Source organism: Bombyx mandarina, chromosome 05 (genome assembly GCF_030267445.1).
Source record: "Bombyx mandarina strain Sakado chromosome 05, ASM3026744v2".
NCBI lineage: Eukaryota > Metazoa > Arthropoda > Insecta > Lepidoptera > Bombycidae > Bombyx > Bombyx mandarina.
The window spans coordinates 4529896-4646659 of NC_143212.1; the positions used below are offsets into that span (position 1 = coordinate 4529896).

At 38.3% G+C, this 116764-nt stretch overlaps 8 protein-coding genes, 1 long non-coding RNA gene and 1 other non-coding gene across 13 annotated transcripts; 5 read left to right on the forward strand and 5 right to left on the reverse strand.

The window, feature by feature from the left end:
• Positions 1-6730: 6730 nt before the first annotated feature.
• TRNAQ-CUG (transfer RNA glutamine (anticodon CUG)) lies at positions 6731-6802 on the reverse strand. The gene has a single exon. It is a non-coding gene; the product is annotated as a tRNA-Gln (tRNA).
• An 8035-nt stretch (positions 6803-14837) lies between these two features.
• LOC149502912 (uncharacterized) lies at positions 14838-15601 on the reverse strand. The gene is made up of 2 exons (XR_016323086.1): positions 15318-15601; positions 14838-14987 (listed from the first exon to the last, which is right to left on the reverse strand). It is a non-coding gene; the product is annotated as an uncharacterized LOC149502912 (long non-coding RNA).
• Positions 15602-16082: 481 nt separating this feature from the next.
• On the forward strand, positions 16083-21527 carry LOC114241215 (uncharacterized). The gene is made up of 4 exons (XM_028171999.2): positions 16083-16275; positions 17650-17740; positions 18265-18504; positions 19693-21527. The coding sequence occupies exons 1-4, from the start codon at positions 16201-16203 to the stop codon at positions 19734-19736; spliced, it is 450 nt and encodes a 149-aa protein (XP_028027800.2). The 5' UTR covers positions 16083-16200; the 3' UTR covers positions 19737-21527.
• Positions 21528-22030: 503 nt separating this feature from the next.
• On the reverse strand, positions 22031-53419 carry hpo (serine/threonine-protein kinase hippo). Of its 4 annotated transcripts, none has more exons than XM_089727549.1 (11): positions 53182-53419; positions 32995-33097; positions 31818-31976; positions 31229-31456; positions 30903-31111; positions 30718-30827; positions 30293-30411; positions 29768-29903; positions 29261-29417; positions 28049-28175; positions 22031-26894 (listed from the first exon to the last, which is right to left on the reverse strand). In XM_089727549.1, exons 1-10 carry the CDS (start codon positions 53202-53204, stop codon positions 28055-28057), a joined length of 1365 nt encoding a protein of 454 aa, XP_089583675.1. In that variant the 5' UTR covers positions 53205-53419; the 3' UTR covers positions 22031-26894; positions 28049-28054. The 4 variants fall into 4 exon arrangements, with proteins under 4 accessions (XP_089583675.1, XP_028027807.2, XP_028027806.1 ...); XM_028172006.2 differs by lacking the exon at positions 53182-53419 and adding an exon at positions 38070-38288; XM_028172005.2 differs by having other exon boundaries at positions 26354-26894; positions 28100-28175.
• A 1192-nt stretch (positions 53420-54611) lies between these two features.
• On the forward strand, positions 54612-56278 carry Bug22 (cilia- and flagella-associated protein 20). The gene is made up of 2 exons (XM_089727550.1): positions 54612-55029; positions 55122-56278. Exons 1-2 carry the CDS (start codon positions 54754-54756, stop codon positions 55437-55439), a joined length of 594 nt encoding a protein of 197 aa, XP_089583676.1. The 5' UTR covers positions 54612-54753; the 3' UTR covers positions 55440-56278.
• A 2786-nt stretch (positions 56279-59064) lies between these two features.
• Positions 59065-83402, forward strand: LOC114251732 (BOS complex subunit NOMO1). Its single transcript, XM_089727551.1, has 18 exons — positions 59065-59226; positions 59392-59778; positions 60978-61137; positions 61610-61858; positions 67655-67823; positions 68317-68496; positions 70427-70508; positions 70774-70970; positions 71614-71792; positions 72062-72223; positions 72628-72813; positions 73281-73446; positions 73579-73781; positions 74528-74862; positions 75830-75935; positions 76079-76268; positions 76763-76950; positions 78157-83402. The coding sequence occupies exons 1-18, from the start codon at positions 59069-59071 to the stop codon at positions 78319-78321; spliced, it is 3462 nt and encodes a 1153-aa protein (XP_089583677.1). The 5' UTR covers positions 59065-59068; the 3' UTR covers positions 78322-83402.
• LOC149502913 (E3 SUMO-protein ligase ZBED1-like) lies at positions 79418-82631 on the reverse strand. The gene is made up of 3 exons (XM_089727486.1): positions 82625-82631; positions 80345-82208; positions 79418-79499 (listed from the first exon to the last, which is right to left on the reverse strand). Exons 1-3 carry the CDS (start codon positions 82629-82631, stop codon positions 79418-79420), a joined length of 1953 nt encoding a protein of 650 aa, XP_089583612.1.
• On the reverse strand, positions 82428-87764 carry LOC114251735 (uncharacterized). Its single transcript, XM_089727552.1, has 4 exons — positions 87597-87764; positions 86666-86783; positions 85663-85752; positions 82428-83695 (listed from the first exon to the last, which is right to left on the reverse strand). Exons 1-4 carry the CDS (start codon positions 87673-87675, stop codon positions 83611-83613), a joined length of 372 nt encoding a protein of 123 aa, XP_089583678.1. The 5' UTR covers positions 87676-87764; the 3' UTR covers positions 82428-83610.
• Positions 87765-91563: 3799 nt separating this feature from the next.
• LOC114251734 (heat shock protein Hsp-16.1/Hsp-16.11) lies at positions 91564-92290 on the forward strand. The gene has a single exon (XM_028186114.2). It carries the CDS (start codon positions 91674-91676, stop codon positions 92175-92177), a length of 504 nt encoding a protein of 167 aa, XP_028041915.2. The 5' UTR covers positions 91564-91673; the 3' UTR covers positions 92178-92290.
• A 3147-nt stretch (positions 92291-95437) lies between these two features.
• LOC114251736 (phospholipid scramblase 2) lies at positions 95438-105466 on the forward strand. The gene is made up of 5 exons (XM_028186116.2): positions 95438-95697; positions 96246-96445; positions 99217-99408; positions 104598-104750; positions 105295-105466. Exons 1-5 carry the CDS (start codon positions 95661-95663, stop codon positions 105316-105318), a joined length of 606 nt encoding a protein of 201 aa, XP_028041917.2. The 5' UTR covers positions 95438-95660; the 3' UTR covers positions 105319-105466.
• Positions 105467-116764: the final 11298 nt, after the last annotated feature.

The following is a 116764-nucleotide window of genomic DNA, read 5'->3' on the forward strand; positions in this document are numbered from 1 at the left end:
TATAAGTGCAATATGGAAACGAAGTAGTCGCATGTTAGCACAGTTTATATGAAAAAAATGTGATTGGTTCGAATGTGCAATAAACTGGCCCGAAGGCATGATACCTGAAGATATCAACACTGTACAGGAGAGGCTCGAGATTTCTAATACTGAAGATATTGAAAATGTACCACGCTCTAATGTACTACAGAAGCCTCGACATCTACTTTTACACCTCGAAAACCTTTTGAAGAATTGGGATCCAGGCACATTGAACAAATTTACCAATCACTTTCGTTATCCCCGGATGAAATGAAAGCTACTACAGTTGCTAGTTTGAGAAACACTGGAAATGAAGATGTAGGAGAAATAATGAACCATTTGTCAAATCACCCCGAAGATCTAGAAAAAGTTAAGGAGTGTTTAAGTACAAGTAAAGTGAAAAGTAGTACATATTCTCCCGATAAGGCACTATTAGTTTCACTTCAATTAAGTAAGTGGCAGTATATAAATCTAAGAGAAGCAGCAAGTGAAAATGGATCCGATTTATACCCTTCTTAATATAAAATTAAGCAAGAAAAGACCAAATGTTATCCAGAGAAAGACGAGGTAATTATTAATGAAGAAGGAACTGCTATTAAAATGCAAGCATTACTAAACTTGGCGGTATATAGGCTTTTAAATGTGATTACTTCGGATTTGGACTCAGCAAGAGAGCTACTGCTTATAAGCAAATAGGCTTTGATAGAGCCCCAGGTCAAAGTAATTATAAACAAAAGACTGAAACAGAGTTTGATGATTCATCTATTTTCTTGGCCAGTCTAGTTCCTATAAGGCTTCAGAAATTTGATGGAACAATTGTTTGGGAAAACGACCTACCCTCATCAACTTTTTGTTGCCGTCCAATAATGTTTAAATTTATAAAAGAAACGTAGTCAACAGTGGCAATTATAAAAGCTAGCATAACAGAAGAAATAGAAAGACTCCAGCCATCAAAAATCAAACAAGTTGAAGTTAAGCATCAATTGCACATGACGATGATAGACGGCAAAATAACCTCATATTTGTCAAAAACATTTTCTGCTGTCTGTTATATTTGCAAAGCAAAACCGTCAGACTTTTTTGGAGTCACTTGCTTATCAAAGAGAAAATAATGAAGTAATATTCCAGTATGGAATGCCATCTTTACATGCCTGGATAAGACGCATAGAGTGCTTACTTCATATCGGTAAATATAATTTTATTACTTCATAATTTTTTCATCCTATGTAGTTTCTTGTGAGATTATTTTTTAAATGACATTTTTTTGTTTGCGTCTAATCGTTCGGACTTCAAGAAATGAAGTTGCAAGGGGCGATGACTAAGAAAAAATGTCAATCAGAAAGAGCGCTATACCTTAAGCGTTTAAAAAGGAATACGGTTTACTTATAGATGTTGTCAAGCAAGAAGTAGGAACAACCAATGTGGCAATACTGCCAGAAGATATTTCAGGGATGCAAAAGGAATAGCCCGCATAACAGGAATACGTAAAGATTTAATAGAGAGGTTTCACGTGATTCTTCAGACTGTTGCATTTGGAGAGCGCGTGGACCTTTCCAATTTTTCCGAGTTTTGTAGATATACTGCAGAATTGTATATTAATTTATATCCCTGGTATTATATGCCATCCAGTATCCATAAATTGTTGGCACATGGCAGTGATATACAATAATAAAAAGCTTTGCCTTTCGTGCCATTCCTATAGGTAAACTGTCGGAAGAGGCAGCGGAAGCTCGCAATAAAGATTTTCGGAAATATACAGAGAGTTGTTATTTTAGAAAGATAAGTAGACTGCCGACTAATGAGGATATTTTACACAATCTTCTTTTGTCTTCTGATCTAAAGATCGAATGGTGAAACAAAATATATAATACTTAGATAGATTGGTTAATTAGAGACCTACTAAATGTATTTTTGTTAGGTATTATGTAATTATGGGTATTGTTGCGTGCTTTTACTTACTAATCCATATCAAATTTAACTTAAAAGCACTTACGAAAATAAAAATAAAGGTTTTTATTCTATGTATTTATTCATTTTTTTCGATCCATTTATTTGGCAGAGTTGCAACTTTATGCACATGTTCATAGCATCAAATGATAGTAGACTAGACAAGGTGTAAGAAAAATAAAGTTTCAAAGCGGGACCTCACGGTACTTAGCAGGAATTTAATTTAATGTGACCCGCTCCATACAAAAAAATCACAAAACACATTTTTCTGACCAAACTATAAAGTTTTTGTAATTTTTGCCCAAAACAATTATTATTGAGATTAACGAGCTCTATCTATCTACGTAAATTTTTTTGTTAAAAAACAAAGTTGGTCCCTAAGTCACTCAAATCATAGTATCGACCCACTGTGCGCCGTGGGAAGCAAAGCGCGCGTCGCTCTCACGCGTGGCGCCGCCGCACGCGACCGCGAATTAATCGCTATAAAATCCCAACAATAGACGAATTACTGTAAAGTTATTAATGCGTCAAGTATCGCATAACTATAATACGTTCAACGGCACGTTTTAAAAGTCGTAGAGCTCTTTATTTTATCGGAAATGTATGATAATAAATAATAGTTTAAAAAAACTAACAAAATACGCTTTTATAGAAAATCCAACTAAAAAATAGAATTTTTTTTAACAATATTTGTATTAAAAATAGTATAAGAAATAATGATTTTATTGTAATAAAGCATTTGTTCGTTTTTTTAAACTATTATTTATTTTTCATTTTTTAGTTGAATTTAAATTTTTTAAATATTTTTTTCATTTTTTTTTTAAGTATTGAATTGTCATCGGTCCTTAATAAGTATACAAAATTTCGAGTTAATCCGACGTTTTGAGGGGGGTCAAAATCATGTTCAAAGATTCCGTCACAAACATACATACATACGTCTGAAGCTATTATATAATAATACTCGTAAAAGCGTATTAAAAATGTTTCGGCACGCGCGCCGGATGGAACGCGTTATATTTTATATATTATTATTTATTATATTTTATGCACAGTTATGAGGAGACGTTACGGAAAGTGTACTCTTCATACATATTTATTAGACCCACTGAATATCAGAAATTTTGATAGTTTTGACGGTTAATATTCGATACAGCGGAAGAAATGATTGCTTATTAAAACATTTCAGCTTTGATTTGTAAGTTGTTGTCGAGGGATAAAAACGTAATCAAAACGAGCATTCACTAAATGAGCGTTCCTAAAAGTAACGCCGGAGTATAATGAATTTTAGTTACACAAAAATGTAATGTTATCGAATACAACATGGCTACTCGTGGTTAACTCTAAGGTGTGCTTAAACTTTAATATTAAGCTACCCGTCCTCGCTTCGCTTCAGAAACATTAAATTTTATTATTGATAGCTGAGTCCCGCGGTTATTGTCGTATTGCGGGTGACGCCGTGTTACGCTAAGTTACTCCTTATATTATCAGGTAACTATCAGTGAAAGTCTCGTCAAAATCGGTCCAGACGTTCCAGAGATGAGCCGGAACAAACAGACAGACTAAAATTATAAAAAATGTAATTTTAGTGTATATACCGTTTATATATTCATATGCATGTAGTAAAAATCGGTTATTGCAATATTATAAACAGAAACTCCAATTTTATTTATATGTAAAGATTATAAATCTTTGAATTGCGAGTAGGCGAGCATCAGGTAAAAAATCATCGGTATACTGCATCGGTATACTGGCTCTCCTCATCCTCGTACCCGAACGCGTGATAGCTTCGTGGCAGAATTATGACGGGATGGTGGTATCCACGCAGGCTTGTAACATCCCATCGCTTATAGCGGTTCTTGTTCGACAAAGCTCAGGACTAGGCTAATAGTTTCACAAACTATTATCAGTAAGTCATTGTCTACAACTTTTATAGCTCAAACTCAAAGTTCATCCGGGTGATGGAAGGCCGGCTATCCTCGACCCACGCTGGTTCTGACCCAGCGGGGTATTCCGTAGGATAGCTCACTCTAACCGGCGCCATCTAGGCGGGCTCCGGATAGCCTGCCGACCGAGAGGGTTGGTGGTCGTGGCGCCGACGACCGCCAGTCCGACGTCCCGAGGGGGAGGGTGATGGGAGAGATGTGCTCCGCACTAAACACTTCACTTTCCCCCCTTTGCCTTTTCATGAGTTCTGTCTCATGTGAGGTTTGGACGTTGGTTGTTGAGCGACAGGAGGTTTTAGTCGGTTCGACTCCAACATGCTCCGCCCGCCGTCCCCAGTGGAGGGCGGAAGTCCGGCGATTTCCTCGTGACAAAAAAAAAAAACTCAAAGTTCATCTCGAAGCAACAAATGATATTACTTAAAGGTAAAATACCAATTAAACGGCGCAAAAAGAAAATCCAGCAATTGTTAGGTAGAATGTTTTAATTATTAAACATACTACCCTAACAATGCAAGCTTTAAGCTTTACGATGCTTTGAAAACATATTTGTTATCTGCAAACTGCAACGCTTCTATGACGTTGTCACTCAGCTCGGCAGTTAACAAGCACTACACGAGATTAAAATTTACAGAGGACAATGCTGAGTGAAAGCAATTAAATATTTTTACTCATTATTGTGGAAGTAAATGTACACGAACACGTGCTAGTCGCGTGGACGACGCGTGCCACTTACTACCACTACTACGGTAAATTTATACAGGGCGTAAAGAGACCGACCCGTGTGCTTAGTGTGAGTTTTTTTACGTTCTCGAAAGCGTAAAAGTACCTAACTCAAATTTGTATGCAGTTGAAACAGCGCCCCTAGCGGAAAACGTAGGCAAACGTTCCAACGCCATACAAATTTGAGTTAACTTTTCCGCTATCGAGATCGTTAAAAACTCGCCTAAGCACACCGGAACCGAGACGGGATTGAACTACCGCGCTTAACTAAACGAAAAACAATAATCATTTACGGCCGATTATAGAAGAACTCCGAAGATGTATCTGTCCTTAGTTTGCGTTTCACAATCACGGATTACTATCTATAATAATAATTAACCAGCGATAGACAGCCTCTTCCCTCTGATCGATCCAAGCCTCATGATACGTTTCATTCTACTGAAAATACGAAACAATATCGAGTTCAAGACTTATTTTATTTTAATCTAAATTTATATAATTTAACTATCCATAACCATAATAAATTCATTTGCTTATAATAAAAAGTAATAAAAACGTGTAGATTTTTTTAATTGGACGTATTGTTATTAATACGCTTTTATTAGCTTCAGACGTATATAGTGTATAATATATATGTTAGTATGTAACGGAATCTTTTGAACATAATTTTGACCCCCTTCAAAACGTCGGATTAACTCGAAATTTGGTATACTTATTAAGGAACGATGACAATATAAAAAAAAAATTGAAAAAAAAAGTGTGCGGTGCATGGTATCAGTACTTATAAATATTTTATGAACAGATATGAGTAGTAGGGTTATTTTGATAATATCATGAAAAGTACCCCACGCTTTTTTACAATAAAACCATTGTTTCTTACAATCTTTTTCATTCAAATTTATTTTCTATTTTTTAGTTGGATTTTCTATAAAAGCGTTTTTTGTTAGTTTTTTAGACTATTATTTATTTTTATCCTAAGGTAAGGTAAGATACGGACCCTCGGTTGTATCCCGCTGGTGAGCTCGAACATCCAAGTGTGCAATAAAAAAGAAACTATGACAAGTCAAGGTAATACACGCACTGGATCGCAAGATTATTTCGAACAGGACGAAAAAAAAAAAAACATTGGTATCAAAAGCAATTAAAATACAACCAAAGTATGGTTAAAATCTATAGCTTGTTAAATATAGCTTGATACGTGACACAGTTGCCAAAAATGTTTCAAGGCCGGTTACAGTGCTCCACCGACCGTCTGTGCGTACGTCAGTCGCGCTTGTCGTTTATATGAAAATTCATAAATCATTACAGTGCTGGACTGACCGTACGCACGCGCATATTGCTACGCATTGCGTACGAGGACCGTCGGTCTAGCGCGTCCGCATGCGTGCCGTCGGTCAACCGACGCGCTATGGAAACAAATGAACGCGTTCTGTGCTGCACCGATGGGTGTACCGACCGTACGGATGTGTGTATCATCATCAAAAAAAGCGATTTCGTATTGAACGTGGCCAAATATATCGATACCGAGCGCCTAATTACCGAAGTTCGTCTTCGTGAACCGCTCTGGGACAAAGGCCACGTGTTATATAAAGATCGTGATGCCATGTTAAAGGCCTGGCAAGAAGTATGTGCTGATAATTCATCAAAACTTGATCGTCATTCTGAAATAATTAAAAAAACTTGAACGTTCTTTAAACGTTTTCGAAAATAATAAGCAGCAATTAAACTATTTGCAAACGCTTCCCTTTTGCGTACCGACTATACCAATCCGGTCAGATTGTTGGTCAGGAGAGCACTGAATGAAGCAACCTGACGATCGGTTAATGCGTACCGTCAGGACGGAACGTACGCACAGACGGTCGGTGGAGCACTGTAACCGGCCTAAAAGTTCTAGTTTTATAAGTTCGAAAAAAAAAGAAATTTTATTTGACTATTTGTAATATTTTATAAACTATTAAAGCTCTCATTCCAAATAAAATATTCTTGTAAACATGTTATTATAATATTTATATTAAACTACCTGTTGAATGATGAACTATGAACCCCAGAGAAAGCAGTGTCTTTATTACAATCTTCGACGACATCTTTATGTAAAAAACAGGTTCCACCGAGATTTGAACTCGGATCGCTGGATTCAGAGTCCAGAGTGCTAACCATTACACCATGGAACCACTGAACATATTTTGCCAAATTAGTAATTGGTAGCTGCAACTAAGCTTCGCGCTAAGTATAAGCTGTTTTGTACACTGTTTGTGTTTATATATTTTCGAGCAATATCAGCTACCCCAGTAGATGGGCCAATGGTTTTAACATTGTCGATCAGTCGCTTGTTTGTTTTTAACTATGTGAATACTTTAACAGTATGTATTGACACCAAGCTGCCAAGAATGAACGCATTATATTTAGCACGTCATTAAAATAACTGTAATATTTTTCATATTAAAAGTTTTGACGTTTCAGGTGTAATTCACTAACATTTGATAACCTAGATATGTAAAATTCTTTTCATTTATGATTTATGTCTATGAGTTGCGAAATTCGATATGGTGGAAGCTTGTTCAATCGTCACCAAACTCCGTGGACATTGTAACGTAAATGCGGCTACATAGCTAGAGACCAGTGATGCCAACTCCGGGGTTTTCCCCCCAAATTTAGGGGGAAAAAATCTATACAGGGATTTTTTTAGGGAGTGAAATTTTTTGGAGATATTTTTAGGGATAAAATTTTATATAGAAAAATACTTAAAAGTACTAAATAACTATTGTTATTAACTAATTATTTTTATTTATTTCTTTACTTATATTGTAATGAATAAATACATGGTCCGTAGTTGGGGAGTTTTGTTTTGAATTTAGTGGTTTTTGAAATTGCTTTAGGTGGGAAAGTTTTCAAACAGTTGGCGACACTTATATAGACGTCAAAGTTTAAATTACTTTTATAAAGCAGTTTTCTCACCCTTCAATCAAGCATCGGTAAGAAAATAGTGCCTACCCGTAGGAGCTCACAATTAGTCCTGCCAATTAATTTTACGTTTATAACACGATGTTGCTTCTTCAAGGTGGAAAACATTCATGAACACGTCTTACACACTTGATTCAAAAATATATATATGTCTGCCTATAATATTTTAATTCCGACATTATCACATCGCTCGATATGAATTTTATCGGGTGACTATTCAATATTACAGGACTGTATTAGCATATCATATTTTTTTAAATTAACTTTTGTTTCTCAAATGTACAAAATTAATTCTAGTGACAGAAGACAGACAGAAGAAAGACAAATTATGAAATCGATAAAATTCACCGAGCATTTTATATCGATTAACAATCATTTACAATCAATCATAAATTTTGACACGTAATCGGGAAGAGGTGAACATGTGCCAATTATCGATATAGCATTTTTATTAAATTATCAATAAGTAGTATTAAATTGAATTTCAATTACTCGATATTGTTGTGCTTTGTGTTATAGAAATTGCAACATGTTACATAAATGAGACTTGTTAAGGTTTTTATGTGACTGTTTCATTGAATTGTTAAACATTAAAGGAATACCAGGGAGTACTAGTAGGCACTGACTGCATAATTAGCGCCAACCTACCTTACAGATTATCGAATATAAAAATAATAATTGCATAGGTAACAAACTGGGTGTTAGAAGACCGCTTCCGAAAACGAGCCCCCGCCGCGCCTGTGTGCGTGTAAAAGAAAAAGGCCGCGTCCGTGCGTTCGTTGATCCGAGCATCAGCTGTTTTTGATTTTGTGTTTCATTCCTGGTTTAAAAAATAAAATAAAGTTATGTATTTTTTATGAAACTATCGTTTCATTCTGCTGTTCTGACCAGATGGAGCGTAAACAATACTAATAAAACAATTTAAAAATATGTTTTATTTTTTTTTGTTAATCAGGATCGATTTTTTTTCCGTCCCATCATCAAAGGTGTCATTAGTACTATCGTCTGTCTTCGTTTTCGGAAGCGGGCTCCTAACACCCAGCATACATAATTTAATATTAAGCATTTAAAACCATACCATAAAATTAACTAATCCACCATAAAATTTTGCTACCAAGGAAAAGACAAATTACCTTTTTAGTAGGTATTATTCCTTAAAAAAGCAACATTGAAATAAAGTCGTAAATAGTCGTCCGTTTATGCATACACATTATTGACATTCGCTGTTATAGTGTCCGCTTGCACCATTGAGCACACATGAGTTATATTAGCAAACATTTTGAATACAATATGAATAAGATCGCTTATTATTCGTAGTATATTGACATATCTGCGGTGGACGCCCGGAGTGTATGACTCTGAATAACATACGAGGCATGAACATATTTGATACTTTACCTATTTATTTATTTTTAATCAGAATCATCTAGTGCATCTATGTAAGATGCCCAGTGTAGTTATTACAGTGTTTTGAAAGAGCTAGTTCAAATTATTTCTGATTATTTTATGAAAAATCGTTATAGAACGTATTGTGTCTGTGTTAGTTAAAACTATCGCCCTATTTATTGTTTAACCAAATAAATTCTACTATTCAATCGAGATTTCGACAATCAAACTAGGGCGTTCAAAAGTTTACCTTACTGCCGAAACATACGCTTTGCTGTTGATCTACCAATGAAATATAAAACAACGTGCCATTTCTTCATTAAAAAAATAAAAAAATCATTCAATGATCAAAATCACACGGCAACACTACAAGCGTTACAAACAGATAACCATTATTATTTAATAATGTAGATTGCATCAAACTGTCCCCTGTTGCGTACGGTTGACCATATCGTTTTATTGCTTCACAATTAGCCACTCAAATAGGGCTAGTCATGAATAGCTTACCCTAAAACATCCTTAATACAACTCGATAAAGACTGTTATCCTTTAACTGAATAATAATTGACCATCGCACTGACCAATGACTTAACAAGTGTCCAAAGAAAATATAAATGTAAGGTACACTCAAAATAATTAAGTTAGAAAGATAATTTTAATCAAGTACCTAGTTAATTGAAACTGAACATTGCCCGAACATAACCCTACTAAGTTTAAGTGTGTTGTTTCCGCGGGAATCTAATATCGTTTTGTTATTGCACTCAGGTAGCAATCATACTCAGTAACCAAATAAAAAGATATTGATCTAACTTGTCAAAAATATTAGAGGCAGAAATTACATTTCGATATAAATATTTTTTATTGTCTTCCAAGACAGACAAGCATACCGGCCTCCTGATGGTGAGTGGTCACCTTCTCTTAAGAAAATCTATGATATTACGGTCTGCTATAAGCCGCTGTCCATCACCGAGGACCAATTGCCAACATCGTTAGAAGAAAGAGAAGAGAGAGATAGAACCTTTTTTTCTCTATTTTTATCTCAATTCTATTTTATCTCTATTATTTTCATAACTAAATACTTGATAATATATCTTACAGTTAAATAAATAAATAGACAATAACCTGAAGAACTATTTACTTTCAGTAGTTGTCCTTATTTAAAAAAAAAACCTTGACCGAAACCGCAACATGCACAAATCGATAAACCGGACCATAAACATACCAGATGCAACCAAATAATAAATCAAATGACAATAAACCGAAATATGTAAATGATAATTTAATAAAATTTACAACGAGCAACAATTCGTAAATCTAATCAAAATGAATCGGGAATCGTTAGATATAAATCGAGAAGTCGCGCGATGAATGGCTCCTAATGAATCGCGCCCCATCTCTGCGCCTCCGTACTGCCAATTGCTGCTCCAATTTCAAAGAGTTTTTATTCATGGTTTTGTTTTTCTCTACAAACAGGACTTTGATAAACATTTCCATATTAAAGAAAAAAATGATGAGTTTATTCAAATTCAAATTCAAAATCATTTATTTCAACTTGGATGTCATCAAAAACACACTTGTTGAATGTCAAAATGTAAAAGAAAATGTTAACTCTACCACCGGTTCCAAAAAAAGCCACAGTCCTGAGAAGAACCGGCGAAACAGACTCAGCGGGTTTTTTTTTTTTTGGATTTTCTCAAATATTTTCTTTTTTTTTAAATAAGAAAACATATTTACGTTATACAAAAAAACAAGTCAAAAAAATACAATTCAAATAAATAATAATAATAATGAAAAATGAAAAGGCCAGGAGCGAACGCCTCATTCCCACGTAGTGCCATCTAGTAAAAAATCCTTAACTTTATAATATGCCTTGTTGTACAAACGTTCCTTGACAGTTTTCTTAAATCTATGAACAGGTAGTAGTTGAACGTTTTGTGGTATCTTGTTGAAAAGTTGTACACCCAGCCCCCTGAAAGAGTTGCTTATTTTCTTAATTCGAGCCGCCGGCAACGCAAGCCTATGTTTGTTCCTAGTGTTCACATTATGCAAATCGCAAACTCTGGGGAATTCTACAATGTTTTTACGCACGTACAATAAATTTTCAAAAATGTATTGGGACGCTAAAGTTAGAATTTTGATTTCCTTAAACTTGTCCCTCAAGGATTCCCTCGGGTGCATATTATAAGTAGCACGAATAGTCCTCTTCTGCAGGATGAAAATCGTTTCGACATCGGCAGCATTGCCCCATAGCAAAATGCCATAGGACATAACACTATGAAAATAACTGAAATAAACCAGACGTGCCGTATCTTCATCAGTATACGTTCGTATTTTTTTTACCGCAAACGCTGTAAAAAAAATACGAACGTATGTTTTGGAATAGTCGTGAAAAGTATTTTTTTTTTGTAGGTATAGATGACCGACGAACTCATTGCTCAGACGCTGTTATAGGGTTACCGGAGCCTAAAGCAGCGCTTGACTTGCCCATTTACGTAAAAATACATACATACTACTCGTATACACAAAATACATACATACATAAAATAATTAATATCGACTATAATATACCTACTATCCTTTAAACTGGAGAATGTCGTTTTCTTCGCAAACATGAACATACAAGACTATAGTACCTACCTGCTGGCTCTCAACACGTTCTGGAAGCAGTTCATAGCATTGAAGTCAAGGGATTAGCTGAACTAGGTACGCACGATTACAAAGGGAGAGGATACGGAATATAAAGGAGTAGCAGTTAAGGAGGTAACAGTCGCAAACATAGTTTTTCGAACGCCCCGAAAAACTATTAACTGGCTTGTAAGAAAACCAAATAACTTTAACCACTTTCCAAATTCTCAAAACTTAAATAATAAGGTCCTCTGACAACTATCATAGTTATTAGAACAATATTTCACCTTAAGCTGTCGAACAATATTTGATTAAATCCTACTGTCCATACTATTTTATTTTATAAAATATAAATAATAATTTAAATAATATTTCGATCACGTCGAATCATAATTTCATAGCAACAGTTAAAAAAATAATTTTAAGCATCATGCGCATGCACAAATACAGATCAAATGAAAAGTTTTAATTACGACTTCATGCAAATGTCACAGCCGTCGGGATTTTTGATGAGCGTAAAAATCACTTTTAATGGCTTTTAATTGCGCGCCAACAGAGGAAATAAATGTTCTGCGTTTATAATGTTTGTTGACAGCCATAATAAATTATTGTAATCCTGACACAATCCGATTAAAACATACAAAAAGTTAAAAGTAGGACGTGTAACATTGTTAGCTTATGTAACTACCGTTATAGTTTATAAAAGTATACGTGAAGTATATTAATATTAATGAAATTTCTTGAAATTTAAACGTAGCCTGAATCTTCAAGTACGTTTTGTTTTTCTTTACTACTCTAGATGGGCAAACTAACTCTCTTACCATGTGCTAAACAGTTACCAGAGGATAAAGACATAACGAAAACATCACTCCTGTCCTGCTGAAACTGAAAAGGCCTCCGAGCCACCAGTAATACCTCAGTCATATAAAAAAGCATGACTACTCCGTATTACTGTATTTTATGGATGTGACAGTTACGATACAAAACGTGGTAGATAAATATCAATTGAAACTGTATTCAACTTTTTACTTTACCTTTTTACTGGTGATAGGACCTCTTGTGAGTCCGTGCGGGTAGGTACCACCACCCCGCCTATTTCTGCCGTGAAGCAGTAATGCGTTTCGGTGTGAAGGGTAGGCTAGATGTTGTAACTATACTGAGCCCTTAGAACTCCTATCTCAAGATAGGTGGCGACATTTACATTGTAGATGTCTACGGGCTCCGGTAACCACTTAACACCTGATTGGCTGTGAGCTTGTCTACCCACCTAAGCAATAAAAAACAGTTAAAATCATGGTAAGCCCGTTAATTAATAGTGTGGTGTAATGTCGGTCGATTATGATGGACGCGAAAGCTTACAACAATTAGTAATAATATTTACTAGCAAACTTAAACGGGATAAACATTTTGTCACAATAAACACAAAAGTAAAGTAACTAATTAGTGGAACTCATCAACTGTAATCTGTTATTTTCAAACAGAATACGTTTAGACAAACCGTCAGAGCCCTGAAAATTCTCTCTAATGAATAGATAACTGATAGATCTATGGGATGTACAGTAAAAACTCGCGATTAAAATTCGCGAGGTACTTATGTGTTCCAAAAATATGCCGTCAATAGGGAAAAGCGTGTTTACAAAGGACGTTCGGTTGGATATCTACCTATTGGGATCCATTTTATCTATGTGTATGTAACGATGTATTGATTAGATCCGCGAATAAAGAAATCTTTAACCGCAAACGCAGGAATTAGGTCGCATTTTTTTAATCCGCGAATAGTGAAAACGCTAATGAAGGAAGCGCGATTATGGACATTTTTGTGTTTTGCATTTTAAAAACCTTAACAAGTTTATGTTTTGTAAAGCGGTAATGAATAAAATAATTAATTAATTTACTGTTTCTTCAAGTATAAATGTAACTTATTAATGGCTTATTAACTATTTAATATATTTCAAAGTACTAAGATTGAGAAAATAACACAAACTAGCCTTTTGTTTTCCTACAAAAGCTATGAGAGACTATGTCAGCGTAACTTAACAAGGGACCAAAGTAGCCGAACAAGACTAACGTCCATTGAACTCTCAGTAAATTTTCACCATTTACTGATAGGTTGCTTCAATAGATCTCATCCAACACGTACAGTATTATTTTACCTCATCTGATTTAATTCCACTTTCAAGTAAATTTTTTTCATGTCCTCTCACTTTTTATACAATAAACATGGCTTTGTCATTTGCTACAAAATATGCAGACTATAGGCTGTAGACCCTTTGCATGTCGTATCGTCGAATGGGGTTGGCCGGTTAAAGCTTTTCTCAGATGTCGCCAGCGTAGCTTGTTCCCTTGTCACAGAGAGCCGCCATTTTGTGTGTTTTGCGTTCGTGATATTTCGGCATTTTGTGACTTTGATATGGTTCTTATTACTTTCTAAGTAGTGCTAAACAGTTTTACAACATGTATTCCAACTGGATAGTTAAAGAATTAAAGGAGGAGTTGAGAAAACGTGTTGCATTTTTACGAAGAAAAAAAATGGATTTTGTCGAAAGGTACCATGTTGATGTTTTATTTTAACTTAGAAAACTTCTCTCAAACTGTTTCCGGTAGCTATTATAATAATAATATTAAATTGTGTACCTTAGGAACTTTATTCCTTGTAGCATGTGCAAAAATAATTGCTCATATTACACACATTACCTACCAACTAATGTATTATTTTACTTTTTTCAGATTAGAGCTACATGACCAAAATTTTAATTTTGAAACAAAATGAAAAAAATGCTCTAGCAAAATATGCTAATATATATGATTTGCTAGTGGAGCCATGTGGCATTTTCAATAGCCAAGAGCGCCCATATCTTGCTGCATCTCCTGATGGTGTGTTGGGCGAAGAAGCTATAATTGAAGTGAAATGTCCATACGCTAGCAGAAAACATGAAATAAATATATCAACGGTGCCTTACTTAGAACAATGTAACGGGATATTGTCTCTAAAAAAACCTGCCCATATTATTATCAAATCCAAGGACAGTTATACTGCTCAGGCAAAACATACTGCAACTTGGTCATTTACACCTACAAGGACATCAAAGTGATTTATGTTGAAAAAGACAATAATTTTATAAATAATATGTTAAATAAATTAGATATCTTTTATGAAAATATTTTCAAAGAAGCATTGTATGAAAAATATCTGTATTATAACTACACACTTATCGAAATAAAAAAAATCAGGAATATTTTTAATTATTTTTATTGACAATTCCTTCTCTAAAATTACATAAGTAACTTCTCTACTTTTTGTTTCTTCAGAAACTGGTTTCATATTCCATGAAAATATAGATGGTACAGCACCTTTCTTCAGATATTTATGTTAATATTTGACACCTGCAACACAAAGAATAACATTTAAATATACTATCACAAGGAAACCTGACCATAGTTTCAAAATATTTGTTATTGCAATGGATGCAGCGATTTAGACAGAACTTTCAATAGTAACAGCTGATAATGAACAACAGTTCATGAGGAATGTGTTTCCTCCAGTCTGATTTTGTGTTTGTTAAAAGGTTCCTTACAGCATAAATCTACTTGCAAAATATGTTAGCAAACTAATAGTGTGCCTAACTAATTATTATTGGATTTTTTTAATAAGAGAACAAAGATGTGTGCTACACCTAGTCATGCATTATATATATTTGACAGAAAGAAGCATACCTGTGTATTTACTAATGTTTTCATAGTCAGATTCCACAAAGTGTTTACGACATAACCTCGAACTTTTTGTGTGAGCACTTTTTTCGTGTCAAATGGCCTTTAACCACAGTCTTCCAATTTTCTTGTCCTTCGGGAATTGATGTAATCCAATTTCTGAGCATATTGGTACAAAACAACGCGTCATTGTGCTTAAAATAATTTTTTATCAAAAATTCCAATACAAATATTGAATGTTATGGGAACAATGCACACCAGCGCCACTTTGACAGTTGCCAACCCCATTAAAATAAAAAAATGATTGCGTTGCCTGTGGTATGTTTTGAGTGTATTATCGGGGACTTTTTGGCGGGAACGCGAGAAGTGAAGTTGTGTGATTTGTTTTATTTTGCCTATTTAGTGTTTCTTCAGATTTAAATGTGTAATACCGGTGGTTTATTAACTGTTTATTATCTGTGAAAGTGCACAAATGTGGGAAAATGAAACAAAGCCGTTGGACGTAACTTTTCGGGATCCTCCAAAAAGTCCACTGAACAAATCTCAGTAAATGACCACCACTTTACTGAGATTATATTACATCCCATATCATCTCATCTCATTTCATTTAATTTCAACCCAGTTGATTAATGTCTCAAATTAATCATCTTCATTTCATTTGATTTCACTTCATATTATCATTTTTCATAAAAATAAGAATATAAATTAAAATAAGACATGACTTAAAGATCTTAGTTACCAGGTCATAAAATCCTTTAAAAAAAGTGTATTATCTGTGGTTGCTGTCGTTCATGCTGTGTATTGATTTTACCCGCAAAAATTAAATATATCAAAATAAAGGAAAATATTTAATTTCGTCACTTGTAATTTCTTCACTAGGAGCACCTCAATGTCCACCCAGTCTAAAACAATGCCGACATTAGATTTAAAGGTTTACATAAAAATAGTTGCTGCTGTGTTCTCTGTAAGTTAAAATTTTATTTATTTTTCGTCATCTTCATAAATGTAATGTAAATAAAACTGTATACTAAAGTTATTAGTTGAAATGGGTCTGAGTAATAAACGAAAATAGCACAAGCCATTTTTCTAATATTTGAATCGTGTTATAGCTCGTAATTATCGTATATAAAATATTAAATATTTTCGTGAATAGAACGGTTTGGAATACAATTTCTGTAAACTGGTATTCCGTCTAAATTTGTACAAAAATAAGGCAATGATGCTGTAAATCGTCCCTAATGAATAGGTACCTATATGAATTATTTTATTTTACTTTGGGCATTTCCATTTCATATAGTTCATAGGCTCTTTCTTTCCTGACATTTTTAACAATGAGGGGTGTGATCTCTTTTCGGACTTTGATGATTTCAGTGGGTCTAAGTCCTGTTAAATATACAAAGCTAACAAACAGAACAACATTAATGAGACAAATACAAAATAAAAAGATTATGTCACCTCGATATAATACTTAAATGTATCATTCATCTTAAGCCTATAGATACCCCACTGCTTGCTTGCAGTGCTGTATGGGCGGAGAGCTATTCTCCAAGATTTGCGTCAATGATTGCCTGTATCCAGTGGATTCTCACAACCTTCATCTGGTCTTCAGTTCAGACTGTAGAAGGATTATCAACTACCATTGCATAGTACAATGCTATTTGCATAGATCCAGTGCGCATTATCCACTAAAGCCCTTTGGCCCCAGTGGCCATGTGTTCTACAAAACATGTAAACAAAGTTATCAATTATAAATTTGGACCAGAAGCAGCTTACATCCAAAGGGGTGTTTTTTATTGCTGTCATAAAAAACAAACTTGATACATGGTATTGCCGTCGTTCATATACATGAGTATTTGGAGAAGCATGATTATTGTTATTATGATTATTATAATGATTATTAATCTACATGATTATTGCCTAGTGTGCAACTTGTTGCTTGATTCCATTGAAATAAAACATGTACATTGTAAACAAAATCATATTATGTGAACTTGTATTTAAAATTGTTATCATTACAAATAATTATGAGAACATAATGAGGATTTAAAGTAAACATAAACATGATGACTACTTGCCTTGTGATTTAAATATATTTACATAACATAGTTATGACAATTGATTAGAAGATTGTACAGAACAAATTGAAATTCCCCTTTATGTATTTATCTTTTAATTAATATTGCTTTGGACATTGTATCTTTTAACATGATAAGCAAAAATTTTGACCAGGTAATGGAAATATTTTCTGTTCTTTACTTGAGACCATAAATTGCTTTGGGTTTCTATGTACTGACAGACCCTAATGTCCATGGATGCTGATGAACATTTGAAATTTCAGATCTCATCAGCTACAGCATTCGTGATGGCTCTACTGCGCCTTCTCAATCCAGATTTATACTACTTAGAACTGATGGAGAACCGAAACTTAGGTAAGAGAGAAAATGTCTAAGATAAGTTGAATTAAACTTTGTTAGATTTACATACTGTGTTGTGTGTTCATAGCAACTATGTAAAGCAATATGCAAAGGTTGTTGATAGGCAATTCATTTTTCATGTTTTCAGCCATGCAGTGACCAGGTTTTAAGTAAACTAAATAAAAGCAGAAGAAATGGGGACAAAATCTCTAAAAATCTCTAAATATATAAAATATTAACTTCATATCGACTTTTATTAGAAATTTTCAGTCTCAACTACAGTTTCTCTTTTCATGCACCATTCCCCAATTGCACTTGCGAGATGTATCTGGCAATCAATCAGATTTAAGTGATGAGGCTGACGAGTTCACAGCAATCCTGGTGACTGAAGTCACTGGAATACGAAAAGGTTCTTTACTTTGAGTTCTCGAAGTCACAACTACATTTAAATAGCAGCTGTGCTTTTGCAGAAATAACAATCCCAGTTGCCAGTCCGAAAAATGTTTTATAATATATTATAATGAATCCTCTATTTCCAGCAATACACTACGTGATATCAGGCCTGATGATATTAACGAGCGGCATAGGGTTCCTGAACAGCTGCGTGGTCATGAACCGACCGTCGGCGCACAACAGCGGGCGGAACGTCACCACGTGGCTGCTGCTGGACTCCATGTTCGAGATCAGCCGCGTGGTGTACGTGTTCGTGTGCGAGGTGGTGCTGCGGGGCCGCGGGCCCGTGCAGACCTACGAGCTGCTCATCAGCGCCGCGCAGTACCGTGAGTCCACCTCTACCCTACAGAAGACCAACGTGCTGAGGGTCATCAATTTTGAAAATATTCACATTCTAATGAATTTAAATGATATATTTTAGCTGTATGTCGACATACGGCAGTGCCGCGCCATCACTGCCCGCCGGCATGTTTTTTTTTTATTGTTTGGATCGGTGGATGAGCTCACCCACCCAGTGTTAAGTGGTTACTTGAGCCCATAGACATCTACCAAGTAAATGCGCCACCCAGCTTGAGATATAAGTTCTAAGGTCTCAAAGAATAGTTACAATGAATGCCCCATCCTTCAAACCGAAACTCATTATTGCTTCACGGCAGAAATAGGCAGGGTGGTGGTACCCACTCGCGCGGACTCACAAGGGGTCCTACCACCAGTAATTACGCAAATTATAATTTTGCGGGTTTCATTTTTATTACACGATGTTATTCCTTCACCGTGGAAGTCAGTCGTGAACATTTGTTGAGTACGTATCTCATTAGAAAAATTGGTCCCGGCTGCGGGATTCGAACACCGGTGCATCGCTACACACGAATGTAGCGACGTCTTATCCTTTAGGCCACGACGACTTCAAGCTCGCGTTTCCGATCCGGCGGTAGATTCTGCTCTGCACGGCTCTAGCTAGGGTTCGTGTTAGCCACGTCCTCAGGTTTGAGCCCCGTGAGCTCACCTACTAGTTAAGGTTACGCTGATATAACCTCTCAAGTTTCTCAGCAGAGGTAGGGAAAAAAAGATGTTCAAGTCCCACAGGCTACTGACTTGATTGAGGCATGATTGACTTCCACGATGGAGCAATAACATTATGTAATAAAAATCAACCCGCAAAAATTATAATTACACAATTAGGTAGAGGTGGTAAAATGTCTTGTGAGTCCGCACGGGTAGGTACCACCACTCTAACTATTTCTGCCGTGAAGCAGTAATGCGTTTCGGTTTGAAGGATGGGGCAGCCGTTGTACTGTAAAAACTTTCTTGGAATTCATGTCTAAGGGTGACAGCTTTTTGTTGTTGATGTCTATGGTTTCCAGTAACCACTTGACACTAGGTGGGCTGTGAGTTCCTCTAATAAATAAACAGTTATCGTCATGTAATTTCATGATATTCTAATGTAATTTGAACAGCTACATACAATGTGTAAGAAAGTCACCCCCAAAACCACCATTTCGTTAATGTTTCAGTGTTGGACAGCTTCCTGTACTGCCAAATGATATTAAGGCATTAAGGGGGCCTCCACTCGCTGCCCCCGGCCCGCCCCGCGACCCCGCCACCCCCCGGAGACTGCGCCACCCTCCGGAGACCACTCCACCACACTTCGAGGAGTCCTGCAGTCATTCCTCTAATACAATAGTTCTATAAGAACTTTCATCAATGTTTTATAAATTTTATGAATTGATTTAATTTATTAGTCGATTGAATTTACTAGAAGTAAATTAAGATATATAAATTGAATACGTAATGTGAGCGTGTGTGAGGCAGCTACGAGATGTGCAGCGGAGAATAAGGTATTCGGTTCGCTTCAGTGTCCGGTTCTTATTACAACTATTATAAATATTAATTGTTCTGTAGTTCTAAGTAGTTCTATCGTATGTACTTAGAGGCTGTACAAGAGACACGATCGTACAGTAATATATATAAAATACTATAACACAATATAAACATATATATAATCTATATTTGTGTGCTAAAAATATACATATATAATTGTTGTTAGGGAAAACTACAAATATTTGTATTTACATATCATCACAATGTTTAATTTAGTAGATCAAAATGAATTCTTTTAAATCCAGTCCTTATTTAAAACTAAACATTCCGGAACGTTTTCTGCGATGAAGAGTTAAAGTAGCTTTCGTACCGCGGCCGCGAGCCGTACTACTACTACTACTACTACTACTTGTACTACTAGTACCACTACTACTACGTAAGTGTATGTATGTGTCAAATAACAAGGCGGGCGCGAGCTGGCAACGAACGTGCCAAGCCGTAGCGCGCACGTGTTGGAATCTCAAATAAACACGAAACAAAATCTTAAAATAATTTTAATCTTAAAATTAAGCCTCAAAATATTTAGTGAGGTAATAAAAAACTATCGAATTTTACAGTAACCGCGTTAAAAAGCTGTTAATTTATTCCAGTACATAAATAATGTTGTGGCCCATGGCCACGTGTACACTACTACTAATGCAGTGTAAGAGAGTTGTTCGGTTAACGACAACAGTATTCTGTGCCTACCCGGGTTCATCTTGCGTTCGTATAAATTGAAGTTTTTTGACGCGTTTCGTTCATTGTTTCTTTAAAAACGTTTCACGGCTTCATTTCTCGTATAAATCGTTCCAACGGTCACTTCAACATTCCCGACTCCTAAAGATACTGAAAACGATATCATCTGTGGTTGCTTAAGAAACAACTTTTATGAAAATCATCTTCTATGACTTTGTATGAAAACTAATATCGTCTTTTCGCATTAAAAGTGTACAATTTCCTAAAATATTCGAAATTGAGTTAATATTTATTAGTATTTTTTTCATAAATACTGTCAAAAGAGCATAGTTTAATTATAGTTTTTTTTTTTAGTTTACCTATGTTTTGACTACTATTAACAAAATTATATAACTTTATCTTACTTTAGAAGACAAATAATGTAACTAGTAAAAAAAAAATTTGCAAATATGATTAATATTAAAAACATCACAATGACATGTTAAACCTTTAAAACACTATCCTGTAAAATTAGTAAGTTTTGAAATTATACAGTTTTAATGCGGGAAGACGATATATTTCACAAATAGCTTTCTAACGTTACCGACGCGTTGTGTTAATTTGCATTTATAGACCGTAGGCCGCAGCCATTTCCTATACTAGTGTTAATGTAAATATTACTAAGCATTGAAGTATTCCGACGGTCGATCCGAACGGGTCTTGACGTTCGAAGAATCATAGAAAATGTAATTACACTAATAAACTGTTATCTAAAAACTACGACCATTGTACAATGTTACAAACCCTGAAGTTAATGTTATAATTTCGAAATTATTGAATATTTTAAAGGCTCTTCTGAAGTATAATAATAATCATTTAACTATGTAATTATAATCTCTTTATAAATATATTTATTATGAAATATATAATAATCAAAACAAAACAGTAGAAAATGTGAAGACAAAATTATAATTCTCATTTAGATTAGAGTTTGTAGTAGAAGTTGAACTACAGCGCCAACCGGTCGTCGCGGGAACTGTATATAGTATTACTAATGTTATAGCGTTGTACCTAATGTTTCAACTCTCGAATGTCTGATGTAGTTATAGAATGTGACTAGCGAGTTCCTAGGTTGTCTAATGTTTATTTGTATTCCTAACGATGTATACTAAAAATGTAGTATTTAGAATGAAGGTGAGTAATATTAAGGAATTGTTTCCAAAATTATTTTATTCGAATAATTAATTTTTTCTTTAATCACTGTGAGATCTCATATTTTGAAATGTTATGATAAAATAAATAAATAAATAAAACAAATTTATTTTATAATGAATCTTTTATTCTGTGAGTCATTTGTCCAAAAATAGAACGCACACGCCGTCGACCTCAACACTGAGCGCGGGACGGCGCACACTGCGCGTCTCGCACTGAGCACGCAATGTACGCGAACAACAAACTTGCAACACACAGGCCGAAACTATTCAACAACAATCACAAAACGACGGCCACTCTTTATATCACGCGAACAAGCTTATTATTGTTGTTATCTTAAATATAATCTTATACGCAATCTAAATTAATAATAATCGCAATAAACAAGTCTAGTGTTACAATAATACGCGAGTACTTTTGTTAACAGTAAATCTTATAAATAAATAAAAGAAAACATTCTTGCGTAGATGTATTCTAGAAAACGAAAAATTATATATCACGTGTCGGAAACTACGCGGCGCCAGCAGACGCGACTAATGACGTCACGGCAGTCTGCGTGCCGTGACGTCAGGGTCCTTGGTCATAAATTAACTAATTCCGGGTATTCTAATATAAAATATGTTACTTTTCTTTTATTTATGAAGATTAGACCGAAATGACAAAATAAAATTAAATTACAAAATGACGGTAGTCAATGTTCGATACATTAATATTTTATTTACCCTGTACATATTACACAGACGAAACAAAATCTGTTTCGGCCGGCCCGGGGCACACCCGGAGCGAAACGCACAACTAATTCGTTTTATTACTCAGTAAATAGACTTGCACCTTTCCGAAGTTTATAATCGGGAACACGTTTTGGAACTTCGGGTCGGTTCATTAATACTGTTTTTGAATCTAAAACGACTTTATTGATTCCCAAGGAACAGTCTATGTACGTGTCTACCACATACTGTTCGCTTGGGCATCGCCTTGGTCGGCGCCGATGTTGTGGTCGATGGCAACAATACATAAAATTAATATCGTCACTATTTAACATACGTCAATACATAACAGTTTCTAAGATCTTCTCACCGAAGCCATTTTGTTGAGTGTTGTGTGTTGTGTGTGTGTGTGTGTGTGTGTGTGTGTGTGTGTGTCTCTTTGTGTGCGTGTGTATGTGTGTGTGTGTGTGTATGTGTGTGTGTGTGTGGTGTGTGTTGTGTGTGTGTGTGTGTGTGTTTTTTTGTGTGCGTCTGTGAGTGTGTTTGTGGGTGGGTGTGGGTGGGTATGCGTGAGTGTTAGTGCGTGTGTGTAGGTCGGCGGGCTCCGTGGCGGACCCGCGGCGTTCTCCCAACGTTTGGTTCGCATCGCGTCCAGTATAATTAGAGCCGCAGCAGAATACAAAACTACATTTTATAATATTTATTTCAATCGTAAAAAAATATTTCGAACTTCTAAAATAATGTTTCCATTTGAATGGCACTAAAATACATTTGTTTTGATTATTATTATTATTACTTATTTTAAGATTCGTCAAGAATATTTTTAGATTTCGTATTAGATCCATTTTCTGTATGAAAATATTATTTTAATGGCACTTAAAGGCGAAATATAGTTTTTCAAGTATACGTATACTAAGAGAAACGAATTACAAAGAATTCTTAAAAATGTACAAATAAAATTAAATATAACCCTTTTTATCTAGGCCTAACGATGTGCGCCGCGCGGACACTACAGGGTGTGGTGCCTGGACAGCAGCGCGGTGCGGGTGTCGATGCAGAACGCGACTATAGCACGCCGTCCTGGGACCCAAGCCCAAACAATATCTTAAAGTGCTCATGTGATGATGAAAATACAAAATAATAATAACAGCACATCATCTCTACTTCGATAATTCATAGATATATTTGTACCAGATGTTGTACTTATTGCTTTACAAAATTAGTAAAGGCTTCGTCAAACAGAACGCGCACTTAAAGGTAATTTAGTCGACTGAATTCAGTCAAGTGTAATAGCATTCAGTAAGTTAGCCTACTAAATTCAGTAGCAAGGATGGTTTCTGACTGACTAAATCATATAGAAGCCTAATTAGAAACGCATTTAGGAAGGTGTAATCGCATTTAGTTACTTAATGGTTTCAGTCGTCCCATAGCTCTACGTGAGTAAGAACGGTTTAGTTTGTTTTCTACTTCCGAATAAAAAGTATAATTTATTTCAGTCACCTTTATTTAATGTGCGTTATAGCGCGCGTCAGAACGCTAAACTGACGATGCGTTATGACGCCGAGACGTGTTGTACTATGATAATATACTATCTAACAAAGCTCTAGCGCTATAAGTACGCAACGCTGTCGCGGCGTTAGGACGCTTTGACGTCAGACGTTGTAATTTTTAACAAATTTTATTTTTTAGAGTCCGACTGAATATTTATTAAAATAGTTGATAATGCCCGAAAAATTGATAGAATTAATTAAAAAATATCCGTGCATATACAACGTCGCATCTGAATCAAATCACTCGACATTTTAATACTTTAAAATTTTCAGACTGCTCGATAGCAGTTATAGCAGTTTCGATAAAGGCACGACGAAAAGAGCGCGCCGTTAAAACGCAGCGTTAGGTACGCGTTCTGTTTGACGAAGCCTTAAACTATCACCACACGTCCAAACCGACTAGCTACGTCTCCCGCCGAGCGCGCGGCGTGCACTGCCGCACTGTACATCTGTACATTACAATTAACTACACTAACGTTTAGACGAAGAGATACTACACTGAGATCGTACGAGTTAAGGAACCAGTTTCACTCGCCCAGTATTGCGACCGTGGACGCGCGAGTGAGTATGTACCACCGTCCTGACTATTTCTATCACAAAGCAATAATGCGATTCGGTTTGAAGGGAAACATTCAAGCTACTATCAATCCAAATAGTATTCTTTTTACTTCGAGAAACATTTTTTAATTTATCTCGACGTAAAAAAAATGGTACTGTCAAGTTCAATTTTTTCAACCATTTCAAGCCGAGAAGGAATTCGTCAAAAATCATTTTGACGGGTCCTTCTTGGCTCCTGCGATTGATTTTTTTATATTGGCCCTGCTCATAGTGCGGGGTACAGCCGTCTCCCCGCCCCCGCCCCGGGTGCGCTAGTCATTAACGTAGTCTTCACAGAGCGGTGCCTCCACGCACGTGAGACATCGCACGCCTCACGCATGAGGCCAAAGCTTCATCAACATTCAATTAACAGATGCCTTACATACAACTGTTATCGGTTTCAGTTAATTTAAATGCACGTTAATAATAAACAATCACTGCTGACAGGCCACTCACGGTGAGCAGTCGTGAGCACATTACAGGAACACTAAGGTCGCGCACGGGCCCGGCATGTCGCAATATCTCGGCGGTCGGTCCGCTGAAACGTTTGCGGAATACGTTTTCAAATAAGTTACGACTTTTGGGAGAGTGTGCGCCGGCGCGCTGAGACTATCATCTTTGGAGGGCCGGCGCCCGCACCGCTTCATTACGTAGATATGTATACTCCTTAATAGCTAATAACTCTAAACTATAATACAATGTATCTACATCGACCTCATGCAATAAAATACTCTGCCTCACTGCCGCCCGCGGACACCCCCCGTCGGACCCCCGGGGGGCGCGGGGGGGTGCGACCGAGCAACGCACAGACATTTTTGCTAGTCTTCTAATACTATGTCGATCACAGGTATCGCGTCAATAGAACAGCCATCTTAACCAGTGCGTGACGTCATAGGCTAGTAAACAACACAGTGACACTGGCTACGATGGCTTATCAAACAAACATTCCGAAACGAAACATAAAAACGTTAATTACTGTAATTATTTTTAAATGCATTAAAATTCTAACAAATTTAATATAATAAAACAAAAAAATCTATTTTGTCTATGAAATCAAAGTAATACAAGTTGTGTGTATGTGTGTGTATGGACAACGACAGAACCGTAGTTCCATCGCGCCGACGTTCCCGAATAATATTATTATGAATCTTCTCATAAAACGAAATATTGCTCACTTTAATTTCACATTTACCGCTCGTCGCGTCGCGCTAACCCGCCCCCGCCCCCGCCCCCCGCGCCGCCGCGTGCAGTAGGAACAATAATTGATATTATAATATTTGGCACTTCCGCTGTTAAAAGCACCTTATTATTAGCACAATAATTAATTTAGTCAACATCTGGCGAGCGTCGCGCGTCACCCACCGCACTCAGTTAACTTTAGTTAAATGCACTCCATTAGTTTAATGGCCCGTTAACTTGAGCGGTGCGGCGACCCCCTCACGGGTCACAATGCGGAGGCGGATAATTTTCATATACAGTTTGATTATAAATAAATTAAATCAACCAGCGCATTATAAATAAAATATAACTATTATTTCATAGAAATAAGGGTGCACTAGTGACGTCACTAGGGGGTACTCGGGCGACAAGTTAACGTGGAATACAACGTCAATCGTTTTGTCATTAAATTTCATTGTAGTGTCCACTGAACGAATGTTTCACAAAACATAGAGAGCGATTAGGTCGAAACATAAGTTGTAGAAGTTGAGTTGTTTCTAGAGTGCAGTAGTACATTGGTGAGAAATAGATTGAAAAATAGAAACCGCCTTCCACAATTTTTTACAACTTTATGGGTGGTGTTCTTACGTGTAGCTTCTGTTTGCGCACGTTTAAGAACAAGACCACGGACATTAGCTTCTAAATTATTGAACAGACAATGTTGGTCGCCGTTGCGGAAACCGGCTTGGAGCCATGGATGGCATTGGCGAGTGGTGGTGCTGCGAGTGGTGGTGCGAGCTAGAAGTTCTGCTGTCGCTTCCGCTTGAGCGTGACGGCGTCGAGGATGGGCTGTCGCTTGCGAGCGTAGCGCGCGCGCAGCAGCTCGATCTCCTGCTCCATCTGCGCGTCCAGCCGCGCCACGCGCTGCTCCAGCTCCGCCTCCGACAGCTGCCACAGCTGGAACGGCGTCGCTCTTATCACATCCTCTGGACTTACGTGTTCCCATTTTTTTTTATTGCCTGGATGGGTAGACGAGCTCGCAGCCCACCTGGTGTTGAGTGGTTACTGGAGCCCATAGACATTTACAACGTAAATGCGCCACCCACCTTGAGATATAAATTCTAAAGTCTCAAGTATAGTTACAACGGCTGCCCCGCCCTTCAAACCGAAACGCATTACTGCTTCACGGCAGAAACAGGCAGGGTGGTGGTACCCACCCGCGCGGACTCACAAGAGGTCCTACCACCAGTAAAAAATATCTAGTTTTATTCGATTTAGTAATTTTGGTATTTGGTACTAATCTCGGTTCAAACGTCCCCGTAACTAACTAGTACGGTACCGATCTACAGTGGATACAAGTTATTGTTGTACTGAGGGAGTTGATCTGACGGCGGAGGGGACGCTCTCCTCGCGACAACTTGCTCTCAACCAAGACACAATGTTTTTCTTTCTTTGTGCACGAGCCCACGGACCCATCTTTACCGCGCTAACTCGAGCCGGTGCTTTAGTGCGACGACAGCTCGAGTCCCGCGGGGCTCTGGTGCCCATTTACTGTTTACAATACTTGGACATGTATCTTATTTACTTATGCTGATAGCCTTGAGAGGCTATTTCAGCTTCGTCCTAAAATGTAGGTGAGCTCACAGGGCTCAAACCGGGTGTGTTGCTAGCACTGGCTTTAGCAAGAGCAGTGCTTCGTAGAATCTACCATCGGTTCGGTAATGCGACCCACTGAGAAGATCTGGCGAGAAACTCAGCGGGCTGTGTCTATGGGTTAATTCGGTCTATGGGTTAAAGCAAGGGGTTCGACCAGAATGGTGACCGGTGCTTGTGCTACCTAAAAGCACCGTTAATGGCTCGCACAATGTTTGCTAATTTAGCACTACACAACATGGTTGCTGTACGGTGGGAGTCGTTCATAAACATCCGTCGGGTACATATTTCATTAGAAAACTTGACTTCGGTCGACTGGTGCTGTGGGCCAGAATACAGATAAATGACAGAATCGTTCAGAAAAATGTTATGTGGAAGTCGGGGTTGTACTGGCCGGCAGGGGGAGGGGGAGGGGGAGGGGGAGGGGGAGTGGGAGGGGGCAGAGGTCGCGCACTTACGCGATGCTAGAGGGGCAGCGGCAGTATAGCGACGAGGTGGAGTTGACTTACGAATTCGAAGTTCCCCTCCTCCATCAGCGCGCGCTGGATGTCCGCCGCGCCCACTTCGCTGGCCTCACTCTCGCCACTTTAACGATAAACATGTTAGGTTACACTTCAGCCGCACCGGCTGCTCACGGCTTCTAATTATTTCTATACGTAATTTTGATAATTGTAAATAAACATGCTTTAACACAAAAACGGACTTCAAATAGAAAAAGAAAAACATATTCCAAAACAAATTAATAAATAATCATCGAAATCGGTTGACGTGATATTGAGTTATTCATCTTTTTGTCGCGCACGTACTTAATGCAAATTTAAGACTTATATGGTTTTCTCATGGATACCATTGTCAGAACTGAACTAAGCGTCAGCTTTCTAATAAAAAAAGAATCATCAAAAGCGATTCACTCAGTCAAAAGTTATGAAGTAACAAACATAATAAAAAAAACATAGTCGAATTGAGAACTTCCTCCTTTTATAAAGTCGTTTATTAAATTAATTTAATCATATTTTCTTAAATCACCAAAGCTTTTTTACAGCATTTGATTTTACTCACTATGCTTCCTGTCCCAATTATATCAACATCTAATTGTAGAAACAAACAAGCAAACAAACAGACCGAAAAAATTCTAAGGTTCGTCAATTTATATTTAATGTACTGACTTATTGAATTCTGTGGTATTCTTATTTGTATGTATTGATAATTTTATCATAAAAAAACCTTTTTATATTTTCAAATGACCTGGATCCTAATCCTTTAAGCCCAATCTTTTTTTATAATTACACATTATTTTATTATAACAGACCACATCTATATACACGTACATATTATTATGTTTTATCTAAAGTAAAATAGAGCAAAATGAAATTATGTAAATTTATCTGAGGTTCAATTTATAAAACTAAGTACATTGAGATAATATAAATAAATAAATATTTATAATAATATAATAATATATATATAATAACAATAAAATATAAATAATATAATAATAATAATAAAAATATTTATAATAAGATAATGTCTCCTTGACATGATTGACCGAGACTTCAGTAGGTTCAGTTGGGCGCGCACCGACCTCGTTCGTTAGCCCCCCGGTGCACCACGGAGCACTAAGGAGGGGCTAGGGGGGCACGTGGGGGGCCAGGGGGCGGCGCGAGTCTCACCCTATGCTGTGCTGAGGAAGATGTCGCAGCGGTCCGGTGAGGGTCCCGTTGGTGGGGGCCCCGATGTTCAAGTGGTTCATCTCCTTCTTGTCGAAGTGCTCCAAGAACAGCGGCCGGTACTTCGGCTTGTTGGTGTCCATGGGGTCGGTGTCGTGCCCTGGCGACATACAACTACCCTCCGTTAGCGAGCCGGCTGCTGTCCGCTCCACCACCACTCACTGCTGCAGAGAGACATGTCATGTTGCTCAGGAAGCAGTGGAGGGGTCAGTGGCCACAAGGATGGTCGGCGCGGTAAGGAACTGCAGTACGGTATTCCTATAAACCTCAAGAAGAGGAATTGTACAGCTTCTGTAACGTCACCGGCTGTCCCTTTGGTGGTGGGTGGTACTGTCGTCGGAGAGAGCTTTATATGGAAATCAATTCGAGTTATGACTACTTCAGAGTGAAGCTAATTTAATGTTTTTGAATTTTCCACATGTAGCACATGTGGGTACGGTGCAAACTCACGTTTCATGGTGGCGAGGTCCGGTTCTGGTTCGTTGATGACCATGGTCCCCAGGTCCGCGCTGAGGTCGGCCAGCTGATCGGGCACCAGCGTCCCGTCGGAACGCTGCTTCATGGTGGCCTCGGAGTAATCGGGGCCCTGCTGGGTCACAGCACGCGGCTTACACTCACACAACAAATTCATTGACAACTCTACCTAGCGCTCGCTAGTGCCAAAAAATTGCTCCAAATTTTCATATTTTATTATAAAAACGACAAAAGTATTGTTTATTCCAAAATTATCTATATCTAAGATCATACGAACATCGTTGAATCTTTGTTTTAGCAAACCTAATGAGCCCCAGCTTAACGAGTCAACTAGCAGGCGCGAGGTCACAGGCGGCACGTGCGATAGGACTGGGGCGCTGACCCAGTTTGGAGGGCCGACCCGGGCTGGGGGGCCGACCCAGGATGGGGGGCCAACCCGGGCTGGGTGCCGGGCGTGTCATGCGCGGGAGGGTTGGATTAGGGGGGCCGTTACGTTCATACCCCGGCAAAGGCCCTGGCGTTGTTGGAGGCCTGGTGGGAGCTCCTGTACAGCTGCGTCTCCCGCAGCTCCCGGGCCTCCGCTATCATGGTGCTCAGTATGCTGGGCTGCTTCGCGTTACCTACGACAATTGTTACTGTTACTGACGCGCTGAGGAAGCTTCCCAACTTCACACAAGTATTTGGATGGTTAATATGTATAATGTTTAAAAGTATGTAACATATTTGTGTTCCAGTTCCCACTGTACGGGGGATCTCCGCTCGGGGACAATGACCACGTGAGGATTGTCTCTGATTATATATTTATGAGCGTACCCCCTGCAGCACGTGTACGGAATTGTCCCAGAGGAATTCCCACTCATTGTATTAGTCCCAAATAGTGACCGTAGGGCGCCCGCCCGGCGCGACACAAGGGACACTATACTTACCTATAAACTCATGAGCCAATAGAAACTCTGCTGTGGCTCTGTCTTCAGGATTCTTGATGAGGCACTGACTAACGAAGTCTATGAACTCTGACGACCACTGGTCCGGCTCCCTGCAACCAAACGTTCAGAATGAAGCCAGCTCGTGTGGAGCTAGTGGAGTGGCAGGCTCGGCGCGGACTGCGTACCTGAAGGAAGGCGGCGGCTTGGTGGGTATCATGAAGATGGCCCTCATGGGATGTATGTCTCCGTAGGGCGGCTTGCCCTCCGCCATCTCCAGAGCGGTGATGCCCAGGGACCAGATGTCGGCCACGCAGTCGTACCCGATCTCCTGGATGACCTCGGGCGCCATCCAAAACGGGGTGCCGATGACCGTGTTGCGCTTCGCCATCGTGTCCTGAGGATGGGGAGGTCGTGTACATGTCCATCATATTATACTAAGGGTTGCATTACATCGTACTGTACGTTCGGGGGTCAGTAAGAGTCCAAAGTTGAAAGATCTCGAGGAACTCACGGTCAGTTGCCCGGCGACCCCGAAGTCCGCCAGTTTGGCGTGTCCCTCGGTGTTCAAGAGGATGTTCCCGGCCTTGATGTCCCGGTGGATCTTCCTCCGCCGGTGCAGATACTCCAAGCCCTTGAGCGTGTCGCAGAGGATGGTCGCTATCTCGTCTTCCGACAGCGTCTTCTTGCGCAGCCGCATTATGTCCGACACCGAGCCCGCCCCGCAGTACTCCATCACGATCTGTAAGTTACAAAAGACAACATGTCAAACCAACGCAGATAACGTATCAGAATGTTCATTGCCAGAACGAAAAATATTGTATAAGAATGCATTTGTATTAATGGACATAGTTACCCAGGTTCGCAGCGACGGTCGAGAGCTTTGAGGTTTTATTTGCCAAAATATTGAAATTTCCGTTAACTGTTTATATTTCACACGCACAGAAAACAATACTAAGGAGGGATACTTAATCGGATATGTTTCCTCATCATCCGTGAGTAGTAGTCACAATATCTGATTAGTTCGCGTCAGACAAGTCGTCGGTAGCTGAAACCACCTAATGGAACAAGGTCTTAGAGAAGACAAACACCCCATTCCTTACCCACAGATCTGTATTTTTGAAGTAGCTCCCGTAATACTTGACGACGTAAGGACTGTCGCACTGCTGCATGATTGATATCTCCTTTATGATCTCCTGCAGGTCTGTATCCACAGGCACCTGCTTTATAGCAAGCACTTGACCGCTTTCTTTGTGTAACGCCTGCAATTTAAAAACGTAGAGTAAGGCACACTGTACTAAATAAGCGCGGTGCAAAAATTATTTCAATTGCACCATTATTCAGTAAATCTATTGTCGGGATGTCTGATTGGAGTGCTTGGGACGCATTGCCAAAAAATATGGTCATAGCCAGAAAAAACAAATCACCATCGTTAACACTGTTTTCTTTTTCCTACCTATGCTGATAGCCTTTTTTTTTATTGCTTAAATGGATGGACGAGCTCACAGCCCACCTGAGAGGCACCTTGAGAGGCTATTTCAGCGTAACCTTAACTAGTAGGAGAGCTCACGGGGCTCAAACCGGAGTGATGCTAACACTGACCCTAGCAAGAGCAGTGTTTGGCAGAATCTACAACCGGATCGGAAACGCGACCCACTGAGAAGATCCGGCGAAAAACTCAGTGGGCTGTGTCTATGAGTTAATTCGCTCGTCGAGCCCTTCGTCGCAATCGACGGGTTCCACGAGGACGGTGACCGGTAACATTGGTGACATCAGCTCGTTCTTAAATACTAAACTATGCACAACATAGAACACATGTGAAGTTCGCAGATTGTCTAAGCGGTAGATGAGTCCACGTGGGTTACGAGTACTTTATTACCGATAATCGGTGTAGGTAGCGGCTTCGCTTGCCCCTTGATTGCTAATGTCCCTGAGAGTCGGTGACCGCCTCACTGCGTAGTGGACCGTAAGTTCGTATTGCCTACGACGTAAACTTCGTACTAGCCTTGGACCTCTTGGGCATCTTAACCTTTTTACCCATTCTTCCGTGTATATACTCGTATAGTATAAGTAGTAGTAGTATCTAGTATATATATAAAAAAAAACATATTTTTAAAAGATGCAGAGTCGAGAATAACCTCATGTTACTGACATCAATAACGATGAACAACAGCGATCATGCCTTTACGACTAATAAGTTACAAATTAATTAAATCAATTATAAAGTATTAATACATTTACAAACTTGGTTAAATAAGTATTGAAAAGGGCACTGTTTACCTTGTAAACACTTCCGTAGGAACCTTCGCCTAGTTTGCATATTATATCAAATACCTCCTCTGGTTGCCGCGTCAAACTCTCCTCTGACAATTTCTTTAATTCACTGAAAAACAAAACAACTCAAATTTAAGTAAGAATTTGCTAACAGCTGCCCGAGCGCCTTCAAAGGAGACCTAACAACTCAAGAGCAGCTGTTTCTGAATCTAGTACCGGGTCGGAAAGGGGTGGCTTGCTCGAGTAGCCCCGAAGGCATTATGACTCAAGGGCAGCTGATTCGCGAGTACAGTTACCATCAGGTTGGAATTGCGACCCGCTGAGAATTCCGGCGAGAAACTCAGCAAGCTGATGTATGGGCTAGGCCTCGTCAAAACACATTGGTGTGCATGTCGTATACGGATTACAACTACTAAAGTGATTGATACGAAGCGACCGCGCTCCCCGGCTTGTAGAGCGGCACAGTCGGTATTCCAATGTAATTTAAGCTCCGATCTGATATCTCAAAATAGAGAAAAAAAAATCCTAGCGAAAAGGTAGGTAGGTCGGGCAGATAAGCTTACGGACTCAACCTGAGATAATTTGTTAACACTGGCCCTAGCAAGAGCAGTGCCATGCAGAATCTACCACTGGATGAGAATCCCACTGAGAAGATCCGGCCAAAACTCTGTGTCTATGGGAATGGATCGTAACATCTATGGGCTGACCGTCGAACACCAGGTGAGTCGTGAGGTCGCCGACCGAACGCAAGTTATTATTAAATAACTTAGTCATTTGAGCAAAAACATAATAATATGTGATACGTCGGAGTTACATTTTAGCCGCAGCCACGACTCTCGTATTTTCAGTAATTACACGTAAAACTTATAGAACGTAAAATTTTTAAATAAAAAGAATCTATTGGTAATAATCATTCAAAGCAACAAACTTTACAGCAACTTTATCGTAATATACGGTAATCAATAACGGGAGACAACGACCTTTTATCGCGACATTCAAACTCCGGCGTGTCCCAATTCGTATCATCTGAAGCCGCTTCTGATTTTAATTGATCGCTAACGTAAATTGTACGTGATTTTAAATGACGTATAACATAATTGAGAATGGCTGTTGCGAAGAAATTGAATTAGAGTTCCGGCTGGATGATGACAACTGCCTAATAGCTTATAGCTGACAAGGAGAGCGGTGGCAGGACTCATCCAGTTTCTATAGGCTCCTACTATTAGTTCCGATTCACCTAGTGGTTCGTGCACGCAATGGTCTTTGCATCTATGCCAATAAAAACGTGGTTTGGTAAGCCGTTATCTATGATTTTAGCGGTCGCACGAAATATTATGAACTTTACGCTCAAAGTAAACTAGCTATCGCAACCCGACTGCCAATTCTTTATTCATTTATAAATAAATAAAAGAAACTAATCAAAATGCGCAACTTGAGACAAATATTGTACGAAAAAGATTTCTCAGAACTCAAAGGTTCTGATTTACATAAAGACTCCTCAGAGAGATATTTGAACTCAATTCAGAATAATAAAATAAGTATTTAAATTGTGGTATGTTCAATTTTATGAATACTAAAACCAGAATAATAAATTAAGTAATATTCGCTTTTCGTAATTACATTTCTTTAAAAGTCTTTTTTGATCTTATAAAGAACAAAACAAAAAAAAAATTGCTTAGATTGGTGGACATCTGGTGCTAACTGGTCACCGGAGCCCATAGACGTTAACAGCATAAATGCCGCCACCCACGTTGAGATATAAGTTCTAAAGTCTCAGGTTTTACAGTACAACAGCTGTCCCACCTTTCAAACCGAAACTTATAACTGCTTCACGGAAGATAATTTACGCAAATTAGAATTTTTGCGGATTTGGATTTTTATTACACCTTATTCCTTCGCCGTTTTATCTTTTAGGCCACGACAATTACTAAATTGTCTTTAAGTAATTCCAAGTTTATTTTCATTTTTAATATGCTTTTATTAACTTCAGACGTATGTATGTTTGTAACGGAATCTTTGAACATGATTTTGACCCTCTTCAAAACGTCGGGTAACTTGAAATTTGTTATACTTATAACCGATGATAATTCAATAATAATAAAAAAAAATTAAAAAATATATTGAAAAAATTGAAATTCAACTAAATAATTAAAAATAAATAATAGTTTAAAAAAACTAACTAAATACGCTTTTATAGAAAATCCAACTAAAAAACAGAGAATAAATTTTAATAAATTTGAATTAAAAAGTGTAAGAAAAAATTATTTTATTGTAAAAAGGCGTGGGGTGCATGGTATAAGTAGTTATAAATATTTTATAAACAGATATGAGTAGAAAGTTTATTTTGATAATATCCTGATGCTTATCAGGATATTATCCTACCCCACGCTTTTTAGTTAGTTTTGTTAATTTTGTTAGTTTTTTTTAAACTATTATTTATTTGAATGTCAATGAATCGTTTCTCGATTAGTTTACATTTTAAAGGTCGAGTCAGCGTTCCGTACCGTCTCCCGATGTGTTGCTCGTTAATCCCGTCTACGGAACGTCGTAAAACTGCGCCATTACAACCGATTTTAAACAGAAATAAACTTTAACAAACCATAAGTTTATTATGGGCTGAGGTAACTCTTTAATATCAGATGGACAATGATCTCGTCAGCCTATTCAGGTTAATGAAGTTGACAGTCAAGCCAGCGACCACTCTTTTTTATTACTTAGATGAGTGAACAAGCTCACGACCCACCTGGCGTTACGTGGTTACCACAGCCCATAGACATCAATAACGTATATGTCGCTAAGCATCTTGAGACATGAGTTCTATGTCTCAGTTTTTTTACAGTACAACAGCTAACCACCCTTCAAACCAAAACGCATTACTGCTTCACGGCAGAAATAGGCAGAGTGGTGGTACCTACCCGTGCGGACTCACAAGACACCCTACTACCAGTAAAAAGTAGATAATAAAGGTCATAAGTTACATTGCGTAGTTAATGAAACTCTCAATAACTTCCACGTAACATTCTATAAACAAACCGAAGAGACAAAACGATTCAGACAGACATACATCAATGAAATTGTATTTAGAAGATAAATATACTGGACGGCTGATACCGTGGAATGATTATTATGAATATATTAGATCAGCTGTGACAATGTAACATAATATTATACATTACGTGTACGCTATGATTCATGCTTCAAGTAGAACACTATGAGTATAATCAATAATTAGTTTTAGAGATTAGGAAAGGTTAAGCAGAAAATAATCGATCTCTTCCATGACACCGAAAATTGCAGAGTATTCGAGTCGTCGAAACTTGTGAATTAATAATCATTGGTTTATATCGTAAAAGGTTTTTCATAAATTCAATTTAATTTAAAGAAATATTATTTTCACTTTCTCCGTTAACGTTTCAACTCACATCGGTTGTTAAAAGCTCATCGTTAAAGATAAGACTGCATTCTTTAATAACTTAAATACGTACCATATGCTGATACTATGACAAGCAGTCATTTACGAAAGTATTTTGCGCGGTAAACCAAAATTGTTGATGAGAGTTTGTATATCAACGAAAGTTCTCGAAATACTTCGAAATCCAGGTTTTTGCCAAGATTCTACAGTTCTCCAGCGCTAATTTCTAACTAATAAACCCAATACGTGTTCATGAATGACTTTCATGTTTTAAAAATAATATCGTGGTACAAAATTAAATAAACGTGTGGCTGTATCTGACCAATTGACCCACTGGTTTGTGGTATTGATGGTCCCGGGAACTGTTTTGCACGGAATGGACTGTAAACTCATCTCTGCCAAACCACACCCAAAAAATGCTCCTAATATAAAGAAAACCATTGTCGACAGCTTAAAAGATAAGTAAGACGCGTAGATTCCCCTTATTCTGGTTCTTTTTGATATAACGAGATTGTGTTTGTGTCTTCATCCGATTTCTCTAGTATTGTAATCGGCTTCCCGGAGTGCCATTGTTGTCAGCATCGGGTTCAACAAATTTTTCTTTTTTATTACATAAGTACTTCGTTTTACGAAAAGTTTAATGATCGACATTAAATGAATTTGGTTTATTGCAAATTAATTATGGTATGAATTTTAATGAAACACGATGAAATAAGTTAGCGTCCTAAAATAGTGGGAATTGCAATGATACTTCAATGAGCTTTTTGTTAGATCCCGAGAGGACACATGCAAGATTATTGTGAATTTATTTCATTAAGCAAAACCAGATTGAACACTAAATGAACTAATTCAAACAATTCTCAGAATTTCATTGCTCTCGCTCCCGCCAGAAAGTTTGTTTTAGTGTCATTAATTTTGCCATGCAACATGAATTGAATTCTTAGCATACGTTGAACACGTGATTCTTACAGAGTTACAGTCTTACTGATTCAATTTTCACAATAAATTAACTGTACTCAAAATCAGGCAATTAGAAAAATGTTGTTAGTTCATGTCTACCAACAGACGATCGATCGGACCTAATATTGCGACTAAACAATGTCAGATCTCCAATTATGAGAAATAGTGAGAATCTATACAGTTATATACCGCTAAGTGGCGACTCAGCGATGAGAAAATCGCACGAGCACCAAACAGAAACAAAGTATACAAAAAATCGTATATCAAAACGGATGCTACGATAACAAACAAAATACAACTAACTATTCAAACAGTCATTATTTCACAAGGAAAAACAGGTTTCCGATACCGACACAAGCTATTTAGTTACGGGGAAACGGAGACGTGATTCATTCTAAAATTATTTCCCGTGTTACAGACGATTCCAGTTCAAACTTTAAAGATTTTACTCTATATTTTCATACAATTGCTGCATATTATTAAGCCCTTTTTAACGTTTTGAGGCACTCATCATATCACAGAGTATGTACGCGATACTGCATTGAACCGTATCTATATTCAAATGTTAAACGTAGTAGAAGAAGTAGTGATAGCAGATAGTATTGGTAGACTTACTAAGCCTGATCTCATAATCATCAAGTAATGGTGCGATGACATTTCAAACATTTCATTGAATAAAAATGTTTCAAATATTGAAACGATCACAAACCCTTGAGGTCGCTCATTGGCGCTCATCCTGTCTGCGCGACGTTTCTTGCAAGTGTTGCAGTTCAGGGTTGGAGCTCCGCCCTCCCACACTCCACTCTTCCAGAATATTAAACGACCCTCACTGTCCATGAGGGTGCGGAATTCACACTATCCCATACATAGCGATTTTCAAAATACGGAGATTGTCGCCAGCAAAATTATATCGGTGAAGGCATCAAAGATTCAGCACTTTAAACAATCTTCAAGATCACTGGTGCACTGTAACTCGTGAACGTCTCTTCACAAATGCATGCGATAGTTTATTTGTCGTGTAAACATACGACATGCCTATCGTTTGACATGGGGTTTACGGTCCATGTGGCATTCGACACACATGTGTGCATTAGATAAGCATTTTGTATCGATGAAAATATCGTCTAGAAAACGTATCGAACCATTAAAGTTTTTGGGTTTTTCAACAGTTTACATAACAACCAAACTGCGAGACAATCTTGATGAGAACAACAAAACTTTACGCCGAAAATAAACATGTGTATCTTTTGTAAGGATTATTATTAGCTCATTTTATATGGGAGACAACGTGTCCGCCCTCGTCGACGTCACAAACCAGACTGCGTGAAGTGAACCCAAAAGCAATTTACTTCAGGTTTCACAGCATTCGAGTGCTCAGAGTTCAAAACTCGGTCTAGACAGTATTCAGATGTCTAGATATTGCAAGAAAAACGAAATCTAAAATTCGATGAGTTTTTTACATTATATAAATAAGTATTAACTTGAGATAAAACAGCAGAACGAAGTACTCCCAAGCTTCTGGCAAGCGATTAATGAAATAAATCTTTTATTGGTAGGTAGTCCCATACTTCTCAGATGTTCAAAAATTCAAAACACCACAACACACACAACATCTCTACAAAGTTATGTCACGAAATAATGACATATCGAGACGGGCACGTGAGCTCTAGTTATATGATGATGCGGGGTGTTGGTCTATCTATAAATAAATTTCTAACTAGCTACAACATTACAACTCTAACCTTTTTATTCGTTTTTTTTAGCACCAACAAATATAAGTTTGAGGTCGTAAATAGCAAGTATTGGGTATCACGAAAAAGATACGGAGACCCAGGCGTATATTTTGGCAAATCGATACTAAATATTTAGTAGCGATTCGGTAGCCACGTGAAGTCTGTTTACCACTAAGCTAACCGATACTTCCATCCGACGGTTGGTGGAATACGAGGAATCGTAAAATGACGATTCATTTCGTATATTTCTGTGATGGATAAAAGTGTATGGTATCACTCAAATGGTGGATAAAGTGTACGGTATCCACTCAAAAGCAAGTTACACACATTAAGTGTTTATAATAATATTTTATTGATGACAAAATTACAACTTAATGCTCATTATTGTCTAACTGATGTAGTATTTAACGTATTGTAAATATCTAATTAACTACATCAGGATATTTTATACGGAAAGAAAAACGAAATTAAAAAACCGCGCTACAAGACGTAGCTATCAATGAAGGTATCTTAAGAAAAATATGTACTAGTGTTTTAGAAGAACCCAAAATCATATACAGAATTATGGGTCAGTTTAATTGAACAATGCTCAAAGACCAACAAACATAATTTGCAGCCTATTAGAAAAAAGCAAGAGCAATATACATAGTTTCAATTACAATCTATGGTTAATGCCGCTTCGAACTATATAGAAGCAGAAATTAAAAATTTGAGATTCACCCAGAATGGTTGGGCTTTACAAGTTCTGTAAAACTTACCAATCGATCCAAACAATCATCGTCTATATTGTCTGTACATTCTGCAAATGACATTATTCTAAAATACGGCTAATAAGACAAGCCGTATTTGAAGATCTTAACGCGTTTCAATTGCGATAAATCACAAAATATGCCTTTACACTGGTCTTCAAAAATATTACACATGAAATTACCTAAGATTATTAACTACCAAAACATCCGATTACCATTACCATTCAAATTGTCAACAATCAGGATATTAGTTGGGCTCACAGAACAACGAATATAAAAATGAATGGACAAAATGAGTTTTCCGTAGCAATGTTCATAATCTCATAAACGAACACCTACTAGAACATCATCTAATTACTAAAGCAAAATGATAACAGGCGTTTTGTTAAGACCAAAATAGCAGAACAGTTGGCAAAACGGTTTTGTTTTCGTTTACCACCGACCAGTTCAATGAACGGAGAGCCTGCGTCCGAACCAATGCCGCTTGTGTTTCATACATTGTTATGTTAAGTACACAATTTACGGAACTCAGGATATATTACTCGTAGAATAGCTCTGCTTATAGTGGTAGACTCTTAGGCGTTACTGCACAATATACAACGCTCGAGTTGCAGCGGTGTTCTTTTACAACAAAGACAAATTATTCGGACCTTGAGCCTACCTTGACGGAAGGTTATTTTTTAATGCGGACGTTGTAATTTTACAACAAAATCTATAAAATAAAACTGGATAAATTAATTTCTAGTTTAGTGACCAAATTGCCAGAAAGGATAACGGCAGATTTGTGAAGGTCACTGGCAAGACGCTGACCAGATCCGCACTACTCTCGACACCACAGTTCACGATGCTCTACACTCGGCGGCAGACAGAAGCAAATGGTCGTCGTGGCCTAAAGGATAAGACGTCCGGTGCATTCGTGTTGAGCGATGAACCGGTGTTCCAATCCCAGGCGGGTTATATACCAATTTTTCTAATGAAATACATTGACTTCCACGGTGAAGGAATAACATCGTGTATTAAAAATCAAACCCGCAAAATTATAATTTGCGTAATTACTGGTGGTAGGACCTATTGTGAGTCCACACGGGTAGGTACCACCACCCCGCCTATTTCTGCCGTGAAGCAGTAATGCGTTTCGGTTTGAAGGGTGGGGCAGCCGTTGTAACTATACTTGAGACCTTAAAATTTATATCTCAAGGTGAGTGGCGGCATTTCCGTTGTAGATGTCTACGGGCTCAGGTAACCACTTAACACCAGATGGGCTGTGAGCTCGTCCACCCATCTAAAAAATAAAAACAAAAAAATGCGTAGAATGATCCAGAATAAACTCTTGTTGCGAGGAGGTGGTCACGAACCTCAGTATTGAAGAAACCGAAGCCAGACGAAGAAGAAGAAAATTAAATGACCAAGTTACTGCATTCTTTAACACACCTCACGCTATATACGTTTTATTGATTAACGTAGATAGGCCATGTGGCGTGAAATGGTACGGAGGCCCACAGCCAGCCCAAAGTGGATATCACCTTGAGTCATGGTCGCGATTGCATTGGAGTAACGGTTATATGACGCTTGAAACAGAAACGCATGATTACTTCGCGCTTATAATATACACTAGGTGCCGACATACAATACTTAAAGCATTGTACCATGGTTCACTTGCGGACTAAATAATAATAATAATAATAATAATAACGGTTGATTCGAAGTAAGTATCAGTTGAATGGAATATTTGAAATGTATTCAACTGATAATTATTTTTAATAAATGTATATTTTTATTTGATTGGTTTTGTTAATTTTAAGTATATTTCAATGATACTATGTACACATATTTTAAGTATGTTTCAATGATACTATCTACACATATGGGCTTGTTGTTGTCTGAAATAAAAATAAATCATTCATTCATTCATTCATTCATTCAATATGAAAGAGAAAAACTGAAAACAGTGATGGAAGTCGCACAACAGACCTAGCTAATGGCACAACTGTTTAAAGATTCATTTCCGATGACTTTATAAAAATTGGAAAAAACCCGACGTGTGTGCTGCGATTAAAACTCACGTCCTGAAATTACGGATGAAAGTTCGTCGTACATAAGGCTGCGGATGAATGTGTTTATATATTGTGCGTTTCTCATAATCAGACACATAAGCACAACGTAAAAATAATTTAAGTACTTAAATATGTTAACTATATTATAATGTTTGGCCGTATGAAGCATGGTCTTTTTGGGCATGTTTTGTTTTTTATTGCAAAGGTGGGTTGGACGAGCTCACGGCCAATAGACAAAATCCAGGTTAATGCCACTGCCCATCTTGATATATGAGTTCAAAGTCTCGGTTCTGGTGGTAGTACCTACCCTTGCGGTGTCACAAAATGCCTTACTGCCAGTAATTACGCTAATTATAATTTTTTTGGGTTTGGTTTTTATTATACGATTCCTTCACCGTGGAAAACATTCCTAAATATTTGTCAAACACATATTTAATTAGAATAATCGTACCTGGCTGCGGTTTTCTTTTTTTATTGCTTATATGGGTGGACGAGCTGACAGCCCACCTGGTGTTAAGTGGTTACTGGAGCCCATAGACATCTACAACGTAAATGCCGCCGCCCACCTTGAGATATGAGTTCTAAGGTCTCAGTATAGTTACAACGGTTGTTCCACCCTTCAAACCGAAACACATTACTACTTCACGGCAGAAATAGGCGAGGTGGTGGTACCTACCCGTGCGGATTCACAAGAGGTCCTACCACCAGTAAAAAATATATTTGAACTAGGTATTCGAACACCGTTACATCGCTTGATGCAAGTGCACCGGGCGACTTATCCTTTAGGCCACCATGACTCTAAATATGTAAATAATCTGCGATAAGCATCAGTTATAAACAGATATGCTGTAAGATGTGGCAGTTTAAGTGTGTCTTTCACTGAGGACAGTTCCTAATCAATAGATCAATAAGTTCATAATATTATAATAATGACCTTTCATTTTAGACGTTTATTGTAACTTTATTTTGTTAATTTAGTTGTCATTCGTTTGCATATCTTTCCAGTCCTTTCTGATACGTCTCTAAACGGAAAACAAAGTCATGCTATAAGTATTCCTTATTTTCTTTTCGAAGACCGAAATTCCAAAAGAAGTCTCTTCAAACTAATACGTCATTCCGAAGCACGTTAAACATCGGTGAGATTCTTGTAAAGAACTGAAAAGGGAGCACACACACACTCTCGGACGAACGAGACAGGTCAAATGAGATCGACGACCCAGAAACACTGAGCGAATGAAGCGACGAACGTTAATCCCGCTTTCCGATACGAGACCCCCACGCGCAAGCTATTCGCGAATTTACACTAGTTTCTAAAACTAATGGGAGTTATTGACGAAACTAAACCAGTCAATTTGAACGGCTCTATCTATTAACCGTAGTTGTCGAGGGCGGGCGCTGTTTTTGTGTACAACGAGAATGCCGTTCATCTAATCCAGGGGTTCCCAAACTTATTTTGTCTACTGCTCACTTTGAGAATAAATTATTTTTTAGTGCCCCCATTTTTTCACATACTTAAAAACCACTATAGCAAGCTCTCAGTCGGTGTCTAAGAGTCCTCCTAGATGAAATTACAAATCGCCTCATAAGTTTCTACACAACGCCCCTATTTTTTTTCTCTTACCACTCCCTTTGGACCTACAGTGCCCACAAGGAGGCGTTATCGCCCACTTTGGGAAAAACTGATCTAATCCAACCTATTGCGTGGACATGAATCAATGATATGCTGAACTTGAAATCGTCGCAAGACTGACTGAACGGTTTACAGCTCATAATATAAAAGCGATTCAGTCAAATTGAATTATCTTACGTCATCAATTCGTGAATAAACTTGTCATCTTGAACTCATAGTAAACAGCCACAAGTACAAAAAGATCCAAATATATAGGCCGCAAAATCCGCAGTGCTGATTCACTCGGGGTCATTGAAGGCACGTCCTTAGTGGTTAACAATAAACAATGCAGTGCATAATCAAAGTTCCATACTGTCCGACGTGTCAACTGGACACATACATATTCCGGTGATAACATGAAAGTTGCTTATTTGACTCGCTCGCTAACTGCTGTGGCGATATTCGACCTCATTTTATAACCCAGATTGATTTCTTTGCGGAATATTGATTGTCAGCTAAATTATTTATGTGTGCACTAGCGATAAGACCAGTTAATAATTGCAAGCCAATTGATTATTTCATATCAACCGGCCTGCCATTAAAAAAAAGGGAAATTTTATTTGCAAAAACAGATATTCCTCTTGCGTTTATCTTTCACAAAGTATCCACGGCCTTCACTTATGAGATATTTTGCTTTTTAATACGCTTTTATTAGCTTCAGACGTATGTATGTATGTTTGTAACGGAAATTTGGTATACTTATTAAGGACCGATGACAATTCAATATTTAAAATTTTTTTGAAAATCAAGTATTTAAAAATGAAAAATAAATAATAGTTTTAAAATACACTTTTAAAAGCGTGGGGTGCATGGTATAAGTAGTTATAAATATTTTATGAACAGATATAATATCCTGAAAAGCACCCCGCGCTTTTCTACAATACAATCATTTTTTCTTACACTATTTTTAATTCAAAATTATTAAAATTTATTTGCTATTTTTTAGTTGGATTTTCTATAAAAGCGTATTTTATTAGTTTTTTTAAACTATTTTTTTATTTTTTATTATTACAATGGTCATGGCTGACCTTTAAGATGCCACGCCACACTATTCTCATTGCATAAAGTCTTTGTAACCACTCTCTCACAATAAAAACGTTTAATTCGCATTGATATAATTAAGACTTCGTGTGGCAAAGCAGGCGATATAATTCTCTCTTCTGATATCTCCGAATTGATTCACCGTAGATGGACTGTGATTTTATCCGCTCCTCTAAGCAAACAAAACTGATTTCGATTTATCTAAACATGTGCAATGTTGTTTACGTCTATAGTTTCAACCAAGTTGATTCAGGCCATTAATCAACATAGCAGACGCAGCAAGTTTGCTACTGAGCATTGGATAAGTCTTCACTATAGAATTACTAGAGTGGGCAACTGGAAGAACGTTCTTGTGAACATTGCAAATATTATAGTCCATAAGATTGGTTTGTATTGTATCTCTGCCTTGAACTAATTTATTCCGTTGCAACAAAGGTCATGTAATGGAATATTCGAATAAAAATATTTTATTACCAATCTTATCAAATTCTTCAGTTCTTTAAATTTTATTTTTGTAATGAATAAGATGATGGAGCTCTTTTCAAATATTCGAGGGTATCTAAATTTCGTTTTGCTTTTAATTTTGATTATTTCTCTTTCATAGCACTATTGACATGTCATTGTGTTCTTAACGGTAAAATCGCTCCTTATACTCTTTTGTTACAAAATTTAATTCTTATTTTAATTGGACTGCGTAGCGCTGTCCAGACTCTACCAGTTAAATAGCGGATTTAAAAGTAGTTTTATGTATTCATTCAATAGTAGGAGAAAAAAATCAGCTTCCATATTTAAACTTCTTGGTTCATTACCGATGATGCGCCGCGGTCCAAACTACTAAATCGGCGGCAAATGGCATTTCTTCGAGCCATTTCGGAAGAATCAAGAATCCATACTTTTTTAATTTCTAAAGCACACCGTAGCTATTCTAGCCTCGAAATTTAATTTGTAGAGATCTTTAATATTGAAAGGGTGGCACGTTTACAGCCATTCAAAGTGTAGGCTGCAGACTACCAATTGGCACCAAGGTATTATGTAGATTCAGATTTTAAAGTAACTCAGTAATTTCAGTCCTTACAAGGAAAAAAAATACTTGAGATCGATCTACAATAAAACTTGAAGATTCCTGAGCGCTATGAAATGCTAACAACATTTGAGAAAAGTTCTTAGCGGTAATTGGGGACTTGCTTGTGCATCATGGACGCAAAATATGGTCATACACAAAGTATGACCTTTGAAGGCAATAAAAAGAACCAGAGAGCTTCATTATCTTTGTTTCCGGTTCGTTCATTAATTTCGATAGACTACAATTAAACAAAGAAACTTAAAACAAGATAGTATCGCTTACATTAATTTTCGTTTCTGAGAATATAACATTTAATGACTTTATTTAATTCGACGAGATGGTTAAAACAAGTTCTGAATTTACATTACTTGCAAAAAAATTAAGAACAATGAACTACTTTTTATACGAATTCCTAAACATCTCATCGTAGATCTTACCATGATAGGCAAAAGTTTAATTTTTAAATATAACTTTTATTTTTTAACTGTAAGGGAATTTTAGTTAAGAAGAATATTACCCACTGAGTTTCTCGCCGGATCTTCCCAGTGAGTCGCGTTTCCGATCCGGTAATAGATAGGGATAGATAGAGAAAAAAAAGAAGAATATTTTTTTGAATTCACATGACTTAGTAAATTCTTTTATTACCTAAGGTAATAGTGTACACAATTTCTTCATGTAGTCACAGCTCCTGAGACTACTTCCGCGTCATACGTTCTTAGTAGTAACATTCCCAATATCTTTCCTATATCTGCCGCGAATCAGCTATGCGTTCCAATTTAAAGAGAGTTCGAAGGTTACTTCTTTATTATTTTACTCTGTTCGAAACCGATAGTTTGTACCTAAACACACAGTACATAGGTACTGTGTGTTAGGTACATCGATGTTTCATATTTATTTCTTATTTGTTTTAATCAAGTAAATAGCCTAAGTTTAAACTTCAAGGATTTATCACAGTAGATTTAACTAACGAATTTTTCTTCCCTACCTAAGCTGGTATCCTTTAGAGGCTATGCCAGCGTAACCGAGCGGAGTCCAACGATAGATATTGTGTGAGGTCAGTGATTGAATGGCTGATCGATCAATAGCACTAAACGAAAACGAGGACAAAAAAAGATTTCCGTACGACCTTTACTATCGAAACGAAGCTGATAATTTCGGACATCTCATGACTTCAGCTAATATTGTTTACTAGTGGTCCCGGAGTAGTCAAAATTTGACTATAATTAATTGAAATTATAAGTTTGAACATTATTATGGTTCTAGTTACAGATTTCGCTAAAACCAAACCATAGACAAATAATATTAAAGATAAACAATATCAAACTATTCTCAATTTGACCACAAACTTTAAGCAATAACAAAAGTTTCACAAGAAACGAAGAGTATACATATAATTATATGCGTGTGTGTCAATACATGGTAGTGTGTGTAATAATTTTTTTTATGGATTCAATGTATTATTAATGCACAATTTAAAAAATATATAAATATTCTGCATTCCTTCTCTATATTCTCTATAAGCGTGGGAAATTTCAAACTTCTCCGTCCGCGCAATTTTCATAAAAAGTGATACAAAGTTTTTGCTTCACGTATAGAGAAGAATATATAGATCTTCAATATATAGATATTAAAACGAATTATGACAAAATTTTGATACACTTTACGTTTTCTAAAATGTATATTTCTCTGCCGCTCACAAAAATAAAGTAATGGTTCGATTACCACAAATCAAGCGAAATCGAAAAGGCGAATGAGACTGCACAAAACAATAAATACCATTACTTTAAACTAATATCACAATTTACTTAGTCTTCCAACCCCGTCTCATTTTAGTTCTCCTCAAAATTTCATGCACTTTTTATATCAAAAGACATCTCAAACCGATCAAATGGGATAAGTACGAAACATAGACATTTGTTTTAGTATTAAATAATTAAATTTCAGATACAGTCAAACCTGGGTAAGAGAGAACTGGATAAGTGAGAAAACTCTATAAGTGAGAGTAATAGCCAGGACCCGTCATTTTAAGCTCCCAAAACCTCCATTAGCGACAAAAAGAAACCTCTGTAAGAGAGAGTCGTTTTTCCCTCATGGACCTCCGTAAGTGAGACTGCTACTTATGTATACCTCTATAAGCGACAGTCGAGCCTTATTTATTTATATTATTTAGGAGGAACAAATGACAAAACAAATTACAAATTTAACATCTGCTATTTTATGACTCATTCTTAACTTTCGTGGAACTTCCTACCATTGTTTTTGTATTGTTTTCTCGTCAATATTGAACCTATTCTATTTCGTGGAACTAAATAACGTTGTTATTTTATCGCATTATTTTCGAATGGACACGTGTGCCTGTGTACCGTCCTGTTTGTCGGACTTACTCAGTTTATCGTTAATCAATTGTGCAGGAAAGTTTTGCATCATGTCAAAACGAAAAATTAAAGTACTGTAATTAAGTGATAAACTTAAAATAGTGAATGCGTTTGAATCCGGAAAATCGCTAAATGAAATTCAGAGGGTGCATTAGCGAGAAACTCGGGTTATTGAGAAACCTCTATAAGCGAGAATGAGATTGTGCTCCCTTGAACTCTCGCTTATCCAGGTTTGACTGTAGATATATTTCTGGGTTGAGTGACCGTAAGACTGACAGAAAGAGTCAAAAATTCAAATCGGCCGCAGCGTAAAATATTTGTTGTCATTGCGAAACTGGTTTCCTGTCGTACCGCTGTTTCACACGGAGAAAGTTGTCCTGGCGAATTTATTTGCATGAAGTGGATAAAATCATGTTTAATTGGATTTGTAGTCCAAATGCAATATCACTAGTCCCTCTAAGCCGGGAGAGCGCTGGTTGTACACTGTTTACAGATGCACCTGTTAGCACTAATTGCAATGTTAACGATAAGGGCGAAATTAGCGTTACAACTGATCCGATGCTTTCCAGCTTACGCTTATAAGTTATGAAGACGGGCAGACGAACTCATGGCCCTCCTGATATCAACTAGTCATACGCCTTGAAGTCGAATTATCAATTGCAATCGAACTAAATGACAGGGTGGAAAATGGAAAGTGTGCAGGTTGTTCACAACAAATAAATAATGTTTGTTTGTTATAAACAAATGAGAACACTTTCATATCGAATCGTCAACACTTCCTATGCTGGATGCAGTAGATAATAAAATTATCAATAGTCTGCTTTTTCAAGCAGTATGCATGATACTGATAAATATTTTACATGCATATAACTAGTCAGGTCATAAGTATTGTCACACAGTAAAAACTTTTCTTTTAGAATGCTGGCCACAAAAAAGTTTATTGAATTCGAATTTCGAATTGTTCATGAAAATAAAAATGTATACTTTTAGAATTTTACTATTTTTAAATATGGAGTGGACGCTTAAAGAAGACCGTGTTGCAGTTATTGCGTTGCATCGTTGCGGTTACGCGCCAATTAAAATTTTTAACATACTGAAAAATTTGAATATAACCAAAAGATTCGTTTATCGTACCATCAAACGATACAATGAAGACTCTAGTGTAGATGAAAGGTCAAGAAGTGGTCGCCCTCGGTCTGTTAGGACTCCAGCAGTGATAAAAGCTGTGAAGGCGCGAATTCAAAGAAATCCCAAACGTAAGCAGAAACTGTTGGCCCTTCAGATGGGGTTAAGCAGAACCACGGTGAAAAGGGTGTTAAATGAAGACTTAGGGCTTCGGGCATATCGAAGAAAAACAGGACATCGTTTGAATGCTCGTCTAATGGACCTGAGACTGAAGAGATGCCGCACTTTGTTGAAGCGGTACGCGGGAAAAAAACATCGGGAAATTCTTTTTTCGGATGAAAAAATTATTACCGTAGAAGAGAGCTACAACAAACAAAATGATAATGTGTACGCACACAGTAGTGAAGAAGCGAGCAACCGTATTCCGCGTGTCTAACGAGGTCATTTTCCATCCTAGCTCATGGTATGGTTGGGAATTTCTTATTGGGGCTTAACAGAGGTACATTTTTGTGAGAAAGGTGTAAAAACGAATGCAGTTGTGTATCAAAATACAGTCCTGACGAACCTTATGGAACCTGTTTCTCATACCATGTTCAATAACAGGCACTGGGTATTCCAACAAGATTCGGCGCCAGCTCATAGAGCGAAGAGCACACAAGACTGGCTGGCGGCGCGTGAAATCGACTACATCCGGCACGAAGACTGGCCCTCCTCCAGTCCAGATTTGAATCCGTTAGATTACAAGATATGGCAACACTTGGAGGAAAAGGCGTGCTCAAAGCCTCATCCCAATTTGGAGTCACTCAAGACATCCTTGATTAAGGCAGTCGCCGATATTGACATGGACCTCGTTCGTGCTGCGATAGACGACTGGCCGCGCAGATTGAAGGCCTGTATTCAAAATCACGGAGGTCATTTTGAATAAACTTTAGTGTCATAAGAATCTATGTTTTGTTAAGTTCATTTTGGTATATGAATGGTTACATAATGAATAAACTTGTTTCAATTATTTTACATTAAACATGTGACAGAATTTATGACCTGACTAGGTAATTTTAGTGTGTTTTAGTTTGATAGGTTGAAGTTATCGTAGCCTAAAGGATAAGACACCGGTGTATTCTTATTAATCAATGCTTCTTGTCCATATTCTTAGACAGGTACCAAATATTCTATAGAAATACATACTTAACATTCCAACTACTGCATATTGTAATGGTTATAAACTGCATGGGACATCATACACACTAGTGGTCCCCCGGTAGTCGAAATTCGACTATAATTAATTGAAATTATAAGTTTGTACACTATTATGATTCTATTGTCAAAGGCTATTTATTATACTTCTATAATCACAAATTTCGCTAAGACTACACTTTAGACCAGTGATGGGCAAAGTACGGCTCGCGGAAGTATTTAATCCGGCCCGCCGAGAGCCCATCCATCCTAAATATTCTAGTCAGCATTTTGACGCGTAAAATAAAATCCGACGTTTATAATTGAAAATCTTCGAATTTTTAATGAAAGCTCCAATTCGTCAGGGCTGTTTTGAGCTTTCATTACCTCATAATTAACTTGCCATAATTATAATTATCTCGACAGCCTGTCACAGGTATTAGTTTATTTATTTGAAAAAAAAAAACATTCTTTTTACCTATCTATCACACGCCTCACGTCTCACACGCCTAACAAGGCTTAAAAGGTATTTTGTTTATTAAATAGCTTTAATACAAAATGCATTTTTTCTATAATTTTGGCCCTCCTCTAGAATTTCTTAAACTTTGTGGCCCGCCATTAAAAATGTTTGCCCACCGTTGCTTTAGACAAATATTAATAAAGACAAACAATATTTAATCTATTCTCAATTTGACCATAGACTGTGAGCAATAAGACCATATGAGCAATAAACCAATAGAATGCATGCATGTGTGTCAAATACATAGTAGAGTGATTAATGTATTTATTTATTGATTTCATATCGACGCTTGAAAGGCAAAAGTGACTAAGAGACAATAACTGCTTTGTACATAAATGATAGGCAATAACCATATTCGATGCGCAAAAAAAATATATTTCTAGGTCTATTAAAATTATTTCAATCCTACCGCTACTAGCTAGATTCTACTACAGCTAGGTTCGTTAAAATAAATTTTGTTTTCAGGTATTTCAACTTTAAATTAGTCTACTGTAAAGTTCACGCATTGTCGCTTAGTCACGTTTGCCTTTCAAGCGTCGATATATTTTTTAAGCATAACTTAATAAAATATTAGCATTCTGCCCTCCTTCTCTATATTCTCTATAAGGGTGGGAAATTTCACATTCCTGAGTCTGCGCAATTTTCGTAAAGAAAGGAACAATGTTTTAGCTTCATGTATTAATATATAGATTGGGATAGATGGATTACTGATGCCCAACAGCCTTCTAGTTACACCAGGACAGGTGGGCGAGCTCAGGCTCAGCCAGAAGTGGACCCTACAGCTCATATCTAGGTGAGCTTTTATAATACTCTTGAATACACTAAACTTAAATCTTTAGTGTGTTCTCTAAAATAATATATGCTTAGTTTTTAGTTAGTTCTCAGTTTTTTACTGATGGTAGGAGCTCTTGTGAATCCACGCAGGTAGGTACCACCACTCTGCTTAATTCTGCAGTGAAGCAGTAATGCATTTCGGTTTGAAGGGTGGGGCAGCCGTTGTAACTGTACTTGAGACCTAAGAACTTATATCTCAAGGTGGGGTAATTACGTTGTAGATGTCTATGGGCTCCAGTAACCACTTAACACCAAGTGGGCTGTGAGCTCATCCACACATCTAAGTAATAAAAAATAAAATAAAATAAATATGTCTTCAATAAACCCCCTGAATAAATAATCTAGTACTGATGTCTCTGGCAAAAATTATCTTTTATGAAATAAACTTAATAAATAACTTGTAAATAAGTAGAATATAAAATCTACAAATTAACTATTTATTTTATTCTATTACATTCTTAGCACCAATAATATTATTTAATATATCGGTGGAAAACAATTATCATCCTGGTTTTAAAAACATGACAAATAATTTAAACATGATGTCCTATCCTATCATGCTTATTGTACGAGGCAATTATACATATTTATTGAAATTGTACTGCTGCTTAGCAGTTTTAAAGATAGAAATCATTGACATATCTTGAGTCAGTGCAGCTATTGCTATAAAGATACATTTGAGTACATTTCATTTTTACTTATGCCATTAAGTCTTTAATCTTATGTCTCAAGGTAAGCAGGCAAGGTAGGCATTTTGCACTGTAAGGATTCCAGTAATACTTAAAATCAGACCATAGATACAGATACAGATATAGACAACTAAACCCAATTTGATAAGCTCGAGAATGTTTTTATATATGTATTCCTATATATTTAAGACCTATACACATAACACAATCTTTAAAAAAAAGGCCATGCATCTAAAATATATGCAAAAAAAATATTGTGTATTAATTCGTCTGCTGAAGGTAGGAGACAGTCACCGCCTGACAAATTAACTCTCAGTGTTTTATGTGACATTTTTTAAATACTTAGCAGGTAACAAATACAGTAAAATACATTCAATATTCATTTAACAAAAATAATTTAATTGTGATGTTTGAATGGAACTTAACTGCTTATTAGGAGATAAACTTAAGGAGATGCGGAAATATGACAATTAAAATAAATAAAAAATTTAATTAGCAAATGAATTTGTAACTATGGATTGCATTTATTACTGATTATAATGCATATATATTGTTCGTGGTTCCTTTACCTCAAATTGAGATACGAAATAAAATTACCTAGGTATAGAAAACACACAAGACAAAAATGTTCTAATGACCTAACATAACATTCCTACTTTTGGAGAGCATCTTATAGTTTCCCGGTTTAAATTGGGTAGAAATTTTAAATGTTCATAATTTAACAGCTAGATAAACTTGTCATTAGTTTAAAAGAACAAGATATATTATTAATAGAACTTATTGTCATCTTTCTTACCTTTTTGATGAGGTTTCCGTCATTTTTGCTTATCACTTTTAACGATCACGAAATGTTTGATGTACAAATAATGAACATTATATAATAAAGAAAATGAAATAAAAACTTAGGTATTTTAATTTTTGTCACTGATGTATTTGAAAACAAAACCAAACAATTTAAAACCAGAAAAATGTTGACACCCGCGTTACCCGCTACAGTTTTTTTCTCTGTTAAAAAAAGGAAGGAAACGATAACTGAAAACGTCAAAGTCAAATATTTTTTTAAGGGATTTTATGACCTGGTAACTGAGACCTTTAAGTCATAAAATAAGTTTAATTTATATTCCTATTTTTATGAAAAATTATATTATGGAGTGAAATGAAATGAAGATGATTAATTTGAGACATTAATCAACTGGGATGAAATTAAATGAGATGAAATGAGATGATATGGGATGAAATATAATACACATTTAAACCCGAAGAAACACTAAATAGACAAAATAAAAAAAATCACACAACTTCACTTCTCGCGTTCCCGCCAAAAAGTCCTCAAATAGATACACAGAGTGACACAGATTAATTGGCACAGGCTAGTCATAGAAAAACAGACGAAAGAAAAAATACAAAAAAGATTAAGTATTCAATTTAAGATCAATTCTTATGGATTTTATGAACTTAAACTTTGATTATGGCATGCACTAAATAAATCCGAAGTCGACGGGCAGTCAATGCCAGAGGATTCGAATCAGACCTGCTCATGGATCATTCTGATCTACCCTGAGTGCTATTGAAAGCTACTTGTACTAACGCTATCGGCAACCAAAGCACAGGTCACCATCTTCGTTGAACTGATTAAAGAGTGACGTGACACTTAGTTCCTAGCATTAGTTCGCTATGTTTCTTGCCAAATCTTCTCAGCTGATTGCGATTCCAATCTGATGACAACTGCACTCGCGAATCAGCTGCCTTTTAGCTATAATGCTTTCGGAGCCATTCGAGCAGCTGTTAGCCAGCCTTCCCTTGCTCAGCTGAACTCACGAATTCATGCACCAATCCTGATTAAGTTGTAAAGCTTCAGGCTGGCCGCAATCTTTCCAAACAAAAAAATAATAATCAACCACTGCATTATAAAAGAAAACTATTGCATATTGCTCAAAGCAGTACAGCTTAATGTATAAAAACATAATTAAACATTCAACAATTAATATAATTAAGGAAATTACTTATTTCACTACACAAAACCACGTCAAAATTTTTGAATTTTCCAACATAATTATTGTATTTATTCACATTCAATAATCTATAAAATTATAGTATATAGAAACTAACTATGTATAGAGGCTCCATCAAAAATTTAAGACGGGAACGAAACGTTTTTTGGTTGCCATAGTAACATGACTATTACAAACTTTAAACCAATCATTGGTCTTCATTTTTCATTTATTTCATTCAAAATTCTCGTGCTTGTTGTCGATCTGTCAAAACCACTTCCAAACCGTGAATTATTTGTTTATTGATTAAACACAAGTTGTTAATCATCGTTTAAATGTAAGAATAAACTTTTAGAACCAAACGAACTAAAACAAAAATGTTCAAGAATACTTTTCAGTCTGGTTTCCTATCGATTCTTTACAGCATAGGCAGCAAACCTTTGCAAATTTGGGACAAAAAAGTTCGCAATGGGCACATAAAGAGGATAACAGATAACGATATACAAAGCCTGGTGCTCGAAATCGTGGGAACGAACGTCAGTACCACGTACATAACATGCCCGGCGGATCCAAAGAAGACCCTTGGAATAAAGTTACCTTTTTTGGTTATGATAATAAAAAATTTAAAAAAGTATTTCACTTTTGAAGTTCAGGTAAGATAAATTAATCATGACATGTAAATAGAGCTATGATCCATTGCTTTTTTATAAATATTTAACTTTTTGTAATCCTGAACATATTTTAGGTGCTTGATGACAAAAACGTACGTCGAAGATTTCGAGCCAGCAACTACCAGTCTACAACAAGGGTTAAGCCGTTCATCTGTACTATGCCCATGAGGTTGGACGAAGGCTGGAACCAGATACAGTTCAACTTGGCTGACTTCACACGAAGAGCTTACGGCACTAACTATGTTGAGACCTTAAGAGTCCAAATACATGCAAACTGCAGAATAAGAAGAGTTTATTTCTCCGACAGATTGTATTCAGAAGATGAGCTCCCAGCAGAGTTCAAATTGTTCCTTCCAATTCAAAATAAAGCCAAAGTAGCAGCAGCAACTTAAACAATTAAGTCATATTCTTGACAAAGTTTTTATTTTTAAGTTTTATTTTTATTCCCTGTTTGAATCCTGTGATTTATGCAATTTGGAAGTGTTTTACACATTTATTAAAAAAGTGCACTTATTAAATAATTTTTAATATTCAGTGAACCCAGCTTTGTCTATTAATAGTAAGTAATCATAAGACAATACGGATTTAAACTTTTCTAAATCTAAAAATCACAAGTAAATTTCATGTTTAATTTGTGCTGAGCCAAAAGGTCCTACAGGTTTTATTTCATTAAAAATCATAATATTTTTTATTTATTTAAGTAGGCTTTCACAGGCACTTTTAAATTACAACAATAATGATTAATAATTTGCCATTGTTGTACACCATAGATATATAATGCATAGTATTGATTGTATTCATAAACCTCAATGTAATTCTATGAAAGACTTCAGTTAAAAATTTCTAATAGCTTCGAAAAAAAACAAGGTAAAATTACAACCAATGAGAAATTCTGAAATGTTGGAATTTAATGATTCTACATTAAAAAAAAGTAATTGTAGCTTTTGATGATAATTTTGAAGTCTACTAATTTCTGAGCGAGTATCAGGAACTAAATACCTAATAGCTCATATGTATGTTTATAAAATATTTAATAATTTCTTAACAAAGTTGGAAATCTGTAGTAATATATTTTGAATGATTGGGATGGCTGTTATGCTATACAATTGAACTTCATATTATGTATAACTAGCGGCGCGCTCCGGCTCCGCTCGGGTCTTTAACAAAAAATTCAACGATATTTGACGTTGTTTTATTTTTTTAAATAAAAGACAATAATGTGTTCTACAAAGTCGTAGTACATTATTTTATTCTATCATGAATAGTTTTCGCAGGGCACGCGAGGTAAAGAATATTTTAGGTAATTTTTTTACACCTTGGGTTACATCATTAGAGTTTTCGTAAGGATCCCTAATTTTTTTAATCGGTTCAGTAGTTTCGGAGCCTATTCAATACAAACAAACAAACAAATCTTTCCTCTTTATAATATTAGTATAGATGAGTGTCATCATTCACGCTGTGATGTCTATGCAGTAATTACTGGTAAATACTCATCACCAGATGGGCTGTGAGCTCGATAATTATTATTCATTTAATGCTTTAAAAATAAAAAGTACATGCAGATCCTCATGTCCAAATCTCATCAATAAAGAAAACGACTTTGACAACCGTATGTCTTAAGTCTCAAATTGCTGTGTGTGTGTGACTAGTTCTCAGGGAGTTCCAATCTACCATGACCTGATTGATTCAGAGATGAGGGTGCGACCAAGCTATATAATGGCAGGCCGGCGGTCGGAGTCAATTTCTGTTACTACTTCGATGAAACACAAACAGAATTAGATTCCTCAGTTGTAGCATGTTCAGAATGTAGGTCGGACTTATTGGGGTGACGATATCAAATATGATATTGTGGTGACTTACACACAGGATAGCGCAGTTGTAAGTGTGAACAGCGCGAGGTGCACTACTGCAGTTTCCCTCGCGGTCATCCGCAGACCTCAGTATCCTTAGTGTGAATTTTTTAACGTTCTCGATAGCGTAAAGTTAACTCAAACTTGTATACAGTCGGAACAGTGCCCCTAGCGGCAAACGTAGGCAGACGTTCCAACTCCATACAAATTTGAATTAACTGTTACGCTATCGAGAGCGTTAAAGAACTCGCACTAAGCACACTGACCGCGAAACCGCGAATGTCACATTTACTCACATACGCCTGTCTCGATCCATTAAATTTATATTGAATGTTGAATGTATACAGTATATATTATCTTCTTCTGTGTCTGGACTCTCTCTTACCGTTTGCTTTGAACTATATACCTGTGCTTGTATTTGTTGTTTTTCTCCTTTTAATCGTTTATAAAAGTATTCATGTAATAAATTGCTATGTCTCAAATTGGACAAAGTCATTCCGGTAACGGACCTAAAGTCCTATTGCCTGAACCAAGACTCACGCAGCAGACTCCATAATATTAACGACTGAAGTTGTGGTAAATTAATTTTACCTAATGTGTTTGCAATTGAACCCACCTGGCGAAACTATCCTGCTTTCCATGCCGAGTAGTGCCTTGATGTCACAGAAGGAGCTTATCAGGTGGAATGTAAAGGTATCCGATGATGATCGTTGGGTATCCTAATAATAAGATACCGCAGCTGATCCCTCGATGCGAACGAGCGCAGGAGATCGAGAGGAACACCGCATAGGGGCCTTGTAAACCAAATGATAGTCCCACTTCTGCTGATGGCTAAGCTCGCCATTCACCCTAAGTGTAAGTAATAATTATAGTACTTCAGCGAAAGTTTTTCATTCGAACCACCATGGGACAGTGGTTCCGGAACTGGCGCATCGACATCAACACCACGAAAAGCACAGCGGTGCTCTTGAAAAGGGGACGCCCTCCAAATACCACTTTCAGCATCCCACTCCCGGCTAGGCGCGTTAACACTTCCGCCTCCACCACTCGCCCAATCATGATGTACGACCAACCCATACCGTGGGCCCCAAAGATCAAATACTTAGGCGTCACCCTCGACAGAGGGATGACATTTCGCCTCTACATAAAGACGGTATATGACCGTGCAGCCTTCATACTAGGACGCCTCTACCCGCTGATATGCAGGCGAAGTAAATTGTCCCTTAGAAATAAGGTGACATTCTACAAAACATTCTACAAACTTGCATACGCCCCGTCATAATCTATGCAAGTGTAGTGTTCGCTCACGCGGCCCGCACTAACATAAATTACTCCAAACCAATCAATCCCGTTTTTTCAGGATAGCCGTCGGAACCAGTGGTTCATCAGGAGCGTCGACCTTCATGACGACCTGGACTTAGAGTCCATCAGTAAGTATCTTCAGTTGCAGCGGCACGACACAAGGACCCTCTCATCGTGGCCGCCGGTAACTAAATTCTCGATCCTGCGGGCCCTGCGGTAGCGGCGTAGCGTGATGGGGGCAGGGGGGCGGCCCGCCCCGGGCGGCAAAATTTCACATAATATAATAAAAATATTTATACCATTTCATAATAAGTTCGGGAAAAAGTCTTTTCGCATTATAGTATGTATGAACTTGTAATAAAATCTCTTTGGCTATACTATTTGTATCTGCCTGGTTCTGGTATCATTAAAAGTTTAAATTTTAAAGAAGATAATTCCAAATTCAAATTAGTAAAATGTGTGATTTTTATTTATTTTTCGTACTGTTAAGATGAGTGAATCTAATGAAGAAATTCGATACATTTTAAAATTTTACTACAAAGAAAGGGCGGCAAAATTGTATTCCGTCCGTCGCGCTTCCGATCCGGTGGTAGATTCTACGAAGCACGGCTCTTGCTAGAGCTCGTGTTAGCAACGTCGTCAGGTTTGAGCCCCGTGAGCTCACCTACTAGTTAAGGTTACGCTGAAATAGCCTCTCAAGGCTCTCAGCTTAGGTAGAAGAAAAAAAAAATTAAAAAAAGTCATTCGAGACAATTCGTAAGATATAATTATTATTAATGTTATCAATATTATTTCGGCTAATTGATCCTCGCTAAATAATCGCCTAAGCTAAAAGCACAGACTTAGGCCAACTCTATCTCTTATCAAAAATGGCGTTAAGTGACAGCGACAGCAAGTCCGCTATGTTTATCACTTTATTAATTTTATTATTTTGTGCACTGAAATGTAATGCAAATGATATATTAGGATGCGGTGGATTCGTCAAAAGTCATGTCACTTTGGATTTCTCTAAAATAGAAATAGGACTGTAAGTTAACCTAAAATGATAATCGTATTTAATAACGCGTTCTAATGGAATTATTTCGCATAATTCTCTCTAATAATTATTAATCGACTTCATTAAACGAATAGATGTCAATTCCACCGTGATAATAACATTTCTCATTCAAACCAATTTATTTTTTCAAATCAGATACACGAAAGATGGGAGTCTCAAAGAAAAGACGGAATGCGCTCCTACCAATGGATACTATTTTCTACCTCTTTATGAGAAGGGTGACTACGTATTGAAGGTCCACCCACCACCAGGCTGGAGCTTTGAGCCATCCACAGTTGACCTTTCTGTGGATGGTGTTACAGACAAATGTTCTGCAGGGCAGGACATAAATTTTGCCTTTAATGGTTTCGGTATAGCCGGTAAGGTAATCACCGATGGCCAAACCCAAGGTCCTGCTGACGTTGCAGTTCAACTAGTGAACAGTAACAATGAAGTCAGAAATACTGTGACTGCTGTTGGTGGTGACTTTTATTTTACTCCAGTTATCCCTGGGAAGTATACTTTGAAGGCTTCTCATCCAAAGTGAGTGCTGCTAATTGTTTTAATAAATTCAACTAATCTAACCTTTAAACTAAACACAACCCTTTTTAATCTATAATAGTGCTAAACAAATTCATGTAACATAATTTTGTTATATAAAAAGATGTATAATATGAAATATTGAAATACTTCCTAACTTATAATAAAGATAAACATAAACTACATAATGAATTTCAAAGCATCTAATAAAAGTACAAGATTGTAGATAATAAAGAGGAAAAAAACTTAATAAACATAATGAACTAATGATTTTGATCTTTATTCATTAATTTTACGGGTATTATATCTAAAACTACTGGGCCCACAGTAGTCGAAATTCGACTATAATTAATTGAAATTATAAGTTTAAACATTATGGTTCTATTGTCAAACACTATTATAATTCGATAAAATAATCACAGTATTCACCAAAACTGCACTATAGATCAATAATATTAAAGACAAACAATATTAATCTATTTTCAATTCGACCACAGACTTTAAACAATAACAAAAGTTTCCCAATTGACAGTAAACAAAGAGTATATTTTTATGTATGTGTTGTGTCAAATACATGGTAATGTTTGTTTTCTTTATAGATTTAAAGTATCTTTTATGCATTATTTAAAAAAAATAATTAGCATTGTGCACTCCCTTTCTATATTCTCTATAAGTGTGAGAAATTTCATAATCCTCTGGCCGTGCAATTTTCATAAAAAGGTGTACAAAGTTTTTGCTTCACTTATATAGATTCTGAAAATTATGACATTGCTTCCATCACCTGTTAGCTCTTTAGGTGGTGCTTCTTGTTGCTAAGGCTACCACCTATTACTCTTGTCCTCACAGTTATAAACTATCTTGTCATATCTCCAGTCACTAGGAGAGCATTGAAACTGATGGAGTCAAGTGGTGCAAATTGAGATCTATGTATTGACATTCATTTTTGTGGAAAATACATCTGAAATACTCTAAGATTAGCTTGTGACAAATGTAATGGTGTTTCATAGATATGCACAACTTGTGCTTGTATGTATGCATCATGACTTTTTCTTGATATAGTTAAATTGCTGCTTTAAGGCAATAATTTATAGCTAAGATGTCTCTGACAATTATTACTGATTGTCATCAAAAGTTTGGCACAGTCAGATAGTTTTTGTGCTTTCATTTGATCAACTGAGAAAATATATATAATGCGTTTTCAGATGGAAGTTGGAACCATCACAATCTGTAGTACAAGTGAAGGAGGGCAACACGGTGCTTCCTTTAGGAGTGCTCAAAGTGAAAGGTTATGACGTGACTGGCTCTATAATTTCTTTTGGAGAGCCTATCAGCGGTGTTTATGTGCTTTTGTATTCAAAAGAAGTAAGTGATAGTATGACAAAGGTTGTTGCAGTTTAAAAGTAAATCTTGACAACTAAATCAATTATGACAAGTAAATTATTGTAAATTCATCCAGAGAACCATGTAGTGGTTTACTTGACAAGTAAAGTATTACAAGGTTCTCTGGATGAGTTTAAATAGGCACTTTTCAATGTTTCTACATAATACTTAATACGTACAATGTCTGCTAAATATGTATTACTTATATCAATTTTTTTTTATTTTTTTTGAAAGTATTTGGTATTTGTAGTATTTGAAGATTATGTGATTATTATTATTATTTATTATTTGAGGCACATAATGTTTGTGGTCATGGTTGTTCAGGAACATCAGAAATGCATGCACAACTAAGTTGTTGCCTATTGCTGAGGACTCTTTTCAAACCTTATTTGAAGGAAGAGAAGGACAAGTCATATTTAGCTTAGAGGAAATAATTTAATCTATATTTCAACAGGAAAATCCCAAGTTTCGGGTAGAAGGATGCAATACAGCTTTACTTCAGGGTGTCCCAGATTCACCAATTTGTCATTCTGTAACTGATGCATCAGGAGAGTTCAGATTTGGACTTGTACCCGCTGGAGAGTACAAACTTCTGGTGTTGCCCACTTCACCCGGTCAAATTGCAGTCACATACAATATTAAACCTGAATCAGTTCCATTTGTTGTTAAACACAACAGCCTCTACATCAAGAATGCTTTTGAGGTATGAGCAATACTATTCCTATTGAATGTAACCATAATAATGAATACTAATTTATTTTTCGTTGCTGAAATGGGTGGGCTCACCTGGTGCCAAGTGGCCACTGGAGCCTATAATAATGCCCATTAACAACGTAAATGCAGCCACCCACTTTGAGACATGATTTCTACATCTCAGTTTTATGGTATTACTGCTGCCTCACCCTTCAAGTTGAAAAGCATTACTGCTTCACGGCAGAATTAAGAAGGGTGGTTGTACCAACCCATGCAGTTTCACAAGACGTCTGTACGATAGCTCAGTTTTATGATATTTTAAAGATTTAAAGAATTACGGACTTACCGCCAACTGCTCAAAGATTTCACGACTCCTTTTTCAAATGTTGCACAAACTGCGGCAACACGTAGCGCTAGTGTCGCGCTCAGTTTTGATTGCGCGGGTACCGGGCAAGTTGGCGGGAGATTTCAAAATGTAAACCCCAAAATCGAACATTCCCCCCACCGAAATCCGCCCGGATTTCCCATTACGATACCAATAACAATGTTTTGTTGATTCAGTTTCACAGTGGACTGTATTTATTAAAATTATTTTAAGTACTTAAATCTAAGTATTTAAACAATAAACTTGACTTATAACTAAAAACGGAGATCACACAAAGACCTACCTTTATGTAATCTTATTATGTTTTCTGTATCATACGACTTACTCTGTGTCCGTCGCTATTGGGAGCGGACAAAGCTTAACGACAGGACGTGTCATTTCATTATTTTTTGTACGAACTTTAACAACTCGCACGATACCATCCGCACCAGGCTTAAGTTCAGTGACTCGCGCTAGATCCCACTGTAAAGGTGGTGCATGTGATTTAATTAAAACTAAATCTCCGATTACTAAATTTCGACAGCTGTTGAACCACTTTTGTCGTTGTTGAAGTGTGTGAAGGTAATCTTGGCGCCACCGTTTCCAAAAAAGTTGTGAAAATTGTTGTACAATTTGCCACCGCTCGCGAGGTAAAAGTCGTTGCTCACTGATATCGAATGCCGGTACAGCCAACAATTCACGCCCGATCAGGAAATGTGCTGGCGTTAGCACTTCGAACTCCATTGGATCGTTAGACAGTGGACATAGCGGTCTCGAATTAAGAACTGCTTCAACTCGAGCAAAAAGTGTTCCGAGCTCTTCGAATGATAATGATTTGTTTCCCACAGTCCGTTTCAAATGTAATTTAGCAGATTTTATTGCAGATTCATAAAGACCACCGAAATGACTACCACTCGGAGGATTGTGGCTCCAACGAATATTACACGCTACAAGTTCTCCTGATAAGCTTTCAGTTAAGTGTGATTCGAAAAAACGCGTAACATCTGCCAAATGTTTCCCAGCAGACACAAAATTGGTAGCATTATCCGAAATAATCATGTGACATAGACCTCTTCTTGCCGTAAATCTGTCTAGAGTAGCAAGAAAACACTCCATGTTAAGCGAAGACAGGACCTCTAAATGTACCGCTCGAGTGGCACAACAAACAAATACACATAAATAAGATTTAGTGCTGCGTGCATTTCTCCTTTTGGATTCTTTTGTTAGGAAGGGACCGCCGATATCAATACCGATTGTGTGAAACGCGTGAATGTCTTGAGTGCGGAATTTTGGCAACTCCCCCATCATAGGCTGCAGATGAGTGGGAGAAGCTTTAAAGCATGCAATGCATTTCAAGGTACGAGAACGAATCGCGCTTCTAGCAGATATGATCCAATATTTTTGAGAAATAATTCCTTGCAAAGTGCGAGGACCAGCATGTAAATAAAGCTTATGATGATAGTCTATTAAAATGTTTGTAAAATTTGACTTTTTGGGTAAAAGTAAAGGATGTTTCTTATCAGGGGAAAGGCTGGAATTAGACAATCTACCCCCCACCCTGAGGAAACCGTCTGAATCAATGAAGGGAATTAGTTTCCGCAAACTCTGAGAACATCTCTGACCTTTTTGTAAGGCCATAATGTCGTCCACAAATAAATGACTTTGTACGATTTTAATAATAATGTCGTGAGCCTTTCTGCTGTCATCCACAAACAGCGATGTTCGTTCTGATTGAAAGACTCGACAGTTGTGGATAAACAAGTAAAGCCGCGCGATTATACTCACAAGCTTACCAAAACTAGAGTATCTGTTAGTGAGGTCCAACAGTGAATATGCTTCTATGACTTCTGTTGAGACAAATACAGTACTTAAAGTTTTTCGTTCTAGGCTTAGAGTTATAGGTTTAACTGGACCCTCTGACTGGAAGTCATTAAGCCAATGGAGGCCGTTAAACCACTCAGGTATTGTTTTGCATGATGTTTTAAACATGCCTCCCAATTTGTTTGTTGTACTAGAAAGCAACAAAATACAAAGATGTGGGATGATAAATATTGAATCCACGTTTTGTACCGCACCTACGTGGCTCTTGTGTCCACCAAGACTTTCGCACTCACGAATAAATTTCGGATCGCGTTCCAAATTATTTTCTATATCAATGTATTTACGTTCTTCTGCTCCATATGAAACACAAAGTTTATAAAAAGGTTCCAAAGGGTAGTTTACGAAACATCTACTTTTCTTATCACGGTTATGATCGCGATCAGACAATGTCCCTACTGATATATTATTATTATCTGGATGTTGTGGTTCCTTGTTAAGAATACTTTCCATCTCAGAGACAGACTGCGTTTCTTGCTCCAAGTTCACAGAAAGAGCCACAAATGATTTTGTATTATCGCTTTTGATATGATGATTTTCCGTGTCTACAGTTCTATGATCCGAAATCGATACTTGACCTGCGATGACGTAGCCGAAAATGGAATGCAATGCCACCGGCATGTTCTTATCTTGTGGCATGATCTTTTCTCCATCATAAATTTGAGGAAATAGATCACCGGCCAATAACATGTCGATGGGACCCGATGTACCAAAAGTTGGATCAGCAAGTGAAAGATTTTGAAATTTACGGATCACATCATCTGAGATAGACATAGTCGGTAGATTTCCGGCTATTTTCGTAACTATGACTACATCGGTAGTTAATATGGGGCTATCGCACTGACGCGGTTTTACAGTACAGGTAGTTAGCCCCAGATCTGCAATAGTCTTGGCACCTAGACCAATGGAATCGAAATCACACTTTCTCCGCCCTAGTCCTAACCTTAATGCACAGTCTTGAGTTATGTAGCCCGTCATGGCACCACTGTCAATTATAGCACGTACGGGTTGATAGATGCCCCAACAATCTGCGACGTGTATAATTGCGGTTCCGAGTAAGACTGTCGAAGTTGTAGAAACGGTAAGAGCCACCGAGCTGGCATTATTTCCTGAATTGGCACCAGCGCCAGCATCGATGTGAAGTGTGTGATGGTGCATATTTTTGCAAACTGTACAACGTACCCTAGATGGACAACTCTTTAATATATGATCATCACGCAAACAATTTTCACATAGCTTCAACTGTTTTATTTTTTGAAGCCGTTGTTCAGGAGTGAGATCACTATATTCGAAGCACCGATATATTGAATGAGGCTTGCCGCAATAATAACATTTTTTTATTTTATTTAAAGTTTCATTCGAGTTTTGTTCGTTCTGAAGATTCTTAGTAGCCGCAGTTGCGGCCGAGGCCAAAGATGTTCTAGGCGCACCCACCCTGGTATTTGAATTATTAAGTTTTTTATCAAAACGACTGGTATTCTGGTAACCCCTTGCGTATATAGGTTTTGCATTGTCTATGCTTTGATTTGAGACCGATTTACTTTCCGACATCTCCAGGATACGGACCTGGTATTCCACGAAAGCGATAAGACCCTCAAACGTCGGAAGATCACCCGGTACACTTTTGTTTTCAAATGCGCGCCTAGTAGTTGAATCCAGATTACGCAAAGATACATAAAACAAAACAAAACTTGATAAATCTGGTATGTTTAATGATTTTAATGCTTTGACGCTATCTTGACACGCTTGTAAAAAGGCATTTAGGCCGTCTACTGACTCATATTGTAATGTTTTGAAACTAAATACTTTATCTAAATATGTAGTCGCTAGCGCCCTCTTGTTTTCAAAACGTGTAACTAAAGAATTCCATACAATGGAATAATTTCTTGCTGTTACCGGCATTGATTTTACGATAGTGAGTGCTGGACCACTCACAGCCGACAATAAGTAATAAAATTTTTCAATATCAACTATATCAGTATTAGAATGTACTAAACTAGTAAAAGTGTCTCTAAATGTGGGCCAATTTTCTAACTTTCCGTCAAAGTGGAAAATTTCTAATTTCGGTAATCGAGGTTTTACAGTTTTACCGGAACCGAAATCACATCTAGTATTATCACTACCTGATAAATTTAGACTATCCGCGATATCACAAACAGAGTAATACATCTCATCAAATGCTTTGATTTGGTCGTATGACGGTACATACGACGCATTATAACGTTTTTGGACACAAATCATTTCACTCATAGCACTTTCATATGCAGTTCTCAAAGCGACAATATCTCTGAAACGGGCGCGAAATTGTGGCTGCATATCAGTATTACTTCGAACTACTCGTGACATCTCGTACAACGATTGTAAACGCATAAATGCCATCTCCTTGGTTGTCTGATGTGGTGCCAACAACTGATCGACATCGTCATCGGAAATTATTGCTTTTTTTCCAGATGTTGATTTCGCCATCTTACAATTTTATTTAGGTAGGTACTTATGAATTTACAAATTAATTTGTTTAAAACACAATTTAAGAATTAGTAGAATGTTCTAAAATACGAATAATCAAACAACAAATATTAAAAGAAAGTACCGTTCTACCAAGTAAAATTGTAACACAAAACAACATTAATAATTAATTAATTAATATTCGAAGAAAATACTACGGTTAAAAACTATTTAATACGACAAAATTAAAGATTCTAAGATTTAATTCAATAGCAAACAATAAGAATTATCACTAAAAATATTTTATGGTTATTTTATTGAAATTTAATTTACTATCAGTAATGGCGGCAAGGCGTCAGATATGTATATGTATTAAAAAGTTCGCAACAAATTTGAAATAAAGTTTCATATTGTAACGAAAATAATACTAAATACCTGAACGCCGATGTATATTATGAATCACTGTATAAATTCCTTTATTGTAAAACACAAAACACAGAAGTTATGTTTTTCACAAAAACACACAACTACCTACTTACGAATAAAAGTTTTTGTAGGAATTGTTTTTACAATAATTACGTTTTTGTTATACTGAATCACTGGTATTTGATTTCGTAACAGGTAAAATCCGGTCGAATGATCATAAATGTACGATAGCTCAGTTTTATGATATTTTAAAGATTTAAAGAATTACGGACTTACCGCCAACTGCTCAAAGATTTCACGACTCCTTTTTCAAATGTTGCACAAACTGCGGCAACACGTAGCGCTAGTGTCGCGCTCAGTTTTGATTGCGCGGGTACCGGGCAAGTTGGCGGGAGATTTCAAAATGTAAACCCCAAAATCGAACAACGTCCTAACATCAGTCATTATGCAAATTATAATTATGAAAGTTTGATTTTTATTACCAAGGGTGGAAGTCATTCGTGAGTTAAGTACATATTTCATTAGAAAAAATGGGGCTTGAGTTCTATGCCCCGAACCGCCCACTGTCCCGTACACCCACACAGTCATATCATTCGATATGAATATACCTAGCGCCTTATCCTTTATGCCACAATGACTTCAAAAGCTTGCCATAAATTGTAGAGTTAAGTGTTAATAATTTCTCAATCCCAGGTTTCAGGGTTCACGCTAATAGGAACGGCTGTAGTTTCTGTTGGCGGTAAAGGACTATCAGGAGCAAGAGTGTTACTTGATGGTAAAGCAATAGGAAATACTGATGCTGCTGGAAAATTTACTCTGGGAAATCTGAAGCCTGCAGTGTACACTGTGGGCTTGCAGCATGGTGAGAATTATGATGTGAAAATAATAATCGAATGGAATTCAGATTGATCTGCTTTCATGGAAATTTTCAAAGTTAAATAAATGATCATAAAGTTTGTGCTCTGTACAAAAATACAAATGTAAATAAAATATAATCAACAACAAAAAATTTACCAATCATATACGTACATATGTCAAAGGCTAATATTGTGCAATCTGATTTCTGTTACAAACACGTAGCTTACAATTTTTGTGGTGATGGATGGCGAAAAATACGATTTGTTAGATCTTTCTTATAATCTTCTGTTCAATTTACATCAATCGGTCATTGCATATTATATGATATCACTTGGAGAAAGATTGTTACTGAAATTAGGATTCCTCCATAGTTTCGTTAGGATTGATCAAGAAAGTATTTTTTTTTTTTGTTTTCTCATTTATCAGACATAATGCTTCTTTTGGACCTGAGATTAGACTATAAAAGCAGTTTTAAATATTAATTTCTTTTCCATCAGATCAATGTGAATTTGAAGATATTCAGTTAACTGTGACACCAAATGGTCCGAGCAGCACAGTCATCCTTAAAGCATCGAGATGGCGCGTCTGTGGGTCTGTGACTCCACCAGTCAAAACACTTAGAATCACGCCTGATCGTGGATCTGCTGAGGTCTTGTCTATTACTCCTGAAGAAACTGGTGAGTAATTAATCGATAGCTATACTAATATATCTACATGGAAGTCGTCGTGGCCTAAAGGATAAGACGTCCGGTGCATTCATATATAGCGATGCACCGGTGTTACCAATTTTTCTAATGAAATACGTACTTAACAATTGTTCACGATTGACTTCCACAGTGAAGGAATAACATCGTGTAATTAGAATCAAACCCGCAAAATTATAATTTGCGTAATTACTGGTGGTAGGACCTCTTGTGAGTCCGTACGGGTAGGTACCACCGCCCCGCCTAGTTCTTTCGTGAAGCAGTAATACGTTTCGGTTAGAAGGGTGGGGCAGCCGTTGTAACTATACTGAGACTTTAGAACTTATATCTCAAGGTGTGTGGCGCATTTACGTCGTAGATGTCTATGGGTTCCAGTAACCACTTAACACCAGGTAGGCTGTGAGCTCATCTACACACCTAGGCAATAAATAAAAAAATGGAAAAGATTTCATAGATTGCTTCCAGTTAAGTTAGTTTTAATTTATTAGCACGTTTTGTGATGATTGGCTGTGTAATTTGATGACCACGTCTACAGATGTTTTATTTTGTGAAAAAAAGTAATCTTTACTCACATGAAGGTAGGCTTGTTTTGTGACATCGTTTTGTGTTGATGATTATAAATTGTATTTTGAAAGGACAATGCCCATTTTCTATGGGCGTTTGGGCCCCTAAAAAAAGTTGTCCTGTCATGATGGTTTTAACTTAATTTGATAGACAAAGAAATATCGTTTCATATTCAGAAAACGATTTTTATATTCTCACCCAGGTTTAAGAGAAATCTGTTTTTTTCTGCAGCTAAAATTAAGTTGTTAATTGTTTTCTTCGAAATCAATAATCGCTCTCATAATTATTTACAGTATTAAATAAGTTAATTGTGGTTAATGTTGCTAGAAATAAGCCCTTACGTACATTTTATTATTATTATATCCTCTTATTAATAATAAAATGAAATGAAAATCCGGAAGCCGGCAACGATATTATTGTTGTTGTTTTTAAATTCACCAATAAGCAGGCAAAGAGCGTAGCCTATACAGCCTAGTCTGTCGAAGTTATATATTTTTTATGTCAGTAAAAAGCCGGTGTATCTCTTTTTATTGCTTTTTGGGAGTTTCGACGTCAACTCGACGAATACCACATTGACTGAGCATGAGTTTACGCAGACCTTTTATACACAATATTACAAATACAAATAATACAAATTACACAATAAACTATTAAAAAAATATTAAAATAAAAGTTCAAGTGACGCTTCACTCGGGTTGCTGCCAAAACTCTCTGATCATATATAATAAGAATAGAGTAATGGTAGGCCATTGATATTTTTACTAATGGAATCATTAATATCTAAAAATATTAAATAATTCATGGTTTTAAGTAATAATTATTGTTCCAATATATAAATATTGAATTGAACAAAAATAAACTAAGAAGCCTGTGAATTATAAGCATTAGCTATTTTTTTTTAATTGTTGTTCAAGTCACAAACAACTCTTTCGTTTGACAGCATATAAGTTTGCTATAAGGCTGTATGGGCTAAGCCCTTTGCCTATTGGCGAATTTAAAAACTATGGCATGGATAGTTTTGGGATGTTATCAAATAAGTAATTAATTTTTTTGGAAAACAATGCCAGGTTGAAAGAAATGTTGATACATAAACTAAACAACGTGAAAAAATAAGGCATAGTTTTTCAAGTTAAAATAGCTTTGACATAAAGTTGGCCCACTTTTGGGCATTGTCCTTTATCAAAATCTATTATTGTTTTACGAAGTGTGAAGATAGTGGCTCTAGTTGTAATATTAATATAGGAATATTACAAATTTAGAACATTCCTCATTCTGTTGCCAAGTCGCTTTATGATATAAGGAGGTTACTTGAATTAATTGGAATATAATGTTTTGAAAGGTAACTGGTGTACATACCTTCATCCTGGAGTCTACACAGCTAAGGTTGAAGTCACCGAACAAGAACAGCGGGATGGCTTACAGTAAGTGCTTGTTTTCACATCCCCAAAATATTTCATCACTATAACAATTGAGATGGCATCATCGACAGATGACTTAAACGAAATACATACTCCATCACAATAGAATTCTTCTAAGCACTAGGTCAAACTATGGAGATCGCTTGCATGCTCGGCATGTGAGATATGTCGCATGTGAAGTTGATTTGTTTTTGACACGGAAACGTCTTATCCTTTAGGCCAAGACGACTTCAACAATGTAATGTAATAATGTTTATTTAATTTGAAGGTTTTTCCCGCTCTCCCAACAAATATCGGTTGGGAGCGCTGCCGTGGAGGGAGTGAGGTTCTCGCAGCTGAAGGGCACAGTGCGGGGCCGCATCGAGTGCCGGCAGCAGGACGAGTGCCGCTCCGTGCCCGTCACGCTGCGGGCCCGAGCTGCCGACGGCGCGCACCTCGGGGAACCCGTCACCACCCTCGCCGTCGGTATGCCCATCTCACAGACTCAATGTTTTACTAAAGTAAAACTTTGTACCATCTCACAATATGAGGATGAAGGATGTAGGCTCAAGTTTAGCTCCAAATATCCTTAGAGATGATAAAAAGATGCTGAAACTGATATTGATTGTATGGATCTTGATAAATAATATATAAATCATAATTTTCACAAAGAGACAGACTTATCTGGAGCAGTATGTGTGTGAAGTTGTACGGTCTCAGTACGAAGGTCACAGCTCCCGGAAGGTTTTTTTATTTTTTTATTTTCTTATTGCTTAGATGGGTGGATGAGCTCACAAACAACCTGGTGTTAAGTGGTTACTAGAGCCTATAGACATCTACAACGTAACCCTTCAAGTTGAAACGCATTAGTGCTTCATGGCAGAAATAGCCAGGGCGGTGGTACCTACCTGTGCGGATTAACAAGAGGTCCTAAGCAGTAAAGTGTAAAGACCAAGCTTCTTGTTATTGGTAAATTATAAAACTAATATTTTTATGCATTAGAAGATGTTAGACTCAATACTTCATGCCTGATGTGCAATAATTGTTGACTTTTGGAGCTTGAAAGTCGGGTGTCGAAGTCTTAATGTCTTCTAGAGTTCTAGAGTAGAGCTGTGTCGTGTGTGAACAGATGGCGAGTACACGTTCACGGACGTGGTGGCGGGCAGCGTGGAGCTGTCCGTGGGCGGCAGCAGGCTGTGCTGGCAGGAGGAGCGCCTCGTGCTGCCGCTGCTGCGGGACACCACGCGCGCGCCGCCCTTCCGGCACCTCGGCTACGTGCTGCGTCTGCACTCCTCGCACGACATCCAGGCACGTGCACTACAACTTTTGTCCGTGGACAGCACGAAGTCGCTTCAAGTCTTAATTGTATTAGAACAATACTACCATCTAATAACATAAATTATGTAATAGGTAGAAGTCGTAAACTTGTAACTTCTCATTAATACTGCCCAGTTTTGATGCCTTCAAAAATATTTTGTAAGCCAATATAAATAGTACGGTCAGCAAAAAAAGGCAAATCTGGTACAGCTTTTGTTGATATTTAAAATGATGTGAAGTGAGAGTGTGTGGTGCGGCAGGTGGAGTACGAGAGCGCGGCGTCGAGCGGCGTGCTGCAGGTGCCGCGCGGCGCCAGCCAGGCCTGCGTGGAGGGGGCGGCGCGCTACCAGCTCACCCCCCGCGGCCCCCACCTGTTCCAGCCGCCGCGCGCGCACGCCGACACCACGGCGCAGCTCCCGCCGGTGACTATACCCCTCCCCACCCCCTCTCCTGACCCCACTCGACGAGCTAGTTTCTCTGCACAATACTTTGAGTAAAACCGTAGACTTAAGTAAACTTACAAACTGCCAGGTTTGCTTTAAATATTTTTAGTAATTTTATGTTAATTGCATATAGTTACATGAATCAGCTCACGCCCCCCGGGGTGCGATGGGTACCGGTGTCCTTAGACATCACAACAGAAATAAATGACTAAATAATACTAAAAATCTTTGTGTTTAATCACTGCCACACAGTGCTATTCCTTCATCGTGGAAGTGTTTCGTGATATGTGAGAAGTCGCGTGTCTTTATATGAAATGCTCTACGTTTTTGAAGAAATCTAAACTTAGTAGATGATCATCTAAATTAGAAAAATGTTTTTGCAGACGATACACTTCGTGGCCGTGGCGCACGCGGCGACGCTGCGGGTGACGTCACCGCTGTCGGTCGATGACCTCGTGCTGAACATCGACACGGACGAGTCCGGGGAGGAGCAGCAAGTGGGCCCCCTGACGCCCCAGGAGCAGCCCACCGGGGGGTACTCCTATGAGCACACTATTTATTTGGCAGAGGTCAGCACTATTTACGTTATTTCTGTGTCAATATCGTTAATAGTGAACAGTTTAAATGTTGAAATTGTCCTATGACCATGAACACTAACATTACCAGAGTCTTTGATTGCCTACGCTAGCAATTAAAAAACTACTGTCCCATTTTGTTGTGGCGCGAACTGCCAGTAGTTTTGTATCAGTTGGTGAAGTTGTGACAAGCCGAAGAGCCCACATTCACTATTCTGGATATATACTGGGCTTTCGGGTTATTTCGTTTACAATTTAAAATATGTTAGGTAATTAATTATCTCAGCTTGAAACTTTGTACGTTTCATTCGATTCGGTTCAGCCATTTTTTGGTGCTTGAGTAGCAAACACATAAACTTATAATATTAATGTAGATAGCTATTGCTAACCATCAAGTTGCAACGGTAGGGTCGGTCCCCCCACGCCACTCGTGACGTCACAGTGAGTCGTATTGTCGCCAGGGCTCGGAGGCTCAAGTGTCGGCCTACTCCAGCCGCCTGCTGTTCTCTCCGCCGCGGGGCCGCGCGGGGGCCGGGGGGGCGCTGCTGCTGCGGGGGCGGCCCGCGCTCACCGTGGCGGGCACCACGCAGCCCCCCCTGCCGGGCGTCACCGTCACGCTCAGCGCAGGTGCGTGCCGATATTGTAATGTTGTTTTGTATATCCGATGTTATGTCTCTAATGTCGAGAGGATTGAGACATACAGAGGATCGCTCTTTGCGCCGCAGTAGAAATATTTTTTATGTTATCTGTTGTTTCCAGAGGACATGTCGCTGACGCAAGTGACGGCGGAGGACGGCACGTACAGCTTCGGGCCGCTGGACTCCAGCAAGTCGTACTCCGTGACGGCGGAGAAGGAGTCCTACGTGTTCGCGGCGCCCGACGCGGACGGCGTCATCCGCGCGCACAAGCTGGCCGAGATCGTGGTGGAGCTGGTGGACGACGCGGACGACACCCCCCTGCAGGTCGGCCCCACACTCCCCTATCGACGCCCATAGACATCCAGAACATAAATGCAGTCACCTACCTTGAGATAAGTTTTAAGGTATCAGTTTTACAGTGCAACGGCTGCCCCCAGTGTTTTTTTACAACTTTTTTTATTTATTTTTTATTTTTTATTGCTTAGATGGATGGACGAGCTCACAACCCACCTGGTGTTAAGTGGTTACTGGAGCCCATAGACATCTACAACGTAAATGCGCCACCCACCTTGAGATATGAGTTCTAAGGTCTCAGTATAGTTACAACGGCTGCCCCACCCTTCGAACCGAAACGCATTACTGCTTCACGGCGGAAATAGGCGGGGTGGTGGTACCTACCCGTGCGGACTCCCAAGAGGTCCTACCACCAGTGATTACGCAAATTATAATTTTGCGGGTTTGATTTTTATTACACGATGTTATTCCTTCACCGTGGAAGTCAATCGTGAACATTTGTTGAGTACGTACTTCATTAGAAAAATTTGTACCCGCCTGCGGGATTCGAACACCGGTGCATCGCTACATACGAATGCACCGGACATCTTATCCTTTAGGCCACGACGACTTCAAAACTACCCCATATCTACTCCATATCAGTTATCTTATCAGTCTCTGATATTTGTCTTTTGTCTTTTGGTTGAGTTTTGGCAGAACGGCTTTCTTTCAAAGTGGATAATAATAAATGAAAACGTAGAGTCGTTAAGCTGTAGTTGTTGGGGTGCGGCGGGCAGGAGGCGCTGGTGTCGGTGAGCGGCGGCGCGTACCGGCGCACGCAGTCGGGCGCGGCGCTGACGTTCGGTTCGCTGGCGCCGGCGCAGTACTACGTGCGGCCGCACCTCAAGGAGTACCGCTTCGCGCCGCCGCACCGCCTCGTGCTGGTGCGGGACGGCGCCGCGCACCGCGTGCAGCTGCGCGGCGTGCGCACGGCGTGGTCGTGCTGCGGGCGCGCGCGCGACGTGTCGGGGCGCGGCTGGGCGGGCGCGGGCGTGCGTGCAGTGCCGCGCCCCGAGCGCTGCCCGTCCGCGCACGCAGAGCACGCCACCACTGACGACGACGGCTCCTTCAGGTACCCGCCCTCCGCCTCGCATCAATAACTACATACTCGTCGACCGCACGGAGTTGTGTAGGCTTGTCGAGTAATCCAAAACGGCCACTTTTTTTCGGTCTGAGGACCGGACCTCCCATGAGTTTCTCGCGAGCGGGGGGGTACCTATAGTAGAATTATTTTGTCGGTGCAGTTTGGTTCATAAAACATAGCCCGGCTAGGGCGGTGAGCATGTAGCGCGGACGCAACGTCATTATCGATAAAAACAAAGGAGTCATCGAGGGTAGGTACACGGCGGTGGGTGGAACGGTGGGTGGTTGGGGCATACGAAGGGTGATGAGACATTGTTATGTTATGAGCCTTTTTTTTTATTGCCCTTGTAGGCAATCGAGCATACGGCCCACCTGATGGTGAGTGGTTACCGTCGCCCATGGACTTCAGCAATGCCAGGGGCAGAGCCAAGCCGCTGCCTACCGCGGCTACCTTGTTGTACCTTGTGTCATATGTCGAAGAGAAATGTGATTTTGTGCATTCGCTGTCTGAATTTCTTTAGTAACACAATGGCTACTCCTTTGTTTTATACCAAAAGGGCAGAATTTAATCAAATATTTTGCTTGTTAGCAAAAATCAAGTGTTAAAATTTTTCACTGAAATGAGAATAGATCCCGAAAAATTACAAAGTGTTAATTTCTGCCGTTCTCGTTAACTTGCTGCGGCGACATGTTGTGTAAGTGTTCGATTAGTGATTTTTTCTTTAATTTTTATCACTAGCCCACAAAATGACAAAACTAAATACACTCTCGATAACGCTTATCGACAACAATAATGCGCATCACTATTCCCGTCCATAAAGCTCGTGAGTGGAAGAGAGAGCGAAATACTCGCTTCACCGCTCCGATTATTTATAATCCAAACTGCATGGACAAAATAATTCTACTATAGATCTCGGTGCCCGAAAATGGTAAAACCTAGATAAATAATTCCGCAGGATCCGCGGCCTGCTGCCGGGCTGCACCTACACCATCGAGCTGCAAGAGTCCGACGCCCCCGAGCTGGCGGGGCTGAAGATCGTCAGAGCGCCGGCTACAATCGAGGTAATGATCCCATGCGTCTGTAACTAATTCACTCAAACAACGATTATGCGACCCGGGATCGATTGCTCTCGTTCTCAAACTCTTCAGTTTATGCCCGTTATTGTAGTTATGTTTGATGCTTAAACATCGGTGACACCTCGCAGGTGACGGACAACAAGGACATCCTGGGCGTGGAGCTGGTGGCGGTGCGGCCGCAGCGCACCACGGACGGCGCCGTGCTGGTGCGCGCCGCGCTGCCCCACTACCGCACGCTGGTGCTCAGCCTCGCCGCTTCTGCCGCGACTGCCGCGTCCGCCGCGCCCGCACGCATCTACTCCGTCAAGCTGGACCCCGGTACTCGCGACCTGTCTATATATCCCCGGGGGGCGGACGAACAAATTGTGTAGTAATTATTGGGCGACATAAGTAATAGACTGCGTATTCAGTCACATCGGAAAATATAACACAAAAAGGAATGGTTTCTTCACTGTATTTTGAACTGCACACAATGTGCAGCAACAACAAGCAGCTGTAGGAGCTGGCAGTGTACGTCGACGAGTGCACGGACAGACGCGTTGCAGATTGAAGGATTACTTTTATAGTCGATACAACAAGTCTACAATTATCGAAAACATCCTCCGTAGGACTAGGCGTTTCGATGTGTTTCCGTTATTTGATAATAGATGGCGTTACACTTCTCGAGCGTTCTCGATATTACTAGTTCTTTTGATATTCTTTTCTTCTATTTGATGATAGATGGCGTTACTCTTACCGGCGTAACCATACCCTCAGTATGTGTACGACATAATGCTAGCGACAAAGTTGTAACAGTTGTAATTCCGTTCCAGCGGGCTACACGGAGGCTTCGAACCCGGGGCTCGTGTACGCGCTGCCCCGGCTGCCGGCGGACAACAGGTCGTACGTGCTGACGCTGGAGTCCACGCTGCCGCGCGCTACGCACGCCTACGGGGACCACGTCTACCACTTCAACTCCGATGGGAACTACAAACATTTCACCATTGATTTCGTGCCGAAGGTTTGTGTCTGTATGCGTGCTTGAACGCGTGTGTGTGTGTGAGAGAATATATCGACGTTGAAAGGCAAACGTCACTAAAGGAAAATGGGTGAACTTTACAGTAGACTAATTTAAAGTTGAAATACCTGAAAAAAATTATATTTTAACGAATCTAGCTGTACGATTGAAATGATTTTAATAGACCTAGAAATATATATTTTTTGCGCATCGCATATGGTTATTGCCTATCATTTATGTATAAAGCAGTTATTGTCGCTTAGTCACGTTTGCCTTTCAAGCGTCGATATTGATATTCGTATTATTTATAGAACACAATACCTAGTCACTTGTACCTATAGTAGAAAGTGCGGGTAGCTTAGTCATGAAGTCTCTTAAATACCGTCTCAAATAGTTGTCGACATGCGTAACATTAAGGAAACAGTGACGTAAATAGTGACGTTGCGCCGACATATCTTCTTAATCTTTCTTAATATATAAATCACGTGTCACGTTGTTTGTCCGCGATGGACTCCTAAACTACTTAGCCGATTTTAAATTAAATTTGCACACCGTGTGCAGTTTGATCCAACTTAAAAGATAGGATGCTTTTTATTTCGATTAATGGTCGTAATATTTATTAATTATCAATAAAATGATTTCTTATGTTGATTTTTGTTATTAATTGTAAGTTTCATAAGTCTAAAACAGATGGCGCCTTAAATCAGTTTTTACAGACAATTGTAATCCTGTCTGACATTAATATCTCATAGATGGCGCTGTGTTAAAAATACCAACGTTTCACATAAGCTACAATTTAAGGGCATAAACACCACGTTTTGCTGAGGCTAAAGTATAAGTGAAATTTATTTCGTAGTAAACGCAATAGCGTTTACTACGAAATAAATTTCATTTCAAAATTCAAATTCAAACTGTATTCAGTGAATCCAATTGTTCTTACTTTGTCAATTTTTGGTATTAGCATAGCCGGCCGCGTGTTATTTAGAAACAAAAACCTTAGCCACAGCAACGTGTGGCCGGGTCTGCTAGTACATATATGATTTTAAATTTATTATAGTAAACTTAATTTCAAAAAACCACTCGTAACATCGCAATCTCCTATCGATGATGGAAATTGTGGTTTATTTTATTTTAAATAAATTGAATGTGACAGTGCGAGCCTAATTAAAAAATACCGATCTACTCACGTATAATTAATTTACTTGTCAGGTGAGAGCGTCGGAACAAGAGCTGCGGGCCAGCTCCATGTTGGCGCTGCCGCTGCTGGCGCTGCTGGCGGCGCTGTACGCCGCGCGGGCCCGCCTGCTCGACGTCGCCGCACGCGCCATGCGACGGCACCCCACGCCCACCAAGCAGCACAAGAAGAAACTATGAGACGCCCCCCCGCCCGCCCCTCTAGGGAACCTTAATGCTTTGCCTATTTCTACCGTGAAGCAGTAATGCGTTTCGGTTTGAAGGGTGGGGCAGCCGTAGTAACTATACTTGAGACCTTAGAACTTGTATCTCAAGGTGGGTGGCGCATTTACGTTGTGGATGTCTATGGTTACCGGAAACCACTTAACATCAGGTGGGCTGTGAGCTCGTCCACCCATCAAAGCTATAAAAAAAAAAGTCAATGAATTGAGTCATCAAACTTGAAGTAACGTAGATTGGAGGGAATAAGGACTAGAGAAATCTGGGCTGTCACAATGCTCTTGTGAGATTTTAATTTGTTGAATTGAAAAGGAATTTTATTTAGTGTTTATGAATTTTAAATAATTTAATTTAGTCATTAGACTTTTGTAACTGATTAAAGATATTGAAAATTTAAATACCTACCTAACAACTAAACAGTGCCAGCCCTATTGAAAAACTCTATTGTCCCCATACGTGACCCCCAAAAGCCAAGGTGGATCAGGTCAAGCTAGTTTTTTAAGTTTTTGTGTATATTTTTAAATTTTCAATGAATTATGTATAATAATGCATCATATATGAAAATTTTAACCTCTGGAAACATTTTAATCTCAATACCAATAGGTATTATCCTAAGAAAAACTTGAAATTTTGTGTCGGGATTAGAAAGCCCTCCGATTTCCACCAATCTACTGTAATTGTTTAACAATGAATTGTCATGTTTTTTTTTAACGGCATGAATCTTGTAAATTGTTACAATTTTTATGACCACTTCTATGATGATACTCTGTAGCCCAGTACCGGCGGCGTCTGGCGGACCGCGGTCACGTGTGTTCATATTGCAAAGAAACAATTCATTCCGGTTTCAAAGACTTCGATTGCTCTTATAGTATATATCATTGTCTGAATACAATCAAACTTCATATCTCAAGCCATTCACGTCCGTGGGCTTTAGTAGACACTAAACTAGATAGCCGTGAGATGTTCCATCCGTGTATCTATACAATAAAAACATATCGAGAGAATTAGAAGTAATGTCGTGCACGTAAGATATTGGTCAACCTTAACAAAGTTACATTTATGAAATGTATGTCCCGGACATGTTCATTTCGTGGCACATCAATGTGAGAACACTTACTCTGTGTCCTCTCCGCTGTCCTCTGCACGCGCACAGAGTACAGCCGAGTTATAATAATTGAAGTGTTGAGTGGATGAAGGGGTTAAGTACCATTTTAAGATATTTGAGTTTTTACATTGAATGAAGGTGTTATGTGCCTATAAACCATGTTAGACCTTCAAACTCCGGATTTTATGGCTATTTTTGGAAATTACATGCGTGAAGGAGTTATCCACGAAGAAAAAGTATAAATAACAAAAGTTTGTTGCCCGTTTTCTCCAAATTAATAAATTGTATCATATTCCCTTCATCAACTCATGGTCATCCATCCAATTATGGAGTGTTGAGATTAAAGAAGAATCAACTGTGTATATGAAAAGTGTCCGTCGTAATTTGATTATGGTGGCGCCACATTAGCATCAAGGTATTTTAAAAGAAGCGCCAAATATTATTAGAGTGAGTTTGATAGATACTTTTTCATAGAATGAAATTTAGTAAATCAATAATAGTACCATTCACAGTTTACAAAATAAAATCACTCTAGGTTAGGGATGGACGTTTAAAATATACATCGATGTTTTTTTCGATGTGATGCATCGATCGGTCACATCGATGGTAATACGATGTATTGGGAAATACATCGATGTTTCTTATATATCGATTGTTTTAGGTTAGGCATTAATTAAAACAAAAATATGTATTAATCAGGAAATATATGTATTAAAATTAAAAATCACCGAGACAACACATTTTTTTTACATATTCCAATATTTTTTGTCAATGCTATGTAAAAACAAAAGTTTGCTTAATCTCTTCCCCTTCAGCCGGTTTCTTTGTTCAGTCATAACTAGCCCTGCCTGTGAAAAAAGTCTTTCTGAAGGGACTGACGTGCCAACTATTGTTAAATACTTAAAAGCTATTTTGTACAGCTTCGGGAATTGTATTTTGTAATCTCTCCAAATTTCTAACGGATTTTCTTTAAGTCTTCCAACAGGAGTTCGGAGATAAACGGAAAGTTCGTCAGACAAAACGTCTTCAGATTTGTTAATTTTCCAGTTACGATGCACTAACTTATGGTGATCAGTCCATAATGAAAAGGCCTCTTCATTTTTATCGGACTTGTCAGAATCGGACTCAGGTTCTTCATTGCTATGCAAATTCTTCTTCATTAAATCTTTAATTTTCGTAACAGCATTCGAACAAGCTATCGGATCATTGAAATACATTCTTTTAAACCGTGGATCTAAAATACTTGCGATAGCCAGAGCATTCACATGTTCTATTGAACCCATTCTTTTATTTATTTCATTAATAGCAAGTTTCTGCACCTCTTTCGCTACGGGATCTTCTATAACAGCTGAAGTTATTTTAGAGAGCATGCAACGAACTAAGGGAATAATTTTACTACTTGTGCAGTATTTATCACCTGAAATTTCTTTTGTAGCCGCTTCTAAGGGTCGCAATACCATGATGACAGACGATACAGTAGATATTTCCGATGCACTCAGCATTGCAGGTGCTCTAGGGTGGCGGAAGAGAATATCATTTATGACACTACGGAGTTCTAGAAATCTTTGTAACATATAATATGTACTGTTCCAGCGAGTATCCACGCTTTGTATTAATTTTACCTCAGCTGCTCCAGCAGAAGACTCCGTAGCCGCAGCAGTAGCTTTACGTAATTCATCACTAGCAATGCAACTCTGTTTAAACCAAGTCACTATTGATTTTACTTTAGAAACAATGTTTCTCCACTCAATACATATCATTGTGCCTTCAGCCACCAAATTCAGAGTATGGGCAAAACATGGGATGTGTTTCCTTCTACCAAACGCTAATTCGATCGCCTTAACTATATTGGCTGCGTTGTCAGTAACAACAACTGTTACATTCTCTTGATCGATTTTCCAGTCTTGACATACCTTTAAGAGAATTTCAGAAAGATAATCTGATGTATGTCTTTCATCCAATTCGTACACACCTAAGGTGACTGAATATAGTTCAATGTCTATTCCGAAATGTGCTGTGATGCCCAAAAAACTTTTCATATTCAAGGTATCCGACCAAATATCTGTTGTTAGGGTTATATCTTCTATAGAGGACAACATTTTCTTAATTGTTTCTGAAATTACTTCATATTTATCGTCCAGCCAGCGTCTTAGAGTTGTTCTACTCGGGAGCTTATATTGAGGAGCAACTGTTTTCATTAGAGTTTTGAAGCCTTCGTTTTCAACGATTGAGAATGGCTGATGGTCTTTGCAAATCATGAATAACAAACAGTTGTTCAGTTTCCTTGTCTTCGCTCCAGATTCTGAGTAAGAGGAAATATCTTTAAAAGCGGCCTGTATTGTTCTTTGGCGTTTTAAAGGTGTAACGTTTTCGTCTAAGTCTGAATCAATGGTTTCATTTACGGTTTTTGGTAACGGTGCACCGGATCTTTGACTGCCACTGCAACTTGGAACAGGTTGAAACTGAAGTACTCCATCATCCATTTTATTATAAGGCGTAACTTTGGTATCCAGATCCAGAGGATTCGATATTTCGTCTGTAGTAGTTACTGCATTGAATGTAGTTTGTTTCGGCTGAATTTCGAGATAAGCAGCCTTATGAACATTACGAATATGTCCAATTAAGTTCGTAGTGTTTCCAGCAGACTTAATTTCCTTTTGACATAGTTTGCATTTCGTTTTCTTATCGTCAATTTTGTTAAAGAACTGCCAAACGGAACTTTTTTTCTTAGGTCCCATTATAACTGAAAGTAAAAAACAAAACTATATAGGACTGTTTACAGGGAATTTATAATAATACCTATTAACTGCCTAGTAGAATACAAATAAGTATAAGCCGCATTTTAATCGATAATATTAATATAGTAATTATCGATAACTTGGCATCACTACAATAGATAGTATTATTATTTCACGGTAAAAAATATAACCTTTCAATCAAATCGTATCATATTGCGAAATTAATGCATTCGTCGTAAAGTAGGTACATAATCTTCTCTTTTATATCTTAGTTATAAGCACGCGCAATATAAAACGTAAAATATAATAATTGCTTTGTACTTTTTGACAACAAAACAATGTGTCATTTCCAGTAAAGTTTCACTAGCAAAACCATTATCATTATCACTAAATACATTATTCTATTTATTAATACACATACCTGACATACCTGTTCATAAATTAGTTTCTTTTTTAGATTTAAACAAGGCAAAAACTCGTATCCTAACAAAAACACAATATACATTTACACAGCAGAAACTCGGTCGGCCATATTGTTGTTTTGGTTTAATTAATATTGGCAGCACTGATTATAACGTTTCGTTTCTCTTTTCACTCATAGTATAGTAATCTCATAATTTGCGTACCTAATCGATGCATCGAATGAAAAACATCGATATATATTCGATGTTGAAGTATTTACAATACATCGGTTCAAGACGATGCATCGTTACTATACATCGAGTATTTTAAATAAATCGATGTATATCGTCCATCGCTACTCTAGGTGCACGTTTTCTTGTAATAATTCTTGAAGGTTATATTGACTTCATTATTTTCTGCAACATAAGTTGTTGAACTTTTCAATAATTAGCTACTTTAGTCTAAATGATATAATTTTTTTTAACTTTGCCATATTTCAATTCGTCTATAATAGGTACATTCATATCACCCTTTGTCTACATTAGACCGATTGTGAAAGGTTTATTTATTGTTATTTATAGCATACGGCTGGACACTTTTTGAACTTTTCTCCCATACGAGATGATTCTCCGTCTTTACCCTCCATAGGCATAAAAAAAAAGTTGTCAAAAAAAAAACGCAATGAATTTATTTATTTATTTTGTTGTTTTAATGCATTTACGGTGATTGTGGTGTGGTTGATTTATGATTTGTTTGAGTTAAGATGTAAAATAAATTATTTAAGTACACAATAACAATGAGTGTTTCATTTTCCATTATATTTTTTCGATGCAAATGCAAATATAATCATTTGAGTATTATCGTAGATGAGCTAGGCAAGGTAAGTACACAGATACGAGCTACGCCGCCCGGTATTGCCGGGGCTTGTTGATGTCCCCGGGCACTAAAGGCTGGTGGTGAGACAGTGAGCTCGTCCCGCAATATTCGCTACATAATCTCGTGACGTCACAGCGCGTCGCAGTCGCCGTAGCGCTGTTCGCATTCCGCTGCGGTCCTCGCCCGGTGATCCCAGTAGCGCGCGTTTTCCTTACTGTCCATTAAGAAATAAATATTTTATTAAACAAATATACTATAAATTGTTTTTTTTTAATTGTTAAGATGATGGTGGCCGATCCCATGACCCACCTGGTATTAAGTGGTATCAATAATGTAAACACCACAACCTACCTTGACAAGAGGTCTAAAGTCACAGTTCAAACCGAAACGCATTACTGCTTCACGGCAGAATTGGGCAGGGCGGTTGTGCCTACCCGTGCGGACTCACGATGTCCTACCGTTGATACAGCTGGTAGGGTAAATTGATTTATGTCAATGAAAATTGACTGATGTATATTATGCACGTGTATACTAACGTAATGTACATTGAATCAATTCATGTTATAAATAAGAAAAGGGTCGAAAGGGCTTAGTCAATTTACCTGAACGGTAAATCTTAAATAATTAATTTGACGTCGTTCATCGTCGTCACGTTAGAAATGCATCCTGCGGTCTGTGCGACATATAGATAACACACATGTCTGCGAGCCGCATCCTCGACTGGATATAGTGGTATGTTAATTGTAACATTCAATTAACATGTATGAAAGATGAAGACCAATCGGAAGAAAGGAATTGTAATTGAACTAAGCAAAAAAAAATGGCAAGCGCGGTCAGCCGGTCTGGGGCGTTAATTTGTTACCGGAGTCTATATGCACTAGTAATACAATAACAACTATAACAAGTTTTAGTAAATACACGTATAGTAATCGGCAAACTTCTTGAGCAAATGACCTTGACTGCGCAGAACCGAATTTTAGATCACTTTGGTGGTGAGGGTGAGGCGCGACGGCAGGGGAAATCGTATCGAGCGCGTTATTGGTAGATCAGTCGAACCTTGCGTCCCGCACCGCGCCCTCATTCCGCTTGCTCCCAAAAGTACGCTTGCGTACAGTGAAAAGTCTATCGTTATTAATCGTTAAGTTATTTGTTATAATTGCTTGTGGACTTTGTTGCCATTGCTATTTGTTGAGTGTTTGTTGATTTTTTATAAAACATACATTATGCCGTGACAAACTGGTGTAGTACTTAAAAGAAAGGGTAGAAAATTTGTGTACGACGTATATTGCTTCTTTATAAAACAGGGGAAGAATGATATGGAAAAATTAAAACAGACTTCGGAAGCAACAAAAACATCAGTGAGTACTGTTAGGTGCATTATTAACGAAGCTAAAGGCTCTGGCTTGCTCGCCGTGTTTCGGACTCCGGGTAAGAAAAGATCAGGGAAGAAGAAAGTTACCGGAATGGATAGTTTCGTTCAATCTGTAATAAAAAGATGTAATCATAATAACTACATAACAAGCAGCGAAACTCCGTACCGTAGAAAGGCTTCGAAAAATTTAAAGAAGATATAAATTTTAATGGCTCGGAATGAAGCTTACGACGAATTATGAAAGAGCTAGGCTTCAGATGGAAAAAAAGAACAGAAAATAATCGGAAGCTGGTAAATGAAAAAAGTAACATTCGATTACTACGAATCGAATATCTTCAAAAAATAATTAATTATAGACAAAAAAGAAGACCGAATCGACCGAGTTGTAAACTACGCCGATGAGCCCTATGTCGACTCATCACGATGATAGCGACTCGGGTGATGAAAACAGTGATGATGATGATGGTCAAGATTATGATAACGAAAAAAAAATTACAAATACCAGCTTCGCTTCAACTGAACCAAGACCTGGCAACAGCTCTAGTTTTGACTTAATAGAAGGAATATCTATTTTACCCCAAGATTAAATTATTACAATTATTAACCTATATGTTTTGTTGATGTTCTAATAAATATATAAATAAATACATATATTGATTTTAATAATTTAATAGCATTATGACGCAGAGTAAGTAATGTTTTTGCACGTGAGTGTACCATGCGCAAACTTACCCCCACTACGTCAACAAATGCTCAAGAAGTTTGCCGGTTTTTATACGTGCATACGTGTCGCTATAGATTTTACTTACTTTACGAAATATAATTCATAAGCTGCAAAGAAGTTTTGTCTGGATCTCGCGTGTAGTTTACACAGTGCAAGCTTCTCGCATTCGACTTCACTGCAAAATAAATATCAAATATGATGTGGATAATAATAAACATGTTTCACAATAAATATAAAATACATATTTAAATTAAAGTTTATATTATTGCCATCTTTTATCGAGTAGCCAAACTAGGATCTTGGTTTTTGGAGTAGTTTTGATAGTTGTCGCTAGATGTCACTATCAAATACATTTAAAATGGGCCAGCTTATTTTAAGTCACAAACAATATGTGTAAAGAAACGAGCATGTTCTGGAACATTTTAGAAATTGAAAATCATTTTTCGTCATAAAGTTAGAATATCTATTATTTGAAAATAAAACTTTTTTCTTGATTTTTTAAAGTTCGTTGGTTGATTACAGTCCCGTAAATCTAATAAATATTCTTATAATGTATTCCTACCTAACTGATCTAAATATTTAAAGGTAGTACGTATATCCAGAGAGAGAAGAAACAAACTAATTATAGAAGCTTATTTAAGATTTAAATCCGCTTCATGCTCCTGGTATTGTCATTTATCTAGAATCGTCTTTAAAACAGCTAAATACCGTATGTCGTGTCACGTTTTCGACTCTTTTTTATGGCTTAGATGGACGGTCGAGCTCACAGCCCACCTGGTGTTAAGTGGTTACTGGAGCCCATAGACATCTACCACGTAAATGCGCCACCCACCTTGAGATATAAGTTCTAAGGTCTCAAGTATAGTTACACCGGCTGCCCCACCCTTCAAACCGAAACGCATTACTGCTTCACGGCAGCAATAGGCAGGGTGGTGGTACCCATCCGCGCGGACTCACAAGAGGTCCTACCACCAGTATGAAATTAGGATAGATTAGTGTTCCGAGACGCTAAAAGACTACCTAGTTACAAATTAATTCTTTCTAACTAGCATCTACTTAAACTATGATTATATATCTGCAGAACCTACCTTCGTCTGGTCCTTAATTTTGGATTCCCTAAATTATATGAGCCTCCCAAGTTAAACAGCGGGTTGATAAATCGTCTCTCAATGGCGTGGTGATTCGGAAGAGCTTCATTTAAAGTACCTGTGAATAAAACAGATTTTTTATTAGCTAAGATGGCCAAGGGACTTACATTTTAAAATTTGAGCTTATGTAACACGACGTGAATATCGCGAGGCACTAGCCGTGTTTACGTTTGTGTAGAAAAACGTATGTATTTTAAAATTATTCATAATTTTTCTAATTTAGTGAAAAAAATACGTGAGAATAAGGTGTTCGCTCTACGTCATTTCATGTATAACTGTAAATATGTTGAAACCCGCATTAAAAATATTATTAGGTCGATCATAATATGTATTACTAAAATAGACTCAACTTGTAGGAATTAAAATAAATAACATTACGAGCAATACAGTTTCACTGAGTTTGTTACAGTTATAAAGGCGAAGAACCTTCTCGAAGATTCTACGAATCTGCGAGGAACGCCAGGGATGGCGAAAATATGCTCGGTCTAGAATTATGACTGCAAACCGCGATCATGTCATGATGACACGATTAAGAAGAGAGGGTGTTTGTCACTGCAGATGTGTCACACACATACTAGCCGGAAGTACTATCAGATTATAAGCAGATGATGTAACATGTAGAAGCGATGTCGGAGGAGGCAGGGTTGCTTTCTTACTTTTGTCAATGTGGTAATTTGGAAAAAAAGTTCTTGTATTGCATATAACCATAAAATTTTATATTGATATTTTTGAGCTATCGTTTTTTCACGAAATTTTGATAAATAGCCATTTATTTATGGTTCAGGTTACGAATTTGGACTGCTATTACGAGAAATCTTAAATCACGTTACTTCTTAAAATTATTAAGCATTTATTATTGTTTTCAACCTACCTTTCTCGGTATCCTCAACTGGTTTGCAAAGCACTGCGCATGTCAAACCAGCTAACACAATTAGAACGAAACCTGCCATTTCCAATAAATGTATTAATTCTAGTTTTTAAGTGCGCTGAAAATTTTCTATCTCAGTTTTATTTATGAAAAACATGTAAATCGACTGATCTGTTTTATACTAAATTATATCCCCCTCTAAATCCTTGCGCATTGACGTATTTCACACTAAATAATGATGTAAATCAATATTTTTATATCATCATAAAAGATTAACGGAGTCAATTTTGTACACAAGCAAAAGGGTCTTTCACTAGAGCTGCGAATTAGAGCGCCCATACAAAACAATTTACCACAATTTTTCGTTAATTCTGTCATCACCTATATATGTGATAATACGCGGGAAGGCTTAATTAAAAATTGGATATTTTATTTAAGCCTGTCCACGAATTCTATTCAGTCCAGATATTTCAATTCTCTGGTCCAGAATTCCAAATTCCACACCAACTTTAAGAAATTAAATTGTAAGCATGAGTTTACTGCACCTCATTGGCTAGGGGCAAGAACGATCTTTCGCAGTTCTCCAGTTTAATGAGAGCAGTTTTTCAAATGAGGTTTGAAGAGCACTTCGCTTCACCTACTATAGCGGAGGCTCGGCATTGGCATTATTGACATTCCAGCTGTTTATGACTTAAGATCTCCAAACTCCATAAAATAGATTGAAACCGTCGCGGCCTAAAGAATAAGACGCCTGGTGTGTTTGTATCGAAATATGTACGTCCTTACACATATTCATGAATGGCTTCTACAACCGTGTTCCATAATTAATGATGGTACGGCGAACCTACACGAACGGTAGAAACTACCACCCTATCCATTTCTGCCATGAGGCAACATTTCTTTCCGGTTTGAAGGGTAGAATAGGCGTTACAGTGTACAATTTAGACTTAGACCTTACGTATTAATGTGGGTGGCGGCATTCGCATAATGATTTTATATATATTCCGGTAACCACTCACCATCAGGTGGGCCGTATGCTCGTCTGCCTACAAGGGCAATAAAAAAAAGCACTTAAAGCCAGATCGGCTGTAAGATTCTTTATCCGTCTTTGAAATAAAAAGATAATGGCTAGAAGAATTCCCTTAGTTTCCTTTTACGACACCTACGGGTGGATATGATGAAAATCAGCATAAATTCCTAATCCTACGATATCACTTCATTAATGACACATTTAGTACTTTCTACTTGTTTGCTTTTTTATACGGAATAATACTATGAGGAAGTTATTCTAAAATACGTGTGAAGTGTGTGCCAAAATGCTATTTAGAAAAAATATGTCCTAGGATTTGCATCCCAACAATGTCGCATCACTAGAGATGAGCTCACCGAGCGTTTGAGCAATTACAGTTATTGTTAGTACAGGATACATTACACAAAATGATATTGATTTTTTACTGACGCACAAGGCTATCTGTGAATTTAAATCGGATAGCGCATCTTTTTGATCCATTCTAAGAACAATGAGTTAACCTTTCATAAAACTATTTAATATTATTGCTTACCGATGATTTTCTTATGTTACACATTTCGGATATGTAATAAAATCTGAATTGTCTTCGCAATTGATGTTGTCTTTTTTACTGTAATTACAAAGGAAATCACTTGTCGTTTCATGTTACGAGGATTTCATTTGCTTAATGAGTACATCATTATTTATATACGCGTATCGGCAAACATAGTCTGACAAAGTATAAGGAAATTCAATGTTAATAATTTCTTTAAACATGTAATCAAATACGAATTTTCGTTCATTGTATGTTCTTGGCCGAAGTAATATCGTTGTTTGACGCATTCATTGACGTGGCTCAGGGTCTAATGGGTACATCATTTGTTTGGTTCATTCTCACGATATTGTATCATAGTCATTGTGCTATTTATAAAGTAATTTTTGTTGATTTGAAACATCTATAGCCGCACGTAAAATCGAATTCTGGCGTGGCGACGCGTCGCCATGCGGAATCGACTGTGCGATTCTCTCCCACTCGATCCGGCGTTAAGCCATCTCTCTCGCTACATTGAGCTCGGATACCTATAGTGTATACTCCGTAGTGTATACAGTGTTGTTTACTACAGTACACATAACCTGTGTTTTACTTGAAAACAAATTATTTTTTCGTAATATTTTATTTTATCATTATGACATATTTAGTTCCTATCACAATCTGTTCTTTTCTGTATATTACTTTTACAAAATAATGTCGATGTTTCACATCTGCCAGGCGTCCCGTGACGGCTCACATTTTTCCTAATAGGTGCCTATTCAGACTCAGATTTCGGATGTTTTTTAATTTACTGTATGCCGATGAGCAGTCGGCTAACCCCATGCTGAGTTGTTAGCTTCACTCATGGACGTCAGCAATGGTAAAAGCACAGACAAGCGTCGCTAACCACTTAAGGCTTTTCAACCTTGCCTGAAAAACAGCGTGGAAAGAAATGAATTCTAAAGCCACTTGTAAGTATCTAATTTACAAAAAAAGCACATTGCGTTGTCTTGACTACCGATTGTCTAATTTAAAAAAATTAAAAAAATGCATGAGGTTGAAACATCATTTGTATTGTTTAATGTCTATCCCACTCTTCAAACCAGAGCACGTGATTGCTTATCAATAGAAACTGGCAGGGTGGTGGTACCCACCCGTGCAAGCTCACAATGCTGCCTGTCACTGTTACACTAATTCAGACTTGAAACTAAGATCTAAAGATGTGTGGTGTAGAATTCACGTTATAATAATTAATGGCTACAGCAAGAAATTAACACAATTTGAGTCGTCTAGGGCAATGAAAAAGGTAGGAAAATAAGAAGAAATACTCAATTACGGCCGTTGATGGGATATTCTAGTTTCACCCTAACTAAGGAGCGGGGTTCACAGGATGAGACGTTGCTAACATCTGCCCTATCAAGACCTGTGGTTCCCTAAATTTCCCCCTCAGAGAGAAACTCAGTGGGTTGGGTCTGTTAAATTATCCGTCAAACTCTCTCAAGAGAGCGTTTACCGGTGCTAGTAATACCCAAAAGCACTGAGTGTGGATCGGGAGGATCTGATATGACGTGCCCAGGGCGACGGTGGCCTTCTATGCGAAGGTCACGTAGAAGAATTAGAGAAACTCAATTTAAGCTTTTCTAATTCATGTCTGAGAAACCACATGGTGTCCGAAGAAGCTCATAACATGTTCTTGGCAGATGACAGAGAGTTTTTACCTAGAACGGTAAAATATAGTTGAACAAGCTCGATGACTATTTATTTTATTTATCCGTTTATTCTTTTTTGATCAAATTTCATCTTCGATTTTAATTCAAATAGTTACGTTTAAAACTTATAATGTTCTATAAGACATGATTGCTTTTGAGTAAAATATTTCATCATCCATTATTTTCTTTGTTGCGCAACAAATTTATAACGTTAAGTGATGTAGGTATTTAATTTACACACATTGCATATTTGTTAATTTTAAAGTAGTAGCGATATCATAACCATTACTGTTATGGGTTATTAGAATAGTAACACAAATACAGAAAAATGACTTATTCAAAATTATAGTCATAAAACTCATGAATATTATTTTCAATGCTTACAAACATTTTCAACTATTTGCTCAAAGATGGCAACTCCATCGAATATTTATTTGAATATGAAAAAAATAAAAATCCTCTTCCTGTTTTCTATTTTAATAAAAAATAACAGACCACATTATGACATATTTTGTTTCTTTCTAAAATAAAACACTCAAGGGAAAAGTACTCAAAAATAAATTCACTCATTTTAAAACATGAGACCATCCTATCCGACATTAGATGTCACTGTTATCAATATTTTATTTTGCTCGGTAACTTACTCGAACATTCCGGAGTTTTCATTTGTTTTCTCGACAACAGATAGAGCTTGCGGCGCGTGTATAAAAGGGGCCGTTGCGCGCCGAATGTCACACATTTGAAAAGAAGTGTTCGTGAGATAAGGAAACGGCGCACAAAACAAATAAAACTAAAGTGATATACAAACTTGGCGATTGAACGAAATCGAAATGTCGCTTGTACCGTACTGGCTACGACACTTGAGGAATCTGGCGTACAGGGATCCGATTGCTAGAGCATTTGAAGATCCTATCTCCGTCTTCTCCCGGGACCCTTTCTTCCGCGATCCGATTAAGTACATCAGGCAAGCCACCTCACCAATTGAAGACAGTCATGGCATCGAAGGGGTATATTCAGATTCAGAGATCAAAGTTGATGGCAAGAAAGTTGAAGTTCACTTGGATGTGCAGAATTTCACCCCAGAGCAAATTCAAGTGAAAACTGTTGGTAACGAAATTATGATCGAGGGCAAGAAAGAGATAAAGAGAGAAGACGGCTGGACGAGGAGTCACTTCGAGAGAAGGTTCCTTTTGCCTGAAGGTTTCCCGCCAGAACGAGTGGAGTGTCACCTGGACAAAGGGAAGTTGAAGCTTATCGCCTTTAGAGCTGAACCGCTGCAGGAGAGGGCGGTGCCGATTCAGGACAAATCTGTAAACAGTGAGCAAACAAAGTGAAGGATGAGTTTCAAATTATAAATTTATAAACGCGATTTTAATTTTTGCTGTACTTAGACTGATTAGGTTATATTTTGTTTTTCTTTGAAATAAATAAACTTGTAATATCAGAACGGTGTTGTTGTTGTTATTTATGTCTGACCATTAAACCATATCCGGAGATATCTAGTTGTTTGCCCAAGTGTTTAACGGCCTATAATCAAATTTAGAGTAAATAATTGGGAATAAATTACGCACAGACATCCGGTCCTAAATTAAGATTCCCTGTGTTGTGGGTACCATAGACTGACATGCGTAGTATATACTTATTGTTGACTGACAGCCATTGTACAAAACTATACTGAGATCTTTAGAACTTATATCTCAAGGTGGGTGGCGCATTTACGTTGTAGATGTCTATGGGCTCCAGTAACCACTTAACACCAGGTGGACTGTGAGTTCGTCCATCCATCTAAGCATTAAAAAATATATAATAATATACGTTTAAACGTATGGGTACATTATAGTAGTAGCATCCATATTTCAAGTTGTCCCTAATTCTCGTGTTAGTATCTATATTTTGTGACCCTTAGTGTAGTATGGCCACTTTTGTAGCACAATATCGTATATTTTTGCCATGAAGCAGTAATTCTTTGTGTTCTTTTGGGTTTTAAGTGTTGGGAGCCGTTATTCCATTGTCATTCCTATACCTCAGTGAGCGGCAGGACTCTTGGGATTATCTATTGACACTGCCGTGTGCCCACAGTAGGTAGGTACCATATAACAGTTGCTTGCGGAAATGATTTTATTTTTCATCGCGGGTATCATTAATGATGTACGCATAAACATATAAAGTGCCAGGATCGATGGCATAGTGATGTTACCAGACGGGTCGTCTTACCTTTGAGGCTGCCCACGCAAGCTACGTAGTGATAATTTTGTCAGCGCTCAACGTAAATTGTTATCGATTGGATAACGAAAATACTAGGGATATTCTAGTCGAAAATAAATTCCGATATTGATCGAAACTGGGTTAGTAGTCGTTTCATTAGAAATGTAAATAATTTATCTATCAACTGTGATGCGGAGTAGATCGCTTTCGTCGCTACTGGGAGCATGGGTGGTCAATTCGGCGTTATAAATTCATAATCGTCAAGGACGTACTTGGGTTTTTATTTAGCGTAGACTGGGAGATTACTTCACCGCAAATTGAAGCTGTTGTTAGTATAACCGAGATCTTAGGTTCTTGATTAGTTCCGGTGCGCCCCTCACGAGTCCGGTGCGCCCCTCACGACTCGTGTAGATGAGAGGAGGAAGAAGTCCCCGGTGGCAGATCCCGCCCAACGTAACATTGGGGTGGGAGCCGGCATAGGCGGGCCTATGGCGCGCACATGGCGTTACCTGGAGGAGCTCGTTGGGGCTTAGTCGGTAGTCGTTAAGCTGGGCGGGTTTGGCGAGAGCTGAATTTAGCCCAGCGCGCCTTTCTAAAGGCGTAGTCTCCGTGGACTCATTGGTTGAGGGCGCGGACCTCGGTTCGCGACTTCTTCCCCTTTTTTCCACCGGAGGCGCGGAGTCCGACATAACCCGGTCCGACCCCCGTCGGCAGGGTATCCGTAAAGACTAGGATTCCCCATCGATACCAAAAAGAGAAAAAAAAGGTTCTTGATTAGTTAACATGGGTATGCGACCGTGCTATTCCTTCTTGTTACTTCTTTATCATTCGTCTGTACTAGCAACATAAATTGTTATTATCCTACCTAACTGGTGGTAGGTTCTACTGGTGGTAGGACGTCTTGTGAGTCCGCACGGGTAGGTACCACCACCGTGCCTGTTTCTACCGTGAAGCAGGAATGCGTTTCGGTTTGAAGGGCAAGGGCAGCCGTTGTAAAACGGTAAAAACTGAGACCTTAGAACTCCTATCTCGAGATGAGTGGTGGCATTTACGACGTAGATGTCTATGGGCTTCGATAACTGCGCCGTGAGCAAGTCCAAACATCTAAGTTCATCTAAACAATAAAAAAACTGCCTAATTCTGAACCTCTTAACTTAGTACCAAGCTTGCTTTACATTCTTGTTTATTTTTGACATAAAACCGGTAGGTATATGATTATTTTTATAATAATAAATTATTTCTTTCATTGTACATAACTTATCAACTGTGTTTATAATCTAATTTCATTATTTCTATTATTTTATTTGCTATTTATTATTTGTGCGCCTAGTTAAAGTTCGATTGTTCTATCAAAGAAGTATAACTTATTTTTTTATTTACATATTTATTAAGCGGTTCACAATTTCACCTTTTTCTCAAAAAAGCCACTAAATACCACAGGGCTTTTTACACCACCATTAGTCGACTATTAGAGTCGACTATTAGAATGACCTAGGCATTAACTTGGCCATTGTACTCTTGTTTATAAATTTGAATAAATACAATATACAAATAACCAACATAAGTTGATTTTCCTCTATCAAACTTCTTACCTCCTAGTCAATCTGTCGATGGTGACGAGCTTGGCAAGCATGTTATCCCTCTTATCGTGGACAACATTAATTAGTTATCCGAGCGAGGCGACGGGGCAAAGCATAGTCGCTGTCGCCCAAAACATGTATTTTTGGATCCCCCGATCGACTCTCTATGCTTTTAGGCTCTTCAAGCACCGGTCACCGTCGAACTCGATTACGACGAAGAGCTTGACGTGCGAATTAGCTCATAGACATAGCCCAGAGTTTCTCGGCGGATTTTCTCAGTGGGTTGCGATTCCGATCCGGTGGTAGATTCTACGATGTACTCCTCGTGCTAGGGCCAGTGTTAGCAATTCTCTCAGGTTGGGTTCATGAGTTCACCTATCAGCCCGTGCGAAGTTGGAATAGCCCCTTAGGCTACCAACGATTAGGTCGGGGAAAATAAAAACAACATTTTGAACGTTTACTGGCCGACAGCAAATTTTAACAATTTCTTCTTCGATAAAAAATTTAATGAAAGCATATTTTTTAACTGTTAAACTTAGAAGATGTCTAACCATTAATGTATCCGATTTTAAATTGTTAATAGACAAGTATTTGTAATACGAATAGTATATAAACCATTTTTGTTTGGTGTTTGACTTAAATTCAATATACTTTATAGTAAGTAATGGAAAGTGCGGGGAAATAAAAGCAATATTATGTGCGTAGGAAAGCTCGCTGCGATTCATGTTCGGTATTATTTTGTACTCTTGAACCCTGAATTCAGACTTTCATTTTCATTCGCAACGCGACTGCGGCGTGGCGCGGTAGCAATGTTTATTTCGTTCTATAGTACAAACAATATGACATATAGAAGAAACTGTAATTAAAATAAATGTTAAATAGTTATATACCTCATTTGTGATCGGTTAGAAAGAAACAATAATTTAATAAAAAAAAATTTTCAATTTTTTTAAAGAAATCTATAACCGATTCTGTGTTGAATTTTGTTTTTAAACTAAAACCGGCTATTTAATACTATTTAATATTGTGGCAATGGCAGCTTCGGCAATTTATGAAACTGCACCTCTGGGTAAGTTTACTAAATGGCAAACATATTTAAGTAAGGCTCAATTAATTACGTCAATTTGTCGATTTCTTTGCGAAGCAGTAACGCTTTTCGGTATGAAGAGTGGGGCAGTCGTTATACTGCACAATTGAGACCTGCCTCAAAGTGAATTGGCATTCACGTTGTATCGCCTATAGACTCCGGTAAACATTGATCATTAGGTGATCCGTGAGACGATCATTCGTCTATGCAAGCTGTTGTGAACAAATATTATTAAATTAACAAATATGCTCTAAATAATAACAAATAATAACACAGTCGGCAACCCTGGGGCATGCAAAAGTAAATGGGGTGGCTTTATAAAATATTAAGTTCTGCTTTATCCAACAAATGAATTGTTATTAAAACAATAATTTGTTTTATTGGTTATAAACTGAAATTATACACGTATTATATATTTTCTTAAAATATACCCTTATAAATATAAAGATTGTAATAGTAATCTGAGTTAAATACCATGTTTTCTTGAGCTTTGAGTACTTTACTGTTCTATATTAGTGGAGGCATTGCAGGAATCCAACAGCTGATGTCCTTAAGTAGTCTGAGGATAAAACAAAAGAAGACCCTTTGCGTCGGCAGCGAGTACACCGTGCTGAATGAAGACGGCGAAGAGATCCTTTACGCAAAGGAAGATGCCGCGGTCCTGAGTACGCTGTTCAGCGGGAAGCATCGCTCCTTCAACATGCACATTGTGGATAGTCAAGAAAATATGGTTCGGTTCTTAGCGTTCTCTTTTTGTATATTGCTTAGATATGTGGACGAGCTCACAGCCCATCTGGTGTTAAGTGGTTACTGGGTCACATAGACATCTACGACATAAATGCGCCACCACATTGAGATATAAGTTATATGGTCTCAAGTATAGTTACAACGGCTGCCCCACCCTTCAAACCGAAACGCATTACTGCTTCATGGCAGAAATAGGCAGGGCGGTGGTGCCTACCCGCACGGACTCACTAAAGGTCGTAACACTAGTATCTCAGAATAGTGTTTCAGGCTTCGCAGCAAGATTGTGTAAAACAGAACCCTTAGAACTTCATCAGGTAATCTGTCCGTCGTGTATCCCAGACGTTTACTTGGAGTTTTTGGCTCCCCGCTTTAGGCCTCACCGTTTTGTTACTGCTAAGAACCCGTCGTGTATTCTCTTGATCTGATGTCTTCGACCGTGTGTTTAGATGCGTAGACCATGTGTCTTGTGTCAACTACAGGCTTTAGGAAAAATTTATTGCCAAGTGGCCGGTATGCTCATACGCTGAACAAGTAAAAGATAACACAGAAAATAATTGTTAATAATTTTAGGCGTGAATACACGAACGACGTGAATAGCCTCGGAAGGTTATTTGCTACAAATTCGAAATAGGGTTGCACGGCATTTGTTCGCTCCACTACACCCCGACTTTATCAGTTGATTACATAAACGATAGTTTTACGACCCTGGAATGGCCATGACGGAAATATACCTAAAGCTGGTCAGTATTCGACCAAATTATTATCAAGGGAAATATGAAATAAGATCTTACGAAAAAAGCTTTTCTTTCGTTTGAAAAAGAAATTACGTTGTTATTTGCATAGTGTTATTTTGGTTCAAGTAGCTTTTTGTTTTCAATTTAACACGTGAGAAATATTTATATTGCCCGTGTAGGCAGACGAGCATACGGCCCACTTGATGGTGAGTGGTTACCGTCGCTAATGGACGTCAAGAGTACCAGGGGCAGAGCCAAGCCGCTGCCTAAGTTACAGCTTCAAATGTAATTAGGTGATACGAAATGACCTCAAAGCTTTTGGTGTTCGTTGACACATCGTTTACAGAGGGCTCTGAATAAACGTACACGAGGGTGCGGCGGGTAATTTCGTGGAAATAAACTTATACAGGGAATGGGTTGATTGTATACAAGTATAGATTATACCGAGAACGCGGAGCTGTAGCGATAATACGAAATGTTTGGCAAAAATTATTTTCAAATCAATTTATATTTAAAAAAAAAACAGAAATGTTTGGTAAACCTTTGGTTACGTAGATAATAATATTTGAAACGTAATATGTATCTTCATTATATGCGAATTTATTAAAAGATGTTTGCAATAAAAATGCCACAGCAGCCGTCGTGTAGCTTCAGACCAAAAGCGGTATAGATTATAGATTTGTAATTTAAGCGTAGAAGAAGGAGGTATCAGTCTACGTGCGCGGGCTCACACTATACACAATAATTTACTACGACACTCTCATCATACTATGAATAGTCTCATTTCTGTAAACGTAACTAGGCTTTACCACTGTGGTTTAAGTTATTTTATAGTCATTTGTAAATATTATGATATGAGTTCAATGGAGCTCAATATAGGTAGCTTGTTAAAAATACATATATTTGCTCGTCATATTTCCAGGGGCATTTATTGCTGAGCAAAATAATTCACGACACATTCCGGGCCATTTATTCGGGCTATCACCTACCTAGAAAGTTAAAGTCTGTTGTATAGTTAGTAATTGTATATTATAATTTTTGCGTGTTTTTAACACCATGCTATTTCTTCATCGTGTAAGTGGACATGAGTGGATTATTTCATTAAAAAATATTGGTTATTGCATGCAAGACTTTTACATTGGTACAGTGGCATCGTCCCATACGTATATCGTACCTACGTCAAGCGTCTCGTCCTTTGATTATATACACGTCACGACTTTATTCAAAAGAGATGTCAATAAAGATCCTAACAAAAACATCCTGATATTTCAGTTGAAATATCGTCGGGCGTTCATGATATTACAAATAACACAAACACTTCAGTTGCAGCAATAAAATTCTCGGAGTTGTTTGTTTATAAGATTTGCCGTTTCGAATCTAGTGATTTCACAGATGCCGCGTTTAATTGCAGACTAAAGGAATTGAACGCACACTGGGAGTTGTCAAATAAACTAAGCAACTGTTTCTTGTCTGAGATTCTTTAGGGAATTTACACAGAGATAGTTTCATTATTAAAATGAGCTCACCTTAAGATTTAAGGCGATTTTTTTTTTTTTCCTATGCTGATAGCCTTGAGAGGCTATTTCAGCTTCGCCCTAACGTTTGTAGGTGAGCTCACGGGGCTCAACCGGAGAGTTGCTAACACTGGTCCTAGCAAGAGCAGTGCTTCGCAGAGTCTACCACCGGATCGGAAACGCGACCCACTGAGAAGATCCGGCGAGAAACTCAGTGGGCTGTGTCTATGGGTTAGTTCGCTCGTCGAGCCCTTCGTCGCAAGCGACGGGTTCGACCAGGACGGTGACCGGAGGTGATAATAGAATACCTTTGACGTATGGGATATTTTCGTTTGCTTATTTTTCCATTGCCCTTATAGATAGACGAGCATGTGGTCCTCCTAACGGTTAGTGGATATCGTCGCGCATGGACCTCAGCAATGGCATACAAAACACATTGTGCTGACACCACGTAGCTGAGATAAGTCAGAAATAATTATGAACAAAAAATCTTTTTCCGGGCTTAGGTGATATTCCTTCGGCGGCCTCATACTTTGGGATTGGACAAGCTCGAGGTGAGAGTTGACAACGTCCTGGTCAGCATTGTGCGCCCTCAGCCGACATTCGTCAAGCCGGTGTTCAGCATCAACGACGCATCAGATAAACCGGTCCTTAGAGTCAAAGGCAAGCATTGTACCAGTGCAAATCACGAATATGAGGTAAGTGGTGAAGGAATAACATCGTGTAATAAAAATCAAACCTGCAAAATTATAATTTGCGTTATTACTGGACCTCTTGTGAGTCCGCGCGGGTAAGTACCACCACCCTGCCTATTTCTGCCGTGAAGCAGTAATGCGTTTCGGTTTGAAGGGTGGGGCAGCCGTTGCAACTATACTGGAGACCTTAGAACTTATAACTCGGGGTGGGTGGCGCATTTACGTTGTAGATGTCTAAGGGCTCCAATAGCCACTTAACACCAGGTGGGATGTGAGCTCGTCAATCAAAGCAATAAAAAAAGTGGCACGATATTATTTGAGATTTGTTATAAAGCAAGTCAACCGACTTAGGTTACGTTGTGCTGCCCAAGATGTTGACATAAGGGATGTGGAGACGCATTTTAACATTAACGAACCGCGTTTTTAAGACGCTTTTATTAGCTGCTATGTACCTGACGGCGCCAAGAATGGCTGAGCGGCCGTTCCGTCATCACTCTTATTCCGTTGAACCCAGTGTATTGTAATAATTGTAATAAAAGTCAATAAAACCGGCAGACCGACAGAGCGACCGACCGACTTGACTGCCTGAGACAGACTGAGGCGACACTGTTCACGCACCGCCGTTTTATACTGTGGCGTTACGGTGTCTACCCTACATTATTGTGATATTTATCAAAACAACATTTTATCATTTAGAATAATAATCATAACAATGTCTTAATATTACTAAAGTCGTTACCCATAAGTAAATAAACTAAACTATATATTTATTATGTTATTTATTGCCAATTGTGGCGTTTGCGCCCACACGGCCATACTGACTCCAGCGCGTCCCTTGCGCTGTTTTATTTCACATAAGACATAGCCCCGACTGAGTTAAAGGCAACACACAAGACATAGCCCCGACTGAGTTAAAGCCAACACACAAAACATAGCCCCGACTGAGATATAGCCAACACACAAGACATAGCCCTGACCGAGATATAGCCAACACACAAGACATAGCCCTGACCGAGATATAGCCAACACACAAGATATAGCCCCGACCGAGATATAGCCAACACACAAGATATAGCCCCGACCGAGATATAGCCAACACACAAGATATATCCCCGACCGAGATATAGCCAACACACAAGGCATCACCCATACGGGATCTAGCCAACACACAAGGCATCACCCATACGGGATCTAGCCAACACACAAGGCATCACCCATACGGGATCTAGCCAACACACAAGGCATCACCCATACGGGATCTAGCCAACACACAAGGCATCACCCATACGGGATCTAGCCAACACACAAGGCATCACCCATACGGGATCTAGCCAACACACAAGGCATCACCCATACGGGATCTAGCCAACACACAAGGCATCACCCATACGGGATCTAGCCAACACACAAGGCATCACCCATACGGGATCTAGCCAACACACAAGACCAGGATTAAGGATTCGCATGGTGGCCCGCCAGCGTTTTAGGGAGGATAATTGGATAGGAAAATAAAAGTAGACACGTAAGTCATTTTACAGCAGAGCAAATCCCTCTGCCCATACGGTCAATTTGTCAGTTATCAGGATCCTCTAACATTTAGAGGACTGATTCACCATTACCAAACCTTTACCATTACCAAACATTTACCTTTACCAAACCTTTACCTTTACCTTTATCAAAACACATTGGATTGCAGAGACCGCTCGTCCATCCATTTCTTACCAACTGATTCAACTTCTCTTAATTCATCATTCAGCGGACCATTTTCAATCTGCTTTATTTTAATGGCAGGTGGGGAACATCATCCTCCCAATGCCTTTGCATCCCTGTCCCACTTTGGTACTGCAGCCTATAATCAACATCACCGCGTCGGTAGCTTTTCTAAAATTCGAACATGGCACGCCAGTGAGAGTAGCGTTCTGATCCCACTTCTGATGACGGCGCCAAGAATGGCTGAGCGGCCGTTCCGTCATCACTCTTATTCCGTTGAACCCAGTGTATTGTAATAATTGTAATAAAAGTCAATAAAACCGGCAGACCGACAGAGCGACCGACCGACTTGACTGCCTGAGACAGACTGAGGCGACACTTTTTTTTTTTTTTTTTTTTATGATTGAAAGTTTACTGGTGGCCCGAAGGCCTTTCCAGTTTCACCAGGACAGGTGGGCGAGCAAAGGCTCAGCCAAGAGGGGTGGGATTTGCTAACAACTGCCCGAGCGCCTCCGAAGGAGACCTAACAACTCAAGAGCAATTGTTTCGCGAATGAATCTACTACCGGATCGGAATCGCGACCCGCTGAGAAGACCCGGCGAGAAACTCAGCGGGCTGATGCATGGGTTAGGTTGCACGTCGACCTCTTTGTCGAGTTCGACGAGTACGGTTACCGGGGTCCCTAAGCCTGCCCCTAGTATTAGAGCTGAAGGCATCTAATGCAAAGGTTATTGGATCTGATGGATCCGTAAGGACGTGTCTAGGGCGTCGACGGTGACTGGCTCCTGCATGATCAGGATTCGGGGAGTAGTCAGCGGCGGCAACGATAAGGCGATTATCATGACGCATAGCCTTATCGAAGTATCGTTCCGACGCTGACTTCATGTATTTCCGAATTGATTCGAGGCCCAGGTCGTCGTGTAGGTCAACGTTCCTCACGAACCACGGAGCGCCGACAGCTAACCTGCAAAAGCGGGATTGTAGGGATTGGAGGGTGTCTATGTGTGTGCGGGCCGCGTGAGCGAACACCACACTTGCGTAAGTCATGACGGGCCTTATGCAAGTTTTGTAAAGTGTCACCTTGTTCCGAAGGGACATTTTACTCCGCTTACAGATCATGGGGTAGAGTCTACCGAGAATAAACGCGGCACGGTCACGGACTGATTTTATATGCGGGCGGAATGTCATCGATGCATCCAGGGTAACGCCCAGGTACTTGACCTTCCTGGCCCAGGGTATGGGTTGTCTAAAGAGAGTAATCGGGGGTGTGAGATTCCTCCTCCTAATCCGGGAGGAAATCCGTGTGGAGCTTCCCCTCTGAAATAGCACCGCAGTACTTTTCGCTGGGTTGATGTCTATGCGCCATTTTCGGAACCACTGTCCTAGGGCTAGGGCTGCGCTCTGAAGCTTCTTCGCGATTAGGGACTTATTTCTACTAGAATAGTAAACAGTCGTGTCGTCGGCGAATAAAGCTAAATGGGTCGGCGGCGACCGGGGAATATCGTTGACGAATATGCTAAATAAGAGGGGTGAGAGGACAGAGCCTTGCGGGACTCCAGCTGTGAGAGGTCGTGGGGAGGAGCGGGTTCCCTCGACTCGATATCGAAAAGAGCGGTTCGACAAGAAGTCCCGTATGATGAGCACGAGACTATCCGGCACGCCCATGTTGAATAGTTTGAAAATCAAACCATTGTGCCAGACTTTGTCGAACGCTTTTGCGACGTCGAAGAAGAGAGCTCCCGTGTATAACGGTTTTGGTCGATTAAGCCCCACAAGAATGTGCTCCGTGAGGCGGTGCACCTGTTGAACGCATGAGTGATTTGTACGGAATCCGAATTGTTCATCGATGAGAATGCCCTTGGATGAGACGAAATCTCTGAGGCGCTTGTAGAGCAGACTCTCATACAGTTTGCCTAGAGACATGAGGAGGCTAATCGGGCGGTAGCTCGTCGGATGATTTTTTGGTTTACCGGGTTTATGTATGCCGATAACGTCCGCTTCTTTCCACACCGCGGGAAAGATACAGTTCGCCATAGCGGCATTGAAAATAGATGCCAACATCACGATGAGTTGGACGGGTAGAAGTTTAATAACGCGGTTAGATATACCGTCGGAACCGGGAGCCTTGCGAGGACGTAGGTCTTTGATCAAGTCTTTAACTTCCATCGGGGTGACGGGTGGTAACGCATCCGAGGGTGGCAAGGAGGCTCTGCGTTCTACCTCACTGTCTACTAATTCTACATGAACAGGGTCCACGGATTGAGTGCTGGGCGTGCACTGGGTTTGCAATGTATCGGCCAGCAGCTCTGCTTTTTCGTCATCATCAAAGGCCGCGAGTCGGCCTGAGGGGCCTACGAGGGGGGGCATAGTTACTACCGTATCCGATTTGAGAGTACGAGCTAAGCGGTAGTAAGACCTTTGGGAGGGCGCGAGGCGACACTGTTCACGCACCGCCGTTTTATACTGTGGCGTTACGGTGTCTACCCTACATTATTGTGATATTTATCAAAACAACATTTTATCATTTAGAATAATAATCATAACAATGTCTTAATATTACTAAAGTCGTTACCCATAAGTAAATAAACTAAACTATATATTTATTATGTTATTTATTGCCAATTGTGGCGTTTGCGCCCACATACCTATAGCTACATGTAGCGGAGTCTTTTGTACGTATTTTTCACCCACTTGACAGTGTCGGATTCAATTGAAACTTCGCATACTGGACTCTCAAGGACCGATGGCAATACAATAATTTAATGGAAGTGCCGCATTATTCTGATCAGAATATTCAGGATTAACGATGGTCCAGACGGTTCAACTACGGCAGTGTTTTAATTATGTCACGCACTGTGGTATGTACGCGCTTGCTGTCTTCCTTGGATATCATAACCGCTTCTCAGATTCCTACTTCAAAATCGAATCCTAGATAGAAGAAATTGATTGCTCAAAGTTGACAGGGGGAGTCCTATGCAACAAAATACATTACGGAATAAATCATAGAACGACCTAATAGCTTGTTATCACATAATGATAAGTGATAAGAAGCTGATTCTTGTTTACTATCAAATTGTCATCGTTAAAGACTAAAAAAGTAAAAATAAATCGATCATAAATCCAAATAACAAAATTACAGGCTTTTGTAGCTAACTTAACTAAAAACTAGAAAATAATTTGCTACAAAATATAGTACAGAAAATAAATAATTATTTTCGAATTCACAGTTCATTTACGGTTATTTGGTTACTGGAGTCCGTAAAGCACATCAGGAGTACCGACTCCCCCCACTTGAGACTAAAATGGAAATCTCAGTTCTTCAAACATAGTACAGCAGTCGTTCGAACTTTACCTAAGAACCCAACTTATGAAAACTTTGCCGTCAAGGCTATAATTAAACTGTACAATTTTGCCAATCATTATACAATACAGTAGCTGAAAAAGCGCATGGAACATAAATGGAATATTTCTGTCCGTTTTAGGTGTTAGCGATCAACAAAGACCGCATCGGTGGTATCAAGAAGCACGGAGCCGGCGTCGTGACCGAAATATGCACTAGTCATTATTACCTCCAGTTCCCGGCCGACTTACATGTCGATTACAAAGCTGCTTTACTCGCCACTTGCTTCTTGATCGTAAGTCGATTTTACCATAGATTAAAATAAAAAAATGGTTCGTATGCAACTTGGTGCACGTGAAAGAAGTGAAACTTCTTTAGCGGGTGTGCACATTTTTCATCCTTAAATCAAATTTCTCTTGTAATATGGAATGCTGTGCTTAAGAGAAACAACCTAGCTCACTTTGTCCTTTCCCTCTCTCTACGGTCGAGTGGTTCGCGAGACACTCTGTATATTTTCTCACTCTCGCTTTTCCTAAACTGTATCTTTTCTCTCTAGCCGTAACGAATCTGTCGCGAGTAAAATTTTAGCCTCAACGAGCCTAAAGAAGTTTCACTTCAGTTGACAGATGTAAAAACTGACAGCTCTCTTTTTTTTTTTTTTTAAACGTCTTTGATGGATAATTTCATTTATATGCACGATCGCGTTAACGTTTGTGCCTACTTCTGTCTCGTTATACATATCTTTGTTGAAGAATCAATTCCATTGTAGTAACGACCTAAGCCATTAAGATAATTAGAGTTCCCTGATAAAATTATAAACAAGTATTATTTTATTTCAGGAATACATGTTCTTCGAAAAATGAAGCAATTGTTTTATCAAAACATGGACACAGTACCTATTATCAAATCTGATTAATGCGCTTTTTAACAGTAACTGTAGCTAAAATTTATGTTTCATTTTCATGCAATTCTGAGACTTGAATAGTGATAATAAAAATATAGTACAGTCGATTTCTCCTTCTTTTTTTGGGACGAAAGGGTCGCGCTTGGTCCAGACACTCTAAGGTGTTTAGCCAATACGGAGGGGCAAACTCAAGGATGTATCCTGGAAGGAACTCTTCCCTATTCTGTAGACGGAAACCTGCAAATTTCATTTGGGTTAAATATTCTACATTCAACGGCTTAAAGATTTAGTCCCCAGATAAATTAAATATATTTAACAAAGACCTAGGCGTTCCAACCAGCAATCGAATACCGAGCCTGTGGCCAGTAGCCATAAGAATAACGAGATAATGCGGATATAAGAGACGTTTTCGTCAGCAAGTATAAATGTACAATACAATGTTGTCTAAATTATTTGTAGGCATAGTAATTTATTAGATACCCTTATTGTTTAATACCTAAGGTTTTCTAATTTGTAATAGTAATAAATGATGGATGGATCGTGTAGGATAATAATACTTATTTAAAGGTTCCCCGGTCATCGTTCTCTTCGATCGCTTCGAGTCTTCTTAGTGGGTTGCGTTTCCAATCCGGTGATAGATTCTACGAAGCACTGCTCTTGCTAGGGTCAGTGTTAACAACTTCGCCTGGTTTGAGCCCCGTGAGCTCACCTACTCGTTCGGTAACGCTGATATAGCCTCTCAAGGCTATCAGCATAATAAAAATGTTCCTAGATACTTATATATTTATATGCCAACTAGTTTACAGTGTACCTGATATTATAAGGACTCAGGGCCTTTTAACTCTCCTGATGTTTGAAATGATCGTAGGTACTTTAAAATTATAAAAACTGCTGGAGGGTACATACTCGTGATTGTACTTACTCCCTATTGGCCAAGAGATGGTTCCTGCTTTCACTGAGTACGGGTGGAACGATACGGCTAGATCAAATGACGAACAATATTTCAGATCATAGATAATACTGGTGAAGCACTTAAGGGTAGGGCAGCCGTTGTAACTATACTGAGATCTTAAGATAGGTGGCGCACTTACTTTGTAGATGTCTATGGGCTCCAGTAACCACTTAGCACCAGGTGGGCTGTGAGCTCGTCCACCCATTTAAGCAATAAAAAAAAATTTTTTTTTAAATTAATTGCATCTTGATAATATTGAGTACAGCGCCATCTATAAATTGTAACCCGCACTAATATTGTATTTCAACTCTGGCTATTGGTGCTGATACCTTTGATGGAACTTTACATATTATGTTCGCTGGAAATTTATAGATGACTCTACAGGCAGTCTTTCATAGAATAAAACTATTGTGGAATTGCTTTTCAAATTCAAATTCAAAATCATTTATTTCAACTTAGATGTCAGTATTACACACTTGTTGAATGTCAAAATATAAATAACAATGTTAACTCTACCACCGGTTCCAAAAAAAGCCACAGTCCTGAGAAGAACCGGCGAAACAAACTCAGCGGTTTTTTTTTTTGTTTTTTCTCAAATATTTTCTATTTTTTTTTAAATAAGTAACAATATTTGCAATAAAGGAAAAACAAGTCAAAAAATACAATTACTAAATAATAATAATAATGAAAAATGAAAAGGCGCGAACGTCTCATTCCCATGTACGTCCCTTCTAGTCACGGAGTTAATAAGTACCTACAATCTATGCTTCTAGTAGATAATCCTTAGCTTTATAATATGCCTTGTTGCACAAACGTTCCTTGACAGTTTTCTTAAATCTATGAACAGGTAGTAATTGAATGTTTTGTGGGATCTTGTTGAAAAGTTGTACACCCAGCCCCCTAAAAGAGTTGCTTATTTTCTTAATTCGAGCCGCCGGCAACGGAAGCCTATGTTTGTTCCTAGTGTTCACATTATGCAATATTTAATATGTAGTTACATAGTTCACAGTAAAAACATTCACTTTCTTGGAACCTTTCAAAATAAATTACGCAGCGGCATTTTAAGCCAAGTTTTTTTATTGCCTTTGCAGACATATGAGCAAGCGGCCCTCCTTATCGCCAGGGGCACAGCCAAGCAGTTGTCATCACCAAACAATCTATTTTAGTGTATCTTTTCGGTTTTGGAATAACTTCCCTCTTCGGTGTTTCCTGTGCCATGTCTTTATTTAAACGAGATTTGTGGACAGTGCTCAATGGTAGGCAGCGGCTTGGCTACACTTCTAGCATTACTGACGTCCATGAACAACGGTGGCCACTCGATGGGCCGTATACTCGTATTTTTATAATAGCTATAATAAGAAGAAAAAAAGTCTTTAAAATTGTAAAGAAACATAATTATTGGCGTGTGTTTCTGTGTTAATGTATCTGTTAATGTATCTGTGTTAATGTGAAGTGTCAGTGGTTTAAAGGACAAGACCGTAGGAGTACACTAATCCAGTGATGCGACCATGCAAGTGCTCAAATCCCGTAGTACAGTATCATTTTTTTTTCAAAGAAAGGGCACATTTCGGTGGGCAGCGGTGTCTCTACCGTTCCGTACTTTCCGCCCCTATCTAATTGCTATCAGCCTACGGAACTATTTCAGCTACTCACAGACTGGTATCACGGTTACCATGGACCATGGAGTGGTTGTCGTGTCGCGCCACTTTTTCAAAATAGTGTTCTGACGCTTCCTTAATAATAATAATAATAATAATAATGTTTTTATTTCAAGTATCCATGACTCATATAAATTGTTAATAAAACTTGACCTATGTTAGTAGTTATATTTAGATCACAATGAATTACTGTGGTAACATCCCATGGGAGATGGCACCACAGCGACCCATGTATATACAGTCCAGCCTGCTTGCGATCATGCTCAGGATACTGTTGGAGCTGGCCCTCACTCTGTTTACCAGAGATGCACACCTCTTACGCATGGTAGCGTAAAAACAATCTATGTGCGCGTCTGCAAACATCCCTGATGCGCTACAAAAGCACCACCAGCACCCTAAACGCGTTATTGTATTGAACACGGAGAGCATTGTACGATCTTTGAGTATATCCAGCCCACAAGCTGCATGTGTAAAAGTTAGTACAGTAGGCCCTAAAGAGGGTGACCTTGACTTTAAGTGAACACCGTGCAAACCTGCGAGCTATCATGTTTGCTCTAACCGACAACGCTCTCCGCTCTCGTTCAATATCTTCATCATCTTTGAGATCAGGGGTCAACACATGGCCGAGATATTTAAATTTATAAACTCTTGTCAATGGCGTTCCGTTGAGTACTACGGGAGGTATTTTATCATGCGTCCCACCCCTGGTCTCAAAGACCATGATCTCCGACTTTTTACAGTTGTACACCAAACCGTGTGATTTGGCGTATCCCTCACACAAAGAAACAAGTTGCCTTAGGCCACAGATAGACGCGCTCAGCAGCACCATATCGTCTGCGTAGCTGATGTTGTTTACGCACACCCCGTCTATGAAACAACCAATCCTGGTCCTACTGAGCTCGCCGATCAGCTCATTCATATGCAGGTTGAAGAGCGTAGGCGAACTCAACCCGCCTTGTCTCACCCCGCACTCCAACCTATACGGAAGAGACAAAGCCCCAGCCCATCGCACATTGTTGATCTGGTTCCCATACCAAAACTTTAGAATGTTATTTATTTCCGTGGGTAGTTTAATATTTTCCAACTTTTTCCACAAGAGGTCATAGAAACCAAATCAAACGCCTTGGACAGATCAAGAAAGCAGGCATAAACAGGTGTTCCTCGCCGCGTGTAGTATTTGACAGCATGCTTAAGACTTAAGATTGCACTCTCTGTCGACAAACCTGAACGGAATCCGAATTGGTTATCATGAAGATTTACATATTTATTTAGTTTAAAGTTAAGCATGCTGTCCAACACTTTGGATATAACAGTAGCTAGTGAGATAGGCCTATAGTTACTGCTATCTGCAAGGTCTCCAGTCTTATTTTTAGCTATTGGTACAACTATTGTTCGTATCATTTCCCTTGGCAAATAACTATGACCCACACAAATGTTATACAGCATTGAGAGAACCCTAGAGATGTGCACGCCCGCATAACGCAGGTGCTCAATGCTGAGCCCGTCATGTCCCGGAGACTTACCACGTGACATTGACCTAATTGTCTTTTTAACATCCTTAGACGTAAATGCCACTCCAATTTCCCTGCCGTGCTCAATATCAAGCACCGACCCAGCGAGTCCTAAAGTAGATTTTACAAAGAAGCGTTCTTTGAACATGTTGGCAATTTGTTCTGGTTCACTCACGCCACCGACGTAAGATACTAACGTATCGGTTCTAAATTTGAGTTGTCGTGAAAATCGACATTCCTCACGTACCACGGTGCTCCGATGGCTATCCTGCAGAAACAGGATTGAATGGTCAGTGTGCTTAGTGTTAGTTTTTAACGTTCTCGATAGCGTAAAAGTGAACTCAAATTTGTATTATTTTTTCCTGCCTAAGCTGATAGCCTTGAGGGGCTATTTCAGCGTAACCTTAGCTAGTAGGTGAGTTCACGGGGCTCAAACCGGAGTGATGCTAACACTGACTCTAGCAAGGGCAGTGCTTCGCAGAATCTACTACCGGATCGGAAACGCGACCGACTGAGAAGATCCGGCGAGAAACGCAGTGGGCTGTGTCTGTGGGTTAATTCGCTCGTCGAGCCCTTCGTCGGGTTCGACGAAGACGGTGACCGGTGCTTGTAGTACCTAAAAGCACCGTTAATGGATCGGGAGGATCCATAATGACGTGTCAAATTAGTATGCAGTTGAAACAGTGCCCCTAGCGGCAAACGTAAGCAAGCGTTCCAATTCCATACAAATTTGAGTTAACTTTTACGCTATCGAGAACATTAAAAAACTCGCACTAAGCGCACTGGAGAGAGTTAATGCGTGTACGGGCTATGTGAGCGAACGTATACAAGTTTTGTGGAGTGTCACCTTGTTACGAAGGGACAATTTACGTCGCATATAAATCATGGGGTAGTACCGTACTGTATATACATACATACATTGCAGATGTCTATTAGCGACGGTGACCACTGAGCATCACTATCTGCTTGATCAGGTAATAAAATGTAATTATGACGGCTGGCGTTGATGAAATCGAGACGAATTACTATTATGTGACTGACAGTATTAGCTGATGAAGAGAGTCTAATCTACGAACTAGGGGCAGACTTTAAACAAAAACATAATATTAAAAGATAAAATTTCCAATATTATCATTTTAATCATTTTAGCTGTAGAATCCTCAGAGTTTTCTTGCACTCTGCAGAGCTAAACTAACGGTAATAAGCTGAAAGCGTAAAAAGCTTGTGCTTATCGGGGTCGAACTTAATCAGTCAAAGCTTTGAAGTACGGACCAGATTAATATTTCCCGACTCCGAAACTAATCAGGGAAGGAAAATTATTAAAGAAAATGTCACTTTCATTTCTTTAGAAATGTATGAGGTTATGGTGCATCTATTAATACATATTATAATTAGGTTGCATTCACTCGGAGTTCAAGCGTATTAAGTTCGGTTTCTGAAACTTAAGTTCTAACGCTCGAGCTGGCGTAAGTAATAATGCGCGTTCAGTTTTTGTGCAATATATAGGTATGTAGGTACGTCATGCGAATGCATTTATGGTAAGCGGCCTGAAGGCGGGGCTACTGCAAATGATGTCTTTAACTTTATACAAATGTGGATAAGATTGTCACAAAATATATGTTATGGTGTTCGCTCTACACCTTAAATGATATTATGTACTTTACTGCATCGAAAAATCCTGATCCTCAATCTAAACTGCTTTGAAATATCATTTTACAGCAGCCATGAAATACCATTTTAAAACTATTCAAACCATATTTTGATTTGGAAGTAAAGTGAATGTAATATTTTATGTAATATATTTATAAAATATTATATGTAGTAATGTATTGAATACAAATAATATGTGCAATAGTAAAAATATTTGTGTGATATATCGAAAATGTAGCCGTGTGTAACTACCGACTTTATAAAAATACAATCCCACAGCAGCTAACGTCCGGTGATTGAGTCGTGGAGTGTCGAATCTAGTAGTCCTGCCTTCATATTATAGAAAGGTACCCAATCATTGGGCTCTCTTTTGTCAGCTTAATGTAGCAATAATCCTCAGAGACTTACTAGCCGGCAGGAGTTTTTAGTGAGGTTCAACTCCCACATACCACACCCGCTGCGTTGATCCGGCGCTGCGTTGATCCGGCGATTTACTCCAGTGGAAAAATTCTTTTAAAAAATCATGGATCAACTTAAGCTATTATTTAAAAACTCGTAAAAACATACAAGCTTTAGAAATGTTCACCGTTTTATGAGGTATCGAAATTGACACTAAATATCGTATCAAGTGTAAGGCCCAGTGAGCACAAAGCGGGATAGTGTTATGCTCCGACGGCAAAAAAGGCATAAAAACGGTATTTATTTAGCGAGCGTTATTATTTACGAGCGGCAGGCGTGGGAACGACCTGATTTTAATATCAGATGGTGATATTCACCCTTACTTGAACGTGATTCGTTTTGGAACTGGTATTTTACGATTATTTACTTTTCATCGCTTTTAATATTATAATCTATACGTTTGTTGGTATACATATTTATCACTTATCTTATTACATATCACCTGCACATCAATTATTTTAAATTCTCTAGTCGAGCAAGGAAGCCCGAACCTAACTGTTTCAATTTAAATGTCATTAAAACATGCTTGATGAATGTCATCATTTTCTTAAACGCCATAGTGCTCACAAAAGCCGGTGTAATAAAGTAAGCGGCCTAGTATTTTTTTAAATTGACTTGTATTTTTTTTTTTTGTTATTTCTTCCGAATGCTTAGAATTTATTTCAAACATACAACATTCTGTTCTGTTATTTAATCATTGACCAATCATTGACACACCTTCACTGCGTAAACGTTCCTTGAGAGTTTTCATAAATATTATCTAATGTTTTTTTGCAAATTGCATATTATATACAAGCAACTTGTAGCACACACGAAGCCCGCCGAGAGACACTTATTTTACGCACTCGAGCTGTAAGCAAATCAAGTTTTTTGTTTCAAAGTTTCAAGTTTTTTGTTTGTTTTTGTTGTAAACAAATCAAGTTTAGTTTGTTTTCTGCAAACCACCACGGAGAATTAGTTAATATTTTCCGCATAAACATTAAATGCTCAAAAATGTATCGAGACGCTAAAGTTAGAAATTTAATTTCCTTCAAATAGTTGAAGTAATCTTTGAAGGTTCAGTCGGGTGCATGTCATAAATCTCACGAATAGACTTCTCCTGCAAATTGAAAATCGATTCAACATCGGCAGCATTACCTACCACACAGTAAAGTGCCATAGGACGTGGCTCACTATAATGAACAGTTACCTACCAAAACTCATCCTTATACTGACAATGGTCTTAAAGTTAAATGACTATGGTCAGACTTAAAATATGGGTTCTGATTTTTTGATAATTTAATTTCGGCAAATCAAAAAATCATTTGAATTTGATCTCAACAAATGCAGATTCCTTTCATTTAGCTTTGCTGTTAACCGTTGTTTCTTCCTATAAGTAGATATGCTATATACGGGTACTTACTGGTCACAGCGGTGTTGGATAAAGCCACATCTACTGTTTCGTAGCTCCTGGCCGTATGTTATATGTGTTGCAGTGAGTATGGTCTGAGCGCTCGCACGCGGCCAGCTACGTGGGCTACGCGTTACGTTTTCCCACGAGCCTTATAAGATTTTACATGAATTTCACACACAAAAAACTCTAACTCATAAAAATAACTTTGAAATACGACGGTTTATTACTTCTTATGTAATTTGTTTCATATATTGCGTTTTTTTTTGTTTTTTAAAGGAAAATTTAACGGTAAGATGAGACGCTATCGGTTTACTCAGCGATTTTACTGTAAATAAGAAAGTTTGAGAGGGTCTGCTAGTTCGCAAGAACTGGCTTAAGCATCCAGCCTGGTTGTGAGTCTGTATTCTTGTTCTATTCCTTTCATTTGAGAGGTTGATGTGTCATCTGGGTGTGAACGTCAACTATAGAAACAAACAAGCTCATAGTGCTTGGAATGGGTTAATTTATCGTTCCTATAAAATAACAGTATTTCTCAAAGAAAACGCATTCCATACAAATCGCGAATCCATTTTTTTTCCAGAACCTCTTGAAGGATATCGGTTGGAGAACCAGTTTTGTAGTTTTCTTTATTAGTTGGGCGGCGTTTTTGAGATTAGTAGGGAGAGTCAAATATTAACAGGTAAGTTGGAGCAATAAATTGTTTTTTTTTACAATTGTAGCGTATGAGAAACTCTAGCTCAAAGTCTTGTATGGGTTGACATTATTTTAAGCTGCATTTTTTATTTGTGTAAGTACTAATAATAAACAAAGACAGGATCTTGTAGTAGTGATTTCGTTGGGATCTCTCAAATGGAAGTTAGTAGGAATGAAGCTTTCATCATTTATATGCGACCATTCAGGGTGTAAAGGAGCCCCTTCGAAACAGTTGGACCGCATGAAGGATCCTTCTCCCCATCGGTCATTGTATGTTTGCAGGTTTAAGGTTTGTTTAATTATTTCAATCCGAGATATGTACTGTTTTGAAATGAAAATATTTACTAAACTACCAGTCGTATGTTATAACATTAATCATATTATAACACCTATTACATAATGGATGTAACCGAGGCACCTGGGTCCCGTCCCATACGATTCACATTAATCTTCCTTCAAAATTTACCTAACTAACAACAGAGGAGTGTCCCTTGAGAAATGTAAATTGCAACCTCATAATAAATAACAAATTGGTATCAACTGTGCCCAGATCGGGGTTATGTTTCGTCGACTGTTTCAGTGTCAACATGTTTGAGTAGTCGTGCGTGTAGGGAGCGGCTTGGCTCTGTCCCTGGTATTGCTGAAGTCCATGGGCGACGGTAACCACTCACCATCAGGTGTAACTGTAACTATACTTGAGACCTTAGAACTTATATCTCAAGGTTGTCGTGGCCTAAACGATAAGACGTCCGGTGCATTCGTGTTGAAGCGATGCACCGGTGTTCGAATCCCGCGGGCGGGTACCAATTTTTCTAATGAAATACGTACTCAACAAATGTTCACGATTGACTTCCACGGTGAAGGAATAACATCGTGTAATAAAAGTGAAACCCGCAAAATTATAATTTGCGTAATTACTGGTGGTAGGACCTCTTGTGTGTCCGTGCGGGTAGGTACCACCGCCCTGCCTATTTCTGCCATGAAGCAGTAATGCGTTTCGGTTTGAAGGGTGGGGCAACCGTTGTAACTATACTGAGACCTTAGAACTTATATCTCAAGGTGGGTGGCGAATTTACGTCGTAGATGTCTATGGGCTCCAGTAACCACTTAACACCAGGTGGGCTGTGAGCACGTCCATCCACCTAAGCAATAAAAAAAAAAAAAAAAAGGTGGGTGGCGCATTTACGTTATGGATGTCTATGGGCTCCAGTAACCACTTAACTCCAGGTCGGCTGTGAGCTCGTCCATTCATCTAAGCAATAAAAATAAAATAAAAAAAAGGTGAGTCGTGTGCTCGTCTGCCTAAAAGGGCAATAAAAAATTTGAAGTAATTCTCATGACGTAATTAATGTATAAGTACGATGTTCTATTGTTTTCTTGTTCTCATGACAGCCACAGTGCGATCAGATCGTAATGCTAACTCTGCTGCTGTCTCTCCTAGTTCGAGTCATCCCTGTATTGATTTCATAATAACTTCTAAATTTTCTGGATACATATATTTAGAACAGAGCGAGCCTCGAGTATCTTGCCAATTCTTCTTAGTGTTGAAACTGTATTCCAAATGGGTTGTAAACTCATCTATACTATCTATACTCTATACTAATATTATAAAGAGGAAAGATTTGTTTGTTTGGATTGAATAGGCTCCGAAACTACTGAACCGATTTGAAAAATTATTTCACTGTTTGGAATCTACACTATTCCCGAGTGTCATGGGCTATAATCTTTTATGAAAAAAAAATAGGGATCCTTACCAAAACTCCAATAATGTAACCCAAGGTGTAAAAATATTACCTAAACGGTAGGCAGCGGCTTGGCTCTGCCCCTGGCATTGCTGAAGTCCATGGGCGACGGTAACCACTCACCATCAGGTGGGCCGTATGCCCGTCTGCCTACAAAGGCAATAAAAAAAAAAAAAATATATATATATTCTTTACATCGCGTGCCCTGCGAAAACTATTGATGATGGAATAAAATAATGTACAACGACTTTGTAGAACACATTAATATTTACAAAAAGTGTCGCGACAGCATCTGTCTAACTATTATAGTCATGTCGCAATAAGTGATCCTTTATAAAAAAAAAATAACAACGTCAAATATCGTCGAAATTTTTGTTAAAGACCCGAGCGGAGCCGGAGCGGGCCGCTAGTCACTAATGAAAATCGTCTCTGAATGTTTGTTTGAATAATAAAAAATTTCAAATTTAACACTCGTGGCCAAAATACTACTTATCTGAGAAGAGACGAGGTGGTGATTCTCTAGGCGGAAACCATACAGCCATAGATACTAAAATCACGATCGCAATTCCGAAATATAAACATTTCACATCGAAATAATTTGTGTTACTGTTTGTATAATATCCTAATGGACTAAATTAAAATGTTGTTTGTACTACATACGAAAACTCATTACCTTTAAAATGTATATTAACATGGTAATATTAGTAAATGCAAAACATTAATATTTACTTTGATGTTAAATGTATTTACGTGTGGTAGCGGCGTATTAACTTTGTTAGACTTTCAGTGATATATATATAGTTTCAAAACGATTTTATGTTGTTTTGTTGAGGTGATTCCGTCATCTCGTTTTTACCATCGCATCTCTTGTCATCGGACCACAGTTCATCTATGATGTCTAGAATCACTGCGTTAATCTACAGTGGGCTTCCATTGATCTTTTCTGCCATGTACCATTTGCCTCCTTGATGTTTCCCGTACGCTAAGAAATATTTTTCTTCAAAAGAGATATTTGGGCAGTGCTCAGTGACTGTAGGGCTGACCTGGAGTGATTGTAAGGACCAAGCGCAAGACAGGGTGAAGTGGAGACAACTTGTGCGGGCCTTGTGTGTACCAGCGGGTACCCTAGGATTACAATAACAACTCAGTGGCTTATCTGTGCCCCTCAAAAATATTCTAAATGCATGGACGAGCTGACAGACCCTTCTTAAAGGGCAACTGTAGTTTAAAAGATATGCTCGCTGAGTTTTGTTTCGTCAGTTCTCATGGTTATGGTAAACTCTTCTTAGAACCTGTGGTGGAGCTATTGATGTTCAATAACAATGTTCGATGACAGGCAACTAAATT

Coding starts and splice junctions, on each gene's coding strand:
- LOC114251735 (XM_089727552.1), bottom strand. CDS start 87,675: ATGGCAGGTTTCGTTCTAATTGTGTTAGCTGGTTTGACATGCGCAGTG. Junction 86,784..87,596: donor AGTTGAGGATACCGAGAAAG/GTAGGTTGAAAA, acceptor TTTTATTCACAG/GTACTTTAAATGAAGCTCTT. Junction 85,753..86,665: donor AAATTAAGGACCAGACGAAG/GTAGGTTCTGCA, acceptor TTTATTTTGCAG/TGAAGTCGAATGCGAGAAGC.
- LOC114241215 (XM_028171999.2), top strand. CDS start 16,201: ATGTCCACCCAGTCTAAAACAATGCCGACATTAGATTTAAAGGTTTAC. Junction 16,276..17,649: donor TAGTTGCTGCTGTGTTCTCT/GTAAGTTAAAAT, acceptor TTGAAATTTCAG/ATCTCATCAGCTACAGCATT. Junction 18,505..19,692: donor CATCAGCGCCGCGCAGTACC/GTGAGTCCACCT, acceptor TTAATGTTTCAG/TGTTGGACAGCTTCCTGTAC.
- LOC114251734 (XM_028186114.2), top strand. CDS start 91,674: ATGTCGCTTGTACCGTACTGGCTACGACACTTGAGGAATCTGGCGTAC.
- hpo (XM_028172003.2), bottom strand. CDS start 38,197: ATGGACAGTGAGGGTCGTTTAATATTCTGGAAGAGTGGAGTGTGGGAG. Junction 28,176..29,260: donor CTTCCTCAGCACAGCATAGG/GTGAGACTCGCG, acceptor TTATCGTTAAAG/TGGCGAGAGTGAGGCCAGCG. Junction 26,895..28,099: donor AGGAGGGGAACTTCGAATTC/GTAAGTCAACTC, acceptor ACGCCGTTCCAG/CTGTGGCAGCTGTCGGAGGC.
- LOC114251732 (XM_089727551.1), top strand. CDS start 59,069: ATGGCGTTAAGTGACAGCGACAGCAAGTCCGCTATGTTTATCACTTTA. Junction 68,497..70,426: donor TATTACTCCTGAAGAAACTG/GTGAGTAATTAA, acceptor ATGTTTTGAAAG/GTAACTGGTGTACATACCTT. Junction 72,814..73,280: donor ACACTATTTATTTGGCAGAG/GTCAGCACTATT, acceptor TATTGTCGCCAG/GGCTCGGAGGCTCAAGTGTC.
- LOC114251736 (XM_028186116.2), top strand. CDS start 95,661: ATGGCAGCTTCGGCAATTTATGAAACTGCACCTCTGG. Junction 96,446..99,216: donor TGGATAGTCAAGAAAATATG/GTTCGGTTCTTA, acceptor TTCCGGGCTTAG/GTGATATTCCTTCGGCGGCC. Junction 99,409..104,597: donor GTGCAAATCACGAATATGAG/GTAAGTGGTGAA, acceptor TGTCCGTTTTAG/GTGTTAGCGATCAACAAAGA.
- LOC149502913 (XM_089727486.1), bottom strand. Junction 79,500..80,344: donor TATTTAACAATAGTTGGCAC/GTCAGTCCCTTC, acceptor GTGCGCGTGCAG/AGGACAGCGGAGAGGACACA.
- Bug22 (XM_089727550.1), top strand. CDS start 54,754: ATGTTCAAGAATACTTTTCAGTCTGGTTTCCTATCGATTCTTTACAGC. Junction 55,030..55,121: donor ATTTCACTTTTGAAGTTCAG/GTAAGATAAATT, acceptor AACATATTTTAG/GTGCTTGATGACAAAAACGT.